At 41.3% G+C, this 109,076-nt stretch overlaps 3 protein-coding genes across 4 annotated transcripts; all 3 read left to right on the top strand.

Annotated features, from left to right (window-relative positions):
* Positions 1–5,312: 5,312 nt before the first annotated feature.
* On the top strand, positions 5,313–8,085 carry calhm3 (calcium homeostasis modulator 3). The gene is made up of 4 exons (XM_039783379.1): positions 5,313–5,993; positions 6,161–6,288; positions 6,397–6,524; positions 7,033–8,085. Exons 1-4 carry the CDS (start codon positions 5,707–5,709, stop codon positions 7,480–7,482), a joined length of 993 nt encoding a protein of 330 aa, XP_039639313.1. The 5' UTR covers positions 5,313–5,706; the 3' UTR covers positions 7,483–8,085.
* Positions 8,086–11,569: 3,484 nt separating this feature from the next.
* On the top strand, positions 11,570–16,710 carry LOC120547741 (calcium homeostasis modulator protein 2-like). 2 transcript variants are annotated; one of them, XM_039783377.1, is made up of 3 exons: positions 11,570–11,920; positions 12,365–12,983; positions 15,756–16,710. In XM_039783377.1, exons 2-3 carry the CDS (start codon positions 12,432–12,434, stop codon positions 16,167–16,169), a joined length of 966 nt encoding a protein of 321 aa, XP_039639311.1. In that variant the 5' UTR covers positions 11,570–11,920; positions 12,365–12,431; the 3' UTR covers positions 16,170–16,710. The 2 variants fall into 2 exon arrangements, with proteins under 2 accessions (XP_039639311.1, XP_039639310.1); XM_039783376.1 differs by having other exon boundaries at positions 11,571–12,067.
* Positions 16,711–20,236: 3,526 nt separating this feature from the next.
* On the top strand, positions 20,237–70,099 carry ncapd3 (non-SMC condensin II complex, subunit D3). Its single transcript, XM_039783375.1, has 35 exons — positions 20,237–20,455; positions 22,028–22,200; positions 23,832–23,994; positions 24,818–24,984; positions 27,452–27,616; positions 27,717–27,778; positions 30,240–30,327; positions 30,608–30,741; positions 34,588–34,660; positions 34,874–34,999; positions 37,737–37,989; positions 38,262–38,300; positions 38,849–38,935; positions 39,102–39,175; positions 39,353–39,487; positions 39,635–39,855; positions 40,139–40,330; positions 40,443–40,540; positions 41,424–41,533; positions 44,951–45,058; positions 46,035–46,149; positions 48,354–48,449; positions 49,082–49,320; positions 50,244–50,323; positions 51,928–52,065; positions 52,182–52,315; positions 52,607–52,815; positions 55,386–55,496; positions 55,856–56,023; positions 57,331–57,443; positions 60,840–60,898; positions 61,592–61,639; positions 64,038–64,100; positions 64,262–64,310; positions 69,830–70,099. The coding sequence occupies exons 1-35, from the start codon at positions 20,404–20,406 to the stop codon at positions 69,897–69,899; spliced, it is 4,212 nt and encodes a 1,403-aa protein (XP_039639309.1). The 5' UTR covers positions 20,237–20,403; the 3' UTR covers positions 69,900–70,099.
* The last annotated feature ends 38,977 nt before the right edge of the window (positions 70,100–109,076 follow it).

The raw sequence follows: 109,076 nt of genomic DNA, 5'->3' as shown, positions 1-109,076 counted from the left end.
TTATTTACTTTGAATGCATGTAACGTCCCGTATATTCGCATGCGCTCCACTCATTCATTTATTGATATTACAATATAATTAAAATATAAATGTTACCATAGGCTGTGGGAAACTGATAGAAAAAATACAAAACTTATTTACAGTCAGTTTAGGATAAAATATTAGAAATATTTTTAGAAAAAACACAGGACATATGACAATTTAACAGCACCACAAACTACAGCCTCCAAATAATCTGAACATTGAATTAACGCCTCTTAATCAATAACCCCTAAAACTGAACATTATACATTATACACTTCATGACAAAATACAATGCATACTACACTATATATATATATATATATATATATATATATATATATATATATATATATATATATATATATATATACATACATACATACATACATACATACATACATACATACATTTTATTTATTTAAAAAAAAAAAAAAAAAGCAAGCCCCTGTATTGGTTGTGTCCCATCTCGGCTGTCCTGAACTGCGTGCATTTCTTACGGGTGGGTCACTTTTCGGGAAGGAGCAGTAACCAGAGGGGTAGAGTACATGCTGACACCCAGGGCCTGTGTGTGAACAAAACAGCCCTGGGAAGTTGCTGGGCCCTGCATCACCAGTTGCAGGACCATGGGTGGGACAGCCAGCTGAGCTACCGAGGGTGCAGCAGCCAGTTGAGAAGCTGGGGGGCCCCCCCGAGGGTGCAGCAGGTAGGAGCTGACACTGGGGTTGCTGCTTCACAGCCCGGCGGTGTTGCAGCTGTGGGCGCAACCTTCCTTTTGGCCTTTGCCTCCCCCACGGTGCCGCTGGGCAGGTGGTAGTGATGAGATGGGCCTGGATGGTGGGGCGCATTTTAGCAGAGGGGGAGAGGGTCAGCTGCCACGGACAAGCGGCTGGACAAGTCCAGCCCCTGAACAATCAGTGTGTGGCCCTCCCTCTTCACCCTCCTGTCGTGCCACTGCACTAAGGTGGTGATGCTCACATCCACCAGCTGCCATGTGGTCTGCTGCATTACTGCTGCATTGGACAGAATGTTCCACCTGACGTTCCTGTAGTCTTCCAGGATGAGAGCCCATCTAGACACTGTGCCAGCCCCCTGCTTCTTGGGAGTGCGGTGGATGGCACAGAGCCTGACAAAAATGGCCTCAATCTGGCGGCAGCAATCTGGCCGCGGTGCAGTGGTGGTGATCGCATGCCTCTTCACACTCTCCACCCCTGGAGTGGACTCTCGCCTCTTCTTAGGACACCTGTGCCTCCCCGTGTCCAGCCTGCTCTAACATCTGGCAGAATACACCACCTGCCGTTTGTCCTAGTCCAGTAGGTTCTGCAACAGAGCAACAATGTTGCCCACCTAAGCAGAGAGAGAACACACTACATGAGAAGACCAAAAAATGTGCAAGTGTGAACATGTATGACAGAGCACCAAGGGAAAGTAGCAAGACAATTCAAAGGCATAACCTCATGACCATTGACCTCTTTGCATGGGTGATTTTAGACCCTTTTTAGGGTGGCTCAAGCCCCCCTAAACATTTTTTTTTTAATAAATTTTAGTGCTTCAAGTGAGATTTTGTGAACTTGTCAGTTAGTGACCGAGGTCAAACAATTACCTTTAACAGAAATGTACTTTTGGCCAATTGGAGGTGGTCTCTTTAGCTGAGTCTCTATCTGATCTGGAGAGCAGCAGACGGTTGGGAAGTTTAACGCTGGTAGTCCCCAGAGAAGAAGTCGGTCATTTCATGGCGCAGATTAGAAGCCAAATTGAAACGTAAGAAACTAAAATTGCTGAATGATGAACGATGTGTCAAACTGGTCGTTATTACTGTGACTTATAAAGTGTCAGGTTAGGTTCCATCATAGTGTTAATAGTGTCAGAAAACGGTAGCTGATGTTCGGGGAGCAGGTGTTAATGCTTTGCAAGGCACTGTATCCGTGTCACATTCTCATTGGGGGCTGAGCCCCCCTAAAGGTCTGATCCTAGAGTCGCCCCTGCCCCTTTGTTTCTTACTGATGTTAGTCTAGTGGTTTATAAAAGTAATCCATGATTTGGCCGCTCCTCCACTGAATGAGCAGTGTTGGGAAAGTTCCCTTTCTACATGAACTAGTTCAAAGTTTAGTTCACACATTTTAAAATGAACTAGTTCAGTTCATAGTTCATACTTCAAAATTTTTGAAATTTTAAAACTCCAAAAATGAACTAGTTCATAGTTCTTTTTTTCCATATGTTGCTTCAGTTCAACATGTCGTTTCAGGTCTGCTGTGGATTTGACTGAAGTGCGGATTTTCTTTTTGAAATCCGGCGGGCAGAGTTTGCTCAGAAGTGTCCGATTTTTCCATCCTCACCGACGTCGCGTTCATGTTTGTATCGCTGCGCTCAGACAATGGGAGAAGAACTAGAACGACAAGCCGAGGTCTTCTCTGTTAGAGGCACAAAGTCGAGAAAATCAGTACCAAGCGAGATACGAGAATGGAACAGCGTTGCTGGTTTTAAATTCAATGTAAAATCAAGCCACACTAGAGCGCCGCTTACTGTGCACCAAGGCTGCAACACAACAAGCGCCTGGCCGCTACGGAAACACAAACTTGCGCATGTTAAATGTGGAACCAAATCCTCCAAAAGATTCAAATAAAGAAACGATTCCGATGGAATCGTAATTTTTGAAACTATTCCAAATAGGAATCGGTTCTCGATGCCCAACCCTACTCGTCAGTGTGTCAGTACAGCTCAGTACAGTCGTAGGCTCCAACACAACAGCGCCCTCTAGAGTCACACAAATGCGACAGGTCACAGAATTTGGTGCAACACCGGCAGCTTGGCTGGGGTTTGTGGGGTAGCCTGTTGATTCCTAATTGTGCCGTTTGTGTTTTGTTTTTTTGTGTGTAGTCGTTGTATGAGTACATGTGACTGGCTGTTGTGGGTTTGTTTTTGTTTCTTTGGTAATTACATTAATTTGAACAATATGCGATGCAGCACCCTGTCGTAGCCTACTGCTTAAGTCACTGTGTATTCATGCCTCTGCAATAGAGTATTGAAATTCTCTAGGTGTTGAGGGGGAGGAATCACTTTTTCTCTTTTTCATCAAACCGCAGTTTTTGCAAGTTCCCGCAATTTCATCGCATAAAATTGCATAAATATCCTGCATATTCCTTCGCATTTTTTAACCCTTGTGTTGTCCTTCGGGTCCCAGTGACCCGAAGGACAACACAAGGATTATGTACTTCCGTTTACTTTGTTGAGAATTGCTCTCTAAACAAGGGTTAATACAGCACCTTAGTTCTTGTTTGTACAGCATTTTGGTCAGCTTAAACTGTGTTTAAATGTGTTCTAGAAATAAACTTTACTTACTTACTTTACAAGAAACAGGGTTTAGAGAGCAATTCTCAACAAAGTAAAGGGAAGTACATAATCCTTGTGTGGTCCTTCGGGTCACTGGGACCCGAAGGACCACACAAGGGTTAAGAAAATGTGCCACATAATCATGGATTTTTGCCCGCAACAATCACAAAAAAACATTTTTCTGGAAGGACTGTATTCCACATGATAATGCCTTAGTGTCATGGTGAGGTTATTCAAAACTGGTATAATTGCCCCCCCCCCACTGATGTACAGTAAGTTAGTTACAGTAGCGGTGTTCACCAACACTCCGACCTAAATTATAGTAACGTTAACTAGTAGTTGACTAACATGACGGTTTCCACTCATATTAATATTACAGGTAACTTTATTACACGTTAGGTTATAGTTCTTTCGTAACATTAACCTAGTGAAAGCAACGTTAACAACCGTTTCCACTCATAGTATTAATAATGATATTACATGTAGTTTATAACGTTAACAGTAATTACAATATAGTTTATTTAAGGTAACATTACTATTGCATCACGATAACGTTACAGCAACTTCAGCTTCTTTTCTATATAAATATTAGATCTATAAATAGATCGTATTTTGCCAAGACTTGAGAGAATCACAATGTGTGAATAACATTTAAATAATGTAAGATTCATTTCCCACTGCAGGCACGCAAACTGGTCAGGGGTATAAAAAAAAAAAGTCCATTTAACAGTTAAATGCATCAATCTGGTACACTTTGAGTGCAAAAACAAGAGGCTATCTATGAAGAATCTATGGTCTTGTAAGCAATGGTGTGTGATTGTAAGCAATTTACCGATAAACACATTGTTTGTATGAATATGAATGGGTATGGCGGGGCAACAACAACAGTCACAACCAAAAAGCATGGGGTTTAGTTCACAAATGGTCAAAACACAAAATCAACTGGAGCACACATTTCAATTTAAAGAAATATAGCAAAGGTGGTGCGGTTTAAAGTGGACTTGTTCTCACTGTACATAGAATGTTGTACATATTTAGTATAGAGGATCTTTGAATTTAGTTTTAAATCCAAAGTTCTAGCAACAGTTGTTAAAGTTAGCTCAGTCAACATCATATTTGGGGTCTGGGTGAAATTTTGAGCGACAAAGACTTCATTTCCTGCATTCTGATGCACTTTTATGGACCAATTTATGGTGGAAATACCTTCAATTAGCCTATGCAAAGAAAAAAAAGATGACAATTCAAAATATATCAAAAATATAATGGAAAGGGCGCCCAGATAGCTCAGTTGGTAGAGCGGGTGCCCATATATAGAGGACGACTCCAACCTGCAGCCCTTTGCTGCAACGTTCCTACTCTCTCACCTTTCATTTCTTCGGCTGTCCTGTCAAATAAAGGCCTTAAAAAAAATATATATATATATAAATATATAAATTGAAAGTATATTGTTGCGTGTCACTGCGCATTTTAAAGTGGGTATATGGAAATCCTGGAGCTTTCTTAGTGGGTATACTGCGTATATCTGCGTATCATGTAGACTACACCACTGCCTTTGCCTAACATCAACAGGTGTAGACAGAAAATATGATAATCCTGAGCTAATTTACTGAATCAACCAACTCACAACTCACCTTTCTTTCTTTTAATACACAACAATAAAGTAATCTGCTGTTAACAGCGTTTCATTTGTATTACTAGAAAGTGCTGCAACTGCGATACCTGCTCATTAGACGTTTATTTTGTTTAGTGAACTATTATCAGATTGTGCACAAAAGGATCAGGCCAAAAGGATCCTAAATAAGGACTAAGACTAAAATTCTTGACCCATTGGATCGTTACCTGAACTATAAACTTAAGGGAATATCCTTTAAGAATAACTAGATTTTTTTTTTATATAACTGCAACAGTAGTGGTTGATCTACTGTTCAGTCCCATATGCTTTGAGTTTCTGATTACAATACAGCCCTACCAGGAACTACTGCTGCGGCTTCTTTTCTGTCTGTAAGCCTGTGATGTGAGGCAGGGTGTGGCCACACAGCCCAGTCACCTGCTCAGGTGTATTCATGCATTCTCAGACTCGCGCTGGAACACTGCAGAACTCACTCCTCTCACTCCTTAACTGATCTCTTCCGACAACAGCTCAGGTTGTTTGCTGAGACCGATTTAAGACTTTTCTTCACAAAGGATTGGTAGTAGGCCACAGATTTTCTTCTGAAAAGCTTTTTTTTTTTTTTACAGAAGCTAAAAAAATTTCTAAATTACTACTTGAACAATTTCTGTTTTTGAAGGAAACAGCAGCAATTGGATCACCTTTCTGTTTGTACTTCTACCCTGAACATTACCTGCCGTTAAGTCATGGAGCGTCTGAAGTTAGTCCTGCAGTACTTTCAGTCCAACTCTGAGTCCATCTCCAATGGGATCTGTATCATCCTGGCCTTGGTCAGTGTCAAACTCTACACCAGTTTTGACTTTAACTGCCCCTGCCTTCCTCAGTATAACAAACTGTACTCTTTGGGAGTGATGATTGTCCCGCCAATCATATTGTTCTTCCTGGGGGTCCTGGTCAACCGACATGCGGGTGTCATGATGGACGAGTGGATGAGACCCATTGGAAACAGATCCAAAAATCCTGCTGTGGTTAAGTGAGTCAAAGATTGACTTTTTAAGTTTACTACGGTAAATCAGTGTAACAGAGGCATATTATGGAAAATAAAAATCTTTAGTTTTTCTACATTGAAGCACTGACTGTAAACTACTATTATTATTATTTTTTTATTATAATGACAACTGGGCCTATGTCTTTCTGCAGGTACCTGTTCTCCTCTATGATCCAGAGGGCCCTGCTGGCGCCGATGGTATGGATCCTGGTCACTTTGCTGGATGGAAAGATCTTCATTTGTGCCTTCAGTGTTAGTGTAGACCCTGTACTCTTCTCAGGTATCGGCAAACATGCAACATTCTACATAGGGAAAATAGTACAAGCTATACTGTTACTGCTAGCACATTATTGGTCTGTATGATGTACCATGTGGTATGTTTCCTCAGGTTTTCCCAACAATACAGGTCTGGATATGATCAAAATCATGGCCAAAGTGCCTTGCAAGGAGGACATTATCTTTAGGAACAGTTCTTTCCGCAAAGCAGTCTCTCGTTACGTTCGCTGCTATTCACAAGTAAGCTGTTACAACCTGAGCTGGATTTTGTCCCCCCATTACTTACATTGGAATTGCTTTAGGAAGGAATTTCTTCACAGCCAGTATGGACGGGAGGAGCAATTACAGTAACCAATTACTTTTTCAATGTGCATGTGAATATTGTTATGAGTTAGACTTAAACAAATGTGAAACCAATCCTTTGAAATTGGTGAGTACAATGTTGTCATGACTGATAGATTAGAATAGATGGGATAAAAGTATGGGAAAACATGAAAAACACACATGTACATAATGCCAACCCTGCAAACACTGACTTTCACATTAAATGTTGTGGATTGAGGCTGCAGTCTTAGTCATTTGTAGAAGAATTGTTGTGACACAAATACTGTAGAGTCCATTCACAAAATCATGGACCAGTGACATAGGTCTTCACAATACAAAACAACACACACACACACACTCTCAACACGTGGGAGTATCATGAACAACTGGTGCCACTACTGATGGCTCTCTTTACCCTGTGTAGGCAGTTGGCTGGTCCATCCTCCTCTTCCTGATTGTACTTGGAGCACTGGGACGCCTCATCAAGCCCTGTTTTGACGATCATGCCACCTCCCTGCAGACACGCTACTGGAGCAACTACCTCGATGTGGAGCAAAAGCTCTTCGATGAAACCTGTGTCCTGCACGCTCGCGACTTTGCCCGCAAATGTGTGGTGCAGTTCTTTGAGGACATGAGAGAAGACACCGTACATAGTCTTCCCCACCCGCTTTTTATCACAAACTCTCAGATGGAGTGGGAGGATGAAGAAGATGAGCGACTTCATGGGATATCAAAGCAGGAACAGGTGGACCAGTTGCTCAACAAGTGGTACTACAGTAAACCTGAACTGGATGTCACCAGGATAGCCCACAGACCCAGGATGTGTGTTACCTGGAAGGACCGTGATGGGAAGACTTTATACTCTGATGTCTAGGACACACTCAGTGCTGTATAGTTGCAGGATGAATCAGGTCATGGTGATCGGTTCACTAACATTAAGCTTTAGAAACAGGTTAGATGTAGACTACCTCAGAGTAAGAGCATGCTTTCCTGAAGTCAGACTTAACAGGTGGTTGTATATGGGTGGACTGCCAATGCAGTCAGATGTGTATGACTTACATCTGACTTTATATCATGATTGAGCTCTTTGACTTGATGCTTTTTACCCTTTGGAGCAAACCATGTTGCTAGGGTAATTTGGCTGTTGGGTGTGGTCTGGCTGGTTTGCATTCAGGTTGTTGACATGGGGCTCACCCACATTGATGAATGGAAAACATGCAAATGGACATTTGGAACCAAATAACAGACTAACAAAGATTCTATTTACTACTTTATTTTATGTAGTTTACTAAAGATGCACTTATAAATATTTACATTGACAATGTGTATGTATTACAACCACAAAGAATTATACCTACTCCATCCAATAGTTATAAAGATATTTAAGTCTGGACCAACATTGCCATCTCTAAAGCTAGCTAATTAACAAGGTCTCATTCTCTAATAATTTGTTCATGGAGATGTATATGATAACTTCAAAAACCTTCCTTGTTTGTTTTGAATATAGAATAAAGAAGAATAAATCATAATAATTAATAACATTTGCACCATAAATGGATGCAGAAAAAGCACAAGTTTGTTACATAAAAATTCACTAGAATGCAGGAAATGAAGTGGTTGAACCTCACATTTTTTGAGGGGAGGACCCCCAGACTCCCCTTGAGAATGTGTCCCACCATTAACACACATTCATACACTGTGGCCTAGGCTGCCATATAAGTGGCCACCTGCTTATCACATAAACATCACACACATCTTTATCAGATTTTAACGAAACTTGGTATGTACGTTCAGGTCAAGGTGTCAGATGTCTCCATCAGTTTTAGGCAGGACTAATGGGAAGAACCTGAGTTATAGGCAATTCCCTGCTAAGCCCAGTTCTTTACAAAGTTCTTTGATTGATGGTGGCCATGATTTATGACCATCTTGCTAATTTATAGTAGAAATGTGTTTGCAAGGCTCTTTACCAATTTTGGTGTTGATAGAATCAAAATCCACAACGTACTAGTCATTGCACTGATTTTCACATTTTGCAAATTAGCAAAAAAACATCATGGCAGAAGTTTATGATTCAAGAGTGTAGAGCATATTGAGCTGGACTTGTGTGAAAAATATCAAGTGCATCAGACTCACCGTGTGAGGGGCGTGGCCTTTCAAGATTTTTGCATCACCATCAGGCCAAATGGCATCATATTTCATGGGAAGCATTGGCATATCACCATCAGTTATGGTGACAATTTCCATGTCTCTAACTCATTCTGGCCAACAGCAACTTGAGAAAAGGCATAATTTATCATATAATGCTAAATAGGCTACGTCCACATGCACCAATCAATATGACACTTTAGACCCTGGTTATTACTCGCCCCCAGACTATGTACCAATTTTGCAGAAATTCCGTCCACCAGGTTTTGCGGTACTTGTGGTGTTTTTGGTGCCCCCTATGGGTTAAACCCTAAATCGTTGCCTAGGCATGAACATATGTTAAAATTTTTATGATTGCACAAACCATTAGTGAGTTATGGCCAATTTCCTACTAAGCATATTTCTTTAGTTGATGGCGACCATGTTTTTTTTTATTTTATTTTTTACCAATCTTGCTCTTTTATAGTAGAAATGTGTATCTCAGTCCCGCAAGGCTGCATACCAATTTTGGTGTTGATAGATTCAAAATTGACAAAGTTCTATTCATTTTACAGTTTTTCACATTATGCAAATTAACAAACAATCCATCATGTTGGACCTTTAAGTTCCAGAGACATTTTGTAGAGCACATTTAGCCGCATTTGTGTGAGAAATTTCAAGTTAATCAGATTTTTAAGCCTTAAATATACCGTGTGGCCAATTGGGTTAATATTTTTTGGGAACCTCATGCACATCATTTCCAGGCATTGGGCCAAGTTTCTTGTTTCTAGCTCATTCCAGCTCATCGCAATTTGAGCCACGGCGGAAGACAGCGCTTAATAATATATCGGAGCAAAACCAATAGGGTTCTACCCCTTCGGGGTTTGAACCCTAATGACTTAACAGAAATAAGCGTGACAGGGCCTGCTCTACATGTGTTTGATGACTTTCAAGGGACTACAAGGACCTGCAAGGTGAGGTTTATGTAACTGACAGGGGTAGCCAAGCTACTATTGATAACTATTGCTAACAACCTGCATATTTACTGAACTTGTACTACCTACTGACCACTGTTGTCTGTGAGAGCGAGTTTTACTTTGTTATCTTCGAAACCACACTGGGTTGGTTTTTTATTTGAAAAATATAACAAAGAGCACATACCAGTGGGAATAAAGCATTGAATCATGCCTTTTCACTGCAATGACATTGAGCTGTGCCCCTTTTCCTTATATTCTGAACAGAGTTGGATGAAAGACATTATAGAATTTAAGGAGAAGGAAGCATAGTACAGAAGATGGAAAGTAACTTCCCTTATTATTACCGTCTAATAGTACATGTAAGCTAGCAAGGCTATAAGGAAAATCTGCTTATTGGTGCTTTTGGTTGTCCTTTCAAGTCAACAACTGTTTATAAAGAAAATTCAAAAAAAGTTTTTTAAAGTTTGAATGAAACTTAATCTGGATCAATCACTGTCCTCACAGTTTTAGTTTGAGATATACACTACTCACAAGTCACTTTTGGGTGAAATTTCAGGGTGAACCTAAAATCCACTATAATCTTTACAGGTGAACTTAATGTGACCTTCTCTAAACTTTTGAATGCGCATGTCCAACAGTTCAATGTTTCACTACTTTCTGCACAACTTGCTGTTCTCTAACAAGGAGCTTAACGGCAAAATTCACAACAGGTGTTTGATCCATGCATCGACCAATACATTTCCTGGTTCAATTAGAATTGTTATTTAAACAGTCCTCCTCATCATGCTGTTCACATTTTGACATCATGAGACCAAGACGACACCTAACAATTGATCAACAGTACCTCGCTATTGCGAGGCTTCAAACAGGATGTTCTCAGACAGAAGTGGCCCCTGAGCTTAGAGTGTCACAGATTGTCATCAGCAGGTTGCAACAGAGATACAGAGAGACTGGAAGAGTCACAGAAAGGCATAGAAGTGGATGCCCATTGGCCACATCCCACGCTGATGACTGCTTCAAATGTGAACAGTGCCCTGCGGAACCGGATGATGAATGCCACTCAACTCCAGGCACATTTAAGGGAGGTGAGAGGCACCCAAGTGTCACGTTAGACCATTTGAAACTGTTTACATCAGCGTGGTCTGCGTGCTAGACAACCTGCAAGGGTACCTGACCACACCACCAGACACAGGTGTCATCGTCTTGCTGGACGAGGGACCAGTAGTCCTCGGTGCTGTTCTCTGATGAAAGTCGATTCATGTTGAGCAGAAGTGATGGCCGCCAACGAGGTGGAGACGTCAAGGAGCGCGCTATGCATCAGGCACTGTTGTCACCAGACGACCCTTTGGTGGTGGTGGTGGTGGTGGTGGTGTTACAGTGTGGGCAGGTGTGTCTAGTCATTACAGAACTGCCCTACACTTTCTGAATGGTACAGTGACAAACCCATACTACCTGAATAACATCATTAATCCTGTCATTGTGCCCCTGCATGAACAACACAGGCCTAATTTCATCTTCATGGATGACAATGCTCCAGCTCATCGAGGTCGCATCATTAGGGAACGCCTGCTGGAGACTGGGGTACCTCAAATGGAGTGGCCTGCACTTTCTCCAGACCTGAATCCCATAGAAAACCTATGAGATCAGCTGAGTCGCCATGTTGAGGCCCGTATCTCTGTGTCCCAGAACCTCAATGACCTGAGGGACGCCCTTCAAGAAGAGTGGGATGCCATGCCTCAGCAGACAATAACTCAACTTGTGGACAGCATGAGACAATGTTGTCAAGCTGTAAATGATGATCAAGGGCACATGACAAGTTATTGAGACATTGACATTTTTTGTTGTTTCAATACATTTTTTGAGATGAGGAAATCACCATTGCATCCTTCTACTTAAATGCCCTACTTTAATGATATAATACCACTGTAGCTTGAACGTTTTACATTTTCTGTCAATTTCACCCGAAAGCCAGATATCCCTAACTTTTTGTGAGTAGTGTATGTTCCTGATGTGTGTATTCATCCAGGCTCTCAGTTCCTGGGCTGTCCTGCTTTTTTTCGTCATATTGCTCTGTGATTAGCAGCACATGTTTTCACTTGCAGACCACATTCTTTTTCCACTGGGGAGGAAACCGGAGGGTAGTTCCTGACTGTGACTGTTCACTGGTGCCCAGACTGCTAACACAAGACTCAAAGTTGTACGCAAAAAGAGGTACTTCTCTTTCCATTCTTGAATAAAGTAGATTTTATGTTTCCGACTGGATTTTTCCTAGTTTTTCCTGAGATGTTATTGCACTGGATGATGTTATTGGATTACAAAGGCTGACTCACAAGCCCCGCCTCAGGACACTGCCAGAGCGTGAGTTTGCATGACTGCATTCCATTGTTACTGTTTTAAATCAAGTGGTAGGATTTTTTTTTTAAACATCAATGTGGGTATGTTTTCCACTGCCTCTGGTTTCTTTTTTTATTGACTAAAAGTGCTATAAGTGTAACACTTATTTGATGCAACTAAACTTATATTATTGCAAAACATTCACGTATACTTTAGACTACAGTAATAATCAATGATATCATAATTAACTTCTATCAAATTGAATAATGCCAAGATACATAGTATCATATTTATTTCCATTTTCTTTCTCTCTCTCTGCAGCCTGACATTGCTGAAGGCAAACTCACAGCTCTTCAGTGTTATTCTCAGTGAGACTGGACATCCCGACATGGCTGCTGCTGCACTCATCACAGAGAACTTTAAGTTTGTGTCACTCTTCTTCAAGAGTAAAGATGTGATGATCTTTAATGGGCTGATCGCTCTGGGCACTGTGGCCAGCCAGACTGCATACAATGTTTTTGCTTTTGAATGCCCATGTTCCTCTGGGAGGAACCACCGCTATGGCCTGGCTGCCATTGGTGTTCCAGCACTGGTATTTTTCCTCGTAGGAATAATGATGACCAGGAGCACCTGGGACCTGGTGTCTGAGTGTCGGCTCAGAAAGTGCCGGAAATTGTCGGGAGCCGCAGCCTTTGCGGTGCTGGGAACAATCATCGGTCGAAGTGTGGTGGCTCCACTAACCTGGTCAGTTATCTCTTTGCTGCAGGGCCAGGCGTACACGTGTGCCCTCAGTGAGTTTGTTGACCCGAGTACAGTGGAGGGCTTTCCCTCAGATCAGGGGCCAGAGGTAATGGCGAAATTCCCGTGTCGAGAAAGTGTTCCAAAAGAGCTGCAAGGCTTCTGGGATGAAATTAACCGAAGACTGAAATATGAATCTCAGGTATTGAACGTACTTTTTTCTGTTTTTGCGGGATTGTCTTAGTTTTGTCCCTTGTGTATTTGATAAACATTGGTCAAGTGTAGTTATTATAGCAGCGCACAAGTATTAATGTAAAATATCAATCAATTATCAAATCACATTTTCCAATGCCAGTCACTACATTTAATCGTATTTGCCATCAAAACCCAACACAAACCCAAACAAATTAAAGGAAATCTTGGAAAGTACGTTCATTTGCTTTCTTAAAGTGCTCATATTATGCTGTTTGGCTTTTTCCCTTTCCTTTATTGTGTTACAGATCTTTATTGTGCACGTTATAGGTTTACAAAGTGAAAAAGCCCAAAGTCCCCCCCCAAAGGGACTTACCATCTCCAACAGAAAACACTGTTCACAAACTGCTCCAAACAGCTCTATTGTAGTCCAGCCTTTACTTCAGAGACAAACGTAACACATGTTATAATGCTCGCCTAGCTGCTAGCGTGGCACGCCCTCATACTCTACTTCTGACTGGCTAGTAGTCCTTACCTAGGTACTGTCAGGGCACGCCCTCATACTCTGCTTCTGACTGGCTAGTAGTCCTTACCTAGGTACTGTCAGGGCACGCCCTCATACTCTGCTTCTGACTGGCTAGTAGTCCTTACCTAGGTAACTGTCAGGGCACCCTCATACTCTACTTCTGACTGGCTAGTAGTCCTTACCTAGGTACTGTCAGGGCACGCCCTCATACTCTGCCCCTGACTGGCTAGTAGTCTCCTACGTACCGTACCGTCAGGGCACTCATACCTACTTCTGACTGGCTAGTAGTCCTTACCTAGGTACTGTCAGGGGCACGCCTCATACTCTGCTCCTGACTGGCTAGTAGTCCTTACCTAGGTACTGTCAGGGCACGCCCTCATACTCTACTTCTGACTGGCTATAGTAGTCCTTTCCTAGGTACTCAGCACGTCATAAACTCTGCTTCTGACTGGCTAGTAGTCCCTACCTAGGTACTGTCAGGGCACGCCCTCATACTCTGCTTTTGACTGGCTAGTAGTCCTTACCTAGGTACTGAGCATGTGCGACTCCCAACAAAGATGGAACAGAAGTGAGATGTCTCACTCTGTAGCTAAAACAGAGAGCTCAACACACAGGGTGAAAAGAGGAGCTGCAGCAATGTGCAGTACAACAAAATATGGTGTTTTGTAAACCTATTCTAGTACAACCTCTAAATATTATTATGAACCTGAAAATAAGCATAATATGAGCACTTTAACAAAAGTTAGGTGACAGGATTGATACCATTAGTCTGTACTAATGGTATCAATCCTGTCACCTAACTTTTGTTAAAGCTTGAGTCAGGACGTAGTTAGCCTAGCTTAACTTAAAGACTGGATGCAGGTGGAAACAGCCAGCCTGGCTCTGTGCAAAATTCCAAAATACACATAACAACAGCTCACTGATTAACTTGTTGTGTTATGTCTGTTTAATCTGTACACAATGCAAAAACAAAAATTGGAGTTTGGAGTTTGGAGTTACTTGCTGGAACTATTTTTTGATGAACAACAGTGAATCTTGATCGAAACAGATGTTGAACTATTTCTTTACCAAAATGAACTATATTTCTAGCACATGTGGACCAATGATTCATGAGTGTCCACTTAGTATGTAGCAGTATGTAATCACTATGATTTAATTTTGAAATTAACCTAAAAAATTTCAAGTTGTGGTGGGGATTACATGATGTCACTGTGTGAAGCCCACAGTAAGAAGATCAATATCAGTTTTATCTTTGGGTCCAGTTGGTCCAGGATATATTTAACCTAGGTACACAAAGACTTGAAGCAGGAGGAAGCCAGCTCATTCAAAAGTTAAAACATACAATGTCAAACAAATCTGAAAAGGTCTGATTTACATTTACTACTACTATAAATATTGTACTCTTTACTCCACCCCTTTATTTGACAGCTTTAGTTATGCTACTAGGCAGATTTAGATTGTTAATACAAAATATAATAACTAATAACTGATGATGTATTATTATAGACAGTGTGGTGGAAATTCTAATACATAGGGTGAGAGCTGAAATTAAGGTTCGGTCAACAAGTCTTTTAAGTATTTATTCTCTGCGCAAAGAAGGTTTAGGTTTAGTCAATCAGTAGAGTCTGAGAGAAATGAACCAAGAGTTTTGGGAGAGCAGCATCCCTATCTAGTTTCTACAAGGCTGAAAACTAGGGGGTCTTGTCTAAACCTGTTCTGACAATGATGGTAGAGCAACTTGTGGAATTCCACGGTCAAGCACAAACACATCATCTACTTCAGGGTGTCAAACTCAACTTCCCTAAGGGCCACACTAGAAAATGAGAATCACATCAAGGGCCAGACGTAGAGTTTATTGCTTTTATGTCATGGGAAAAGTCAAATATCTTTTACTGTATTATAGCATGTTTCATATAGTCTTCTCACTTACAGTTTGGGCAACAAAAATGACGAAGAAAATGCCAAAAACGACAAATGTTGAAAAAAACGTAAATAGTGAAAAGTATTTGGGCCAAAATGTATTGTGAACCTAAATGTATATAGGGGCCGGATTTGGCCCGCGGGCCTTGAGTTTGACACGTGTGATCTACTTGGACACATTTGTGCTGAAGGCAGAAACTGTGAAAGGTTTTAAGCAGTAGAACAACAAACCTGTAATTTACCAATAATTAAACAACAAACATGTAAATTACCAAGGGATTATTAAAGTATTTCTGATTCTGATTCTGATTAATCACGATTGTCTGTTCTTTTCAGCTGATAGGCTGGCTACTGGTGGCAGGAATATGTCTGATGGTGTTCCTGATGCTGTGTATGAAGCGCTGCTCATCTCCCCTTGGCTACCTGCAGGAGGACTACTGGTCCCAGTACCGCTCTAATGAAAATGCCCTCTTCCAAAACACGGCAGCCGTCCATGCCCGCCTCCTGGCTGCAGAGAATGTTAAGAGCTTCTTTGGCTTTGTGGCAGGCACTGAGGAAGATAAAGCGCAACTGGCTGAGCACCAGAAGGCTAGTCCTATCTGCAGCACTAACTGGAACAGAGTGACTGGTGTCTACCTCTACAGGGAGAAGCATGGACTGCCTCTGTACAGCAGGCTCAATAAATGGTCCACATACAGCCTGGAGAATAACGAGGAGGCCATGGAGAAAGAGATGGACATGCTCAGCTGACAATATTCTTCTGGAAGATGATCCAGTGACTGCAACCATAATGCTTCAGTATGCTTCAAACTGAGTGCTTGTTCGATCATCAAATAGCCACCAATACAACCCCATCCCTCCAAAATCTTACAATCACGAACACTATTTCCATCTTCAGACTCGTTTGGACGATACTTCATAAGACCCAGTTTGAAGCATACGGAACCCTTTATTTATCAATACAAAAGCAGCAAAAGAAAGGTCAAGCAGCACAGAACTAGAGTCCAGCGGAAGAGCAGATAAAGGACAACAGGGTGTAATTGATGTGTTAGCGGGAGCTTACCATCAGTAGTTTAAGGTGCTCTAAGCGATGTCACGCGTTTTTTAGGCTCCAACATTTTTTTGTCACATACAGCAAACATCTCCTCACTATCCGCGAGCTGCCTGTCCCCTGAACACACTGTGAAAAAGCGCAGTCTCTGTAGCCAGCCCCTGCTCCACAAACGGCAAAAAGAATTGTGCCGACCTGCACCACGAAACATAACAAACAGTGTTCCAGCGTTCCAGCCAATAACTGACAAGAAGGATTTTATGGGTGGGGGTTGGGGGGTGAGTGCGCGGAAGCACAAAAGGGAGGGAGAGGGGACGGGATGAGGAGGAGGAGGAGGGAGGGGCAAGCTAGCCTTGTTTTGTTTGAAAATACTTTGAACGTCAACAAGAAGTGACCTCACCCCACACCGCTTATAGAGCACCTTTAATAAGGGTTTCACGGTGCCCACTATTTCCCCCTATAGCCTCTCCAACTGGGTCGGGGCCATTGTTTTAAGGTTTGTTGTATTCCAATGTTGGAACACGCAGAAGAAGTAATAAACAATTACCAAATGTACCACCTTTTTGACTTAATATCAAATAAAAAAATCCTTTTGTACTGGGCATTGAGGTGGTAGGTCATTTTCAGCTGTAACTAAGATAGACATAGATCCCATTTACAGCAAGTGATTTGTGTTTTGATTTTTTCGCCATGTATGTTGAGAAGCCCGTCTGCTCTGAAGATGTTTCATTTGAGATACTTTCTGTCAAATGCTTTTCTCTAAGTTCCTTTGCAATGTTCCTTTTAAAAGCTAACATCCTTAATTAATGAACTCAACACCAAAAGTGTGGCTGTATACTGTCTCTATGAATCTGTCAGAGTACTCCGTACAGACCCAGTCCAGACAAGATGTGACACTTTATGTGATCCTGATCAAGTCACATGTTCGTCCTTTATGTGATGTGTTGGAAAGGTTTCCAGGCAAAATAGAATACGAAAAGTTGTTTATATGTCATTTTGACACGAATCCATTTAATAAATGACATGTGGATGTTTGCAAGTCTCTAGGTTTGACATAAATGCATAAATGTAATTAAAAAAAAAAATAATAATTATTGATTTTCAAATATTGCACCTGTCAATACAGAACAGAATATTCTGTAGCCTAATTTGCCGTCAATACTGCCGTATCAAATCAGTATATATTTATGTTTAACATGAAGTATACTACTGCTTGAGCAGCAGCGTTTCTGGCGTGCAAAGACATAGAAAATGCCACGCAACTGACACGCAACAGAAACGCCATGCTCATGCCACGCAGGCAGTGTGCAGGAGCCCCAGTATTGCGCTCCTAAACGTTGCGTTAATGGCATCAATGTATTAGACTGATTTGGCTATGATTCCTCCGAAAATTACACATTTCACAGCTTTCCTCACGTAGAGACGGTTGTTAGGTGATAGCAACAAATACAGCATGTATGCATGGCCACACCCTGCACGGCACGTAGCTGCCCGTTCTATTCGCCTCGGAAAAATAAACTGGACAAAGTTACAGTTCTACCGTGAGTTCTACAAAAAAAACTTTTCTTCTTAATTTGCATGTGCCATTCTGGGGCTTTTTTATTCTATTATACTTATTTTTGTTAAAAAAGAAAAAGAAAAGAGAGAGAGAGAGAGAGAGCGAAAGGGGCTATTCATAAACCATTCGGGGCTGTAGCTGTGGATGCCCAGGCCTAACGACACCTCTGAGTCCAAGAATAGTGAAATATCTTAACCCTTGTGTTGACTTAGGGTCAATTTATATCATAAAATATGGGAAGTAGAAATAAGTGCTGAAAATGTAAAGAAGAACATTGGAAAACGTTGGAAAAACCAAAAGCAAACTGTGAAAAAAGGTGTCAAAAACGTGTTTTTTTTTCAAGGTTGACGGGAATAGTAGAGTTTTCTGATATAAAACAAAAATTGAAAACGGGTCACTGTGACCCGAAGTCAACACAAGGGTTAAATCAATCAGTGAGAGCACTTAGATTTTTTTTACAGATGGATCTAGATCCAGTAAGTGGGAGAGCTGGGTGTGGTGTGTGTGGAGCAGTTTGGGATGAAAATTGGCCAACCAATTTCTAATGAAAGCTCTGTTCTCACTTCTGAGTTAATGACAATAGACCTTTTTCACGGCAGACATGTTGACATGTCATAGTAGGAAAAGCACAGGTGTATTCAAAACCATTACTGATGGCTGCATTCCACTTAGGAGAGGTCCTGGTATTAAACCATTACTGATTGCTGCATTCCACTAGGAGAGGCCCTGGTATTAAACCATTACTGATGGCTGCATTCCACTTAGGAGAGGTCCTGGTATTAAACCATTAATGATGGCTGCATTCCACTTAGGAGAGACCCTGGTATTAAACCATTACTGATGGCTGCATTCCACTTAGGAGAGGCCCTGGTATTAAACCATTAATGATTGCTGCATTCCACTAGGAGAGGCCCTGGTATTAAACCATTACTGATGGCTGCATTCCACTTAGGAGAGGTCCTGGTATTAAACCATTACTGATGGCTGCATTCCACTTAGGAGAGGTCCCTGGTATTAAACCATTAATGATGGCTGCATTCCACTTAGGAGAGGCCCTGGTATTAAACCATTAATGATGGCTGCATTCCACTTAGGAGAGGCCCTGGTATTAAACCATTAATGATGGCTGACCCAGGGCATGCTGGGAAACGCCGGCCTCTCAGCTGATATAACAGCTGATTGGTTCAGAATCGACTCAACATGATTAAGTTTTATATCAACTTCTTATTGATTTTGATTTGGAGGGATTTTAACTGGTATTTGTCTGATTTAAAGGTTTATTCTGTACAGAACACATGTTGTGAGGCTGATAGTGACGTTTAGAAGTCAGAGAGACTAAATCCGTTCAGATTACAGATCATCTACAGTCTGTTGTTAATTAAAATCAGCAACAGATCACATGGAGAGCATTTTGACAGCTACTCTGTCTTAATAAAACCACCTGGAGACTGTAGGAACTGATATATGGGTCGGATAACATTTTATTAAATCGGAATCGGACCACAGTGTTTCTGTCAGTTCCTGTTCAGCCTGAAGGCTGCTGGAAACGGCTGGAAAACTATCCGACTTGAGAGCAGATTTTTGTCCCCGCCCCCGGCTGCTGCCGCCTGCTCTCGTCCACTTTACAGGCGAGGCGCAGTTCATCTCGAACGAGCCTATTGTCTGCTGTGAAAAAGGTGGATTGAGGAAGCCAGAGAACTGTTCTGATTTTGCAGCTGATTTGGAAACTTTAAGAGTAGGAAAATCTGAAGCTCGTCTTGACATTGTTAATGACATCTTGAATGTTATATATTTTTTTTTTTTAGTGCTGCACACTGGGGTGAGGGGGAATGAGCAGGTGGGCCTCCTTGCAGAGGAGAGTTTAAGAAGAGAAGTAGATGTCCATGTATCATTGGGGAGAGTGGAACTGAGAGAAGGAATTAAAGAGGGCTAAACAAAAGAATGGCAGAGAGGGTGGGAAAAGACACTGGAGTTAACCTGAAGTTAGGAAAGATGTTTCTTTATTTCTCTGTCCTCTAGGGACTCAATTAAACCTTTTTCTGGCTTATGTGAATGTGGAAGTCTTGAGACAGTGAAGCATGTTTTCCTAGAATGTAAAAGAAAAGAAAAAAGTATAGTGCAGAAAGAAAAGTATTCTTTGTTAGACTGGCGGGACTTGAGACTTTTTTCTGATTTGTCTTGTGATTTCATTTGTCTGATTTGATACAGGAATGTATGTAAGAATCTAGTTCAAACTTTGACCTGTGGAGGGCAGTAATACAATATTTTACACTGCCGGATTCCAAGAAGAAGAAGAAGAAGAAGAAGAAGAAATTTTCACTGCGCATGTGCGAAAGCCTGTAGGTTCGGGCGGGCTGATTCAAAACATAAACAAGATGGATCTAATATCTGCGCTGCAGTTTCTGAAGTTAAATGAACTTCCAAAAGGTAAATTGTGTATGTTGTAAACGCCCTTTTCTGTTATAACGTTATCGACTGACAGGAATTTAATAAATTCGGTTATTTCAGGCCGCCCTGGCTGTTTGTCAAGCAAAGTTGATTGCTAACGTTAGCTATTTCCCGGGTTAAGCGTCCTGTACAGTGAGAACGACACTCCCGAGTCCCATTCACATATCTAGCGAATGACCTATCGCCGCCTGCTTTGGAAGCAAAATACCTTTTAAAACGACCTTCAGATCTTATACTTGAATCGTTGCGAGCCGGTGGCGATTTCGGCATACAACTGTCTAGCTAAATGTTAATATTAGCTAAGTACTTCTCTTACAAAATTCCCTCACTTTGTCCACGTTCGGACACTTATTGGCTGACATTCTATCAAAAATATCTAGCTAGCTAGCTAGCTACCTAGCGTTATCTATCTATAACACCCCTACTCCTCGCTGTAAAGTTAAACACTGGCCGTTGCTGGTTTTTCAGGGGTATTTGGTATTAGGTCCCATCAAGGCTGTCAAAACTACCGGATCGTACTTCCGTCCTTCACAATAAAACGACATGCTTCAACATCTCTGAATTATGCAATAAAAGCTCCTTAATTTCCAGTACAGTAAAAATAGAAACTTTTAAGAGGGAAAGATCGTCGCTCGAGCGTTCTTACTTCTTTCCCTCATCAAAGTCACTTTCATATACTAATTAGCTAGCTAGACATGAAAATGTCCATGTACATATATGAAAATTCATACGTAGCTAGATTGTAAGATGGGTATGAATTAGAGGTGGGAATCTTCACTGATCACCTGATTTGATTACGATTATCATGTCAGCGATTCGATATCTCGATGCATCACGATGTGTCAAATAATTTTTTCTATTAAATCCATGTAGGATATTTAATTCATAGCTTTTCAAGCTTCAAAAACAAAACATTCTGTAGTGCTCTAATACTAAATAAAGTGGATACATAAGACTACAGCACAGAGCACATGGCACTTCCTGAATGTGCAAAACATACCAGAATATGTAAAAAGAAATGTTGTTAGGCCTACATTAAATTGTAAAAAGAAATAATCGATTATGAGCCGGCCGATTATCGATGCAGCATCGTCCATGTCCACGATTCGATGCATCGATTATTTGATTAATTTCAACACCTCTAGTATGGATCAATTCTGCTAACATTTTTGGTGACGGTCGGAAAACGTAAAGTACCGCGAAAAGACTGGTTAAGTGCGTAAGGTCGGAAGTGTCCGAATATGGCCATAGCACTAGCAGCGGGTGGTGTCCTAACGTGGACACAGTGAGCTAGCTACTGTATTTGGGACACGTGCCGCGGTAAATTCGCTTTCATCAAAAAGCACAACTGTCATTGTTCTGAGGGTGAATATGTCATAAAAATTGGTCTTTTTTTTTATTTATTATTAAAAGCAATAATTTTTGCCCTCAAACACTTACCAGCTTTTAATTTCCCACAGAGAACAAAACTTTCGAAATTACGCAATAAGGTCTGTTGCTGTATTGTATCACTTTAAACGTTTAGGCAACATTAACTGTTGTGATTTCCAGCCTGGGTGAACGCAGTGTGGGACTTGGAGTTCACAGAGAGAACACCACTGGATGAAAACATAGCGGAGGAGCTCGCAGGCAGTGGAGACAAGGCCTTCATAACCCTGTACCAGTGTTTACTGGACCATGCTGCTGAGCAGCAACAGTCTGCAGGCAGAGATGGAGCTTCGCAGGTAAAATTTTCTGTCCTATGCTCCAGGGAACACAATTTTTTATTTATTAAGCAACACTTAAAATACAATGAGCCATGTTCTTTAATGACAATTATAATAGAAAATACGTAATTGTTGCCAAGTTTAAATACATAACAAAATCACCCCTCGGGTTGTAGGAAGAAGTTCAATGTGGTGGAGACCTGTAAATTAAAAGTATTAAAAACAGGGGGTTTCAACGTCAATTGATCAACAAATTATCTGTAATGTTTGAGCCTACAGCGTAATGGACCACCACAGTTCATGCAAAGGCCTACTCCACTTCGCATCAGGTGTTAAAACCAACTGTACCAAAACACCGAATTGGACTATTATTCAGTCAATAGGTTTCCATTAAAGTCAATGTGTGTATTTTCACTGACTGCGGAACGACTGCGTTCCGACTCCAGAGCAGCTACACAGAGCTTCTACTTTTGCCGGACGCTGGAGAGCTCCACAGCAATTCAGCACAGGGCAGATAGTGCGGGACAGGAAGTAGAGCACAGAAACAAAATAAAACATCCGGTTAATATTCAAAATAAAATACACCGTGCTCACGGCGGATCATATTTCCCTGCATTACACCTTGAAAACCTCGTAATGGGCGGAGACAGGCCTGAAGTCAACTGTTGTTGGTTTTGTGGTTCTGTTTATAGAAACTACATCCTGTTATATCACGTGATCATACACAAATTTGCGAGATCTCGTGGGTCCTCATGACTTCAGCTGTCAGTCATGGCCGCAGCCGTTGCGCAACAAATCTGGAGCGTTCGGTTCCATTCAAAACGATGCAGCTGTCTTATCAGCACCAGCCGCATGTGTAAAATATATCAGCTGATGAGAGGGAGGCTGGCTGCTGAAAATCAGACGTTTTGGCACTGCAGCTTTTTCTTTGGCGCTGGCTATAAACCTCTTTTGGGGGGCGCCAAAACCTTCTCTATGCAGAAAAACGCCTGGAAAAGAAATATATTATGCTTTGTGTGTTGATGTATGCCAAACAAAATGTTTTGGCCCTTTTTGTTTGCACATTACACTTTGCTATATTTAGGGCTGTCACTGTATTGATTTATTGCGTACCACACACATTTTGTGACTCATTCAAACTACCATGGTTTCTGGCAAGGTTTTTTTTTTTTTTTAATCTGTTATAAAATATTTCATAAATAAACTTTTTGAATGCATTTATTCCTGTAGTAGTCCCATAATAGCATCCCATAGAGAGCTGCTGCTCAACCAACTTAAAGCTATGAAAAACTTGCTGGTAGGATGAAAAAAGGTGAAAATGTTTGACAACTTAGTTGTCAGGTATTCAAAAGTTCCTCCCTGGTTAATGTAACCAGAGTGGGAGAGCAAATAAACAGAAAAAGAACTAGAGAGCGCAACACAGAGGCTGCCATCTTCAGCTTCGTACCTCTCTCACACAGGCTTTTGTGTACTTTTAATTCACGTTTGTCTGAGTAGCTGTAGGTGTCTTTTGTAATGGATACTTTTTAATGTGCAAATACATATTTTATTTTTTAGATTTTATACTGAAATGTACTGAAGCTAGTGGCTCCCTGAAATGTCCCCTGTCTGGGCAGTAAGCACAGTCTGTCTGCCATGTTGCACTGCAGAGTATCTGGGCAATTCTGGGGGAGAACGAGGTGTCGATCGAGTCTCTGGTGGCTGTGCTGTCCTTCTTTGTCCTGACGGGAAAAGCCAAAGCGGCCAACGTCCAGCAGAGGGTGAGCGGTCTACATGCTGCCTCACTCTACCTGCTGCTACTAGGAATCCCAGGTGAGGAAATCTAAAAATGGTCACACTCAGCAGGAGAGCTGCCAGTGCTCTAGCCAGGACTAACTTCCATCCCATTAGCAACAAAGATTCTAGCATCCTCGAAACATCAGTGTGATAAGAACTACCAAAAATTACAGAGACTTATCTTTGGGGGGAAAAAAAGATTTGATGTGTGGACTGATTTTTTTTTTTTTTTTTTGTGTGTGTGTGTTTGGCCCATGTCCCATCTGCTAACATGGAGGGGGTGGGTATAATGACCTATACCGTAACCAGATACCAGGGGGGGGTCGAGATGTTTTGGCACACTTATACAGTCAATGCGTCAACCTCCTGAGGGAAACACTGAGTTTGGTTTTTTTTCACTTGGCTGCTTGTGTGTGATTCAGTACCCATTGTATCGTATATTAACAGTTGAGTAATGAAAAATATTTTGAACAAAAACACTTAATTTTAAGGATTGTATTGTTTTTGCCTAAATATCTCACTAGAAAGCAGATTGGATTATAACTCTTAGGACTTAAAGATATGGGTAGTTCATTGAAACTTAGTAAGCTTATTTTCGTTGCACTGGCTATCATTTCTGTTGGTAATAAGAACATTGTACCAATCAAGTCTATTGCTGAGATCTAGGAACATAAAATCAACAGGTCGCTAGAACCAAGAGCAGAAAGAGACGGAAATAAACCTATCGAGATTATTGAAACCCCTTTTATTTTGAAGTGAGAGCTCTTTCAAAATGTTATGGTGAGTGCGGTGAACTACAGTGAGTATAGCAGGTTAAAGGTCTTCTATTGATGATGCATGACCATTTTATTGCTTACAGGGAGCATCGCCAACAAGGTTTTCCATGAGGTTTTGTTGGACACGTGTTCAGACTTGACCTCTCACTGCTGGCCTCAGGACTGTGGAAAGAAGCGCAAGAAGGACGGCCTGAAGAGTTCTCAGGCAGAGGGCAAACGCTCCAAACCACAGCGACCAGACACTCCAGAGGTAAAGTCCTGTATCGGAAATCACTCAAACCCAGTTAGAAGTTGAATTTTTTTAATTTTTTTGGTTCAGATTGAAATGGCTTCTGGCTGGATTGCCATGATGTCCACAAAGGGTGGATTTTTAAAATAGCCCTTCAGACAATAAACCATAAATCTGGAGGGAGTCCAATAGAAGCGATGCATAATCTTGAACTGAATGAGGCGCACGCTCACATCACGTGTCATAGTTTTAATATTCCTACAGATTCTGCCCCACTCCTACTAACACTTCTTTAATTTCCTCTATAGTCAAATCCACATTAAAGAGTTCTCCTTGCTCCTCTGTCAGTTTGGGAAGCCCTAGTGGCTCTATGAATTGACACATTTCTTCATTAGTATAGGTAGATAATGACCTATAGAGATCAGTGTAAAAATCTTGTTAATATTTACAGTGGCTATAAAAACATCTCCAGAATATGATCTAACTGCAGAAACAGTGGAGGCTGATTCTTTTATGTATCTAGCAAGCAATTTTTGTCTTTCCCTGAATACATTGAGTTCAACCTTCTGAGAATATTATATTGGTATTTTAATTAGTCAGGTTTCTCAGGCCATCCTGTGACATTCTTCGTTTTAATCTCCGTTTGATTTTCCTTTCTAGTTCTAACAGTGCTTTAGCACTATTCCTCTTACGAAATGAAGCATGTTGTCACATCAGGGCGTGCATTATAGCTCGCCCCTGATCACTGCCTTTAAGGCCTCCCATGCCACCCCTGAAGCTGACACTGAGGAAAAATTGATCGCCAAGTAATCTTTTAGCTCAGATCTAAGGCATTTTATATTTTCTGGCTCCTGTAAAAGGGAGGAGTTAAGGCGCCACCTATAAGAGCACCTTGTCTCACTTTGAGGCAGCAGGTGTAGGCACACAACGCATGGTCAGAGGTTACTATATTTCCTATCACACAACCTATAGCAGAGGGAGCCAGTGATTTGGACATAAAAAAGTCCATCCTAGAATGTGTTGTGTGAAAAAAAATGTATAAGCTCTCCCAGCTTGGTTTAAAATTCTCCAGATATCAACCAAGCCTAAAATCTTACTCATCCTCTGTAATGGGAGAGAGGCTCTGGGTGGCCCTGGGGGATGCAACCCTCTAGAACAATATTGGTGGTTCCCTACAGCTTGTAATTGTTTTTCCAAATCTATAAAAAAGGCCTGGTCATCTACATAAGGGGCATATACAGTATGTTAGCCAGAATTTGTTCACTCTTCAGTGTTTTCCACAGGTTGATATTTTACTTAGGGTAGTGGGTGGCACAGGATGTGACGGTGCGGTGATGATGGCTGGGTTCAGTAATAAATTAGTCAAAGGTTTATGAACTATTTATTGAAAACAATAACTAGGCTCCATAATATTACACAGAAAAGTTTGAAATAAATAACTTTTTACATATTAAACATATCGGACTAAAAGATGATACAGATGAAGTGTAGCCATGATGTGCTTTGTCAGTTAAATCTGGTTGGTTTGTCAGATGTCATGGTTCAGCAGATAAAATACCTGATAACCCGGAGCCCAAATAGGCTATTATACGTATCGTTAGGCTAACTTAACGTTAATGCTTTAATTCATACAGAAAGTTACGTTATTAAACATGTAACTTTCTGTATGGATCACACTATTTCCTATTAAATCCTATAAGACTAAGGCTATCTACAGTAATATTTTTTTGTTTGGTTAAATCATTGTTCTTTTTTTTAAGTGTTTTCATCCGTGTTTTGGGGATCGTAAACACTGTTTAGTAGGCTACTATACATGTCCTTGTTGTAGGGCTGGGCGATATGGAGAAAGTCAGATATCGCGATATTCTTGACCAAATACCTCTATCGATGTTGCGGCGATATTCTAGGGTTGACAGTTGGTGCTTTAACAAAATATCTTCACTTATGCCAGAGTAACACAAGGAAATATGTCCAATAGGATCCCAGCCGGTGTTTCACATTAGCGTCAGTCCGTGCATCAAGAGAGCCGTCAAATCACTCCATATTTTCTATGAATGCAATTGCCTTTCGGGGGCATTCAAATGTCTTAACTCCAGCCTTGGCTTCTATTTTAAGTTTGGCAGCATACAAAAATGAAGCTTTTTCTTACATTCCTTGAACCTGTCACACTTTATCTGTGTCGCTCTGGGGAAGTCTGGAAATAGCATAATGTTGTTATTCTGTCAGGATAGCTTGCCCTTGCCTCTGTCTGTGTGCACGCGTGACTCCGATACAATGTCTGGTTGCAATTTGCTCATTAACAACTGAGTATGTTGCTTTTGACATCGAAAACGTCATCAGTGATTGAGTGGACACTCAGGGCGAACTCTCTGGACGAGCAGCGGCGCTCAATCGAACATCACAGACGTTCAGGGAGCAGCGGCTATAGTGCTACTAGAGAGTAGGGGGTGTCTGGAAATGATAGTGTACATGTCTCTGTTATCTTTAGATGGAAGTGGATGAGGAAGAGGAGGAGGAAGAGCCGCTTCATTTTTCTGGCCATGACTTGATGAAGATCAGAGATGCGGTGGTTCTTCTGGTCCAAAGCCTTCTCAGACTCCTGCAGACATTTTCACTCAAAGACAGACCACAGAGCGCCAGCAACTGCACACGGGTAACTAATGATACCATCATCACACCCACTCCATACCACACTAGTGTCTTAAAGTGTGGGCAGTTAACCTGTTGCATTTTTGTTTTTTTTTCTCCTGCAGATCTTTAGCAAGCTGCTTTACTTTGAGCCGGTCATTGGCGAGGTAACCTTTGCTGCTGAAAAGTGAGTTTTTTTACTTCTCTCATTGTCTTGTTAAAGAATGTATCCAGGATTTTGGAAGAGTGGACAGTTTTGTTTAGGGGTGTCACAATTTCAAATTTGAATCGAAAATTGATCGAAATGATTTTTACATTTTGTCTATCGAAATGAAAAGCAGGGTTGGCAATTCCCCCAGTATTTTTTTTCTTCTCTCTCCACACCCAGTACCTGCGCAGGTCTGAAGAGACAGTGTAGTTTGCCGGCTGGTAGCATGTAGCTAAAGACACAGGGTATAGTTGGCTTACTGTTTTTTTTATTATTAGTAGTTAATGAAACCGATAACCGCTATTTGGAACCGATATGCATTTACAGTAAAACTGAAAAACGTAAAGTCAATTAAGATTTTGGAATGTTACAAACACAACACAAACCTTTGTTTAAAGGCTTTAAGCAATTATCTGTCTAATAAAGCGAGACGTATCTGTATGTATGTATTGCCATTTTTCCATTACATCGTACCTGCTCGACTCGGCCACGGTGCCCCGTCCTCCTTTTTCCATTGCAGATTTAGTACTGCCTCATGCGTGAGGCGAGCGTGGCTGGTCGTCATAGCGACGCAACAGGAAACTGCCGTGACCTAACGCGACACACACATAGAACGTCGAAGGTGTGTTGTTGTTGCCACAGCCAGAAGACCCATTTTGTTTCAAATGAAGCTGGAGGCAGCCAAAACAACACCGCTGGCTAAACTATTTAAAAACGGTGGGTTTGTTCAGGACACCCTCCGCGTCTGTTGCTAGCAATGATGACGCAGTTATTAGTGACAATTCTCTTCGACCAATCAGTAGTCTGCAGGTTTTCACGTCACCTTTTGGTATCGCCTCAGCTCGCTTGGAACCTCGACGGAGGTGATACTAAAAGTAGCTGTTATCTGATACCAGGGACTTTTTTTCATAATGGAAATGTTTTTTTATTGAAAACAACATTGGCATATATTGTAGTGTTCAATTTCACACTAACATCCATGTGCTTCTGTCTGATGTCATCCATTGTCGCCTGGCTTTGACGAGGGGGGCGGAGAATTGGCATCAACTGTGTGCTTGGCTATCAAGTGGTATTTTCAGACTGGACGTGCTGCGATGATAGCTCAGTACTTTGGTCTCGTCAATGGAACCATTTGGCAACTTTTTAAAATAAACTTACCATTCAGAATCTTATTGGCATCCATTTCGGCGTCGCGCGCTCGCCATCCACTCAAAACGTAACGTTAGCCTACTACTCTTTGGCCAGCTCGCAAGCCCAAACACGCCTTTAAAATGGGTTTGCGTTAACGCATTTAACTGACAGCACTACTAATGGTGCTTCCAATTCCACTTTGTTCATTTTGAAAAACTCAAACTGTAAAGTACCCTTCTGTCATCTAGAAGCCCACATTGTGGCTTACTAAAAAGAAAATCTTTAAAGGTGCACTATGAGTTCCTGCGTGGTTTCAGTGCGATTTCCTTTTTATCTCAAATCGTAGGCATCTCTCCTTGATCCGCTAGCTGCCTGCCCCCTGAATACGCTGTGGAAAAGCCCGGTCTCGGGAGACAACACAGGGGTCGTAAACGTCAAACAAACACAAGGGGCACAGGCTGTGCACCAAAATACAACAAACTACTCCAGCCAATCACCGACAAGATGGTTGTGGGAGGGGGTGGTTGTTAGTGACAGTTTGCCAGGTAGTCATGACAGTTACCGAAACATGGGGGGAGGGGCAAGCTTGCTCTGTTTTGTTTGGAATTTACTTGGAACGTCAACAGAAGTGACCGTGCCGGAACTCATAGTGCACCTTTTAAACTGAAAATCAAATTGTGACCTTTAATGCTATAGTGGGTAGTTTCTTTCGCCCCCCATAAGGAATATTAAGTAATGACAACACCACTGGCAACAATAGCACATCATTTAGGTCGAGTAAATGAAATAGCAATAATTCCTACTCCTTAAATGTTACCAAACACATGACTAACTGTTCACGAACAGTAAAGCGACATCTGTGTGTGGCCTCAGTCACTTTTCTTTTTCAGCGCTCTCCAACTAAGAAAAGCCACACCAATGATTTTCCATATTTTACTTACTTTCTTGGATTTTAGTCCTTCTGCTGAATGTGTAGGTAACTGACTAAAACATTTTGTGGGTACTTCTTCAGGTTTTGCCATGCTTTCACCTTTGGCAGCAGTCCAAAGGTCAACGCTGCTGTTGCCTGTTGTCCTTTCTTAGTGGTGACGTAAAAATAAATCACTCGAGATGCTGCGCGAAAAAGTCGCCGGACTATACCATTTTGTAAACCTAGCTGAGAAATACAGGGAGTTTTGTGGAGCTGATAGGCTTAATTAGCTTTGTATCAACTAATGGACGTTCATTAACTATAGCTTTTAAAATCAAAAGTCAAATCGAATTGTGGATTCGGAGAATCGTGAAACCCCTGGTTGTGTTATTTTTGCAGAGATATTACCAAGCTGAGGAGTGTTCCTGAGATGTCTTTCTATGGCTTACAGCTGCTTTGCTCGCCAACACACGGAGATCAGAAAGATGTAAGATCCAATAATCATGGTCCATAGTATGCACACTTAGGTATTTTTTAGGTATAACTCATCTAATTTCACTAAAAGGTAGCAGAGTTGATGCTTGATGTTTTTCCTGATGTTTTTGCAGTCTTTGTGTTTTATTGTCAAGTACTGGAGAGTATTAACTCCTCTGGTCTCTAAAAGTATTCAAAAGTATCTCATAAGACGGGTTCAGAAGAAAAATATTATTAGTTTTAATGCCAAATCGGAGATATGTCCAATCCTAACTGGTGTTTCTGTTGTCCAGTCTCTGCGAAGGGTTTTCCACCAGCTTCTCTACGTGATCCTGATGATGAATAAAGGCAAACAAGGGAAGCCCTCCCTCCTCGTACCCAGCCAAGCCATCCTTTCCACCCGTGACCAGGCCATCCATTTTGTTTGGTGAACAGCTGTTTTGATCAACTGTAGAATGACTTGTGTATATCTTATTGTGTTGCATAGCATTTTTGCTGAGATTTGAACCAAGTGAAGACGTTGAACATTTAAGTTAATTCAACTGAATTTGATTCAGTTTTTTTTATAGTATCAAATCATAACAAGCGTTCTCTCAAGATACTTTACAAATAGAGTAGGTCTAGACCGCACTCTATAATTTACAAAGACACAATAATTCCAGTAATTTACAACAAGTCCAGTAATTCCCCCAAGAACAAGCATTTAGTGGTGAGGAAAAACTTCCTTTTAGGGAGAAACCTGGGACAGACCCAGGCTCTTGGTAGGCGGTGTCTGACGGTGCCGGTTGGGGGTGTGATGAACAGTGGCAATAATAGTCACAATAAAGATAATGGAACTATGACTAGAAATAGTTGTAGTAGTTCATTGAGTAGCAGGGCACTGCAGGGCATAGCAGGTTAAGAGTTTTACATTTGTTAAATAAAGTACTGGACTTCATCTCCACAAGATGCAATGACTGAAATATTCTCCTTAGTTGGGCCTACACATTATTGCATGAAATGCTTCATGTGTGATTGGTATAAAATCATTAGCCTTATTTCAGAGATTGGAGCCAGATTGGTAGATATATTAGCCTGACACCCGAGATGCTTTGTTAACACAGAACTATCTGAGAAGCCGTCATTGGAAGCTGTTTTGGAAAACGCAGGCACTTTAAAAAAAAAAAAAACTGGCAGGTGATTGGATGAACCATCTGTCTATCACGTCCGCCACTGTTGTTTTAACAAACCGTCACGGCCGTCGCACACCTAAACCGAGCCTGTAGCTGCCAGTAGCTCCTCACTGGAAGCTGATTGGTGCGGTGAGCTAGTAGTTCAGACACAAACGCATTAGCCTGATGCCTGACGAGATGAATTTTCGTGATCCTGTATGATCTTTTTATATTGCGAGAATCCAGCTGCTATGCAAGGTATTTGATCTATAGCTACAAGAGAAATGTGATGCTTAACATTTCCTGATCAAGTTGCCTTGTCCCAATCCTGATCTGAGCCTTTAAAGGGGTGATAGAATGATTATATAGGGTATTTTACACTGTTCCTTAAGGTCTCCTAATGGGGTATGTAACATTGGTTGGGCTGAAAATTGCCCGAATGCTATTTTATTAGGCCCTTAACTACCCTGTGAATATGGCTCTATTTGGAACAAGAGCTTTTCTTCCAAATATGGTATGCTAATGAATATTCAGAATGAGCTACGCGCTGATTGGTTTGAGCAAACTACATAGAAACATATGGGAGACTCAGCAGCAGGCCTCATATTTCAGACACTGCAAAGTTATACATTGTTTGTCGGGCTATTTCGTTATTAAATTAACTTCTGAGACTTTTTTAAGCGAGAAATCAACTATATAAAGCTCAAATATGGGCCGTTTTACCAAAATTGATGGCTAATTGCAAATTTGGTAAGACTGTGTGTCGGAGTTCAGCCGCTGGTGCTGCCTCGCCGCCCGCTGGTGCTGCCTCGCCGCCCGGCCTGCCTTCCTTCACAGCCCCCGGCCTGCTATGAGGTACTTGGAGCTCCGTCACGGCTGGCAGCCCACAGCAGGGACTACCAACACCGCTGCCCTGACAGAGCTCCAGGGCCTTCAACTCCCCTCTTCCTGCTAGCTAAATGGCCAGTTGTGTGAGCGTGAGAGCGCCGTCAGCGAGCTTGTTACACCAGCAATCTCTTACCACATGTTACACACATGTAACGCCACTTATACAAAATCTAACTAAAGGTCTTATAAAGCTAACAACGGTGCCGATTTCAAGTTAATGAATATTTGTGAAGACAAAGTGTTTCGTTAGCTGCGACTGTCCCTTCAATCCTAGCTATGTGTAGCTACAAACCACGGATAGTTAGCTTCGTTTTCGCCTTAATTCGAGTATATTTACAGTTTGAATTTCGTCACGCCACTTATACAACATCTAACTATATGTCTTATAAACCTAACAACGGTGTCCGATTTCAAGTTAATATTTGTGAAGACTATCTAGGTGTTTCGTTAGCTGTGACTGTCCCTTCAATCCTAGCTACAAATCATGGATAGTTAGCTTCCTTTTCGCCTTAATTCGAGTATATTTACAGTTTGAATTTCGTCACGCCACTTACACAACATCTAACTAAATGTCTTATAAACCTAACAACGGTGTCCGATTTCAAGTTAATGAATTTTTGTGAATTCCAGAGGAATTCTAAGAGGAGGCTAGCTAGCTCTCATTGATGGAGCTCCATCCAGCCGCAGGATCTATCGATGAGACTCACGGACAAGCGGCGTTTATTTCCCCAATCGTTTGTTTAAATAACTCAACACATTATAATTACACACATTAAAAGAGTAACTGGAACCTGTGGTAAGAGAATGCTGGTGTAACAAGCTCACTGACCGCGCTTTCACTCACATACACCGGGCATTTAGCTAGCAGGAAGAGGGGAGTTGGAGGCCCTGGAGCTCTGTCAGAGCAGGGGCGTTTCGTAATCCATTAGCCCAAAACAGTGACTTTGCGCGGGTATGGAGTGCTGTGGGCTGCCAGCCGTGACTGAGCTCCATCTACCTCACAGCAGGCCGGGGTCTGTGGAGGAAGGCAGGCCAGGCGGCAAGGCAGCTACACAGGCAGCACCGGCGCTGAACTCCGACACACAGTCGGACAAAATTTGCAATTAGACATACATTTTCGTAAAACGGCCCATATTTGACCTCTACATAGTTGATTTCTCGCATAAAAAAGTCTCAGAAGTGAATTTAATGGTAAAATAGCATTTGAACAATGTATACAATTTCTGAGATCTGCACGACCTAGATTCAGAAGACTAACTGATCTCAGGTCAGTTGTGTAGCCTATGCAAATGTTGGGGCGTGACAAAGACAGACTAGAGCCAAATGAGGAGGAGCCGAAATAGTTGATGTCAACTATGGGGCTCGTTGAGATTCGCCCGTTTTCAGAGGCAGTTTCAAATAGTAAGATTTGCAGAGAAAAGAGGTGTCAATGGGATTTAGAGGTTCTATGTATGTCCTAGTTACCCACTAAACTGTCATTATTCAACTATGACAAGGTAAAATCAGTTTTGCATTCTATCACCCCTTTAAGTATACTCATTAAGTATCGGCAAATACAGAGTCTGATCCAATATTTCTATTCACTTTAATGATAAAATATCTATATGAGTTATTGAAGTAACAGCTGTAGATTACACCTATGGCTTCTGTAATGGTTAAATTGGGAAAACTGACTCAGGATTAGAAGTAAAAGGACTGTAGCAACCAAAGTCACAGGACTTCAAGGAAAAGGGCTGAAAAATGCATTGTTAACTGGCTTACCATATTTGAAACAATGTCAATGAGGGAATTGATGTTTTTAGATACATTGTTTATTATAATAATGTAAATGCACTTGTCACAGGAAGTTTGTTGCATGGATGTAGAATCCTGATTGCCATCTGTTGTTTTTATCAATATATCTACCACATCAAAATCTTTAGAGGTTACTAATCTATAAAAATGTATAATTGCTTGTAATTTTTCAACATTATCTCTTTATGGTACCCACATCTGTCCTAATTTATTCAGACAATTGCATCTTACAATGCAGCTGTCAAAAGAATAACGTACAAATGGTGACATTAAGCAACTCCCTCTCATAATAATTCCTTTATTTCTGTTGGTGGAAGGATCACTTCACATCAGGATAACTTGTTTGTTGATTACTTGAATGTATTTCTAGCCATTTAACTGTAGACAATGTTACAAACAATATAAGACTTTGTATGTGATTTATGTGTTTGTGATTGCAGTCATCTTGTGGATGATCTGAAAGAGCTGGCGCTGCCTTTCCTGCATATCCTCCTGCAGCATATCTGCTTCCAGGTAAATCCTCCTGCAAACACTCAGCAGTGATGCACTTCCTGTTTGTGTAAAGTTCAGAGAGTCTGTGTCAACTGTTTCTCTTAAAGGTATGAAAGCAGTCCCATCCATGGCTATTTTACAGATGTTTTTGCAGTTTACAGTTTGATGTTTGCATTTTTTCCACTATGCTGATGCATCAGTATAACTTATAGTGTTTCTGCTGTGGATGTTTAGATTGTGGAGAAGAGTGAGTTTCGAAGCCATGGAGCCCAGGCTGTGGGTATGCTGACGTCTCAGATGGCAAGTACAGACTATGCCTGCTTCATCAAGTGGCTGTTTAACTACTCCAGACACTCAAAGGTAACTAGTCCGAATTGTCACCTCAAACGCTACATGTTGATCTGGTCTGTATTTTATATTTTTGTCATGGTTCACACTTCACACCCCAATATATGATGATTGCAGGTTTTTGTACATGCTCTAGTCGATAAGGACCTCTTCCTTAATCTATAATACAAACATGAAAATTATATACAACACTGATTTTGAACCCAACTGTTTTAAGATACACTGCACCATATTGACGAAGCCTAATATTGACTAAGCCTATCAAATTATATATATTTTATTTATATATATTCAATATAATCAAGAGTGTTTTCCAAAGTTCTATATTGCCATGCACCTTAGCTACATAGGCCTAGCAAAAGTTACAGATCAGGTGAAAAAACACCCTGATATTTTGTGTATCCCCTCCCCTAACATGCAAAGGGTCTATCCTACAATCATGTGTGTTATTTTCTGTGTTTTTCAGGATAGACCCTTTGCATGTTAGGGGATGGACGGGTTAGCAAAGACGGGGTATCCTTGTCAGACCACACCCACAGAGAATGGACAGATGGAGGTAGCCTAGATTAAAGGAAAAAATATTGTTCATAAACCTGCATGTGATGTCGAGTCAGTCAACACAACGTTAACTTTACTCACCAACAGTAAAACGATGCTAACTAGCAGGCTACTGTTAGCCATTTCAGCATCATATCAGACCGACCACTGTGCTAACGTTACTATCATCCTCACCAACCTAGCTTTGTGGACTTTTGACTACTAATAACCAAGTGAAAGATAAATCATTCATGGTAATTATGTTACCTGTTGAGAGGAAATGTGGCTACATCTGCATCGTTCTTCAGATCTTTAAAATCCCGGAGCTCACGCCACCTCTGAAAAGCCACTCCATTATTCACGGAGTTTTGGAAAACTTTTCTGCAGCTCGTGCCCGGGGAGGGGGGAGGGGAGAACGCTATATATGCATGTGCATGCCTGAGCAGTGATTGACAGGCAGATAGACCACCCCTGTGGCCCTGATTGGAGAAAATCGACCGGGAGCGGTGGAATTTTGTCAATGGCACTACAGGCTGTTGGAGGTGCCAGAGGAGCTGTCTTTTTTTTTTTTACATAATTCATGTAGTTCTACTGGAACATAGGGTCAGTTTCAGCAAATATGACAGAAAGTTAGTTTTATAAGACTTACCTACTGCATCTTTAATGTCACAGGTGCTACTGTAGTAGCCAAAGCTGAATTGAGTGGGCAGTAATAACACATCCACGCAATCACAATCACCACACATACGGCCTCTAGTTTTAATATGGACCATAACCATATTAAAACTAGAGGCTTGAAACTCCTTTGACTAGATTATTGCTTTAAATAACAATCTAATAGGCCTACTCAATAAGTAAGCCAATAAAAGACAGGAAAATACATATTAAAGCAGGAGGCCACTGTGGAGAAACAGAAAGGTAAAATTGCGTGTAAATTAACAGGCAATGCTGCTTTTCTTCTTCAGTGCAGCCTTAAAGTACATATAGACAAACAGGACCACCGGGATAGCTGCAACCATGATTTAGGTGCCACCCTAATCCAAGGAAACATGCTGGGAAAAATAAACCCATAAGGACTCCGGGGAATAAGCTCCCCAGAGCTAGGTTAGTAACAAGCATTTCTGGGACAAGACACACAGATGGAAAGAAAGAGAAGAGTGAAACTCAGTGTGTCAAAGGAAGTCCCCCGGCAGTCTAAAACTATGACAGCATAACTAAGAGAGGCAGGTTAAGGAGAGGAGCCTGGTCGGGCTAGAACTCTCCCCAACCGGATCGGGCTGTACTGGCCTGCCTTCCTCTACTTTGATTATATCATTGGTTATGTGGTAGATTAATCTGACGACTATGAAGAGAAGCAGAGAAGAGAACAGGTGCTGTGTGTGCAGCAATACACCCTCCCCCGCTGGTCTAGACGAACGCTGCAACTGCTCACTCCCTAACTAGAAGCTTTATCAAAGAGGAAAGTTTAAAGTTGACTTTTAAATGTGGTGACGGTGTCTGCCTCCCGAACACAGACCGGGAGCTGGTTAATGCCAATAAAATGGCTGCAAATACCCCCCAGTGAATATAAGCTATCAATAGCTGTAATCTAAGGCCTGGGCCCCATTGTCTACCTGTACCTGTATGTGTCGGCTACCTTGCTGAACTGCTGCGGCTCGCACATGTGTGGTGTCCATACAGACAGTGTTGCTTTTGTGGCCCTGCTACGGCCAGCCCTATCTTTTTACATTGAGTTTGCCTTTGATAATGGCCATCAATAATACAATGTTTCGTTTCATTATTCATGTAATTTATATGTATTTTAGACAGAACCGCTAAAGGGCTTTTAATTTGAAACAAACAGGAACTAATAAGTTAAAAAAAAAAATTTTTATGTTTGACTTATTGTACAGATTCTACATTGCAACTGTTGTGAACGGTGTAATGTTGCTGGTATGATGTCAATATGACTATCAACAAATCTATTTTTGCTGAGAACCGTACGCATAAAATATAGGGCACACTGCAGATCTCTATTTCAGCCGAGCCGCGCTGCTCACACAGGCAGCGTGGTTGCTCTAACCTGTTAAAATGGGCGTTGCAATGAAAGCAATGAAATGAATAAGTGCTGCTCAGGTAGGTGGTGCAGCCCAGGTCTAAATTTCAGTCAGGCTTCATTACATCCTGTCAGTGGTATCTGTGTGTGTACGGTCTGTTTTGCTGCCTTATGTAGATGGTGTGCCGGCTGTTTTCCGTGGACGTGGTGATGGTTTTGCTGGAGCAGCCGGAGAGGAGGCTGGAAGAGTGTCAGGACCTAGAGCTCACCTGCTTCCTGCCTCACAAGTTCTTGATCCAGAGCCTGCTGTTCGCTCGGCGGATGGATGACTCGCCCACTGTCCAAGGCCACGCCCTTGCCTGCCTGGCCCAGTGTCTGGAGCTGCCTTCTTTCAACGTCACGCGGGCTGTCCACAACCTCTTCTCTGCTAGTGAGAAAATTCACACAATGGAATTGTAAAAACATCTGTATTTGAAAATATACGTTGTCCTGTAAAACAAGTGTCGATATGATGAATTTGGGCTAATTTTGCATCTGAAACCAGGAGCACTTTTAATAGACCACATTGTAGAGCTGAAGTATGAAAATACATAACTCTTTGAATTATAAGAGAATATAAGGGGAAGTTTGTATATTTTTAGAGCTGCTGTGTTTGTATCTTAAACTTTCCACTAAAGTAACTTGTCTACTTTCTCTGTTTAGCTGGAACCCAGACAGTACTGGAAGGTGAAATTACTGAAGGTACACTCTTGTTTCTTCATTACAGAATTTACTGTTTGACAGTACAGTACACACTCAGGCATGTTTAGCGAGTAGGGCTAGGTATCACTTAAAAAAAATTGCAATACTAGTACCCTTAAAGTGATATTAATATTATACCATATAATATTTTACCATTCCATATAAATGTCTTTGTTAGCCTGTCAAACCATTTAAAATATGACCGGGAAACCACCAGAGGAAGAGATTGGACAAGGTAATTCAGCTTGGAAACACAAACTCGCCCATCTATTAACATCACAAGAGATTTTATTAAATAATAACTTTAACTATGTCTTTTAACTGGGGAGGGAATAAGATACCCAGATAAACAATACCTTGCTTTGGCCAGTTCAATTGCAAAACTCTTAAAAAGATTCTGCTGTGAAGCCGTCGGGCCCTGGGGCTTTACTCACAGGCAGGGCCCCCATTTAAGTACCTTTTTTTGCAGTTTGATAGCCAGGCCTGGTTCACTCTTGTGCATGTTGTTTGAAATGTTGGTGTTTTATAGATATCACTGTATGTTTCAGGGAGTTCCCAGCAGAGTCAGAAAACCTACCGCACTCTGCCATTCAGGACTGTGGAGATAAGCACCGCGGACAGCTCCGACTGTGACGGTGAGACAAACCAACCTCTGCTACCATTCAAATGATTTTAATGACATGCATTGGGTATTGAGCGGCATTTTGTAAATTTATGGGCACGAATTGTTTACAAGCTTGTGTAGGTATTAATACCCTCAAAGTCTGACAAGAGATGTGTTACCATATATTTTTGATGCAGCAAAAGAGAACCTGGCTCTTCTCCTGAGGCGTGTAAAAGACGTGAAGACTAACGTGAGAAAATCGGCATTGCAGGTATTGGAAACTTGGAAACTGAGCTTCATCAGACAGCTTCATGTTTCAAATCCAAATAATGATGAGTACAATAAGTGATACGTCACCAGTATATGAGTTTCACCCTAGCTTTCTGTGCAGTATACAAATAGATGCACAGATGATCTTTAACCTCTGTGCTCTGCCGTCCCTCCACAGGCCCTTGTGGGTCTCCTGAAACACAGCGTAATCCCCATGAGCTGGGAGAACCTGGCTACATTGTCAGAGCGCTGCAGAGACCCAGCGGTTTCTGTGAAGAAGAAGGCCCTGCAGTGTTTAGGAGAGCTGCTTACTGTAAGTCTCAACCAGCAGCCCTGAGAGACAGTACAACATTTTGCATACTGATTACTTTTCCCAACAATCTAGCGACGAGAGAAGAAAATGTGTTACACAATTTCCAATACACAAAAACATTTTTTTGTTATTTTCTCTGACCACTAGGCTAAACCGGAGTGCAGTGTGGTGCAGAAGGCATGGCTGCAGGGCGTGGTGCCAGCTGTGGTAGACTCTGAAAACTCAGTACAGGACAAGGCCCTGGAATCTCTGGACCAAGTGCTGCTAAGCCAGGTCAAACCGTACTCTGCCAGTCGCCACCTGGATGCCAGTCAGAGGCTGACCTGGGACCTGCTAGGCCTGCTCTGTCATGATTGCCAGCACCTCGGGTGGGGAAAACTACATTCAGTCCAGTTTGTGTTTCATACAAAATAAGAACATGTCATACAGCAGAAATGATGTGAAATACTAAACACTTTTATTTTTGTATTTAGATTGAAACTAGTTAAAACACAATGAATACTGAATATTACAACAAAATATTAGGTATTAGCAGTCATTTCAATCATTATTTCTCTCTTCTTTACTGACCTACAAATAGTGTCATTGCTGGGGAAATGATCACATCCCCACTGCTGTTGCTGATATTTTTTTTTTGTCCCCGGTCTGCAGCCGATATTTCAACAGGGCCTTCACCATCTGGTCCAAACAGAACAAGTTCACACAGACGTTCATCACTAACCTGATCTCGCACACTGACGCTGATCACGCCGCCGGGGCCTGGCTGCTGCTCTCCAAGGTTGTTACTTCGTCCCCCAGACTGCCCTACGGGAAGATCCTGGATGCCTGGGACAGCATGGTCAGGTGAGAGGGACACACAATATTTATTGACATTTACAATTGAGGTCACGTTTGATCTTCAGCTAAGAATTCAGTGTTACCTAGATTGTTTTAATGTATTTACTTTTGCTCTTAGTTCAAAGGATGTAAATGTGACAACCTGCTGTCACATCCTGTGTGTGATGGGAGACATCGCCGCACATTTGAACGAAGATACCAAGGACAGGATAGTTAGTAAGTAAATGAAGTGTAGGATGATGGGAGAAATTTACAGGATGAGTCTGGAATTGTCATAATCTCTCTGTCTCTCAAATTGAAATTTCAAATTCAAAGGCCTTTATTGCCATGAAAGTTTCAAGCACATTTGAACCAGTCCCTCACATCGTACTCACAGCTGTGCATCGGCTGATTGAAACGATGCCCTAATTTTAAATTGATTCTTGATTCAGTACAAAGGCGTACTAATCTCAGCTAATTAGGATCTACTTTCAAGTTTTCAGTTATTCATTCTCAACAACTACAGAAACATGTTGGTCTCAGGCTCCCTCCAACCATGCTTATTACAGTTGTATAAAACAGTAAATCACAAGAAAAAAAGAGTCCAAGTAAAAATATAGGGATAAACATAAAAAGTCAGCTGTTTGTTCATAAAGGTGGTGTGGCAAATTGTGGCATGAAAGCAAGATTATACGTGTGTATAAGATTCCCTGGAACTAGTCCATTACTTTAACATGACAAATTCAGTCTGGTATTAGGCAATATCTAGGTTGTTATACTAGGAGGCCGTTGCTGTTAATTGGAGCGATACGTTGACAGAGCTTCCATATGGGGATGGACAAGCCACGCCACCATATGTATGTATGTCTATCTGGGCATTTGGTCTATCCACCATTAAAATAATTTCTTGCTTAATATTATTAATATAATTTAAACACCTGAGTTATATAGAACTTCACCCCCCGTACAGTTGTCATGAAGGGTTATATTAGCTATAATGACAAACTGTTTCTTGTACCAGCTCTAAACCTGTTTATTCTGCTGTGAAGATTTTTTAACATAGGCATTGTCTGACACAATTTACGGTCTTCTGTATGTAAACAACTGTCTGTCTCTCTAGGTGATCTGATGTCTTGGTTGAAGACTTTTACTTTGTCTCTGGAGGTGATCTGTGCTGCTGTAGAGACTCTTTATCAATATGGACGCAGTGAAAACATCAAAGAGACTCAGGTTGGTGATCTTGCCTTTTCACTTTAAAATTGCTGACATGCAGTAGGGCAGCACTGTAATCAAGCTTTTTTTTCTGCATCGTTTCATAATTAGAAATGTTAGGATGCAAAATGTAAACCAAAGGCCATAGTTTGGAAAACAGCTCTGTTAAGAAAGTTTGGGCCTTAAATAAAAAGAAAAAAAAGAAAATTGTGGCAGCTTTTAAACTATTAAATAGCATTTTCACGTATTTTGTGATTCTACTAGAACATGTTTACATGCTTTAATGTTCAAAAAACACTTGGTTTCTCATACTGCCCATGGCTTCTGCACCGGTATTCACCCTCTGTATGAGATGCTCTGTAGGAGCGCCTGTCTCTTTAATAACCCCTCCCGAGAAAGCCCAGTCTGCTCTGATTGGCCAGCGTGTTTCCTTGAATCTCTGTTCTGCTCCAGTTTTGTTTCACTAGTAGCAGCTGGAGCTACTGCAAAGGAGTATATAGCAGAACTTTGTACCGTGAAAAATCACCAATAAAGGATTCTAAACCAAATACTACAGAACCGGATGTCCCAGCAGTAATGTGACCCAAAATTGACCAGCATTGGCCGCCAAGATTACAGCTATCTGGCGTTAGCATGCAGCTACTTAATAGTTCGATTTTAATGGAACGACGCAGCACTTTCTACCGTCGCTAATAATCGCAGATAAAGGCTCCTGAACCAAGTACTACCCAACCGGACATGTTTCAGCAGTAATGCAATCTGAAATTGGGGAGAATTTAACAACATTGGCAACAAAAATGACATTGTTTATTGCCGTTAGCATGTAGCTAATATTGTTACCAGTGAACACTAATCTAGTATAGCAGCATTTTCTACAGTCAAAAATAATCGCAGATTAAGGATTTTAAACCAAATACTACATACCAGAAACGTTTCAGGAGTAATGTGACCCGGAATTGGGGAGAATTTAACAAAATTGGCAGCTAAGATTACATATTTTACTGCTGTTAGCATTTAGCTACACACAACAATGTTAAAGGCTCTGACACACCAACCCGACGGCCGACCTTCGGCAGAAAAGACGCTAATCTGTATTGCCGCCCAAAAAATGAAAACCGGCAGCTGATTGGCCATTATGGCGGCTTGTTTGGAATACGATCTCATATTTTACGAAAATAGTTCACTGAAACGTGTTTCTGAAAACATTTTAAGCAAGAAATAGGCCGTGCAGTTGCTGAATCTGTCTTCATTTCAGATCAACAAAGGTCAGTTTAAAAGATTTTCGTCCGATTTTGAGAACCGTTAGTCACACTCATCCCACTCGTCATTTCCGGGTTAGCGCTCCACCAATCATTGAGTCCGACTGCCCGCCTTCCGATTCAACAAGTCGAATCGGCCCAAATGAAAGCCAACGGCTCCTCCGACTGACGATGGCACGGAACAGACTCAAGTCACTGACCTCGCCAGACTGTCCGGCGGCCGATAATCGGGTTGGTGTGTCACCGCCTTTACGCCGCAGTATCTTTTAAAAAAAACACTCTAGCCCTGCCTACCTTGAGCCGATGACCAATCAGAGAAGTTTGGCTAAGTGTTGCGTAACACTCCACAGCAGGGCATGAAGTTAACTTTTTTGACTACCAGCGACAAAAATCCACCTGCCACAGTGACTTTTTACCAGCCAGTTTTTTTTTTGCCTCATAAAAGGTGAAAAACAGGACTTGCTGTGTCTCTATGACCCTATCCTGTCCTATTCATGGTAGTATCAAGCTTGAAAATTGTATCAAGTGCTGTAGTAGGGGGGCCAGCTTTGATAATACTGCATAGGGGTCCGGTGTTTGCTCGTTACGCCACTGCATATAAGAGATGAGATGTCTGACAAAACCAGGAGTAGCCTACGTGCACCACAACAACAAAAAAACACTGGTGAATGTGGACCATAACACATGAGTTGTTGCAAAAAAGTTGCAACTTCTTTTGTATAGTTCTTAAAAATAAAAAAATAAATAAAAAGGAGTTGTTTTGGGGAGAATAATAATTAGTACTATTAATGAATTACTCTGGGCTGAGATTTTCTAGGAACCTCACCAAAAAGGCTCAGGATGATGATGTTGGTATAATATGAAAACGGCACAAAATAATAATTTATTGAATGAATCAAATATGAACATATCTCTCAGTGGCTTGTTGATCTTTACATTGTTAGTTCATTTCCTAACCTGGGCTGGGACTCGCATTCATATGGTTTAAAGTACTTACTGGACTTTAACTTATCATTGCACTTACAATAAAGTAGCTGTCCTCAATTTAGGTCATCCTGTAGGTCTCATCTGCGTTTTTGTCCCGCATCCACCGTGTGTGATTGTTTGTGTGTGTGTGTGTGCGCGTCAGTCGCGGGGGAAAGGGAGCAACAGCCCCGCCCACTGCAGACAGCTGACAAGATTGAAACAGCAGCAACTTTCAGAGACTAAAGAGTGAAAAATCGTTACAGTTGATGCTACAATGTATACATGTTGGCAGGACGGTCTGAAATGTTTTGCACGGTCTTTCGCTGTACGTTTTGTTGGTAAATGTGAGCTGTTCGAGTCACACACACGTCTCGTCTTCATAACAGAAACAAGGAAATTAATTTGACCCGTTCTCACTCCCGCTTGGTCAGTGGCTGCACGTGGGACTGCTGGGATTGTGTTAGTAATGAAAATGTGATAGGGAGCCCCGGCTGTCAATCAGTGTCTTCCAGTGATGCGGGCCCCTGATTGGACCAGGCCCGTAAGCAAACGCGTACCCTGCTTACCGATAGTTACGCATCTGAATCACTTAATTCTCATTGACAGTGTTACACGCCAATTGCAAAATTCACCCGCATTTGGCAGTTGGGCGGGTGATAATTTCATGCCCTGCTCAGCAGAGAGTAGAAAAAAACTGTTCAAACCAGAGTGTTCAGAAGAGTTCGAATTCTGAACGTTTTAGCTCACTGGGATTTGTCTAAAATACGTTTACCTCATTATTTGAATTTGAATATTGGTTTTGGCCAAGTTTAACATGAAAATCTGACATAACATTGTGTAGATATGACAGAAAATATGGAAAAGCATAATATGGCCACGTTAAGTATTTGTTCTGCGGCTTGACCAGTGTCAATTTGATATCGATATGTTTTAAATGATGACTCAGTGTAGGGTTTAAACTTTATCTGTTTTGATGCTCCTCAAAAAATTTTTAGGTTGCTTTATACTTAATGATTTTCTGCAGAATCTAAACTTGTAAAATTCCAGCATGGAGCAGGCATAACTCATCAGCCAATATTCATATTCTCTCAATATGATGTCCATCACATCATCTGTCCTACATCATGATTTAACCAAAATATAACTCAACCCCAATTCCCACTTGTAGTTTCTGACATGTTATATGTGATTTATTCTGTGTTTTCTTCAGGCTTTTCTGAACCGCCACTGTGGTGAGCTGGTGTCGGTCTCTGAGGCCTATTTAGCTGGCATCATCCTGAGTGAAAATGGAACCCAGAACATCAATCAGGAGCTGATGGTAAGATCTTTCCCATGCAGGTTCAAAGTCAGCTTTAAAGGCCCGTCTCCCTAGTTTTTGCGATGTGTTCCGCACCGTTGCCACACGTCTGCTATCGGCTGAATAGCCAATCCATCTAAAAACTGTAGTAAAGCAAATAAACGGCTGTGAGAGCACTATTTAAAATGTGACAGCTGTGAAAGCTCTCTCTCTTCTGTCAGTGTTTTCTTTTAGTTTCAACTTTCTGTTATGGTGTGGAGTGGAGGGGGCAAGGGGAGCGTGATTTACAAAAACGAAAACTTCAGTCTTCTGGACCCCACAGCCCTTTGCTTTGAAGCCTGGCATCACCACACAGCCAGCGTACGGTACCGTCTTTCATGAGTTCACCCAGAACTCCCAGACGGCAAGCATGTTTAGAGACGTCTGTTTCTCTCTGCCATTGTTGTTTTTCACGAAGAACCGGGCTGGTTAAAGTTAACTGATGTTATAGAGGTCCGTTAAAACAAGCGCTATCAGAGCACATGTTAGGTTGTGATAGACAACGGCAGAGAGAAATGGACCCACTTGCGGTTTGGGAGTTCCAGGTGAAGTCGTGAAAGCCGCCACCGTAGATGTACAAGCCAGAAGCTGAATGCGTTCAAGCCGTACAGGGAGATGAGGGGCTATTCGCTGTTTAGGCTAGAACATTTTTAACGTTAGGCTTATATACTGCCCCCGTCAGGTCCGGAAGGATTGCATCCCCTGGTACCTGGGGAAAAATTAGTACCGGTATGTTTTCAGAATTTTGGTACCGAAGTATCAAAGGGTGATGTCACTGATGCTACCTCCATTATTTTTACAGTCTATGGTCTCGACGGAGGACTGAAACTATGAGAAAAAAGTTGTTTGCAAATTAGTGTGGATGTGCACATCACTTTTATTTGTCTTAGGGTGCTGCACCATCTCAGGTGTGGGATAGATGTACTTGTAATCTAACTGAAAATGCTCTCTCTTCAAGGTAAAACACCTCCACACTCTGGGTGTGGCGTCACTTAACTGTCCTGCCAAGGTTGGCAAGAGGACGGTGCTGCTGGTGGAATCTGTCCTCACGACACATTCTGACAAACTGTCAGGTAGGAAGGATGGACATCTAAGAACAGAGATAATGTGTGTTATCCTGGTTTGGAGGTTAGAAGAATGAGAATTGGTGAGAGTAGTGGTGTTATCAGGTGTACTCCCATTACAGTCAATTGTGGTAAAATTGTGTCAGGTGTTTGCAAGCCCTTTTTAAAAGTCTTAATATGGCCCAGGTTGAGTTTTATTAAGCCAGGATTCTAAAGCAGACTAAAATCTGCCCTGCGTTTAAACACCAAGGGATGTGTTGGTGGGGATGTGTTTTTTAAGGTACTGAGAGGACAATGAAATACAATACAGGAAATCCCGTTCAACTAAACAAGTTACAGTACAGGCCAAAAGTTTGGACACACCTTCTCATTCAATGTGTTTCTTTATTTTCATGACTATTTAAATTGTAGATTCTCACTGAAGGCATCAAAACTATGAATGAACACATATGGAATTATGTACTTAACAAAAAAGTGTGAAATAATTGAAAACATGTCTTATATTTTAGATTCCTCAAAGTAGCCACCCTTTGCTTTTTTTGATAACTCTGCAAACCCTTGGTGTTCTCTCAATGAGCTTCATGGTAGTCACCTGAAATGGTTTTCACTTCACAGGTGTGCTTTGTCAGGGATAATTAGTGGAATTTTTCCCTTATTAATAAAAAAGCAAAGGGTGGCTACTTTGAAGAAACTAGAATATAAGACATGTTTTCAGTTATTTCACACTTTTTTGTTAAGTACATAATTCCATATGTGTTCATCCATAGTTTTGATGCCTTCAGTGAGAATCTACAATGTAAATAGTCATGAAAATAAAAAGGAAACTCATTGAATGAGAAGGTGTGTCCAAACTTTTGGCCTGTACTGTATGTGTTTAAAGCCTTTTCCGACCGGAGGGATTTTTGCAGTTCCTAGAACATAATGTTCCTAGAACCCTTTTTTTCTCGTGTTCCGACTGGACTAATTTGGGGATTATTAATTTCCTCTGACCGCAGTTCCTGTAACTCTTTCAGCTCCTACTTCAGGGCAGGGTCTTTTTCCCTTTTCCGCATAGGAACCCTTAGTGACCTGGCAACGTCTGAAACACAAACAGTACATATTATTCACTGTCTGTTGAAATTCGCCTACGTATGCTAACTCATAAGACAAACTTTACGCATTCAACCAGCTAATTGTTAATCCTCTTCCAATACTAATGCTCTTCTATCTTATTCCATCATATTAATTAGGATCATATTACACTGGAGCCTTCGTCTTCTGTGTTTCTCTGTTAAGTACTCCAGCCTAGTCTTTAAACGCCTGGTTGTATGTGGCGCTAAAGTCAAGTGACGACGCTATAAAGACCGTTGCCGTGCTTGCGTCACTCCCTTTCCCCTCCTATAGTCCCTATGGCAACTTGGCCAGCGCGAATGCAAATGGAAAAACCTGTTTTGGGGGAGAGTAGTTAGTACAACTGTTTAGAAGTGGACTGTTCCTATAACTACGTTCCTGTAACTACTTGGTCGGAAAGAGGCTATTGACTGTATATAAAGATGGACCGCCTAACAGCTTCCCAAAAGTGAAGCCAAAACATTTCAATCGCCCTCTGTTGGCTGGCTGCAGTACAGGCCATAAACCCCACCCTCTCCATGTTGGAGGATGGGAAATGGGCCAAACTATAAAATCTAAGTAAACGTCAAATAAATTCTTCCCAAAGATGGGTAGTTCTGATCAAGCTGATGTTTGTTCAAGTGTTAATTGTTCTATAAAATGTGGTTTTAATCAATTATTTGAAGCTACAAAAACAGGGTGTAACGTCTGTGATTGACTTTCAATTGTGTCCGGTGGATGTATGGGTTTCAAATGCGCAAGATGACAGCGGCCGTATCCGGGATATTTTGGCTTTATTTTTTAACAGTGGGAGAAAGTGGAGACGCAACTTCATATATATATATATATATATATATATATATATATATATATATATATATATATATATATATATATATATATATATAGTTTTTGGTTTTATTTTAAATTGTGACCAAGATGCATACTAAGCAGGTAAGCATTAGCTACTAAGTATTTTACTGTGTAAAAATCTGTTGGAAAAACACTGTTTTGGCTATTTCTAAATGACCTCAAACCTTGTTTACATTTCTGTACTTTGTAGGTAACTTAGGTTACTTTGTTGGTAACATGGCTGACTTGTTCTTTATGTTGGTCATTGACAGAGTGCGGGGATGAGCTGCCAGCATCACTGCCTCTGTCCCAGTTCAAAGCTAACTCTCTACCTACCAGAGTCAGAGCTCACGGAGTCATTGCTTTAGGTAACCTGTTCTTCTCTGTTTATATCTGCCTCCTCTATATGAGAAACATTGTTAATAGCCTTAACTTCCATGCATTTCTGCTGTCTCATACACTTAAAAAATCTGAATCCGTAATACTTTGATCCCCAGGTAGAAATTGGTTTGTTTGTTTCACACACAAAAATACAATTCACATTGAAGAAATATAACATGCATGTGAGAGTGTGGTCAAAACCTGTTATGGCTTAGATTTATAAAAAGAAACAGAAAAACAAAACAAAGGACATACCTATGTTTGTTCTAAGAAACGCCTAGTGTAAGTAATAATAATGCTGAAAAATAGGATCTATGATTAGTGTGTCAAAATGCAAGTATACAAACAGTATAAATAAGAATATTGATTTAAATGTACAGTATTAATGCCAAAGTGAACAAGATTATTGCACATTGAATGATTATTACACAGACATTATAAATTATGGGGTTATAGCTGCTGACAGGAGTGAAATAAGTTCAAGGCCCATTGATTCCTGTGCTTGACTCACACGTCATGGAGTGGGTAGGCGACATTGTCCAAGATGACACCTAACTTTGGACAGTAACCTCTAAGCAATCCTCTCTTAACATTTCCTCTCCGTTGGCGTCTGGTTTAGGTAAACTGTGTCTGCAGCATGAGGATCTCGTCCAAAAGTACCTGCCGGTGTTTGCCAGAGAACTGGAGATTGGCACAGAGGTTGCCGTGCGCAACAATGTGGTTGTGATTATGTGTGACCTGTGTGTTCGATACACCAACATCGTGGATCATTATATCCCCAACATCTCTGCTTGTCTGCGGGACAATGAGGCTGTCATCAGAGAGCAGACCCTCATCATGCTGACCAACCTGCTCCAGGTGGGAACTCTTCGACACATTCTTCTTCACTAGGCTGTTTGAAAAATGTATTTCATTGTAGTTTCATAAAAAAAAGAAAAGGGATGATATCAACATATATAATAGTTATGTCCAAAGCTATTTTTGGAAATGAGCAGGGTCACAGCTATATGCTGATGTTTTGTTATACATCTTTGATGTAGCTTAATACCTTCTGGGAAGAAGTGTTTCACATGTCTGCATTTGTATTGAATTTTTATTTTGTTCGTTCAAGATCTGGAATGCGTCCCATGTCCACTAATTTATACATAAATACTGCTACGATGTGAGAACTTATCCTGAAAAATGCAAAGATCCAGACCCCGTGCAGAAAGCAGGATTTGAACTCAACCTTTTGAAAGACAACCACCTTACAACTCGGCTACTGAGCAAATCAGATACAGGGACATGCTTAAGAAGTTTGAGTTTCTTGAGTGGAATAAATACTTTCCGTATTATATTACACTTATTCTTGAGATTTGTCACAGGAGATTGGGAATTTGAGTTTGGAAATTGATGAAGAAGCACAGGATACAGCATGTCAACTTTTAAACCACAACACTTCAAAACAGGAGAAAGCACCAGCTTTTTTGTCGTATTTAACACACACACACACACACACACACACTGTTCAATCCTCTAGGAAGACTTGACTCAAATGGCATGTTTTCACATGACCTATGACATCATTGTAAAGATTATTCCTTTGCAGTTTAACATCACATTAGTCAGAGGGTTATGCCAACCAAATTTGAGTCGTAATGAGAACAAAAACAATAAGGCTTAAGTAGCGATCATCGATCGACTCTGCATTCCTCCTTCATGCTGTTAGGCTGCTCTGGGAATCTTTAAGCAGGGTGAGTTTTCAATGTTTATCTATAATCGCCTTTCTTATTTATTTCTAGGAGGAATTCGTGAAATGGAAGGGCTCCCTCTTCTTTCGCTTCATGGTGGCGCTGGTTGACCCAGTCCCTGCCATCGCCAGGTAAATCGCACTGCATAGATGGAAAGGTGATAAATAAGAAAATAATTTTAGGACTTAACATATAATCATCTGGTTTTAAAACTATGTTGACCTTAAGATACCTGTAGGCAATGTAGTGTGCAGTCTTTGGGAAATCAGCAGCAACATCCTGTTCTTAGTATTCAATGCATTATGCATTGTATGATTTTCCAAAATAAAAACATAGCAAAGGGCTATAATATCACTATGGCAGTTTTGAAGGATATCCATGACATGATAATAAGCAACTCTTTCTCATGAACAAGTCTGTATGATATAGCAAGAAAAAACTATGCACACCAATTTGTATGATATCCTACAAAATTAGGCGACCGACCCGTCACGTGACGCTGGCAACAGAGCTCCCTGTTGGTTGTATCAGCGGCTGTTGGTAGTTGAGTTTAGCCGACACTAGGTTACTGGGAATGGGCTATAAGGCATGCACTATTGTCCGTTTCAGAGGCCATTGCTAGCTGGGTTTAGCCGACAAAAGGTGACTTTGAGCCAGGTGCAGAGCACCGTGAGATGGCGGTACATAAAGTGAGTGTCATGCAATGACAGTTACGTTTAGGGACCTCCTCCCTACGCAGTCCACAGCGTTCTTATAGCAGTTAATGTGTAGCCTGGATGCCAGCCGAACTTAGCCCCGCCCACAACATTTGAGGTCGGGAAGTTCGGTCTGGACTTGATCCGTTGTGGAGCAACTATGCTCCAACTAGAGCTGTTCGGACCAATCAAATTGTCAGGGCGGGCTTTATACGATGATGGACAGATGATCAACAGTAACGTAATCAACCACGTCACCAAAGATCGCTTGGGTTGAATTCATTTACAACAAAGATGGCTGCCGCTGGAGAACTGAGATGTGTAGATTCTGCCATCGCGTCTGTTATAGAAGATATCGACAGCACATTCATTTTAAAAGAGGAAAAGAGAACTGCGATCACGTATGTATACACGTTGCCACACCCGTCCGCACAACACGGAAACTGCCGCCTCTGCCTTTGTTCTGTCGAAGCCTGCTATTGACTTGCAGCTTCTGTGACGTCTGTCTCCGTTGCTCTGATTGGTTGTAGGTCTATCCAATTGAGTGCAGAGGCGTTTTCTTTTTCTGGTTCGGTTGAAACACGCCCCATAATCCCAGCCCAATGGAGCAGTATAAGACTCATATTCTGACTAGAATCTGAGTATGATGGCGTCAGTCTAGTTAATGTGGTTTATACAGCAATAAATTCGTTGAATACATATGAATAACAGTGCTTTACTTTTCGTAGCTACAGTATATGTACGAATGGTTCATGAGAACAGCCTGTAATAAGGAGCAGGAGCATATGTGTATTTATTTTTTGGGGTCTAGGTAGAATGTACAACAAGCACAGTGACAGTTTTTACCATTGTAATGTCCAAGACAAAGAATATAGTGCACATATATTCTCCGTGTTATCTGCAGTGCATACTGTGATTTCCACAGGCATTGCACATGAACAAATGAGCAAACCCACAGAGCTCTGATCTAATATTGCTCTGAGCACCTACAGAAATCCACCATAATATCAAACCTAAGTGCCTCCTGTTTCCTGTCCCAGTCTGTGTGAATACTGCCTGGTCCACCTGCTGCTGAAGAAGAACTCCGAAATGTTCAGCCAGCACTTCATCGAGTGCATCTTTCACTTCAACTCCTACAACAAACACAAGTCCTACAACAAGTTCCCTCAAAGTGAGAGGTAGGAAGCTGTGTGGATATTGTTTCTGTCATCCAGTTCACATTTGACTTCATTTTGCTTTGATTATTTTCACAGATAACACTTTTTGTATGGCTTATTTTTTTAAATCTATGCAGAGAAAAGGCTCAATTTTCCCTGAAAGGAGCTCAGCACCGCGAGAAGCGTTTTCGGATCTACCGCTTTCTTTTGGAGCACTTCACGGACACCCAGCGCTTCAACATCAGTATCAAGATCAACCATACCATTCTAGGTGAATATGTGTGTAGATTGAGAAGTTAAGCAAAGCTAGAAAGCTTCTCATGCATAAAACCACCAATTCCTTTTCCAGCTCTGTGTGCTCTAAATGTTTTTCTTTCTTTGGTGATGATTTTTTGAAATGATAAAAATTAACTGAAATTCTTCTTTATTAAAGGTTGTTAATGAACACTAAACATCTTTGGGCAGTTTAACCCATTTTCTTTGTGAATTCTAGACTATTAACGACCACCAATTTGCTCCTAGAAAAAGAGAAAAAAACTTGTAAACTCTTTTCCTATCCCAGCATGCTTTGCAGACGCGGAGCTTCCTTTGGATGCAGATGGGGCTGAAATTTTATCAGAGACCTTCAACATCTTGAGTCTGAAGGAGATGAAGCTGCAGGCCATATCTACTCCAGCAGGGGGCGCTTCAGGGGAGGAACCTGAGGAGGAGAACATGGCCACTATGGCTAAGGTTGTCCTGCAGGCCGCACAGAAGAAGGTGGTGTCGCAGGTAAGCAATGTTGGCCAAGTTACTTGTAATCAATTACTTATCTATTTTTTTATTTTATCCCTTTACTATAATTACTCAGCAGCAAAAGTAGCATTACATGACTCGTTACTCTACTTTAATTTCTTAGCTCCGCTACGTCAAAGGTGCCTACTACAACTTCAAATCCTCCACACCAACACGTCACATCTCTATATAACACGTGTTGAAATATAAAACAAGCAGCCAACCTACAGTTTGGAGGGATTTACTGACCATCCAGCCACAGCTAGCTTAGCCTTGGTGATGGCACACAGCCCTTCAGTAGTCGGACCTGCTGCTAGGCTCACACACTCTCCACATCTTTTAAAACAAAAAAACTAGGTGTGAATGTAGGTGTACCGGTAGCTAACGTTAGTGAGCCAGCTAAGATCACACAGCATTTGAGTAAGACAACTTTGGAATTACCAGGAGTCACGTGTCTCCTCTTTTGGAATAGGCTATCTACCTTCCTCCACCTAAAGCCCCTGTGCAAAGTTAACATTAGCACGTCCTGGACCGGTCTGTCCACTGAACGCAGACAGACCAAACTAATATTAACCCTATAGCTCTCGGTTAGAAACAAGGACGTCATTTACGATAGGGCTGGGCAATATATCGATATCGCAATATTTCTGAAGATTATTTATCAAATTTCTCATTGTGTAAATGAAATTTTCTTAAAGCACCAATAGTCAACCATACAATATCGTCACAACATCGAAATCTAGGTATTTGGTCAAGAATATCGTGATATTTGATTTTCTCTATATCACCCAACTCTAATTTACGGTAATCAACTTAAGATTTGTTACGATTCACGATTCACGGAACGATTTTCTCAGGATTTTTTTAACAGAATGAGCTGCACAAAAATGACTGAAAAATATTCCTTTTATTTATATAAACTGCTTAAACAACATATGTGTCCTCTTATCAAAAGTGTAACTCAAATTGTATTTTTTCTTAAGGTAAAATAATTAACATTTCTGCATTTAAATGTCTAAAAACAACTAAACCTACAGTATGTTATATATTTTGTTGAGTTTTGTACTACATTATCCCAAAATGTTTTCAACAATGTTCAAACCCCAGAGAAATCTGTAATTTTATTTCAATGACACGGAACGTTTCGTTTGGTTGCCTGTCAGTGGCGTCATATAACCTTTTGACCCCTCTAGTTTCTAGGGGTGTTGATATGAATCATTGCATCAATGCACCGTGATACGGACGTAGGGCTGGGCAATATATTATCGATATCGTGATATGAGACTAGATATCGTCTTAGATTTTGGATATCGTAATATCGTGATATGACATGTGTTGTCTTTTCCTGGTTTTAAAGGCTGCATTACAGTAAAGTGATGTACTTTTCTGAACTTACCAGACTAGCTCTTCTATTATTTGCCTTTTCCCCACTTAGACATTACTGATGATTATCTAAAATCTAAGTGTGAAGATATTTTGTTAGAGCACCAATTGTCAACCCTAGAATATCGGCACAATATCAATAGAGGTATTTGGTCAAGAATATCGTGATATCTGATTTTCTCCATATCGCCCAGCCCTATACGGACGTGGATGATTCTGCATCGGTGCAGTGACAGACCATAATAGATTATTGCCTACTATTGCTGCTTCTTTTAGTTGTTGCCTTTTGTCTAATGTCTGCTGTGTTCAGACTCCGCTACATTCAGGAAGTCTTTTTTTTTTTTTTTTATAAGAGCAGATACAATAAAAAGGGGAGTTCATATATATCTGACTGCATGAATTTGTTGATGAAAACGTGTATCAATATATTATAATAATAATAATAATAATAATAATAATAATAATAAAATAATAATGAGGAGGTGACACATTGTGATATTGAATCTGTTCAAATTGTTCACAGGATAATCGACATTGAATCGTGAGACCAGTAAAGATTCAGACCCCTACTAGTTATTCTAACTTCCGTCAAAACACGATATACACCATATGATACGTTTGAGAATAATTGTAAATCATACAGTTTTACAGAATTGTACTCGTAATACAGCTTTTTTTCTGCCACATGCATCATTTTTTTCACTAATGACACGCCACTTTGCAGCATATTATTACAGCAAAGACCTAATTTATTGATACATTTCAGTATCGATCGAACCAGTTTATGGGATTAGAGCGGACAACAGCCTGGGGACACATAGTTAAAGTTAGCCCCCAGCTAGCACCCAGCCAGTATCATTACAGCAATCCGAATCCCAGCCAACACAAACTCCAGCGCTGGGTGCTAACGATGCTCACATTTTAATGTTCGCGTTTAGCTGTCTTTACAGTTAAATTTAGCCGACAAAAGGTAACTTGTCCTGCGGCGGCGACTGCTATGTTTAGGCACCAAAACAACTAGTTAGGATTACAAAAAAGTGAAGGGGGAGATATTTCCGAGAAGTGGGGAGATCTACTGCACAACATCGGCCATTGGATATCTCCCCCGCCACGGAATTTCAGCCAGCTTGCTTGCTAATTGGTCTGCTATCAATACTAATTAAGCTTACTGCTCTAATCCACAGGTCCAGAAGAAGGCCTTCGTAGAGAACACAGTTCCTCTTATCATCAGTCTGAAGAGTCTGCTGGAGCAGAAACGCTCTCCTGTGCTCAGAGACCTCATGTCCTACCTTCAGGTAAGACCACAGCATGGACATGTGGATGCTTTCTGCATATTCATTTGATTAATTCAGTTCTGTTTAGTCATATTATTATACCAGATGGGAAACTTGATCTGTAGTCAGGAGTGCAAGACAAACCTACAGAATGTAAAAATAAACAAAAAAAACATGTTTCCTGTACATACAATATACAAGCACAATTTTACACAATACTACAGCAGCATATCTCTAAAAAATTCTAAAATTACATGCTCAAATTAAGCTGTGTTATTGCACAGAGAACAAAGGATGATGGTGCAGGTTGGGGGTGTGATGAACAGTGGCAATTATAGTAACGATGAAGATAATGAAACTAAACTCCTTGTTCCCATCAGGTGACCATGCAAGACTACCGTAACAAGGTCAAGGACTTTTTCCCTGGCGATGAGCAGCTGGCAGTTGAGGTGGAGTTTGCTCTGAAGATGGCTGAGAAGGAGAAAGAGATGGAGAAGCAGATGGACAACTGCAGCTTGACAGGAGACGCCAGGGCTCCAACTACACAGGTCAGTTCACACTACATACAAAATGTGTATTTGTAATATGGGGTTCCTACGCAGTATGGAAAAGTATGGAGTTAGATTTTTAGCAATTTCCAGGTCTAGATAAGTATGGAAAAAATAATGAAAACCAAAAATCCTCTTCACCAAGATTATACTCAATCTTAATTTTATCAAATGACCCAGGATTTTGATTCCAGATCTGGCCCATTTAGACATGGGTAAGATATAGACTAGCTTTTATCAACTGGTGAGACCTCCAATTTTATTTGACAAAACATAATACAAGATTTTTAAAAGGTACCAGTCTAACCATTTGAGTCAGAAGTACAAAGAATGTAGGGCTACTAATTATTTTTCAAGGTAAACTTCTTTATCTCAAATATGAAAATGTTGCGCTGAAGTACACAAAACAGCATTAAAAATGGATTTAAAGTGCTCATATTATGTTCATTTTCAGGTTCATAATTGTATTTAGAGGTTGTACTAGAATAGGTTTATGTGGTTTAATTTTCAGAAAACGCCATATTTTTGTTGTACTGCACACTGCTGCAGCTCCTCTTTTCACCCTGTGTGTTGAGCTCTCTGTTTTAGCTACAGAGTGAGGCATCTCACTTCTGTTCCATCTTTGATGGGAGTTGCACATTCGCAGTAAGTACTGCTAGCTTGTCAGTTACTAGGCGCGCATTATAAGGTGTGTTACAAAGTGCGTTTGTCTCTGAAGTAAAGGCTGGACTACAATAGCGCTGTTTGGAGCAGTTTGTGAACAGTGTTTTCTGTTGGAGATGGTAAGTCCCTTTGGGGTGGACTTTGGGCTCTTTCACTTTGTAAACCTATAACGTGCACAAAAAAGATATATAACACAATAAAGGAAAGGGGAAAAGCCAAAAAGCATAATATGAGCACTTTAATACAAATTAGGGGTGGTAGTAGCTCAGTTCCTTAGGGAGTTGGGTTGGGAACTGGAGGGTTGCTGGTTCAAGTCCCCGTACAGACCGAAGTACTGAGTGTGGACTGGTAGCTGGAGAGATGCCAATTTACCTCCTGGGCACTACCAATGTGCTCTTGAGCAAGGCATGCAGTCCCGGCCCATACGCTGAATGACGTATATACACCTTTTTAGACTGAATGAAAAATAAATACATGATAATATTACATTCACTATTGTGATTTATTTAATTTTGTTTCTGGAGGGATTATTTTTATGTTTAAAAATGATTGATTTTCTTTTCTTACAATAACCAGTGTAGGCCAGTGTATTTGAGCTCCCCACAGTCAGTAAAGGTGAACTGGTGATTTTGCTCTTTCCTCAGTGTTCAGTCCAGGGCTCTCCCATCAGGTCCAGGCCCCTCCTCCCGTTTAACTTTGCCACACCACAGCTGCCACGTCCAAACCCCATGTCTACCAGGCTGGTACACACCGACAGGTAGGTATCCATCCCAGCAGCTGGTCGATACAAAGGATTCACTGCAGGCTTTTGTTGTCCTTTGATTGATGACCATTGATTATCCACTTTCTTTAGTGACTTCATGTGTACAATAATCATTACATAATTGCAGACTGAAGCATTTACATTTTGCTCAAACTGAATCAGACTTCAGTATTGTATTCAGGTGTAGTTGAACAGTTCAGCTTGGATATACTAAGGAAGTTAAAGGACTACGCCACATAGTTCATAGTAGGGGTGTCACAAATTTAAATTGAAAATCAATCAAAAAAGCAGGATTGGCGATTCTCCCAGTCAGTTTTTCTTTTAGAAGAGAAAAAAAAAATAACGTGTAGATAGCGCAACGTAGCTTAGTGGTAGCCTGCTGCTGCACTTTTGGAATACCATGGCCTTCTGCTTCCCTGAAATCCCCGGTGTGGTAATATTTTTGCCTTACTGGAAAGTTATGCAAACAGTACAGTTTGTAGGCTATCCTACAAGTAGTAACAACTCTTCCATCCTCCTGTAAAGCAGGATCTTGTGGCTTTTTGCAGGCTCTTGTAAAGGACTCTTCTGCTATGTAGTGGCTTTTTGTTTTTGTATTCAACAGTTTGTTCCCAATTGACCGGGAAATAAGTTATCGTTATTACGTTTTCAAATGAATTGTTTCAATTTGACCATAAAGACAGGCGAATCTACCAGCTCATTTTTCATTTGCTCTGGCAGACACGTCTGGCCCCTCTTCCATTCAAATTAAAGCAGATTTCCAAAACACAACCATTTATCACACATGGGACGGGTTTAAGACAATGACTGACAGAGGAGCATCATGTTTAAACATACTTCCTGGACGTAACTGGCGTTCTCTGTCCAGCGCAACGCACCAGGCTCTCAAACTGTCAAACTAGGCGGTGGTGATCAAATATGAATCAAGATTCTGTTACTGTATTGCCTATTTCTCGCCTAAAATGGTTTCAGAAACACATTTTAGTGCACAGTTTAGCTGTTATTTGAGAAGTAGTTTTTTTGTGTGTGTGTGTGGTACATTCCAAAAAATATATGCCGGTTATATCACACTTGGAAACTTATAGCCTATCTTTTTAAAGAAGTATGTAAATGACAGTTGTCATTAAAAACAACAATCTGTTAATCTTTACAAAGTAAGACCAAGCGGCAACCTCTGGTGCTTAAAGGAATATTTCACCGCTGGAAAGCTGAATATATCTTTAAATTGGGTCACTTATGTAGTAGAAATGTGAAGAAAAAAAAATGAAATTGGTGCCTTCTAGGCCGAGAAAAGCCAGAAAATGTGTTTTGGTCTTATATGGATGAAAAACACAAAATCCCAGAATGCACCTGCTTCGTTGCTTTGAGTCCACTCCCAAGCCACGCCTACCGCTTGACAGACCCGGACAGACCGACAGAGGCATTCAACTCAACTCAAGCGTGTTTTATTGTCATTTCAACCATATACACGAAACAACGTTTCATCATGACTCAAGTGGTGTTACACATTTAACATATATAAAAACGACATTATATAAAAACGACATTATATAAAAACGACATACGAAACAGGCTACATTTAGTACACACACTTTATAGGCTCCGTAAAGTTCAGCTAACGCATACTAGCATTAGCGCTTGGTGGGCTGTAAACACCGAGCATAAACACAGCCGTGAATTAGTGTGTAATGTAGAATGGTCGGCATTTAACAGTCACAAACTCCACCAGCAGTTAGCAGTTAAATGGATACAAATCACCACATTTCTGCGCCACTCGGTGTTAACACAGCCCACCTCTTTTACCCGGCGACAGAGCATCTCTAGCTCGGAGGGCTAGCAGGCCTGGTAGCTGGACAGTCCGGTACACTATTCAGGCATGTTTCCACAACAAAAACACAAAGTCTCTGAACTCACGTTGGGAGTGTCGTTGAAGTTGGATGTAGTCCAGTTTGTGGTCTAAATGAGCGGACACTTGCAAGCAGGATCCGTAAAGTTCAGCTAACGCATACTAGCATTGGTGTAGCTAAACACAGAGTATAAACACAGGCGTGAATTAGCGTGGAATGTCGAATGGTCGGCATTTAACAGTCACAAGCTCCACCAGCAGTTAGCAGTAGCTAGTTGGATTTTATTTCTACACCAGTCCACCTCCACGGGCCAGCGAGAGCAGCCTGGTAGCTGGATAGTCCCGGTTCCGGTACACTGTTGTTCAGGCATGTTTCCACAACAACAAAAACACAGCAGTCACTGAACTCACGTTGGGAGTTTCGTTGAAGGAGGATGTAGTCCAGCTTGTTGTTTAATGAGCAGACACTTGCAAGCAGGATGGCTGGGACAGGTGGACAGCTAGCGTTAGCTTTCCACCTAGCCGATGAGGATGTCCCCTAGCCGGCTAGCGGCATTGAGCGACACCGCTGGTCTCCGTGCAGGCGAAGCTCACGTAGTGTGCCGAGTATTGCGTCTGTAATAACGTTTCCTCCATATTCTCCGATCTGTGCCGATGTATCCCGGTGGTACACAAGTCCGGTAGTTTGAATGCAGATAATTGTTGTAAATGTTTTCTGCTGAAAACAGAGAGCCTGTTTAGCGAAGCTTCAAGATGGCTGACAGTCGTTTTCATTCGGAATACCTCGGCCAGACTCGGCAGTCCAACCCCCTGTGGGCGTGTTGAAAACATACGGAAGTAGATCCTACTACTGGCTGTAGTCCTTTGCCTCTGGCCCAAAAATCTTCCAATGACGCAAAAATCGTCATTTTACGTCATCGGAAGATTTTTTCCAGGCCCCAAATGCAGAAATCTCTCGTCTCAGGGGGACATGAGGGAGGGAGGCACGGTCATTCAGAAATACTATCGGGTTTCTACTGATACAAAGCTGAATGCTAAATCGGTGAAGTATCCCTTTAACAATGAAGCCAATGCGGAAGTGCCAAAAACTTCAGTTCATCGAGTGACAAATTGCAGCTCGTTCCAAATGGAAGTCAATCCCCATAGACCCCAATTATAAAATGATTAAACATGTTTACAGCGTGGTACAAAAATCGGTTTTGTCTCCATAGCTTTATAAGTTCCCCCTTCATGACAACTATTTTTACAGTTATATGATCAAGCCTTGACACTCTAATAACAATGTAGCCATCAGTGCAGAAAACAAAGGTTTAAATTGAATCGAATGGTGACCTTAAAATTGAAAATCAAATAGAATTCTGGATTTAGAGAATCGTGACACCCCTAGTTCATAATGCAGCTAGAGACAGGAAACATCGGAAGAGAGAGGGAGTATGACATGCAACAGTTGAATTCCTTTGGTTTCTCTTTATTTATTTCATGCATGCACATGGCATCAGTGAGCGGGGGAAAAAAACAAACCGTGTGTGTTTGTGTTCCATCAGGCATGTGCCCAGATCCAGGCAGGAGGAACACGTTCAGTCAATCGCTCTGGAACGAACAGGTACGGCACTGGAGGTTAAAACTACAATTTACATGTTTAAAGAAACTGAACTTTCATGAGTACAGCAATGGTGTAACTTTTAGTTAGGATTTAAAAGGTCAGAGGTCAAAACACCCAGAAAAAGAATAAACCAAACATTCCTGTGATTTTAAAGGTGCTTTTCACTTAAAGAACCAAATCGGTTGAATTAAACAACATCATCTCATTCTAATACAGCAGAATTTTTTAATGGGTTTGCTAACATATTTGCAATATCACAGGTTATTATATCAATTTTGTGTTGACACATCTTACACATAATTTATGAAAGTGGGTGGGTGTCGAAGACAACTGGATTCAGTTAAAAAATGCCAAAATCGGCTCTAATCCTGTGATCAGGACATCGCTACTTGTTAATATCTACAGTTGCTGTAAAAACATCTACAAAATTGGAACTAACTGCAGAAATAGTGGAAGCTGATTCCCTGCATTTTATGTATCTAGCGAGTAATTTTCCTGCTTTGTCTCCCTATTCAAAATAATTTTGTATTTCCCTGAATAAATTGAATTCAATCTTCTGAGATAGAATATTATGATATTGGAATTTTAATTGAGTTTCTTAGGACATTCTTTGCTTAATTTCCCTTTCAGCGTGTTTCAGTTTACTGTCTAATTTTAACAGTGTACCGTTTATTTATTTTTTTTACTTTCCAGTGATGCCCAAAGGAGCTGTGAATGACAGAGCCATCAGCACACCAAAAGGTACGATTCCACAGCCCACTGAACCTCTTCAACACATGCATGCTGTCATCCACATAAATGCTCCCATTTGGAATTGAACACACAACCATTGGCTGTGTTAGTGTCTTGTTCAAGCCATGGAACTCAATTATGGAACTGTTTTTAAAAAACCAACTGCTAATCCTAACCGAAAAAATTTATCCAGGTCCTATTTCCAGACTGCAGACTACAGACAGTATTTCGTCTAGGGCTGACACCTTCTGGTCGGTTGGTCGATGCGCTGTTGTCCAACCAAATCTCTTTGGTTGAACAAAAGCTGGTGTTACTTTCATAAGGCTGTATGTTCACCAAAGAGTTTTCACACCAAAAAACAAAAAAGAAATGTCCAGCTGGTATCATGTGGTTGCTATGATACTGAATATCAGTGGAAGTAAAAATGCTGGCACAAGCTCTGGATAAAGGGAAGGCTGAAGCACATAGGGAGAAAAGATGGACCCGCCGGTCTATTTGGCTAGCAATTACAATTTTTTCCCACCTCCCCCTCCACTGTGATTGGCCAGCTGAGTAAAACGTGAAAAGTGCAACGTTTTACCTTAAGTAAAGCATTTATCAGCGCTCAATGACCAGAAAACAAAAACTGCCATTACAGTCAGCGCTCAGCGCAGGATAGACTCTTAGTGCCTTGTCAAGCTGCTGCGTCACGTAAATACGCCACGCCAAAAAGAAGAAATGCTTTGGTGGACACACATTGTTACCAGATAAGCGTGCATTCTGTGCTCTGTGGCTGATTTAGTAAATCTAAAGAGAACTATTTTTCCCCATCGATCGTTTGGTCGATGGGTTGAAGCGGTAGCTAGTTAGAAGTAGGAGTGATTGCGTCCGAAGCAGAGTCACACTCCCTGTCTGTGTGTCGTAATCCGAACTTCTCTATTCTTTGTTTTGAAAGCCGGGCCACACGTTCATTTTAGTGCATGGGAGTGCCTTGCAGGGTTCGTACGTTTTGAAAAAACCTGGAAAGTTATGGAATTTGAAAAATGCTAATTCCAGGCCTGGAATGGTTTTGGAAAAATAAAAAGACCCAGAAAGTTTTGGAAAAAACATTGGGAAAAAAACTGTTTAATAAAAAAAATATTTCACGTCATCTTAACATCCTTAACATTAAATTCGGGCGGCATAACGTCTAGTTGACTTCCGGTTCACTCACTTGTTGCGATGCCGCCTGAAGAGAAGTCGTTGTTGAAGTCCGTGTTGACAGAAATTAAATTGAAATGCCAGGAAAGTGTCGATTTAACAATGCCTGGCTTCACTTGGAAGCATACAAGACGTGGCTCGAGAAGGTCCAGGACCCGAGGAAAGCCAGATGTGAACTATGTTCTAAGATAATTGACATTTCTAATATGGGAGAATCAGCGCTAGCTAGGCATGCTAAAGGCGCCAAGCACCAGGCAGTTGTGCGTGAATGCTCGAGAATGACCATCACTAGCTTCTTTTCTCCTCCGTCGACATCGACCGTTAGGCCGATTGCAGGTTCTTCCATCATGAGTCAGACTGAAGGCACAAGACAAGGGACTATCTCCAATGTTACTAGACAAGACGCATTAAGGGCCGAGGTATTGTGGGCGTTAAAAGTCACAAACTCCCACTATTCTTTTAAATTGTGCAAGGATGTCAGCGCACTTTTCGGCGCCATGTTTCCTGACAGTCAGTTGGCAGCCAAATTTGTGTGTGGGGAACGTAAGTGTGCTTACTTATGTAATTTTGGATTGGCTCCTTATTTTAAACAGCTCGCTTTGCAGACAGTCTCTACACAGATGTCTTATGTACTTTTATTTGATGAGAGCCTGAATCATTACTTGAGTGTCAAGTCAACTTTATTGTCCATTCTACGATATGTGCCAGACATACAGAGCAATTGAAAATACGTTTCTCTGTGACCCACGGTGCAATAAGGACACATGCAACAAATAGAAGAAGATAGAAATGTATACAAATAGGTTAAAAGAGTCTGAGCTGTGAAGAGGCAACCCCAGCTCACTTTTTCTTCAGTACTTCAAGTACAGCCCCTTTTGAAGTGCATTTTTGTAAATCATTGCAACATTTTGGGAAATATATGTATTTATTAACTTTCTTTTCAACAGGGAGATGTTCAGATTGATATCAATCTCATGTCTGTGTGTTAAAAGTCAAGAGATAGTTATCCTAGCTTAGCATAAAGCAGGAGGAAACCGCTAGCCTGGTTCTGTTGAAAAATACACCTACCAACGGCTCTAAAACTCACTGATTAACACGCTGTCTCGTTTGTTTAATCTGTTCACAAACCGAAATCTAACATTTCAGTTCAATCTTGATGTGTCGCAGATTTTGTTGTTTGTGTTGTTATTTCATTGAGAATATTGTATCTGTCCTCCCTGTAATCCAGGTGTCAACGTCAATTTAACTTTTGATGAAGGATTCAGCGCAATCTTCAGTGACCGAGGAACAAGTAAGTATTTAATGAGGTTAAGAACCTCCTTTTTCGTTAGAAATCAATTCCTCCCGAATTATAGAATGTCTGTCAAACTGTGAGGTACACAGGTTTTAAGTTTGCGTTTGCTTACAGGTGATTTAGGTTTACATGAATCTGTGTCTAATGTGTACTTCCAGGTCTTGTCGGGGAGCCCAGCGTTCTTCATGTGAGGTCAAATGAGCAGCAGTGAGTGCTTTTTCAATCACAGTCACAGTTGTAGTTCTGCAGACACTTTCAAATGTAGTTTAAAATGGTATATTAAACATTTGTGATGCCATCCTTAAAATAAAACTATGAATGTATCTACTAGTACTCTAGAGTTGTGTGTGTGTGTGTGTGTGTGTGTGTGTGTGTGTGTGTGTGTGTGTGTGTGTGTGTGTGTGTGTGTGTGTGTGTGTGTGTGTGTGTGTGTGTGTGTGTGTGTGTGTGTGTGTGTGTGTGTGTGTGTGTGTGTGTCACAGCCTGATCTACAGTATGTTCTTCCTCTGTGCCATAGAGCTCCATTGTTGTTAAAAACACATCACTGGGTCACATGTCCTTTTATTACCATGAACACACACACACACTAGTTTATTTTTACTAAACTAAAATTTTACACATGAGCACCAAATGTGAATGAATCTGCTGCTTAACACAGTCCCCAATAATTACTCTTTTTCCTCTTGTTTGAGTAATGTTAGTTACAACTACAGTGACCAGCCGTTTTAGGAAATTACAGGGCTCTTTTTAAAAATGAGGCTATACATTTGCGAGCTGTTTAACCGTTTTTCACATTATGCAAATTAGCGAAATACCATCATGGCGGACGTTTATGGTCCAAGAGGCTTTTTTATAGAGTTTTAATCGGACTCACTGTGTGAGTCCAATTAAAACCTTTGGCCTGAGTTATAGCATCACCATCAGGCCGAATGGCATCCTATTCTTTGGGGAGCATGAGCACATCACCATCAGTTATGGTGGCAATTTTCATATCTCTAGTTGGTTCCAGCCCCCAGTAACTTGAGAAAAGGCATAATTTATCATATAATGCTAATTAGGCCACGCCCACACGCACCAATCAATATGACACTTCAGATCCTGATTACTACTCGCCCCCAGACCATGTGTACCAATTTTGGTGAAATTCCGTCTACTGGGTTTGGTGGTACAAACTTGTATTTTTGGCGCCTCTTATGGGTTAAACTCATAATCCTGTTCCTCAGGACGCACTGAAGATATGTTACAAATTTTATGATGATTGGTCAAACCATTAGTGAGTTACGGCCAATTTAGGGAAGGCAAGGCAGCTTTATTTGTATAGCACATTTCAGCAACAGGGCAATTCAAAGTGCTTTACATAAAACATTAAAGAGCAGTTAAAAATATAACAATTATTTAAAGAAAGGCAACATAAAAAAGAAAGGTCTTCAGCTTTGAATTAAAAGAACCGAGAGTTGCGGCAGACCTGCAGTTTTCTGGGAGTTTGTTCCAGATATGTGGAGCATAAAAACTGAATGCTGCTTCCCCCTGTTTAGTTCTGACTCTGGGGACAACAAGTAGACCTGTCCCAGACCACCTGAGAGGTCTTGGGGGGTTCATAGTGTAGCAACAGATCAGAAATGTATTTTGGCTCTAAACCGTTTAGTGATTTATAAACCAGAAAAAATATTTTGAAATCAATTCTTTGAGGCACTAGAAGCCAGTGTAGAGACTTCAGAACTGGAGTGATGTGATCCACTTTCTTGGTCTTAGTGAGGACTCGGGTAGCAGCGTTCTGAATCAGCTGCAGCTGTCTGATTTTTTTTTTTGGAGACCTGTAAAGACACAATTACAGTAGTCAAATCTACTGAAGATAAAAGCATGGTTTTTCCAAATCCTGCTGAGACATAAGTCCTTTATCTTTAGGTGGTAATAGGCTGACTTTGTTATTGTTTTAATGTGGCTGTTGAAATTCAGGTCTGAGTCCATGACTACACCAAGATTTCTGGCTTTGTCTGTTGTTTTTAACATTGTTGTTTGAAGCGGAGCGCTAACTTTTAATCATTCCACTTTTGCACCTTAGTTGTTGTTTTTTTTTCTTTTAATTTAAGAAAGTTCTGGCACATCCAGTTGTTAATTTGTTCAATAGAAGTCTAATAGAAGCGATGCATAATTTTAAACTGAAAGAGGCGCACCCTCACATTGCGTGACATATTTTTAATAATCCTACAGATTCTGTTCCACTCTTCATCATCCAGTGTAATACTCAGATGCCTTTGCCATGTCTTTTTTAAGGGCTGTCCAGGCTCCATCCCCAAGGTTCTGCATAAGCATAGACTAATACCCAGAAGCCTCATGACCTTTTCCATATTTCAACAACACCTTATTAAAACATTCTGGTGCATTTAGGGCTGAAGAACTTGATCTAAAACTCCCCGCTAACAGATGCTGATGTTGCAAATATCTTAAAAAATGTAGACCTAGGGATTCCAAGTTGCTGTTCAATATTCCACCGAGATACAGATCCCCCAGTGTGACAATTCCCTTTTCCAACCAATTCCTCCAAAAAAAAAGAGATCTACAAATACATATTTTTGGATTTTGTCAAACACTTGATGAAATATTTAGATATGGATCCAGCTCAAATAGCCGGCCCACTTTGGTCCCACATCATTTAAGTGAGAGATTATCGGATGTGTTTTTGCCTCACCTTACAGTTTAAAGGTGATCTAAGCGATGTTGGGTGACGGCACTTCTTGTTGACGTTCAAAGTATTTTCAAACAAAACGAGGCTAGCTCGCCCCTCCCTCCTCCTCATCCCGTCCCCTCTCCCTCCCTTCCGTGCTTCTGCGCACGAAACGCTTGACATCGCTTAGAGCCCCTTTAACAGACAGGTTTTGTAAGGGCGATAATGGGGCAAGAACAGAATGCTCAATACAATACCAGGGTGGGGCTCTCTCAGGAGGAAGTGAGTAACCAGATGCCTTTAGTTAAAAGCATCTATCTAATTAAGCAGGACGCCTCTGTGGGTGTCTGAAATATCTCATGAACTGTTCATCCCATCTACTTCACACTTGGTTTCCTAGGTACCCGATGTACTTGGGGTTTGGCTTTTGGAGCAATTTGGACAGCATTGGATATTGGATATTGGATATTAAAAACTGAATAAAACTAAACAGCCGAACAATAAACTGCTGGCACAGCACACAGCAGGCTGTTGACACGCTCTGGACAGCAGGGGGAGGTTTACCGGCTTGGACTGCGCTTCTCTTTTTGCTGCTTCCAACGTTACATGATCGCTGGATCTGACTGATTTCATGAAGTGGCGTATGTATGACACGCCAATTCGTATGCCATTTTGGCATGTTATCAAGACGCATAATCACTTTTTAGCGTGTTTATCAACGCAAATCGGCCGCCATTGACCTACATTGCGAGTGAATTTCCGCCGTAGCGAGTAGTATAAAGGAACGTGGGACTGCATAAGGAGGTAGGTTGGGGTGGCGGATGGGTAAACACAGGACTTTCACCCAGGAGAGCAGGGTTCGCGTCCCGCGTGTGGCGGTGATTTTCAGTCGTTTTTTTTTTGTTTGTTTTTTTAAGCCTTCCCCAATGTTTCTTTCCTAAACCCAACCGTTTATTGTTTTCCTAAGTGTGTTTTTGTCGTTATTTTCCGTGTTTTTGTCGCTTTTTTGTTACTAAAGCCTTCCCCTGTGTTCTTTTCCTAAACCCAACCATTTTCTTTTTTTTTAATTTTTAACAGGCGTGTGACGCGATAGTACGTTGCGTTCTTGCGTGTTATCGCGAGAATGCAACGTACTATCGCGCCACACGCCTGTTTAAAAAAATAAATAAATGGTTGGGTATGTTTACATCTGCTGTATACAGCGTAGACATACACGTGGATAGCTGAAAATGCGTACAGATAACACGCCATTTGGCTTTAGGAAAGTGGCGTGTATGTTTACGCAAAGTCATGATGCCATGTTGGCTGGATATACCACGCAAACTCGTCCTCACTTTCCTGGAGCACGAGCGGATAGCTGACAGGAAAAATCCCAACTGTTGTGTTGAATAAGGTCGTGCTACGTAACGCTGGCTTTTCAGTGTCTATTATTTCACTCTGATGAAACTCAATAAAAAGCCAACATTTACCGACGCTAAATATCAAACAAAAGCGCCACTAAGTCTGTATGGAAATTAACACATCTGCTGAGGTGTTACATACGTTAACGATAATACAAGACAACACAACACCGCCGTCATTACCGAGCGTATTACGAGATCTGCAACAAATGGACTTTTGCCTTTACCGGCTTTTAGAAACTGTTATGGACAGAGATCTTTTTTCTATGTGCTCACTAAAGTCTGGAATGACATTCCACAGCACATCAGAACTTTAACGTCAACAACATCGTTTAAATTAACATTTGCTCGCTATTTAATGGAGAGGTTTACCTGCGACCATTAAGTCAGCTTTATGGCTTTGCCCTGTTGCTCATTCTCCTGGTCTGTGTGTTTGTGACTGTTCTGTCTAGGAGTTTTTGTTGTGTATGTGGTGTTTATGTTCTGCAGAGCAGGAACCTGCTGAAAATCAGTTTTACACTGAGTCAGGCCCGGTTGTCTTTAATCTTTTCCTGTTTAATAAATAAAAAATGAAATGAAAATGAAAATTACACACTGGCTGTGGCGATAACAACGTACAACATCATTGACGAAAAGACAACACTAAAATGTTTATTTGCATTGCCTTCAACATTTTCTTTTCAGCCCCCCCTCTCTCTCTCTATCCGCTCGCACACACAAACACAAACAGTGGAGCCCGGCTAAATGTGAGATTGTCTCTGTAGGCTACTCGGTCCGGTTCTGGTTGTTGATTAACTCAGATTTTTGCTGTTTAGCTCTCATAACGGGCCAGGTGGGGAGCACACTGCCATGAGTCCATGACGCTAGTGTCTGATTATTCTACATTTTCATTGTGATATTTTGTGCAACACTCTCTGTCAGGTAAATACAGTAGTACAATGTCTTCCTCTGATGTAGAAGTAGCCTACACTGTAAGTCAGTAGTAGGCTAGACAGTGAAGTTGCATATTAAGTAGTTTAAGTAGCTTCTGTAAGTAATTTTGAGGTATAATTCGGTTCTGAAAAAAATTTAAACAAGCACTGAGGCAATTTACATTGGCATATTATATTACATTATATATTATCTTATCTAGCCAAGGTGGAACTAATTATTACACCTCATAATGCTTGTGTTTTATTTTTTATCATCCTATTTATTTTGTGTTTTTATATAATAATAAAAAAAAGATATGAATTATTACCAGCCTTGCCATTTAAATGGTTGGTTCACCCAAATTACAAACAAAATATTTATGTATTTTGTTTCTCTCCAGTGGTATTTCTCCATGCAAATAGTTCTGGTTGTATTCCTCCAGTAGTGGAGATATCTTTCTATGAGATTTATGTCTACACAGTACAAGGGAGGTGGTGCCCACAGTACTTTTTTCTGTTGGGTCCCTTCATGGAGAGCTGCCTTATTTATGAGTCTTTGACATTTAAATTTAAAAAAAAATTTTTTTATTGTTGTATCTTGATTTAAATGATGACGCTTGTCCAGAATTACATTGCATTAATATGATGTTTTATATTCCATGTGTAAAGTGTGTTTAGGAGTTTTTCTGTAGAAAAGGTGTGATTAAGCTCTTGTGCGTGTGCGTGTGTGTGCGTGTGTGTGTGTTGCAGAGCTCCTGGACTAAGGCAGTGGAACGTGCAGTCTCCTCTCCACAAGAAGAAAAAACCATCCAAAGTTTAGTTAACAAACGGCTTCATGTCTTTGTTTCTGTTTTTGTCTTCATTACAACTACTCTTACTACTCCTGAAATATTCATTTCCATCTATGTGATCTTGATTGATAGTCTCTCATCTTTGTCATCTTTCTCAAACATTGTTGATATGTTTCTGTTACCGTTTGTCTTTTATCTCTTTGGTAATAAAGGTAATAATATTTTTGTGGCCAGATTCTTGTATGTGTACACTTTGTTGTCAAAACAAGATTTGCTGTACTTTTGTGCCATGATATTATTCCTACCGTATGTTTTGTTTTCAGCTCCACGACTTGGGTGAGATTCGGTGGAAATATTGCCCTATAACTCCTGATAAGTTTCTGAACTCATCCACAACTGGGCAAAGTGTCCTCTTAAAACCTTGACAGGACAGGAACTCCTCTTTACAAGCTCTTTAACAACTAACGCCCTGAGATCTGCTAAATGCTCTTACATTTCAGAAGAGTAAAGACTGCATCAGAGGACACAACTGAAGATTCTAATTTAGATCCAAAAGACACTGATGTTTACATTTAAAGTAACGTGTGTGTTAGTTATCCAAATGCCTGATTTAAAAGGACAGGAAAGCTTTGTCTCTCGCAGCACCTCTGCTGTGAGGAGGTGGTGCTTCAACACATTGCGTCCTAAACCCACTGTGCTCCTCAGGAGAGGAAAGTGGAAACTTTTCACCAAGCAAGCATGTGATTTCATCAAAGTATATCCTTTATTTTCGGTTTACACGTGTTAATAGTTTATTTTCATTAATTAACAAAATGCAGTGAATGAACAGAAGAGAAATCTAAATCAAATCAATATTTGGTGTGACCAGCCTTTGCCTTCAAGACACCATCAATTCTTCTAGGTACACTTTTGGAAGGAACTCAGCTGGTAGGTTGTTCCAAACATCTCGGAGAACTAACTACAGATCTTCTGTGGGTGTAGGCTTCCTCAAATCCTTCTGTCTCTTCATGTTATCCCAGACAGACTGGGTGAGATCAGGGCTCTGTGGGGGCCATGCCATCACTTCCACTTCCTTCTTTACACTGAAGATAGTTCTTAATGACCATGACTGTATGTTTGGGGTCGTCCTAAAGCAGAATAAATTTGGGGCCAATCATACGCCTCCCTGATGGTATTGCATGATGGAGAAGTCTCTGCCTGCATTGAGGACACCATTAATCCTGACCAAATCTCCAACTCCATTTGCAGAAATGCAGCCCCAAACTTGCAAGGAACCTCCACCATGCTTCACTGTTGCCTGCAGACACTCATTACTGTCCCACTCTCCAGCCCTTCGGTGAACAACCTGCCTTCTGCTACAGCCAAATATTTAAAATCTTGAGCACCTGCTGCTGCACCATTTTTCTGCATCCCAGTTCCTATGTTTTCGTGCATAGTTGAGTCGCTTGGCCTTGTTTCAATGTCTGAGGTATGGCTTTTTGGCTGCAATTCTTCCACGAAGACCACTTCTCTGGATAGTAGATGGGTGTACCTGGGTCCCACTGGTTTCTGCCAGTTCTGAGCTGATGGTACTGCTGGACATCTTCCGATTTCGAAGGGAAATAAGCTTGATGTGTTTTTCATCCCAAGTTTCCTTGGCCGACCTCAACGTTCCCTGACTTTTTGCAAGAATTGATGCTGGTTTGAAGGCAAAGGGTAGTAACCCCAAATATTGATTTGATTTAGATTTCTCTTCTGTTCATTCACTGCATTTTGTTAATTGAAGGAAATAAACTATTCACACTTCCATTTTTGAAAGCATTCTTAGTTTACAGCATTTTTTCAGATGTTTTTTTTTGGTCGCTCATTTTGCATTTTGTAAATTGATAAAAATAAACAATCATTATTTATATTTTTGAAAGCATTCTTAGTTTACAGCATTTTTTTTCCACACCTGCCTAAGACTTTTGCACAGTACTGTATATATATCTACATACATAAGTTCTTCCTAACTCTTTTCCTTCCTCCTGCATGTTTGTGTCTACGTCCCCTGTCCCTGTGGCTGAACCTCTTGCCACACCTTTTTCTCAAGACTTTTTTTTCTATAACCCCATCTTCTGTAACGCACGCCTTTGTGGGCCTGTGCACACAAACTTAACTTATCCATTAAGTTTAAAAGAAGCCATGAAGAAGCTTGTAAAGACTTAGAGAAACTGCTCCAGTTCAACAAGGCCATCGTGCTCTGACCTCCTGTTCCACCTGTCCAAAAGTTGGAGCTGAAGAAACAGTGATAACACGTCAGGTTATCATATGCTACTGACCCAAAGCTTAACCTGCTGCTGAAGAGAGATAGAAACGGACCAACCAAGCCCCTTGAGGGAAATAATCAGCTGACGAAACTGTGTCTTCATCCAGCCATCCATCAAGATTTAATAATTTTGCCTTCGTCTTTGTGGTATAATCTCCTTTAGATCTCATCTGCCGCTGCCGTGTTATCTGACTCTGTCAAATACCTCATTTACGGTTTGCTGTTAGGGGCTTAATCTATTAGTTTTCATTTAATCTATTTTTTCATTTATTTATGCTTATTTTAATTTAGCAGTTAAATAAATTCTTCATTTATAAAGAACCTGATTATGTGAATCTTGTGTGTTTGAAATAAATTATGCACATAGACTGTTAATATTAATTACGCCACTGACTTTTGAACTTAAATTAAGTAGCAAGCCCATCGAATGGCTTGCAGAAACCGCAATGTGGAAAAGACTCAAGATAACAATCTTTCACTCAAATTTTTAGATGATACTCCACTTGTACAGGTTGAAGAACTTAAATATCTGGGCCTTTGGCTTGATTCACAACTCTCCTTTAGGTATCATATTAATTCTGTTGTAAAAAAGATCAACTGTAATTTACGAATATTGTATCACTCTTAACTGTTTCACTCAAGTGATTAGGTTAATAATTGTGTCACAGTTAATATTTCCTATATTAGACTATGCAGATGTTGTTTATCAAAACACATCAGAATCAAATCTTGAACCATTAAATATTGCTTTCAATAATATATGCAGATTTGTGCTGAGATGTCCTTTTACTATTCACTACTGTGTAATGTATGACTCACTGAACTTATTATCACCAGAAGCCAGTATCACTGGTACCAGGTTATTTTGAAATGTGTGTACTCTGATGATCCTCCTTACCTGAAGGAATATTTAATTCCATACAGACCCAGCTATAGATTGAGACACACTGAATATCCCTTCTTCACTGAGCTAAACATCTATAAAGAGAGTGGTAGACATACCTTTAAATTTAAAGCCCCTTCAGACTGGAATAGCCTGCCTGGGTCTCTAAGATCTGTCACTTCTTTGCACTCCTTCAAAACATCACTCTTTACTTACGTGTATGCAAACTGTTGCTGTAAATGTTTTCCTCAAGAATAAATGGACTTTTCTTATATATATCCAAATATTTGGGATACTTTTTGTCCTTTTTATTTATGTGAGTATGGGTGCAGGTGTGCGTATAAATATTATGTATATATATATATATGCATGTATTGGCCAAACGTCATGCCTCCTAATACTGCAATATGTATTATACACAAAATTGTTTTCAATAAGAAGTCGTTGGGGCGGGTGTGGTGGGCGAGACAGGATGAGGGAGAGCTCTAGCGAGTGTGAATGTACATGTGCTGTGTTGTCCTTGTCTTATGTCTCGAGGACCCCCTCGAAAACGAGATGCTTCATCTCAAGGGGTTATCCTCTTAACAAGTTCAATAAACAATAATAAACAATAAACATGAAGTATTTTTTCTGGGTCATGTGATCACAGTTAAGTTTAACTTTGTTTGTTGCGATGGTACCCGTATCTCATTCACCAGTGAAGAGCTCGTGAACTTCAGGGGAACAACACCATCGGACTTATTTCCCACTTTTCTTCTCCCTTCACTGGAAATTTTGGACATTCTGGTCAAAGGGTGCGCTCACCTTTGCTCATGCAGCGAAACGCCGGAGGAGAGGGAAACGGGCCGGTGTGCTTGTGCGTCTCCGCCAGCGAGGATTACGCACACCATTACCGGGCATATTCCTCTCTAACGTGCGCTCACTGCCCAACAAACTGGAGGAATTACAACTGCTGTTGGTTAGAAACAGGGACTTTTCTTCATCTGCTGTTTTGTGCTTCACGGAGACGTGGCTCTGTGGATTAATACCGGCCTCTGCGCTGCAGCTGGCAGGCTTCCAACTCTACAGAGCGGACAGAGACTCGGACCTCTCCGGCAAAACTAAAGGTGGAGGAATCGGTTTCTACATCAATAGCGGTTGGTGCAACGACGTGACAGTGATCCAGCAGCATTGTTCTCCTAACCTGGAATATTTCATTATAAAGTGTAAGCCTTTTTATTCACCCCGTGAGTTCGCGTCATTCATTCTGGTCGATGTTTACATCTCACCGCAGGCCAACGTGCAAGTCGCACAGCGCATGCTTGCCGACCAGATTCTGTGCGTGGAGCGGACCAACACGGAGTCCCTAGTTATTGTTCTTGGTGACTTTAATAAAGGGAACCTCACTCACGAACGCCCTAAATATAGACAGCATATTAAATGCCCGACCAGAGAGGAGAACATTCTGGATCACTGTTACACCACAGTCAGGGATGCTTATCACGCCGTCCCCCGTGCTGCACTTGATTCAGATTCAGATAACTTTATTAGTCCCCAAGGGGCAATTCAGTTTGGACACTCTGACCACGTCATGGTTCACCTGATCCCCACCTACAGGCAGAAACTAAAGCTCTGCAAACCTGTAGTGAGGACATCAAGGAAGTGGACCAGTGTAGCTGTGGAGGATCTCCAGTCGTGTTTGGATTCTACTGACATGGAACGTGTTCAGGACTGCTACCAACAGTCTGGATGAGTACACAGAGGCTGTGACGTCATACATCAGCTTCTGTGAGGACTGCTGTGTTCCATCAAGCACCAGGGTGAGTTACAACAATGACAAACCCTGGTTCACAGCCAAACTCAGAAGGTTAAAGGGGTGATAGAATGATTATATAGGGTATTTCACACTGTTCCTTATGGTCTCCTAATGGGGTATGTAACATTGGTTGGGCTGAAAATGGCCTGGTTGATATTTTATTGGCCCTTAAAGTGATGGTTCGGAGTAATTTCACTCTAGGGTCCTTTGCACCATGACCTCAAGCCAAACACCCCCCAGAAGCTTTTTTCACCTGGGTCTAACATTGGGAGAGTTAGCGTAGAGTAGCGTTAGCCGCTGAATAGCTTAGCGCAGAGGCTAATGGATCCGAAGTGTCTCTTAACATTACCCCACTAATAATGCCTGAAATTATACCAAAGGTCTACACTAGTATATATAGGTTATGCACTCATAAAACGATGGATTGTAAAGTTTGTAAGTACACCAGAAGGTTATGTAAATAACACTTGCCTGCTGGCTTCTGCTCTCTGCTGTTGTTGTTGCTGCGCAAGACGAGGGGTTAAGGGACATCTACAAATTACAACACCAAAAGAGATGCAACAAAAATATTTTTTAATTTAACTTATTTTTTAAAGTAAGTGCTGTAGTATAACTAGCAGGAGACAAGTAATAGTTGAGGTAAGTTTGGAGACATTACCTTATTTAATCATTAAATTAATAAATATTTTTGTTGCATCTCTTCGGGTTTTTTGTAATATTGTAGATGTCCCCTAAGCACTTTTTAATCTGTCCGTAGTAACAGCAGCAGCAGCAGCAGAGGGCGAAGCCAGCAGGCAAGTGTTATTTACATAAACTTCTGGTGTACTTACAAATTTTACAATCCATCGTGTTATGAGGGCGCATAACCTATTTATGTACTACTGTAGACGTTTGGTATCATTTCGGCATTATTAGTGGGGTAATGTTAAGAGAACTTCGATCCATTAGCCTCTGCGCTAAGCTATTCAGCTGATAACGCTTACGCCGCTAACGCCCCAATGTTCGACCCAGGTGAAAAGCTTCTGAAGAAAGCTTCGTTTGGCTCGAGATCATGGTGCAAAGGACCCTAGGGGAAAATACTCGAACCATCACTACTTAAGCATCCTGTGTTTTGGCCCTATTTGTAACAAGAGCTTTTCTTCCAAATATGGTATGGTCATGAATATTTAGATGAGCTGCGCGCTGATTGGTTGAGCGACTTGCCATACGCACAATTAATATTAGACGCGCGCTGATTGGTTGACAGCAATCCCCAATACACATACATTAGAGAAGCGACAGAATCTCATATTCCAGGCACTGCAATGTTTCATTACCAAATTCACTTCTGAGACTTTTTTAAGCGAGAAATCAACTATATAAAGCTGAAATATGGGCCGTTTTACAAAATGTGATGGCTAATTGCAAATTTGGTAAGACGTTGTCGGACTTTAGGAGCTCCACACAGTCTGACACGAAAGCGGCGCCTGCTGGGCTCCATACCCAGGGCAAAGTCACCCTTTGTGGATACTGCACTACGGGGCTCTGCGGCCAGCTGCCGGCATAACTACATATTTACGGGTTTGAATTTGCGTCAAACGCGCTACTTTGATTTTTAAGGCATTTTTATGACAACGCGCGTCTTTGTAGGACCAGCAGCTGCTTGGTATATGTCCCATTCATTACAATGGGGAAATACCGCGCTAGCTAGCTACACTGTCGCCATAACTAAATTATATTTACAGTTTGAATTTCGTCCCCGCCACTTATATAACATCATTCCCCAATGTCTTATAAAGCTAACCGTTGTGTCCGATTTGATTTTAAGGCATTTTTATGAACGCGAGGCGTCTTTGTAGGACCAGCAGCTGCTTGCTATATGTCCCATTCATTACAATGGGGAAATACCGCAGCTAGCTAGCTACACTGTCGCCATAACTAAATTATATTTACAGTTTGAATTTCGTCACGCCACTTATACAACATCATTCCCCAATGTCTTATAAAGCTAACCGTTGTGTCCGATTTGATTTTAAGGCATTTTTATGAAACGCGAGGCGTTTTTGTAGGAACGAGCAGCTGCTTGCTATATGTCCCATTCATTTAAATGGGGAAATATCGCAGCTTGCTCACTTTCGCATAACTAAAGTATATTTACAGTTTGAATTTCGTCACGGCATGAATATTACAGGTTCCTCAAGGTCTTACAAAGCTTAGCTAACACTTGTCCGATTTCGGATATCAATTGAATGTATTTTTGTGAATGTCAGAGTTAGGAGGAGGCTAGCTAGCTCTCATTGATGGACTCCATCTCACCGCGGCTCTATCAATGAGACTCGCGGACAAGAGGCTTTATTTCCCCGATTGTTTGTTTAAATAACTCAACACACATACCCATTATAAGATTAACTGGAACCTGCGGGCTGCGGTAAAAGATTGCCCGCGTAAGCTCGCTTGCGACACTGCGGTCAGGGCGGCGATGTAGCAACCCAGGCAGCACCAACACCGGCACTAAACTCCGACACACAGTCGGAGAAAATTTGCAATTAGCCATCCTTTTTCGTAAAGCGGCCCATATTTGAGCTTTATATGGTTGATTTCTCGCATAAAAAAGTTTCAGAAGTGAATTTTGTAATGGAATAGCAGAGATCTGCGTGACCTAGCTAGATTCAGAAGACTACCTGATCTCAGGTCAGTTGTGTAGCCTATGTAAATGTAAGGTAGTAGCCTTAAGTAGGCCACTAGGCGGCGCTGTTGGCATTACTATAACAGATGCAGTTCAGCATTTTCTTTGCTTTTTTATACCTTACGAGATGCCGTAGTTTACACTTGATTTGTGTAGGCCGCCATGTTCGTTAAAAACTGTGTGTCCTACGTTAAGGGGATGATGAAACCAGCCTTCTCTGTGACAATAAATCCTAATGGTCTCAGCCACAATCTTCAACCCAGCGTCCCGTGCCTCCTTCTCTCTGCACTTCACCCCTAACATCTATCACAACACAACGCAGAGTCTCGCAGCAGTGCCGAGGGGTACCTTCAGGCGGCAGACGCACAGAGGGAGTGGGTTACATCTTTGGTGCCGTGACCCGGATTGTGGTGCTCTGAGGCCCAGGACAGAGACTGGCAGTGCTCCACAGAGGTCTGGTGAACTGTGTTCGGGAGAAGCCTATTTATGATCCTAATTTTAGGGACTGAATTAGGAAGTACTGTGGTGGAAGAACATCAACCCCTACCAGCATATCCTTTCAAGTACAGAGTGAAACAGTAATGTGTTGCATGACGATCATCTTGGGACTTTTATCCGATTTTATTTGACTGAACCGCTCGTTACAGGGTTGTAGGCCAAATCTGGTGTTAGATTTTATCATCTAACCTGTCTTTGGTAACAATATTCATGCTAGCGGTTAAGGGTTATTCTTTAAGTTGAACAAAGAGATGCGTATTGGCAAATTTTCACTTTTTATGCATGTTTAATTGCTTGATAGTTGTGTTGCACATGTCATTTTTTTTATACTGTAGTAAGATAACAGTTTCACATACACACACATTTTTAAGTACAGTAGTAACAAATTGAATCCATGCAGCTACAGATTTGATACCAGTTGGGGCGTGTTGAATAACAGAAGGAAATTAACACCTATAACCAGAAAAATGTTTAGTGACCACACAGACTCTCCACAAGGGCTGGAAGGACCCCCTGCAGCTGCCTTGAGCATTCAACCCTCCCCTGGGCCTGCAACAAGCCAACAACTGGACTCAAATAGAACCCAAGTCCATTATCTGAGTGAGGTGGCGGTGTCAGACACGGGCACAGTGATTCCACAGCAAATAGTGAGACCCAAACATACAAACCATGCCACCCAGTTTGCTGACCCACAACTGCACCACCACGATGATCACCATGCCTATAGGCATTACCCAGGACCTGGACTAGGCTCCCAGTCCACCCCACCGCCCCCAGTACTCTCACCTTACATTAATCATGCCAAGCCAAAAGCCTTGCAGCCTCCCAGTTTTAATGTTGTCGCAGGTGCAAGACACCAGACAAACGGATCAGATTACAGCTTGCCAGCTATCACTTCCCTAATTGATGCTCCTGCGCCCCGGACAGCAGTGCAGACTATGATGGGGCTGCTGCCTCACCCCAAGCTAGTATCCACTGGCCCCCAACCCCACTGCCCCCTTGTAGCTTCCACCAACCCACCTTACCGGAAAGGCAAACTGGGCTGCAGCCCTCCATGAACCATCAAGCTGCCCCCTATCTCTCAACACAGGACATGAAGCCTAGTCCCCAAGGTTACACTGGCTATTCACTGTCTACCCCCCCGACCCAGGTCCCCATGCTAAGGTTTCAAACACCACAATCCATGAACACTATGACTAACCCCCCTTCTGTTGGACCGTTCCCCCAGAAGTTTACAGCACCAGCCCCTGTTCGCTACCCCCAAGAGCCTAGAGAAGCAACCCCCATGCACCAACCGGCCACCAGAACATTGGGCCCCAACACAAACATGTCTAGGCCCCTGAATGTGGCAAATACAGCTTTTAGCCACACAGTCCCTCTGCAAGCCCCCAACCCAGGGAATTTACCTACACCACACCACCAAACCATCATGTATCCTGATGACCACTTGCATACCATGCTTCCACCTCAATCCTCCATTCAGCCCACGCACTTGTACCCACCTGACCCACCCCTAAAGACTCCGGTTATTGCCACAGCTAACCCAGGATTCCCACAGACGACTTATGCTGGCTTCATGCAGACACATCAAGTCAAGAATGTGCAGGTGTTTACTGGTAACGCGGATAGCAAGATGCTTGTCGATGACTGGATACCGGATATGCAATATCTCCTGGAGGCTATAGAGCTGCCCACCCCTCCAGTTCTGTTCGGCTTTTTCGTGAGACACCTAAGCGGTGAAGCCAGAAAACTGGTGCTGAACTTACCCCCCATGATCAGACCCCAGAGAATGCATTCGAGGAACTAAGGGCAGAATACAGTGAAACACGAGGCACCCTAGATCCACTGGCTGATTTCTATGAGTGCAGCCAAAGGCCAGGAGAGCCTGCTTGCTCTTATGCTATAAGACTGGAGGCAACATTGCGAGCTGTGGAAGAGAGTCAAAGGGGGTACATGCCTTTTCCTGATCGCGACAGTAAACTCACCAGGCAGTTCCTAAGAGGACTCAATGACGAGGAGGTGTATGCAAGAATTGCACCGATGAAGCCCAGGCTTTTAAGCTTCAGAGAGCTGCAGGGTGAGCTACGAAACCTCTCCAGGGAAACTAAAAAGTTCCAGTCGCAACATAAGTCGAAGAAGACCTATGCGCAGGTACATGTTACGCCGGAGCCTAATGCAATTGTGAAGGCAGATAGGACAAAACATACATCAGAGCTAACAGAGTTGACTGAGATGGTCAAGAGGCTAGCCCTTAACCAAGAGGAACACATGGCCAAGCTGTGTCGCCTAGAATCAAGGATCTCTGCTCCACCCCCTGCCCCCCCACTAAGAGCTCAGCCATCTGCAGGAAATGTCATTCAGGCTGCTAATGTAACATGCTACAGGTGTGGGAAGCAAGGACATATAGCCCGGGTCTGCAGAGCAGCGTTTCCAAATCCCAACCTGCAGACCCAGCCGGTGACCCCTGTGGAGGGCAGCACGCTTCAGCCTTCCCAACATTTAAACGCCTAGAGCCCATGGTAACCGGGGCAACCATGGGCATGCAGCAAGGTCCCCCAGTGGAGGATGAAAAGGTCAGCAATGAAGAGGACCCTCCCTTAGTGGGTCCCAGGAACGAGGGGGGGGTGGAAGTCAACGGAATGAAGTGCAGGGCGCTCATTGACTCTGGCTCTCAAGTAACCAGTATTACCCATAGATACTGGCGGAGCCACCCCACCCTTAAACAGCAAAAGCTACAGCCCTCCAAAATACCCATAGAGGGCGCTGGAGGTCAGAGGGTACCCCACTATGGTGTCCTTCGCATCCAACTGAAAGCGCTGGGAAAAGAGTTCAAGGATGTACCAGCTTTTGTTGTTCCTGATTCTGAATATCGCTCCTCTGTCCCTCTGCTTGTAGGGACCAATGTCATTCGTGCCTCCAGAGCCTACCTCCAAGCGTCCTTTGGCCAGCAGTTTCTCCATCGGATCAAAGGGAGCCATCCAGAATGGTATGCAGCTCTACAGGAGGTGGAAACCACTGAACAAAGTGAAACAGAGGACATGGTGGGCCCTGCTGTGTATACTGGCCGTAAAATTCGCATCCCCGCAGGAAAGGAAATGGACTTACTGTGTAACATTACCATCGGCCCACAGAGAAAGACTTATACAGCCTTGATTGAAGGTCACCCCTCCCTACAACTCCCTCAAAACCTCTTGGTTGCCAAAGTTCTTGTTGATGTTAAGAGAGGTTCGGCCCCTGTCAGAGTGATGAACCTGTCCCAGCGTACTTTTACCATCAAGCCACACACACACCTGGCCAATGCTTTCCTCGTGGACAGTGTTGTGGAGTTCCCTGACAAACAGAAGGAGGGAGGTGATAGTGAAGAGGACAACAAGACATGCCTGAGCTGTGGTCAAGTGGTGGCAGGCTGGGGTGTGGACCTTAGTGGAGCAGCCGTTGGAAAATGAGCAACAAGCGTCGCTGTTTCTTTCTTTGATAGTGGAAAAGAATGCAAGCGTTTTCTCACAGCATCCAATGGACTATGGCCACACCAAAACAGTGCAGCATGAAATCCCTCTGGTGGACTCAAAGCCATTTCGGCTCCCATATCGCAAGATCCCCCCCTCTCAGTGGCAGGATGTCAGAAGGTTGCTAAAGGAAATGGAGACGGAGGGAGTTATCCGGCCTAGCAGGAGCCCATATGCGTCACCTGTAGTGATCGTGACCAAGAAGGATGGGTCATTAAGGCTATGCATTGACTATAGAAAGCTCAACTCCTGCAGCACAAGAGACGCTTTCCCTCTGCCTAGGATAGAAGAGGCACTGGAAGCTCTGGGACAAGCAAAGTACTTCTCCACTCTCGACCTCACATCTGGTTACTGGCAGGTGGAAGTGGTGGAGCATGACAGACACAAGACGGCATTCAGCACTCCCATGGGACTGTTTGAAGCTAACAGAATGCCATTCGGGCTGCAGAATGCTCCATCCACTTTTCAGAGACTCATGACCTGCTGCTTTGGCGATCTCAACTTTACCCACCTCCTGATCTATCTGGATGACCTCATTATCTTCTCGAAATCATTTGATGAGCATCTACAGCGGCTACAGATGGTGTTTGATCGGCTCCAGGAGCATGGTTTGAAGTTGAAGCCCTCAAAGTGCCAGCTTGTGAGAAAGGAGGTGCAGTATTTGGGTCACTTGGTGTCTGCTGAAGGAATTAGGACAGACCCAGAGAAGATCAGCAGAGTTAAGGACTGGCCAAGGCCCACAAATCGTAAAGAAGTGCTGCAGTTCTTGGGATTTGTTGGGTACTACAGGCGATATGTGCTGGGATACTCCACCCTAGCTGCTCCCTTATATCGCCTCACCACTGGTGACCCCAGAAGGAAAAAGAGAGGGGGAAAGAAAAGTGCCGCTGCTGACCCGCCCTTCTTGTGGACTAGTGAGTGTGAGTTGGCATTTCAGACCCTAAAAGAAAGCCTGATGACTGCTCCTGTGCTTGGCTATCCAGATTACAGTATACCTTTTGTACTGCAGACCGACGCATCTGGAGGGGCTTGGTGCTGTCTTGGCGACAAGTGCAGGATGGGGCCGAGAGAGTTATAGCCTATGCCAGCCGAAGCTTGAGCCCAGCAGAGACATGATATCCTGCCCATAAACTTCGAGTTCCCTCGCCGAAGTGGGCTGTGACAGATAAATTCTATGATCATCTCTATGGACCAAATTTTCTGTCCAGACAGACAACAACCCTCTCAAGTATGTGATGACTTCAGCAAAGCTGGATGCGACGGGTCAGCGGTGGGTGTCGCGCCTGTCTGCATTTGATTTCGACATCCAGTATAAGAGGGGCCAGAGCAACTCAAATGCGGATGCCCTCTCCCGCTTGTCCTACCAGGAAGTCACACAGGTCTTACAATCCTGTCCTCAGCGGCTGAGGGTACGTGGCCCACAGCATATGGAGGCACAGACCGCTCCAGGGCCAGAACTCCCTCCGGGTGAGAACGTGGCTGTCCCCGAGGGTCCAGACCTTTGTCCGGCCCTGGAGTATAGTGAACCTTATAGGGATGTAGGGACTGAGTCACTCCCTGCCATGACGAAACAGGAGATTCGTGTGGGTCAAAAGGAAGATCCGGTGATTGGTCCAGTCTTGCACTTTAGGAGCCGGAACCAGAAACCAAGCCGCAGTGAAAGGGTCGGAGGTGGAAGGGAAGTGGGCCTTCTCTTAAAGGAGTGGAGGAGGTTAGTGATAAGAGATGGTATCATGTATCGTAGCATTCAAGACCATGAGAGAGGGGCAGTGGAGCAGCTAGTACTGCCGGAGAGGCTACGCACGTCAGTCAAAACTGCTCTCCATGATGACTCAGGGCACTTGGGATTTGAGAGGACATTGCAGATGACTAAGGAGAGATTTTACTGGCCAAGAATGTTCCAGGAAATCAAAGCTTGGTGTGAGCAGTGTGAAAGGTGCTGCCTCAGAAAGACTCCTACTGCAGGCCTCAGGGCTCCTCTGGTAAGCATCCACAGCAGCGCACCCATGGAGCTTATATGTGTGGACTTTTTGACCCTGGAAAAATCCAAAGGGGGTATAGAAAATGTGCTCATTGTTACCGACCACTTTTCTCGCTATGCACAGGCCTACCCCACAAAGGACCAAAAAGCCAAGACAGTTGCCAAGGTGCTGTGGAGGAATTTCTTCTGCCGGTTTGGTTTCCCTGCCAAATTGCACGCAGATCAAGGGCGCAATTTTGAAAGTGCTATTGTAAAGGAGTTGTGTAAGTGCACTGGCATCACTAAGACCCACACCACCCCATACCACCCCCAGGGAAATGGGACCACTGAGAGGTTCAACAGGACATTGTTGAACATGCTGGGGACACTAGAGCCGCACTTGAAGATCCGCTGGCATGAGTATGTGGATGCCATGACACATGCATACAACTGCACACGCCATGATTCGACTGGATACACACCATACTATCTAATGTTTGGTAGACACCCCAGGCTTCCTGTGGACCTGATTTTTGGGCTCCCTACAGATAATGAGTTACGGGAATACAGTGATTATGTCCAGACTCTGCATGACTGTCTGTCTAAGGCCTATGCTCAGGCCAACCAGATGTCTCGACACGCTAAGGAACAGCAGAAAAAGTACTATGACCTAAAAGCAGGGAGTCAAGTTTTCTGCCCAGGGGATAGAGTCCTAGTCAAAGTCTGTCATGTCGAGGGACGGCAGAAGTTAAGAGATAAATGGGAGTCCCGTCCATACATTGTGGTGAAAAAGCAACCTAACATCCCGGTGTATGTGGTACGACAGGAGGATGGAGAAACAGAAAAAGTGATCCACCGCAACCTCCTTACACAATGCATGTTTCTCCCAGTGGAGCATTTTGGTGAAACAGTCAGAAAGGATCCTGAGGCGGATACAGATGTAAGAGATGCAGACTCGGAGTCAGAAACGGCAGAGGACAATATGGGGAGCAATGTCGACAGAGTTCTACCTGGAACATCAGACAGACAGGACGAGCGCACAAGCACAGAGGATGTGGATATGGAGATGAGGGAAATGAGTAGGGAGGAGGAAAATGAGAATGACGGTGGCAACAACTTTCCTCAATGTCCCAGTTCTCCTAGGAGAAACCCACCACGGAATCGACGTCCCCCAAGGAAACTGTCTTGTGAGTCACAAGTCATGAAGACAGAAAGTGATCAGGAGAAAATAGAGAGAGGGCGGCAGCTGTGGCAAAGGATCAAAACAAAGAGAACAGCTGGACCCAAGTGAAACAGCGTCGTAGTACATACACTGGAGTGGCACCTACACAAACACACACACACGCACACACACGCACACACACACACATACATATGTTTACCACCAAACACAGGTCAACCTTCTGTTGTAAGTTGTTTAGAGTTCTTTTATATATGTTTGGTGGGTGGTCTTATACTAAGTTTGGTCTGATGGCGTGGACACCATCAATTAAAGAAGGGGAAGATGTAAGGTAGTAGCCTTAAGTAGGCCACTAGGCGGCGCTGTTGGCATTACTATAACAGATGCAGTTCAGCATTTTCTTTGCTTTTTTATACCTTACGAGATGCCGTAGTTTACACTTGATTTGTGTAGGCCGCCATGTTCGTTAAAAACTGTGTGTCCTACGTTAAGGGGATGATGAAACCAGCCTTCTCTGTGACAATAAATCCTAATGGTCTCAGCCACAATCTTCAACCCAGCGTCCCGTGCCTCCTTCTCTCTGCACTTCACCCCTAACATCTATCACAACACAACGCAGAGTCTCGCAGCAGTGCCGAGGGGTACCTTCAGGCGGCAGACGCACAGAGGGAGTGGGTTACATAAATGTTGGGGCGTGACTGTTCTCTTAAGGTTCCGGATTTTGAGACGCTTGCGTAAGCAACTCAGCTTTGTTGGGATTCGCCCGTTTTCAGCGGCAGTTTCAAAATATGAGATTTTCATAGTAAAGGGGTGTCAGTGGGACTTTGAGCTTCTATGTATGTCCTATTTACCCACCGAACTGTCGTTATTCAACTATGGTAAAATCGGTTTTGCATTCTATCACCCCTTTAAGGCTGGCTAAGGAAGTTCAGGAGTGGGGACAAAGACAGATTTAAAGAGTCAAAGTACAAGTTTAGCAAGGCGGTGAAGGAGGCTAAACGACGGTACTCTGAGAAACTCCAAAACCAGTTCTCAGCTAACGACTCTGCGACTGTCTGGAAAGGACTTAGGCAGATCACCAACTATAAGCCTAAAACCCCCCGCTCCTTCGATGACTGACACCTAGACAATGACCTGAACGAGTTCTACTGTCGATTTGAAAGACAAAAGGACAGTCCTGACACCATCCCCCACGACACCTCCCTACAGCTACAGCCACTGTGCATCACCTCCACCTCCCTCACCTCAGGGTCCTGGGCCCCCCCACCAATGCCCTCCTTAAAGGTCTCCACCTCCACCCCCCTACCCACCTCAGTGACGACTCTCTCCATCCACAAGAGGGATGTCAACAGACTCTTTAGGAGACAGAATCCCAGGAAAGCTGCTGGACCGGATGCTGTCTCCCCATCAAGCTTGAAGCACTGCGCTGATCAGCTGTCTCCAGTGTTCACAGACATTTTTACCACCTCACTGGAGACATGTCACGTGCCAGCCTGTTTCAAGACCTCAACCATCATCCCTGTCCCCAAGAAGCCAAGGACCACAGGACTTAATGACTTCACCGCCCCCCCTGACCTCTGGGGTTATGAAGTCCTTTGAGCCTTGTGCTTTCACACCTCAAGGCCATCACCGGCCCCCTCCTGGACCCCCTGCAGTTTGCCTACAGAGCCAAAAGGTCTGTAGACGATGCAGTAAATCTGGCCCTACACTACATCCTCCGGCACCTGGACTCTGCAGGAACCTACGCCAGGATCCTGTTTTTGGACACCATCATCCCGGCTCTGCTCCAGGAGAAGCTCTCCCAGCTTGGTGTGCCTGACTCCACCTGCAGGTGGATCACTGACTTCCTGTCTGACAGGAAGCAGCATGTCAAGCTGGGGAAACACGTCTCCAACTCACAGACCATCAGCACCGGATCCCCTCAGGGCTGTGTTCTTTCGCCTCTGCTCTTCTCCCTGTACACCAACAACTGCACCTCCAGTCACAAGTCCGTCAAGCTTCTGAAGTTTACGGGACCGAACCCTTCCCTCATCGGACTCATCTCTGATGGAGACGAGTCCGCCTACACGTCGGAGGCTGACCACCTGGTGAAGTGGTGCAACCAAAACAATCTAGATCTCAACGCTCTAAAGACAGTGGAGATGGTTGTGGACTTCAGGAAGAACCCAGCCCCACCTGCCCCCATCACCCTCTGTGGCTCCACAATTGACACTGTGGAATCTTTCCGCTTCCTGGGAACTACAATCTCCCAAGACCTCAAGTGGGAGCTGAACATCAGCTCCCTCGTCAAGAAAGCACAACAGAGGATGTACTTCCTGCGGCAGCTGAAGAAATTCAACCTGCCAAAAACAATGATGGTGCACTTCTACACTGCCATCATGGAGTCCATCCTCACATCCTCCATCACCATCTGGTACGCTGCTGCCACTGCCAAGGACAAGGGCAGACTGCAGCGTGTCATTCGGTCTGCAGAGAAGGTGATTGGCTGCAATCTGCCGACACTCCAGGACCTTTACGCCACCAGGACTCTGAAGCGTGCTGGAAAGATTGTGGCTGACCCCTCCCACCCCGGACACAAACTCTTTGAGCCCCTCCCCTCTGGCAGGAGGCTGAGGTCCATCAGGACCAAAACCTCACGTCACATGAACAGCTTTTTCCCCTCCGCCACTAGCCTTATCAACAAGGCCCGGAAACCACCCTGACTCTCCACCTGACTCTTCATGCCACTGTGCTCTCTCTGCTGTAATGCTCTTTGCTCTTTATTTATTTTATTTTATTTTATTTATTTATTTATTTATTTATTTATTTATTTATTTATTTATTTATTTATTTTTTATTTGTATTTCTATCTTTATTTTTTATTTAATACATACTGTGTACATATACTTATACTTATATTGTTTATACCTATACTTATATTGTTTAATATTCCATTTAGAGAATGTGTGATGTGCACCAACAACACCAAAACAAATTCCTTGTATGTGTTAAAAAACGTACTTGGCAATAAAACCCTTTCTGATTCTGATTCTGATTCTGAGTTCATGGCAAATCCATCTCACCCAAACATATAGAAGCTAACTGGAACTTTCCAAACATATCATTAAGAAATAATTCTTGTCCTTTTGGGAATGTGCCCCTATTACAGAAAGTTTATTTGTAATTATGCAATTATGGGAGCTCCCTGATCCATGGTAAGGGTCTCTGTTCACATCAGGCAATCTCTTGGACACCCAAAGCTGATGAAGTGTTCGTAAATATGAAACTGGCTCTGCAGCTCCCCCGACGCTGGGACTGCCAGATCCCTCAAAACCGTCCACGCAGACCGTTGACGAGCGCGAGGGCTGCATGACCTCTGTGGTGCTGCAACACCACGGCGATGCCTCTGTGAAGACAAAAAAAAAAGTAAATATGCTTACTGCCTAGTTTCAACAAGGCCTTGATTAAAAGGCTATCATTTATAATGTATGCCTATATCATGTATAATAATCAAATAATCAATTAGTTATAATTAGGGCTGTCAGCATTAACGCGTTAATCGCGTTGCAATTAAGGGCCGAGCATAACGCGTTAATGTTTTTTAATCGCATGCCGCCATTTATTAATTTCTTTTGACTTGACTCTGCCTCACGTCGTTCCTAACAGGCTACTATTTTGACCCTTTGTCGCACCTTTACTTATCATCAAGCTGTCATACTTCCTCCTAACACATCCTGATGCTGCGATTCTGAATGTCGCTTTTTATTTTCCAAAACTCCCGGACAGCTCATAGACAAGTCGAAAGCCATAGGCACATTGTGTAAAGCCAAATTAAAATATCACCGAAGCATGTCAAGCTTGAGCTACCAGATACGAGCTAAGAATAGTCCAGTTAACGTGTCTCAGGTTGATGCTAGTGAGCTCAGGCAAAGCTCTATTTTGGAGAGTGCTACTCGCCGACCTGTTATTGACTGTCTCATCAACCGGTGATCGCTGGACGTCAGTGAGTAATCAAAATTATTTAGGAGGTACTGCACACTATATTGACTCTGGTAAGTAGGGTTGGGTACCGAAACGTGCTGACCTAAACGGTAGTAACGAGACCGAATAAGAACGAAAATGTCGGTGCCTCATTTCGGTGCCTGACTTTACACTACACCTGACAGCATGTAACATTAGCCTACCTTTAGCTAGCAGCTGGATTAAACAGGGTTTAAATGCTGACAGCTAACGTTAAACAGTGTAAAATGTGACTGTATTTCACTGGATTCCAACACCGGGACTTAACAGTCTGCTCTGCAACGCAGCAGCTGCCATTGTCGGAATTACACCACACAGACGGTGCGTTCACTTAAAACAGGTAGCCTCGTGGTGCATTCTAAGTAATTGTAAAATACCATTTTCCATTCTGGTGGTTGTTTTTGTCGTTCAACAGCAATTTACTGGTGAAATAAAAGTTATTACAAGTTACAAGTTATTACATTATTATTAAATCTTTAATTTTGACCATGGCCTTAACAATAAACAAGTTCCTGACTGTTGTTTACCCTTCTTTTTTTTCTTTTTTCTTCTTTTGTTTACAATAAATAAATAATAAACTAATACAAATCTTAGAGTCAAGTTCATGAAGTAACTTTCTTTGCATTCATTTGATTCCCAATCAAGATACACTGGTAAGAATTGCTTTCCATTGTTAATATGTACTTAATGGCATGCATACATTGGGATGATGGTTGTCTATTTATGAAGCCATTCATTACTTACAATACTCAAGACCACTGAAACTTGATCAAAAAGAAGGTGGAGTTCAGTGGAAATGGCTGCACTCAGTATTTAAGATGGTCACATCTGTGTAAGGAACCACTTCCACTGCTACTAAATCACAACACAGAAGATGCCAGAAGAAACATCTGTACTATGGAGAACCTCACTGGATGACTTTGACATTTTAGTTAGTGCTACTCTATGGGGTAGTTTTGCAGACATCTACATCCCAGGATATGATCTAAAGAATTGACAATAACAGCTATGCTACATCGGGTTACTAGTTGAAGAATACTAAAATGTTTTATAAGTCATTCTAGGTTTGCTCACTGGAAATATACATTTTTTGGTAAGTCATTCTTATTACCCTTACTTGAGCATTGACTGTTGTATTCACTACATGATTATGCTACAGACTGTAACTGAAGATAGATGTCATTGGAATCACATTCAGATCATCTCAAATGGAGACACTGATGATTATTGTGTTCATAAGTGCTTCTCTTTGGGGTTGTCTTGGTTGTGAGTTTATCATCAGACATATCTCTGAACAAATGCAGAGACAATCTATTTCACCAATCTTCCCAACACTAGCAAAATGCATTCATTTGGCACCAAAACTACCCAAACACAAGCACTGACTTGAGTTGTGTATGCAGTAAGTGCTAATTGTTGGGGTAGTTTTTCTGACCTCTGAAGTCCAGCATTTTCTCCCTAAAGAAATGTTTAAAACTACTGTTCTCCCTGGTTACTGATTAAACAATGCTGCAGTGTTTTATAAGTCATTCTTATTACTCTAACTTTAGAACTGACTTGACTGTTAAATTCAGTAAGTGCTACTTGTTGGGGCAGTTGAACATGACAATGCTACAGACTGTAACTGAAGATAGATGTCATTGGAATCACATTCAGATCATCTCAAATGGAGACACTGATGATTATTGTGTTCATAAGTGCTTCTCTTTGGGGTTGTCTTGTGAGTTTATCATCAGACATATCTCTGAACAAATGCAGAGACAATCTATTTCACCAATCTTCCCAACACTAGCAAAATGCATTAATTTGGCACCAAATCTACCCAAACACAAGCATTGACTTGAGATATGTATGCAGTAAGTCTCTGAAGTCCAGGATTTCCTCCCTAAAGAAATGTTTATAAATGCTGTTCTCCCCAGTTACTGGTTAAACAATGCTGAAAAATGTTATAAGTCATTATTATTGCCCTACCTTTAGCATTGACTTGACTGTTGTATTCAGTAAGTGCTACTTGTTGGGGTAGTTGAACATGACAATGCTACAGGCCATAACTGAAGACAGATGTCATTGGATTCATATTCAGATCACCTCAAATTGAGACACTGATGATTATTGTCTTCATAAGTGCTTCTTGTTGGGGTTGTCTTGGTAGTGAATTCATCATCAGACACTTACAAATGCAGAGACAGTCCATTTCACCAGTTTTCCTACCACTAGCTAAATAAATAAAAGAATGTGACTTTTGGAATAGATATTCAGTGCTAACTGGTGCTTTCTATTGCTTAATGAGCTCTTTCTGGAGGCAAAAAAGGAGTAGCACCAACAAAAGTCATTGGACTCTAATTGACCACTCATAGACTGTTAATGGCATGCATACATTGGGATGATGGTTGTCTATTTATGAAGCCATTCATTACTTACAATACTCAAGACCACTGAAACTTGATCAAAAAGAAGGTGGAGTTCAGTGGAAATGGCTGCACTCAGTATTTAAGATGGTCACATCTGTGTAAGGAACCACTTCCACTGCTACTAAATCACAACACAGAAGATGCCAGAAGAAACATCTGTACTATGGAGAACCTCACTGGATGACTTTGACATTTTAGTTAGTGCTACTCTATGGGGTAGTTTTGCAGACATCTACATCCCAGGATATGATCTAAAGAATTGACAATAACAGCTATGCTACATCGGGTTACTAGTTGAAGAATACTAAAATGTGTTATAATTCACTCTAGGTTCGCTCACTGGAAATATACATTTTTTGGTAAGTCATTCTTATTACCCTTACTTGAGCATTGACTGTTGTATTCACTACATGATTATGCTACAGACTGTAACTGAAGATAGATGTCATTGGAATCACATTCAGATCATCTCAAATGGAGACACTGATGATTATTGTGTTCATAAGTGCTTCTCTTTGGGGTTGTCTTGTGAGTTTATCATCAAACATATCTCTGAACAAATGCAGAGACAATCTATTTCACCAATCTTCCCAACACTAGCAAAATGCATTCATTTGGCACCAAAACTTCCCAAACACAAGCATTGACTTGAGATGTGTATGCAGTAAGTCTCTGAAGTCCAGGATTTCCTCCCTAAAGAAATGTTTATAAATGCTGTTCTCCCCAGTTACTGGTTAAACAATGCTGAAAAATGTTATAAGTCATTATTATTGCCCTAACTTTAGCATTGACTTGACTGTTGTATTCAGTAAGTGCTACTTGTTGGGGCAGTTGAACATGACAATGCTACAGGCCATAACTGAAGACAGATGTCATTGGATTCATATTCAGATCACCTCAAATTGAGACACTGATGATTATTGTCTTCATAAGTGCTTCTTGTTGGGGTTGTCTTGGTAGTGAATTCATCATCAGACACTTACAAATGCAGAGACAGTCCATTTCACCAGTTTTCCTACCACTAGCTAAATAAATAAAAGAATGTGACTTTTGGAATAGATATTCAGTGCTAACTGGTGCTTTCTATTGCTTAATGAGCTCTTTCTGGAGGCAAAAAAGGAGTAGCACCAACAAAAGTCATTGGACTCTAATTGACCACTCATAGACTGTTAATGGCATGCATACATTGGGATGATGGTTGTCTATTTATGAAGCCATTCATTACTTACAATACTCAAGACCACTGAAACTTGATCAAAAAGAAGGTGGAGTTCAGTGGAAATGGCTGCACTCAGTATTTAAGATGGTCACATCTGTGTAAGGAACCACTTCCACTGCTACTAAATCACAACACAGAAGATGCCAGAAGAAACATCTGTACTATGGAGAACCTCACTGGATGACTTTGACATTTTAGTTAGTGCTACTCTATGGGGTAGTTTTGCAGACATCTACATCCCAGGATATGATCTAAAGAATTGACAATAACAGCTATGCTACATCGGGTTACTAGTTGAAGAATACTAAAATGTGTTATAAGTCACTCTAGGTTCGCTCACTGGAAATATACATTTTTTGGTAAGTCATTCTTATTACCCTTACTTGAGCATTGACTGTTGTATTCACTACATGATTATGCTACAGACTGTAACTGAAGATAGATGTCATTGGAATCACATTCAGATCATCTCAAATGGAGACACTGATGATTATTGTGCTCATAAGTGCTTCTCTTTGGGGTTGTCTTGGTTGTGAGTTTATCATCAGACATATCTCTGAACAAATGCAGAGACAATCTATTTCACCAATCTTCCCAACACTAGCAAAATGCATTCATTTGGCACCAAAACTACCCAAACACAAGCACTGACTTGAGTTGTGTATGCAGTAAGTGCTAATTGTTGGGGTAGTTTTTCTGACCTCTGAAGTCCAGGATTTCCTCCCTAAAGAAATGTTTAAAACTACTGTTCTCCCTGGTTACTGATTAAACAATGCTGCAGTGTTTTATAAGTCATTCTTATTACTCTAACTTTAGCACTGACTTGACTGTTAAATTCAGTAAGTGCTACTTGTTGGGGCAGTTGAACATGACAATGCTACAAACTGTAACTGAAGATAGATGTCATTGGAATCACATTCAGATCATCTCAAATGGAGACACTGATGATTATTGTGTTCATAAGTGCTTCTCTTTGGGGTTGTCTTGGTTGTGAGTTTATCATCAGACATATCTCTGAACAAATGCAGAGACAATCTATTTCACCAATCTTCCCAACACTAGCAAAATGCATTAATTTGGCACCAAATCTACCCAAACACAAGCATTGACTTGAGATATGTATGCAGTAAGTCTCTGAAGTCCAGGATTTCCTCCCTAAAGAAATGTTTATAAATGCTGTTCTCCCCAGTTACTGGTTAAACAATGCTGAAAAATGTTATAAGTCATTATTATTGCCCTAACTTTAGCATTGACTTGACTGTTGTATTCAGTAAGTGCTACTTGTTGGGGCAGTTGAACATGACAATGCTACAGGCCATAACTGAAGACAGATGTCATTGGATTCATATTCAGATCACCTCAAATTGAGACACTGATGATTATTGTCTTCATAAGTGCTTCTTGTTGGGGTTGTCTTGGTAGTGAATTCATCATCAGACACTTACAAATGCAGAGACAGTCCATTTCACCAGTTTCTATTAGCATAACCATTACCTCTAACGTTAAAGCATGGATTGGATGGTGTCACATCTGTGTAAGGAACCACTTCCACTGCTACTAAATCACAACACAGAAGATGCCAGAAGAAACATCATACTATGGAGAACCTCACTGGATGACTTTGACATTTTAGTTAGTGCTACTCTATGGGGTTTTTTGCAGACATCTACATCCCAGGATATGTCTAAAGAATTGACAATAACAGCTATGCTACATCGGTTACTAGTTGAAGAATACTAAAATGTATAATTCACCTAGGTTCGCTCACTGGAAATATACATTTTTGGTAAGTCATTTTATTACCCTTACTTGGCATTGACTGTTGTATTCACTACATGATTATGCTACAGACTGTAACTGAAGATAGATGTCATTGGAATCACATTCAGATCATCTCAAATGGAGACACTGATGATTATTGTGTTCATAAGTGCTCTCTTTGGGGTTGTCTTGTGAGTTTACATCAAACATATTCTGAACAAATGCAGAGACAATTATTCACCAATCTCCCAATACAAAATGCATAACTTCCAAACACAAGCATTGACTTGAGTTATGCGTAAGTCTCTCAAAAATAATGCTGTCTCCCCATTTACTGGTAAACAATGCTGAAAAATGTTATAAGTCATTATTATTGCCTACCTTTAGCATTGACTGACTGTTGAATTCAGTAAGTGCTACTTGTTGGGGTAGTTGAACATGACAATGCTACAGGCTATAACTGAAGACAGATGTCATTAGATTCATATTCAGATCACCTCAAATTGAGACACTGATGATTATTGTGTTCATAAGTGCTTCTTGTGGGGGTTGTCTTGGTAGTGAATTCATCATCAGACACTTACAAATGCAGAGACAGTCCATTTCACCAGTTTCCACCACAAATAGCTAAATAAGTTAAAGAATGTGACTTTTGGAATATATATTCAGTGCTAACTGGTGCTTTCTATTGCTGAATGAGCTCTATCTGGAGGCAAAAAGGAGTAGCACCAACAAAAGTCATTGGACTCTAATTGACCACTCATAGACTGTTAATGGCATGCATACATTGGGATGATGGTTGTCTATTTATGAAGCCATTCATTACTTACAATAGTCAAGACCACTGAAACTTGATCAAAAGAAGGTGGAGTTCAGTGGAAATTGCTGCATTCAGTATTTAAGATGGGCAAATCTGTGTAAGGAACCACTTCCACTGCTACTAAATCACAAGACAGAAGATGCCAGAAGAAACAGCTGTACTAAGGAGAACCTCACTGGATGACTCTGACATTTTAGTGAGTGCTACTCTATGGGGTAGTTTTGCAGACATCTACATCCCAGGATATAAGCTAAAGAATTGCCAATAACAGCTATTCTACAGTGGGTTACTAGTTGAAGAATACTAAAATGTGTTATAAGTCATTCTAGGTTGTCACACTGGATAAATGACATTTTTGGTAAGTTATTCTTATTACCCTTACTTGAGCATTGACTTGACTGTTGAATTCACTAAGTCCTACTTGTTGGGGCAGTTGAAAATAACAACGCTACAGACTGTAACTGAAGACAGATGTCATTAGATTCATATTCAGATCACCTCAAATTGAGATACTGATGATTATTGTGTTCATAAGTGCTTCTTGTTGGGGTTGTCTTGGTAGTGAATTCATCATCAGACATTTACAAAATCAAAGACGGTCCATTTCACCAGTTTCCACACAAATAGCTAAATAAGTAAATGCGAAAACTTTTATAAGTCATTCTTATTACTCTAACTTTAGCATTGACTTGACTGTTGAATTCAGTAAGTGCTACTTGTTGGGGCAGTTGAACATGACAATGCTACAGACTGTAACTGAAGATAGATGTCATTGGAATCACATTCAGATCATCTCAAATGGAGACACTGATGATTATTGTGTTCATAAGTGCTTCTCTTTGGGGTTGTCTTGGTTGTGAGTTTATCATCAGACATATCTCTGAACAAATGCAGAGACAATGTATTTCACCAATCTTCCCAACACTAGCAAAATGCATTCAAAAAACTACCCAAACACAAGCTCTGACTTGAGTTGTGTATGCAGTAAGTGCTATTTGTTGGGGTAGTTTTGCTGACCTCTGAAGTCCAGGATTTCCTCCCTAAAGAAATGTTTACAAATGCTGTTCTCCCCAGTTACTGCAGAAGCAATGCTGAAAACGTTTATAAGTCATTCTTATTACTCTAACTTTAGCATTGACTTGACTGTTGAATTCAGTAAGTGCTACTTGTTGGGGCACTTGAACATGACAATGCTACAGACTGTAACTGAAGATAGATGTCATTGGAATCACATTCAGATCATCTCAAATGGAGACACTGATGATTATTGTGTTCATAAGTGCTTCTCTTTGGGGTTGTCTTGGTTGTGAGTTTATCATCAGACATATCTCTGAACAAATGCAGAGACAATGTATTTCACCAATCTTCCCAACACTAGCAAAAATGCCGTCAAAACTTACCCAAACACAAGCTCTGACTTGAGTTGTTTATGCGTAAGTGCTATTTGTTGGGGTAGTTTTGCTGACCTCTGAAGTCCAGGATTTCCTCCCTAAAGAAATGTTTACTAATGCTGTTCTCCCCAGTTACTGCAGAAGCAATGCTGAAAACTTTTATAAGTCATTCTTATTACTCTAACTTTAGCATTGACTTGACCGTTGAATTCAGTAAGTGCTACTTGTTGGGGCAGTTGAACATGACAATGCTAAAGGCTATACGTGAAGACAGATGTCATTAGATTCATATTCAGATCACCTCAAATTGAGACACTGATGATTATTGTGTTCATAAGTGCTTCTTGTTGGGGTTGTCTTGGTAGTGAATTCATCATCAGACACTTACAAATGCAGAGACAGTCCATTTCACCAGTTTCCACACAAATAGCTAAATAAGTTAAAGAATGTGACTTTTGGAATATATATTCAGTGCTAACTGGTGCTTTCTATTGCTGAATGAGCTCTATCTGGAGGCAAAAAAGGAGTAGCACCAACAAAAGTCATTGGACTCTAATTGACCACTCATAGACTGTTAATGGCATGCATACATTGGGATGATGGTTGTCTATTTATGAAGCCATTCATTACTTACAATAGTCAAGACCACTGAAACTTGATCAAAAAGAAGGTGGAGTTCAGTGGAAATTGCTGCATTCAGTATTTAAGATGGGCAAATCTGTGTAAGGAACCACTTCCACTGCTACTAAATCACAAGACAGAAGATGCCAGAAGAAACAGCTGTACTAAGGAGAACCTCACTGGATGACTTTGACATTTTAGTGAGTGCTACTCTATGGGGTAGTTTTGCAGACATCTACATCCCAGGATATAAGCTAAAGAATTGCCTATAACAGCTATTCTACAGTGGGTTACTAGTTGAAGAATACTAAAATGTGTTATAAGTCATTCTAGGTTGTCACACTGGATAAATGACATTTTTGGTAAGTTATTCTTATTACCCTTACTTGAGCATTGACTTGACTGTTGAATTCACTAAGTCCTACTTGTTGGGGCAGTTGAAAATAACAACGCTACAGACTGTAACTGAAGACAGATGTCATTGGAATCACATTCAGATAATCTCAAATGGATACACTGATGATTATTGTGTTCATAAGTGCTTCTCTTTGGGGTTGTCTTGGTTGTGAGTTTATCATCAGACATATCTCTGAACAAATGCAAAGACAATCTATTTCACAAATCTTCCCAACACTAGCAACATGCATTCATTTGGCACCAACACTACCCAAACACAAGCACTGACTGGAGTTGTGTATGCAGTAAGTGCTATTTGTTGGGGTAGTTTTGCTGACCTCTGAAGTCCAGGATTTCCTCCCTAAAGAAATGTTTACAAATGCTGTTCTCCCCAGTTACTGCAGAAGCAATGCTGAAAACCTTTATAAGTCATTCTTATTACTCTAACTTTAGCATTGACTTGACTGTTGAATTCAGTAAGTGCTACTTGTTGGGGCAGTTGAACATGACAATGCTACAGACTGTAACTGAAGATAGATGTCATTGGAATCATATTCAGATCACCTCAAATGGAGACACTGATGATTATTGTGTTCATAAGTGCTTCTCTTTGGGGTTGTCTTGGTTGTGAGTTTATCATCAGACATATCTCTGAACAAATCCAGAGACAATGTATTTCACCAATCTTCCCAACACTAGCAAAATGCATTCAAAAAACTACCCAAACACAAGCTCTGACTTGAGTTGTGTATGCAGTAAGTGCTATTTGTTGGGGTAGTTTTGCTGACCTCTGAAGTCCAGGATTTCCTAAAAAATGTTTACAAATCTGTTCTCCCAGTTCTGCAGAAGCAATGCTGAAAACTTTTATAAGTCATTCTTATTACTCTAACTTTAGCATTGACTTGACTGTTGAATTCAGTAAGTGCTACTTGTTGGGGCACTTGAACATGACAATGCTACAGACTGTAACTGAAGACAGATGTCATTAGATTCATATTCAGATCACCTCAAATTGAGACACTGATGATTATTGTGTTCATAAGTGCTTCTTGTTGGGGTTGTCTTGGTAGTGAATTCATCATCAGACACTTACAAATGCAAAGACGGTCCTTTTCACCAGTTTCCACACAAATAGCTAAATAAGTTAAAGAATGTGACTTTTGGAATATATATTCAGTGCTAACTGGTGCTTTCTATTGCTTAATGAGCTCTATCTGGAGGCAAAAAAGGAGTAGCACCAACAAAAGTCATTGGACTCTAATTGACCACTCATAGACTGTTAATGGCATGCATACATTGGGATGATGGTTGTCTATTTATGAAGCCATTCATTACTTACAATAGTCAAGACCACTGAAACTTGATCAAAAAGAAGGTGGAGTTCAGTGGAAATTGCTGCATTCAGTATTTAAGATGGGCAAATCTGTGTAAGGAACCACTTCCACTGCTACTAAATCACAAGACAGAAGATGCCAGAAGAAACAGCTGTACTAAGGAGAACTTCACTGGATGACTTTGACATTTTAGTGAGTGCTACTCTATGGGGTAGTTTTGCAGACATCTACATCCCAGGATATAAGCTAAAGAATTGCCAATAACAGCTATTCTACAGTGGGTTACTAGTTGAAGAATACTAAAATGTGTTATAAGTCATTCTAGGTTGTCACACTGGATAAATGACATTTTTGGTAAGTTATTCTTATTACCCTTACTTGAGCATTGACTTGACTGTTGAATTCACTAAGTCCTACTTGTTGGGGCAGTTGAAAATAACAACGCTACAGACTGTAACTGAAGACAGATGTCATTAGATTCATATTCAGATCACCTCAAATTGAGATACTGAGGATTATTGTGTTCATAAGTGCTTCTTGTTGGGGTTGTCTTGGTAGTGAATTCATCATCAGACACTTACAAATGCAGAGATAGTCCATTTCACCAGTTTCCACACAAATAGCTAAATAAGTTAAATGCTGAAAACTTTTATAAGTCATTCTTATTACTCTAACTTTAGCATTGACTTGACTGTTGAATTCAGTAAGTGCTACTTGTTGGGGCAGTTGAACATGACAATACTACAGACTGTAACTGAAGATAGATGTCATTGGAATCACATTCAGATCATCTCAAATGGAGACACTGATGATTATTGTGTTCATAAGTGCTTCTCTTTGGGGTTGTCTTGGTTGTGAGTTTATCATCAGACATATCTCTGAACAAATCCAGAGACAATGTATTTCACCAATCTTCCCAACACTAGCAAAATGCATTCAAAAAACTACCCAAACACAAGCTCTGACTTGAGTTGTGTATGCAGTAAGTGCTATTTGTTGGGGTAGTATTGCTGACCTCTGAAGTCCAGGATTTCCTCCCTAAAGAAATGTTTACAAATGCTGTTCTCCCCAGTTACTGCAGAAGCAATGCTGAAAACGTTTATAAGTCATTCTTATTACTCTAACTTTAGCATTGACTTGACTGTTGAATTCAGTAAGTGCTACTTGTTGGGGCACTTGAACATGACAATGCTACAGACTGTAACTGAAGATAGATGTCATTGGAATCACATTCAGATCATCTCAAATGGAGACACTGATGATTATTGTGTTCATAAGTGCTTCTCTTTGGGGTTGTCTTGGTTGTGAGTTTATCATCAGACATATCTCTGAACAAATGCAGAGACAATGTATTTCACCAATCTTCCCAACACTAGCAAAATGCATTCAAAAAACTACCCAAACACAAGCTCTGACTTGAGTTGTTTATGCAGTAAGTGCTATTTGTTGGGGTAGTTTTGCTGACCTCTGAAGTCCAGGATTTCCTCCCTAAAGAAATGTTTACTAATGCTGTTCTCCCCAGTTACTGCAGAAGCAATGCTGAAAACTTTTATAAGTCATTCTTATTACTCTAACTTTAGCATTGACTTGACCGTTGAATTCAGTAAGTGCTACTTGTTGGGGCAGTTGAACATGACAATGCTAAAGGCTATACGTGAAGACAGATGTCATTAGATTCATATTCAGATCACCTCAAATTGAGACACTGATGATTATTGTGTTCATAAGTGCTTCTTGTTGGGGTTGTCTTGGTAGTGAATTCATCATCAGACACTTACAAATGCAGAGACAGTCCATTTCACCAGTTTCCACACAAATAGCTAAATAAGTTAAAGAATGTGACTTTTGGAATATATATTCAGTGCTAACTGGTGCTTTCTATTGCTGAATGAGCTCTATCTGGAGGCAAAAAAGGAGTAGCACCAACAAAAGTCATTGGACTCTAATTGACCACTCATAGACTGTTAATGGCATGCATACATTGGGATGATGGTTGTCTATTTATGAAGCCATTCATTACTTACAATAGTCAAGACCACTGAAACTTGATCAAAAAGAAGGTGGAGTTCAGTGGAAATTGCTGCATTCAGTATTTAAGATGGGCAAATCTGTGTAAGGAACCACTTCCACTGCTACTAAATCACAAGACAGAAGATGCCAGAAGAAACAGCTGTACTAAGGAGAACCTCACTGGATGACTTTGACATTTTAGTGAGTGCTACTCTATGGGGTAGTTTTGCAGACATCTACATCCCAGGATATAAGCTAAAGAATTGCCTATAACAGCTATTCTACAGTGGGTTACTAGTTGAAGAATACTAAAATGTGTTATAAGTCATTCTAGGTTGTCACACTGGATAAATGACATTTTTGGTAAGTTATTCTTATTACCCTTACTTGAGCATTGACTTGACTGTTGAATTCACTAAGTCCTACTTGTTGGGGCAGTTGAAAATAACAACGCTACAGACTGTAACTGAAGACAGATGTAATTGGAATCACATTCAGATAATCTCAAATGGATACACTGATGATTATTGTGTTCATAAGTGCTTCTCTTTGGGGTTGTCTTGGTTGTGAGTTTATCATCAGACATATCTCTGAACAAATGCAAAGACAATCTATTTCACAAATCTTCCCAACACTAGCAACATGCATTCATTTGGCACCAACACTACCCAAACACAAGCACTGACTGGAGTTGTGTATGCAGTAAGTGCTATTTGTTGGGGTAGTTTTGCTGACCTCTGAAGTCCAGGATTTCCTCCCTAAAGAAATGTTTACAAATGCTGTTCTCCCCAGTTACTGCAGAAGCAATGCTGAAAACTTTTATAAGTCATTCTTATTACTCTAACTTTAGCATTGACTTGACTGTTGAATTCAGTAAGTGCTACTTGTTGGGGCAGTTGAACATGACAATGCTACAGACTGTAACTGAAGATAGATGTCATTGGAATCATATTCAGATCACCTCAAATGGAGACACTGATGATTATTGTGTTCATAAGTGCTTCTCTTTGGGGTTGTCTTGGTTGTGAGTTTATCATCAGACATATCTCTGAACAAATCCAGAGACAATGTATTTCACCAATCTTCCCAACACTAGCAAAATGCATTCAAAAAACTACCCAAACACAAGCTCTGACTTGAGTTGTGTATGCAGTAAGTGCTATTTGTTGGGGTAGTTTTGCTGACCTCTGAAGTCCAGGATTTCCTCCCTAAAGAAATGTTTACAAATGCTGTTCTCCCCAGTTACTGCAGAAGCAATGCTGAAAACTTTTATAAGTCATTCTTATTACTCTAACTTTAGCATTGACTTGACTGTTGAATTCAGTAAGTGCTACTTGTTGGGGCACTTGAACATGACAATGCTACAGACTGTAACTGAAGACAGATGTCATTAGATTCATATTCAGATCACCTCAAATTGAGACACTGATGATTATTGTGTTCATAAGTGCTTCTTGTTGGGGTTGTCTTGGTAGTGAATTCATCATCAGACACTTACAAATGCAAAGACGGTCCTTTTCACCAGTTTCCACACAAATAGCTAAATAAGTTAAAGAATGTGACTTTTGGAATATATATTCAGTGCTAACTGGTGCTTTCTATTGCTTAATGAGCTCTATCTGGAGGCAAAAAAGGAGTAGCACCAACAAAAGTCATTGGACTCTAATTGACCACTCATAGACTGTTAATGGCATGCATACATTGGGATGATGGTTGTCTATTTATGAAGCCATTCATTACTTACAATAGTCAAGACCACTGAAACTTGATCAAAAAGAAGGTGGAGTTCAGTGGAAATTGCTGCATTCAGTATTTAAGATGGGCAAATCTGTGTAAGGAACCACTTCCACTGCTACTAAATCACAAGACAGAAGATGCCAGAAGAAACAGCTGTACTAAGGAGAACTTCACTGGATGACTTTGACATTTTAGTGAGTGCTACTCTATGGGGTAGTTTTGCAGACATCTACATCCCAGGATATAAGCTAAAGAATTGCCAATAACAGCTATTCTACAGTGGGTTACTAGTTGAAGAATACTAAAATGTGTTATAAGTCATTCTAGGTTGTCACACTGGATAAATGACATTTTTGGTAAGTTATTCTTATTACTCTTACTTAAGCATTGACTTGACTGTTGAATTCACTAAGTCCTACTTGTTGGGGCAGTTGACAATAACAACGCTACAGACTGTAACTGAAGACAGATGTCATTAGATTCATATTCAGATCACCTCAAATTGAGATACTGATGATTATTGTGTTCATAAGTGCTTCTTGTTGGGGTTGTCTTGGTAGTGAATTCATCATCAGACATTTACAAATGCAGAGATAGTCCATTTCACCAGTTTCCACACAAATAGCTAAATAAGTTAAATGCTGAAAACTTTTATAAGTCATTCTTATTACTCTAACTTTAGCATTGACTTGACTGTTGAATTCAGTAAGTGCTACTTGTTGGGGCAGTTGAACATGACAATGCTACAGACTGTAACTGAAGATAGATGTCATTGGAATCACATTCAGATCATCTCAAATGGAGACACTGATGATTATTGTGTTCATAAGTGCTTCTCTTTGGGGTTGTCTTGGTTGTGAGTTTATCATCAGACATATCTCTGAACAAATCCAGAGACAATGTATTTCACCAATCTTCCCAACACTAGCAAAATGCATTCAAAAAACTACCCAAACACAAGCTCTGACTTGAGTTGTGTATGCAGTAAGTGCTATTTGTTGGGGTAGTATTGCTGACCTCTGAAGTCCAGGATTTCCTCCCTAAAGAAATGTTTACAAATGCTGTTCTCCCCAGTTACTGCAGAAGCAATGCTGAAAACGTTTATAAGTCATTCTTATTACTCTAACTTTAGCATTGACTTGACTGTTGAATTCAGTAAGTGCTACTTGTTGGGGCACTTGAACATGACAATGCTACAGACTGTAACTGAAGATAGATGTCATTGGAATCACATTCATATCATCTCAAATGGAGACACTGATGATTATTGTGTTCATAAGTGCTTCTCTTTGGGGTTGTCTTGGTTGTGAGTTTATCATCAGACATATCTCTGAACAAATGCAGAGACAATGTATTTCACCAATCTTCCCAACACTAGCAAAATCGCATTCAAAACTACCCAAACACAAGCTCTGACTTGAGTTGTTTATGCAGTAAGTGCTATTTGTTGGGGTAGTTTTGCGGACCTCTGAAGTCCAGGATTTCCTCCCTAAAGAAATGTTTACTAATGCTGTTCTCCCCAGTTACTGCAGAAGCAATGCTGAAAAACTTTTATAAGTCATTCTTATTACTCTAACTTTAGCATTGACTTGACCGTTGAATTCAGTAAGTGCTACTTGTTGGGGCAGTTGAACATGACAATGCTAAAGGCTATAACTGAAGACAGATGTCATTAGATTCATATTCAGATCACCTCAAATTGAGACACTGATGATTATTGTGTAAATAGTGCTTCCTTGTTGGGGTTGTCTTGGTAGTGAATTCATCATCAGACACTTACAAATGCAGAGACAGTCCATTTCACCAGTTTCCACACAAATAGCTAAATAAGTTAAAGAATGTGACTTTTGGGAAATATATATTCAGTGCTAACTGGTGCTTTCTATTGCTGAATGAGCTCTATCTGGAGGCAAAAAGGAGTAGCACCAAACAAAAGTCATTGGACTCTAATTGACCACTCATAGACTGTTAATGGCATGCATACATTGGGATGATGGTTGTCTATTTATGAAGCCATTCATTACTTACAATAGTCAAGACCACTGAAACTTGATCAAAAAGAAGGTGGAGTTCAGTGGAAATTGCTGCATTCAGTATTTAAGATGGGCAAATCTGTGTAAGGAACCACTTCCACTGCTACTAAATCACAAGACAGAAGATGCCAGAAGAAACAGCTGTACTAAGGAGAACCTCACTGGATGACTTTGACATTTTAGTGAGTGCTACTCTATGGGGTAGTTTTGCAGACATCTACATCCCAGGATATAAGCTAAAGAATTGCCTATAACAGCTATTCTACAGTGGGTTACTAGTTGAAGAATACTAAAATGTGTTATAAGTCATTCTAGGTTGTCACACTGGATAAATGACATTTTGGTAAGTTATTCTTATTACCCTTACTTGAGCATTGACTTGACTGTTGAATTCACTAAGTCCTACTTGTTGGGGCAGTTGAAAATAACAACGCTACAGACTGTAACTGAAGACAGATGTCATTGGAATCACATTCAGATAATCTCAAATGGATACACTGATGATTATTGTGTTCATAAGTGCTTCTCTTTGGGGTTGTCTTGGTTGTGAGTTTATCATCAGACATATCTCTGAACAAATGCAAAGACAATCTATTTCACAAATCTTCCCAACACTAGCAACATGCATTCATTTGGCACCAACACTACCCAAACACAAGCACTGACTGGAGTTTTGTGTGCAGTAAGTGCTATTTGTTGGGGTAGTTTTGCTGACCTCTGAAGTCCAGGATTTCCTCCCTAAAGAAATGTTTACAAATGCTGTTCTCCCCAGTTACTGCAGAAGCAATGCTGAAAACTTTTATAAGTCATTCTTATTACTCTAACTTTAGCATTGACTTGACTGTTGAATTCAGTAAGTGCTACTTGTTGGGGCAGTTGAACATGACAATGCTACAGACTGTAACTGAAGATAGATGTCATTGGAATCACATTCAGATCATCTCAAATGGAGACACTGATGATTATTGTGTTCATAAGTGCTTCTCTTTGGGGTTGTCTTGGTTGTGAGTTTATCATCAGACATATCTCTGAACAAATGCAGAGACAATGTATTTCACCAATCTTCCCAACACTAGCAAAATGCATTCAAAAAACTACCCAAACACAAGCTCTGACTTGAGTTGTGTATGCAGTAAGTGCTATTTGTTGGGGTAGTTTTGCTGACCTCTGAAGTCCAGGATTTCCTCCCTAAAGAAATGTTTACAAATGCTGTTCTCCCCAGTTACTGCAGAAGCAATGCTGAAAACTTTTATAAGTCATTCTTATTACTCTAACTTTAGCATTGACTTGACTGTTGAATTCAGTAAGTGCTACTTGTTGGGGCAGTTGAACATGACAATGCTACAGACTGTAACTGAAGACAGATGTCATTAGATTCATATTCAGATCACCTCAAATTGAGACACTGATGATTATTGTGTTCATAAGTGCTTCTTGTTGGGGTTGTCTTGGTAGTGAATTCATCATCAGACACTTACAAATGCAAAGACGGTCCTTTTCACCAGTTTCCACACAAATAGCTAAATAAGTTAAAGAATGTGACTTTTGGAATATATATTCAGTGCTAACTGGTGCTTTCTATTGCTTAATGAGCTCTATCTGGAGGCAAAAAAGGAGTAGCACCAACAAAAGTCATCCGACTCTAATTGACCACTCATAGACTGTTAATGGCATGCATACATTGGGATGATGGTTGTCTATTTATGAAGCCATTCATTACTTACAATAGTCAAGACCACTGAAACTTGATCAAAAAGAAGGTGGAGTTCAGTGGAAATTGCTGCATTCAGTATTTAAGATGGGCAAATCTGTGTAAGGAACCACTTCACGCTGCTACTAAATCACAAGACAGAAGATGCCAGAAGAAACAGCTGTACTAAGGAGAACCTCACTGGATGACTTTGACATTTTAGTGAGTGCTACTCTATGGGGTAGTTTTGCAGACATCTACATCCCAGGATATAAGCTAAAGAATTGCCAATAACAGCTATTCTACAGTGGGTTACTAGTTGAAGAATACTAAAATGTGTTATAAGTCATTCTAGGTTGTCACACTGGATAAATGACATTTTTGGTAAGTTATTCTTATTACTCTTACTTAAGCATTGACTTGACTGTTGAATTCACTAAGTCCTACTTGTTGGGGGCAGCAGTTAACAATAACAATGCTACAGACTGTAACTGAAGACAGATGTCATTAGATTCATATTCAGATCACCTCAAATTGAGATACTGATGATTATTGTGTTCATAAGTGCTTCTTGTTGGGGTTGTCTTGGTAGTGAATTCATCATCAGACATTTACAAATGCAGAGACAGTCCATTTCACCAGTTTCCACACAAATAGCTAAATAAGTTAAATGCTGAAAACTTTTATAAGTCATTCTTATTACTCTAACTTTAGCATTGACTTGACTGTTGAATTCAGTAAGTGCTACTTGTTGGGGCAGTTGAACATGACAATACTACAGACTGTAACTGAAGATAGATGTCATTGGAATCACATTCAGATCATCTCAAATGGAGACACTGATGATTATTGTGTTCATAAGTGCTTCTCTTTGGGGTTGTCTTGGTTGTGAGTTTATCATCAGACATATCTCTGAACAAATGCAGAGACAATGTATTTCACCAATCTTCCCAACACTAGCAAAATGCATTCAAAAAACTACCCAAACACAAGCTCTGACTTGAGTTGTGTATGCAGTAAGTGCTATTTGTTGGGGTAGTTTTGCTGACCTCTGAAGTCCAGGATTTCCTCCCTAAAGAAATGTTTACAAATGCTGTTCTCCCCAGTTACTGCAGAAGCAATGCTGAAAACTTTTATAAGTCATTCTTATTACTCTAACTTTAGCATTGACTTGACTGTTGAATTCAGTAAGTGCTACTTGTTGGGGCAGTTGAACATGACAATGCTACAGACTGTAACTGAAGATAGATGTCATTGGAATCACATTCAGATCATCTCAAATGGAGACACTGATGATTATTGTGTTCATAAGTGCTTCTCTTTGGGGTTGTCTTGGTTGTGAGTTTATCATCAGACATATCTCTGAACAAATGCAGAGACAATGTATTTCACCAATCTTCCCAACACTAGCAAAATGCATTCAAAAAACTACCCAAACACAAGCTCTGACTTGAGTTGTTTATGCAGTAAGTGCTATTTGTTGGGGTAGTTTTGCTGACCTCTGAAGTCCAGGATTTCCTCCCTAAAGAAATGTTTACTAATGCTGTTCTCCCCAGTTACTGCAGAAGCAATGCTGAAAACTTTTATAAGTCATTCTTATTACTCTAACTTTAGCATTGACTTGACTGTTGAATTCAGTAAGTGCTACTTGTTGGGGCAGTTGAACATGACAATGCTAAAGGCTATAAGTGAAGACAGATGTCATTAGATTCATATTCAGATCACCTCAAATTGAGACACTGATGATTATTGTGTTCATAAGTGCTTCTTGTTGGGGTTGTCTTGGTAGTGAATTCATCATCAGACACTTACAAATGCAGAGACAGTCCATTTCACCAGTTTCCACACAAATAGCTAAATAAGTTAAAGAATGTGACTTTTGGAATATATATTCAGTGCTAACTGGTGCTTTCTATTGCTGAATGAGCTCTATCTGGAGGCAAAAAAGGAGTAGCACCAACAAAAGTCATTGGACTCTAATTGACCACTCATAGACTGTTAATGGCATGCATACATTGGGATGATGGTTGTCTATTTATGAAGCCATTCATTACTTACAATAGTCAAGACCACTGAAACTTGATCAAAAAGAAGGTGGAGTTCAGTGGAAATTGCTGCATTCAGTATTTAAGATGGGCAAATCTGTGTAAGGAACCACTTCCACTGCTACTAAATCACAAGACAGAAGATGCCAGAAGAAACAGCTGTACTAAGGAGAACCTCACTGGATGACTTTGACATTTTAGTGAGTGCTACTCTATGGGGTAGTTTTGCAGACATCTACATCCCAGGATATAAGCTAAAGAATTGCCTATAACAGCTATTCTACAGTGGGTTACTAGTTGAAGAATACTAAAATGTGTTATAAGTCATTCTAGGTTGTCACACTGGATAAATGACATTTTTGGTAAGTTATTCTTATTACCCTTACTTGAGCATTGACTTGACTGTTGAATTCACTAAGTCCTACTTGTTGGGGCAGTTGAAAATAACAACGCTACAGACTGTAACTGAAGACAGATGTCATTGGAATCACATTCAGATAATCTCAAATGGATACACTGATGATTATTGTGTTCATAAGTGCTTCTCTTTGGGGTTGTCTTGGTTGTGAGTTTATCATCAGACATATCTCTGAACAAATGCAAAGACAATCTATTTCACAAATCTTCCCAACACTAGCAACATGCATTCATTTGGCACACAAACTACCCAAACACAAGCACTGACTGGAGTTGTGTGTGCAGTAAGTGCTATTTGTTGGGGTAGTTTTGCTGACCTCTGAAGTCCAGGATTTCCTCCCTAAAGAAATGTTTACAAATGCTGTTCTCCCCAGTTACTGCAGAAGCAATGCTGAAAACTTTTATAAGTCATTCTTATTACTCTAACTTTAGCATTGACTTGACTGTTGAATTCACTAAGTCCTACTTGTTGGGGCAGTTGAAAATAACAACGCTACAGACTGTAACTGAAGACAGATGTCATTAGATTCATATTCAGATCACCTCAA

This window comes from Perca fluviatilis, chromosome 19 (genome assembly GCF_010015445.1).
Source record: "Perca fluviatilis chromosome 19, GENO_Pfluv_1.0, whole genome shotgun sequence".
In the NCBI taxonomy this organism is placed as follows: Eukaryota; Metazoa; Chordata; class Actinopteri; order Perciformes; family Percidae; genus Perca; species Perca fluviatilis.
The sequence above is the reverse complement of the archived record's forward strand: the minus strand, read 5'-3'. Positions and strand labels throughout refer to the sequence as shown.

What these genes read in the sequence shown, in the direction of transcription:
- calhm3 (XM_039783379.1), top strand. Translation starts at nt 5,707, where the DNA reads ATGGAGCGTCTGAAGTTAGTCCTGCAGTACTTTCAGTCCAACTCTGAG. An exon ending in AAAAATCCTGCTGTGGTTAA is followed by an intron (nt 5,994 to 6,160) that starts GTGAGTCAAAGA and finishes GTCTTTCTGCAG; the next exon opens with GTACCTGTTCTCCTCTATGA. An exon ending in ACGTTCGCTGCTATTCACAA is followed by an intron (nt 6,525 to 7,032) that starts GTAAGCTGTTAC and finishes TACCCTGTGTAG; the next exon opens with GCAGTTGGCTGGTCCATCCT.
- LOC120547741 (XM_039783377.1), top strand. Translation starts at nt 12,432, where the DNA reads ATGGCTGCTGCTGCACTCATCACAGAGAACTTTAAGTTTGTGTCACTC. An exon ending in GACTGAAATATGAATCTCAG is followed by an intron (nt 12,984 to 15,755) that starts GTATTGAACGTA and finishes TGTTCTTTTCAG; the next exon opens with CTGATAGGCTGGCTACTGGT.
- ncapd3 (XM_039783375.1), top strand. Translation starts at nt 20,404, where the DNA reads ATGGATCTAATATCTGCGCTGCAGTTTCTGAAGTTAAATGAACTTCCA. An exon ending in TCACGGAGTCATTGCTTTAG is followed by an intron (nt 48,450 to 49,081) that starts GTAACCTGTTCT and finishes CGTCTGGTTTAG; the next exon opens with GTAAACTGTGTCTGCAGCAT. An exon ending in GATCAACCATACCATTCTAG is followed by an intron (nt 52,316 to 52,606) that starts GTGAATATGTGT and finishes TTCCTATCCCAG; the next exon opens with CATGCTTTGCAGACGCGGAG.